Below are 144179 nucleotides of genomic sequence, written 5' to 3'. Positions count from 1 at the left end.
TGTTTCTTGAATGTGGACGAAGTTGTGTAGGTATGTAGGCTTTGAGCATGGGCTCTGAGCGTGGGCTTTTTGGTTGATAGGTTTTGAGCGTGGGCTTTGAGCGTGGGTTTTGTATTGAATTGGGTTTTTATTGGGCCACATTTGTGGGGGCCGGAACATCGCCCTCTCTTTTTTACATGGGCAAAGCCTGTGTGGCAAAGAAGGGGTTTTTTTTTTTTTTTTTTTTTTTTTTTTTTTTTTTTTTTTTCGGCGTGAAAGGGTGAAAAAATTTATGTTTTGGAATTGGGAGTTTGGGACTTGAGTAATATAACTTTTACTGAGTTTTACGGCCACTCCTTATTATGAACTGCTCCTTTAAGGTCCTTGAACTCTTGTAGGCCTCTGACGCTGGTATGCCCAAGACTAGGCCTTGTTGTCCTTCTGATGGTTACTCTGTGAAATAAACTTTCTTTAGTTGTTCAAATGCCAAGAAAATATTTGATCCCGATAAGTAGAAGCACTGCAGCAGTGTTTACATTCTTCAGTGGCGCACACATTTTTGCTATCCTTGCAAATATCTCTGTAAGTATTTGAAGGACCAAGCACACGTGCTAAACTCTACTCTTCTTGTGTTGGTATATTAGACTGTAGAACATAGTTGGGTGACTTGGGTCCGTTGTAAACTGCATGTCTAAAGCTCTCTAGTCGGCACAGATGCAAAGAAACCAACATGGTCTTTCTGGAGTAATACTCGCACACCAAACAACTTTTTAGAAGACCTAATAAACCCGACTCCAAGAGATTTTTGTGAATAGGGATGTTCACACTCTATGTTTAACAAATGCTGTTCCATTACAAAATTAATTTGACTCCCAAGTTTTAAACTAGTTTTCTGTCCCAGCGCCAATTTAAAAAAATAGAATGTTATGAAATCAGTGGCAATTCGAGTTTACTATAGCCAGCGGCAAATCAAGTAGCGGCAAATCGAGTTTAATATAGCCAGCGGCAAATCAAGTTTACTATAGCCAGCGACAAATCAAGCAGCGGCAAATCGAGTTTACTATAGCCAGCGGCAAATCAAGTTTACTATAGCCAGCGGCAAATTCCTATCAATTTGATCGGCACTTCTTCCAGCGGCAATAAAACAGTGTAGATCGCAATCGAAAATCTGAATATAAAATCCCACCCACACACAGATAATGTCCCATCTCAGAATGTGTTGCCAATCACAACCCAACCCAGCGTATTCTCTACCTGAGTACCACCTTTGCTGCCCCATACAAAAAAGGTTTATGAGAGTATTGGTATTGGGCTTTTGCTTAGGGGCTAATTAGATATTAGGATTAGATATTAGATATTAGGATCAACAAAAACAAAGAGAGAACATCACAGCATATGGGCGGCAAAGAAAGATAATGCTATTTATCTCAATCTCTAAAAACAAGAATATTCTTTCAATTCAAAAGGATCGGCAGTTGATTCCAACCCAACTGCCATGCCATTTTATTTTTCTTTGATAGCGATTCGGACCCAACCCAACTGTCATGCCATTTTTCAAATTCCAAAAATGAATGATATTCAGCATAGCTTGGGGTCGGCAATTTAATGGATTGGCTGGTCTGGGATCGGCAACTCATGGATTGGCAGTTCAAGGATCGACATTTTTTTTTTTTTTTGGTAAAAGGTTTAGCTTGGTCGGCATCCATAAACTTGACTGACCCAATTGTATCTACTGTATTTGATCGGTAAATTGATTGGGTTTGGTTTGTTTGGCAGAACTAGTAGTCTACCCTGTATAGTGTATAATAAGGTCGGCTTGAATTTCGAAATTCAAACAGGTTACAAAAAGGAGATGATTGGTGTCTCTAAAAAATGATCTGTAATTAAACAAACTGATTGGTAAGTTTATAAATTGATCGGAATTGATATGATTTGTTTAGGATTTCTATTTGATCGATCGGTAGATTTTTGGTATCAGGTTTTAGTTTGACAGACAATAGGTTGGCTATTGATCGGTTAAGAAAGAGGTATGTCTATTCAAACTGATTGGGTTATTATGATATTTACTCTATTGATCGGCAATTGTTGACCAAAAGTTGAATTGTGTTCTCAATATAGGTCGGTTGGCCAATAAGCAAAAGTATTAGGAGCGTGAAGAGGACCCGATTATATAGTTTGGTCCGCAATCAAGTTGTTTGGATCACCAAAACAATTAGGAATTGTTATACTCTATTCTTATCGGGCGGTATTCAATTTTGGGAAACTTATCCGTGGACAGTGAGATTTAGAATATAAACGGTCGGCTAAAATTAGATTGGCAATGCTACATAGCACACCAGTTCAAAGTGCAAACCGATCAAAATAGAGGGTCGGGACATAAGTGGTTTACAAAATTCGTTAGGAATTGGGTATTCACATTAGATCGGTATCTTTGGTCGGCAAACAAGGCCATAAAGTAGGTCGGGTTTAGCCAATTTAGAGGGTAGAATCAGCTCGGGTTTTCTGAATTGGTTGGTATATGGACGTAATTAAGGATCGGTTTCGAATTTGGTATGACAAAGGCAAAAAGGAAATCAAATTGCAATAGGTTGTTAGACTATCGATCAAAGGGTTGAGTAGTAATAGTGAAAGATTTGATCAATTGAGATAATTAAATTACCCGAGGTTGGTTTTCGAGAATGGCCAACTCATTTGGTAAATTGACCGATTGATTAATTTTAAAGCAAACATAATAAATAGGCAAATTGAATTATTGTATTGTTCGGTGTTATTGGGTGTTGACAAGACAGATAGATTTATACTGTGAGTTGATAGGCTATGTTGAAAATGATCGGGAATTGTACATACTGAGGCTATTAGCGAATAGATCGGTTTGAGTCATTGATTGGGAATTGGATTGGTGATTTATTGAGTAACTATAACTCAACAATTATTCAAACTCTGATCAGCCCGTTCAAACAAACTGATCAGTTTGAATATTATCCGTCGGTTGTTGAATGTGTTGTTGGTCGGCAACTTGAAATGGTAGGTCAAGTTTTGAATAAATTTTGTCAAAGTTTAATGATACTAATCGGATGTGGAGAAAGATTTTGATATAGAAGTGGCTCAAAGTGTTACATATATAAATAAAGGGTGATAAGGTAGGATGGAGATCAAAAGGAAGGTTCGTACTTCAATAGGAGATTAGTAATTGGTGAATTTCGAAAAGGTAAGCTAACAAATAGGATAACGTAATGAAATTTGGGGTGTCGCCGCCCTCATAACGTAATGCAATTTGGGGTATCGCCGCCCCCATAGTGTAATGATAACGTAATGAAATTTGGGGTGTCGCCGCCCCCATAACGTAATGCAATTTGGGGTGTCGCCACCCCCATAGTGTAATGATAACGTAATGAAATTTGGGGTGTCGCTGCCCCCATAGTGTACTGATAACATAATGAATTTTGGGGAGTCGCCGCCCCCATAGTGTACTGATAACATAAAGAATTTGGGGAGTCGCCGCCCCCATAGTGTAATGATAACGTTATGGAATTTGGGGTGTTGCCGCCCCATAATAATGTATTGAAATTTGGGGTGTCGCCGCCCCCAAAGTGTAATGATAACGAAATGAAATTTGGGGTGTCGCCGCCCCCATATTGTAATGATAATGAAATTTGAAGTGATGCCCCCAGATTGTAACGATTATATATTGAAAGTTGGGGTGACGCTGCCCCTACAGTGTACTGATAATATAAGAAATTTGAGGTGTTGTCGCCCTCATAGTGTAACGATAACGTAATAAAATTTTAGGGTGTCACCGCCCCTATAGTACAATGATTAAAAATACTTTGAATGAAATGCTATGTATGAATGCTAATTTAAATGTATGCATGTATGAATAATAGATAAATTATAAATGTAAAATGATATTTAAGATGCCCCTATGTATATATGGTCTTTCATTTTGACTATGTGAGACTCTGTCCCACTTTTGAATGTCATCATTCCTTATAAATTGCAATATTTTTTGCAGTGAATAAATATGACTTTGAGGCAGAAGAATTTTAAGTATCATCATTTTTGAGCAGTGGTAAAACACTTTTTGTTGTATGGCTGATTCATTCTTTATTTAGGCTATAAACAGAAGAATATCGATATCATCATATATATGGATGGATCAGCATGTCGATGAGCCCTAAGGTTTGGGCTACTATCGACTGTGCGAGTTCCATGACAAGTCAACCACTCCTTGTTATATGTCGATCCATTCTTCAGTGAGGCAACAAATATAAGGGCTATCGACCATCATATGGACAGATCAGCATGTTGATGAGCCCTAAGATTTGAGCTACTATCAACTGTGCGAGTCCCATGACAAGTCAACCACTCCTTGTTATATGCCGATTCATTCTTCAGTGAGGCAACAAATAGAAGGGTTATCGACCATCATATGGATAGATCAGCATGTTGATGAGCCTTAAGGTTTGGACTACTATCAACTGTGCGAGTTCCATGACAAGTCAACCACTCCTTATTATATGTTGATCCATTCTTCAGTGAGGCTACAATTAGAACGCCATCGACATCATCATATGGAACAGATCAGCCACGTAGATGAGCCCTAAGGTTTGGGCTACTATCAACTGTGCAAGTTCCATGACGAGGTCAACTACTGTCCTTGTTGTATGCTAATTTTTTGTAGTTATATCTTGATGATCGAGCTAGTCAATATGAATTGATGGCAAACAGATCGGAATTGTTGAACTAGTGTACTAGTCATCAAATTGAGTCTTTTTGCTTGATGACCAAATTGAAAGAGCTTTTCGAAATAAAATTCTTGGAGCGCTAAAATTGAAAAAAATTGATAGATTTTTTTTCGATCATTTGAATCAGCAAAATATTCTCTAAAACATTTGGTTGGCAAGTTTTTTTTTTTTTTTTTTTTAAAATTAAATTAGATATTGCAAATTAGCAATGGAAAAGACCGAGCCAATTATGAAGATTGGTTCTTTCTTCACTTAGGGTGAACATTTGGAGTATATCGACGAAAGGTTGGGATCTAATCACTCTTTTCGTGGTCCTCTGTAAGTGAGTCACCATCTACATAACTATTATTGTCAACTGACCATGTAATGTGAAACATGCATTGGTCGACAATGAGCTCGAGGATTGGGACCACGACTTGTAGAGGGACCTTTCAAAGAGGTTGGACTACTAAAGCATGGTAAGTGATACATACAGATAATTTCTTCTAGGAGAGAGCCGATCTCTTATAGCATTTTGGTTAGGATTGGCTATACCAACATTGTTTTTCTTCATATCTTCGATGAGTTGTCTACCCCTCCATGAGTGGTCGACATTAAAGTTAGCAAAAGAGCTTTTGAACTCACTCACGATCACACTTGAAACTATCCATCTTCATACTATAGTTTTGTTTGCTTCCTTTAATAGCACGATTCTTTTTGGTGCGTGAGGAAGTGCTTTGATTCTGTAGTTACTTCTCCTGACAACTATATATGTATCTGTTTCTTCAATTTTCGGAGACGACGGTCGACTTGAGTTGTTGGATCTGCAATATGAATACTCACTCTCCCAGTCGCAGATGGCTGAGAACCATCGGACTTCGAAAGGGAATTCTCATTCGGCAGAAGTTAAGCGTTGAACTTGAGCGGCAAGAGGAGAGCCTTCACCGTTGTTTGTTTTTTGTGAAGCTATTGAAGCAACTTTTTTGTGGTTAAGGGTAGGAGCACAGACGGCGCCAAATATGTTTCAGCAAGATTTGCTAAATCACACCAGTTGAGGGTCGGAAGTAATGTTTTTTTGGAGATGGTGAAGGAGATGGTGGTTGGGAAAAGATGAGACTGGACTTCGGTGTTGAAGTTGCCTACGTACCCAAATGTATTGCTTGGGATCAAGTTTCGATTGCGTAGTTCTAGAAAAATGATGAAGGTTCGATTTTATAGGTAGGATTGGTGATAGTTACTTCCTCGTTCTCCAATATTCCAATCGTGGGATGAAGTTGGAGAACTGGAGGGAGAACTGTCCAATCATGGGATGAAGTTGGAGAGCTGGCGGGACAACTGTCAGCTCGTGAGATGAAGTTGGAGAACTGGCGGACAACTGTCAGCTCGTGGGATGAAGTTGGAGAACTGGCGGGAGAACTGTCATCTCATGGGATGAAGTTGGAGAACTGGCAGACAACTGTCAGCTCGTGGGATGAAGTTGGTGAATTGGCGGATGAACTGTCAGCTCGTGGGTTGAAGTTGTAGAACTGGCAGGAGAACTGTCAGCTCGTGGGATGAAGTTGGAGAATCAGGGAGAACTGGTGGAATGAAGTTGGAGAACCGGCAGCTCGTGGAATGAAGTTGAGAACCGGAGGGACATCACAATGCGCTTTCGTGGGATGAAGTTGAGAACCTGGCGGACAACTGTCAGCTCGTGGGATGAAGTTGGTGAACTGGCGGGTGAACTGTCAGCTCGTGGGATGAAGTTGGAGAACTGGCGGGAGAACTATCAGCTCGTGGGATGAAGTTGGAGAACTGGCGGACAACTGTCAGCTCGTGGGATGAAGTTGGTCGGTGGAAGTTGTTTCTTGAATGTGGACGAAGTTGTGTAGGTATGTAGGCTTTGAGCATGGGCTCTGAGCGTGGGCTTTTTGGTAGATAGGTTCTGAGCATGGGCTTTGAGCGTGGGTTTTGTATTGAATTGGGTTTTTATTGGGCCACATTTGTGGGGGCCGGAACAGTAACTATAAGCATAGTTACTTTGTTATCAACCACTCTCCTAGAACGGAGAGTGGAGATGGCATTTAGCTCACCTACGTTTTCATTTTCTGTACTAGTATTACCATTTACATCAAAGGCTGTGTTTGGTGTTTTCGGATTAGGTATCGCTTGTCCTGGAAACACACCTTTGGGTTGTACTTTCTCTTGAGCTAGCTGCTGTAAGGAAAGTTGGATGGCTTGTAAAATCTGTTGTTGAGATTGCATAAAGGTATCGAAACGATCCGGTTATGGAAGAGTGTTAGCTTTAGGTTGTGTGACAGGAACTATGTCACGTTGATTATTAATAGGTGGATTTTGGTAGTTATTATTTACCAGAACGATACCTCTATTAGCATTATAATTATTATTGTTATAATTATTATAATTACCCTGACCTTGTGCTTGACCTTGTCGTGGTTGCGCTTGGTTGTTATAATTATAATTACCCTAACCTTGTCCTTGTCGTGGTTGAGCTTGGTTATAATTGTTTGGTTGCCTAACATTTTGATTATTAAACCCTGGAGGTGTTACTTGTTGATTATTTCTCTAACTGAAGTTGGGATGTTGTCTCCAAGGGGCGTTAGGAATAGGAAAACTATTAATTGAGCAAACATTATCTTGTAGTGACTGTTGTTGTTCATAGGTGAGAGGACAATAAGAGTCGGGATGCTCTAGACTCAAACAGAAATTAGATGGATTAGAGTTGACATTCATGATGGGGATCGACGTTTGTTGAACAGAAATAGCCTCTACCTTTTTAGTTAGAGATTCGATTAAATTTTTAAGTTCCGGATCGGGTTTCATCTCAAACATACCGGCGGCCTTTACTGTTGTAGAAGAACTAGCGTTGCGGGAGATATCGTCACTACCCCCCAGTTATTATTACGCTTAGTCTGATCTTCTAAAAATTTATAAGCCTCTGAGGCTCCTTTACTTAAGAAACTACCCCCATTCATTATGTCAAGGACTTCTTTATGGTGGTGTAGAAGTCCCTTGAAAAAGGCACGAACTAACGTGTCTTTCGCGAGGTTATGATGTGGACACTCTATAAGTAGATCGGTGAAACGATTCCAAGCCTCTGAAAATGATTCATGAGGATTCTGTCAAAAGAAATGAATCTTGGAAAGCATTTCATCGGTCTTCAGTGGTGGGTAAAAATGTTCCATGAATAGTTGAACAAGTTTAGCTCACGAGTCCATAGAATTAGGCTCTTGGGCAGTTAACCAAGACGCCGCCTTATCGGCTAAAGTGAAGGGAAAAACCCTCAGTTTAATTTGTTTAGCACCTACCATAGGATGGTGGAATGTAGTAAGGACTTGGTCAATCCTACGCATGTGTTGATAGGGCTTTTCATGGTCTAACCCATGAAAAACGGGTAACAAATTAAATATATTTGGGGGGATTCGAAAATCCCCCACTGGGTCTGATAGAACGATGCAAGATTTAGGGCTATCGTTCAAGGCTTTGTAAAAGTCAGAGAGAGGAGACTCTCTTTCTTCAGCCATTACTTCAAGTGGTGTGTGTGGTATGCTAGCTAGAGGTGTAGTGAGTGGTATACTAGAAAGACTTGTTTGTTACCGTTGTCTATGTTAGGTGTTTTTCTTCGGCCTGACCTTAATCTCATGCAAAGCTAAGACCAATCTTAATGAAACACAACAACACTCCAAACAATCCTAATATGCTAGTATGAACCTCTAACAGAAGATGCGAGGTGTTGAAGAAAAGAGTACCTGAAAGCCTCCTTGCTTCGTTTATGAATACTGTCTTGTTTACGCGTGCTCAGTGTATATAACAAGTTAGAACACTGAAAATCTTGAAGAAATGGAAGTTTGAATCAAACCTGTGGAAATTAGGCAGTTTCAGCAGAGGAGGGTCGCGCTCGATTAGAATAATCCTAAAAATTTGCGCAGTCGTCGCTCCAAGTTAGCCTTTGGAGGGCGCAGGTCGCGCTCAGGCTTGAAGTGGAATTCTAGGCGTGTGGGCGCAGGGTGCGCTCCAATTTGGCTTGCCCAAGGCGCAGGTCGCGTTCAGGCTTGAAGTGGAATTCCAGGCGTGTGGGTGCAAGGTGCGCTCCAATTTGGCTTGCCCAGGGCGCAGGTCGTGCTCCGAGTAATTTTCCGAGGAAAATTTCAGTGCTGAAACGGACAACCATAGTGAGAATCAAACAAGGGTGGGTGGGTTATGGGACTTTGAAAAACTATCAATTCTAAAGAAAGCAATACTAAAGAGTACTAAGATGGCAGCGGCGCCATTTGATAGCCATAAAAAGATAGTCTTACTCACAAATAAAGTGATGAAACTTTAAACGCAAGTAAAACTATAAACTGAACTGTTACTAGATTTATCAAAGACATTTGTTTTCTACTCTCGAATCTATTAACGTAGAGTTGGAATAGAAAATTTGTTCCACTCCTAGTCCTTTAGCATTCAAGTTTTCTATAATTGACGAGTCTATCCAAAGTCTAATGAGAGTAATGGTGGACTTTATACTACGATGTGAATTCAAATAACAAGCTACGAATAACGAAATGACAAAATGCTAAGAGTTGAATCTAAATAAAGAATTAAGGGAATTTGATTCCACCTTGAATCCAACTGAATAAACTAGCAATTATTATAAACCAATTCTTACATTCTTATGGTAAGAATTGGTCGTTCTAATCCCTAATTATACATGACATTTCTACCAATTCATAACTAGCATGTGAGGTCGTCCACCCATTCTCATAGCGAATCAATGACCTTCTAGAGTGGAATAGATTCTTACAACGATTCTATACTACACAATCAAGTTTTTATCAAGGCTTCATCAAACCCCTCTAATGGAGGTTTAGCCTTGATTCATCAAACTATCATTTCCCATTGAATTAAAACTAGACATAATATAAAGATTTGAACTTTACTAATTTTAACTAACAGTACTTCAAATCTAATTAATAACTAAGAATTGAATAACAACAAGAATTGAAATTAGATATACAAATTTAAATGACAAAAATCGAAATGATCAAGAACTACTATTTTATTTATCTAATCAATGAAGAACAATCATTCCAATAACTAATCTAAAACAATGTATGAAACTAATTAATTAACTAATTGAAATTCCAAAAACTAGATCTACAAGCTATTTTAATGGCTACTTTCTATTCTAAGCTATCTAACTATATCTTTCTTAAAAGCTAAGTCTTGTTTTATGTAAAGCAGGAGACTAGATCCACAATTTCGTGCATGGGCTGAGGTCTCATGTTTTGGGTTGGAAAATCGAGCCTAAAGCCCACTTTTTTCAGTCCACAGAGCCCGTTTCAGCTGGCTTTGACTTTAGCAGACTTTTCGTCCACTTTTTCTCTTTTGATTGGGTCAAAGTTTGGACTATTGGAAAGCTCTTTCCGAGCCGGTCGTTTTAACATAAGGTAGGCCCAAATCCGAGGCCTAAGTCCAAAGATATGGTCTTCGGAAGTTCTGCTGACTTGTGCACTATTTCTGCCCGTGTTGACTTTTCAGCTTTTGATCGAGCTTCATAAAGGCTTTGTCTCCTTGAATCTTGGCCTTTATCACAGAACTCCTTAGCAACCAACCCTTTGCTCCTTTATATCGCCAAAGTAGCACATTTCTACACATAATTGAGTTCTATGCCTGAAATACATAAAATCACGTAATTAGCATTAACTCTTATTTATTACTCGCATAATTGGTCTAAAAGTAGTATTATTAAGGGGTTAAAACTACAGTTTTGGGCTCTTATCAATCACCTTCACTGAAGCCGACCTCAACAAGGTGTGCCTCGCACATAATGATGCCTTGGTAGTCCACGTCAAAATCAGCGACTAGATTGCCAAACGCTTCCTGATCGATCCAGGCCGTACGTGCGATATCCTATTCAATCGAACTCTGAAGGAGTTGAACTTGCTCAAGTCAGTCATGGACTCATGGTCGATCCAATAGCCCCCATCTATGGCTTCAACGGATCACGAGCCAACCTCATAGGTGACATCATTTTACCTATCTTAGTGGGGTCACATGAAGACAAGGTCAACATTAACAAGCGCTTTAGCATTCTGGATGTCAACTCGCCCTATATTGCTATACTAGGACATCGTTTGATCCACAAGATGCAAGCAGTTCTATCAACACTTCATCAAGTGTTGGGTTTCCCCCCCCAGAGGTATGATGGAGCTCCGAAGCAACCAGCTCAACACTCACAATTGTAATCAGATCTTCTCAGTCAGCAAGCTCGCTGGGGCTTCACTCAAAAACAAAGGAGAGATCGCCAAAACCAAGCTGGCAGACGACTTCAACTCTGAGGTCAAGACCTTGACCAAGACTCCCCAGCAGCGAACTCGCAAAGGAGAACGCTGGGGGCTCGGACAAAAACATCCCTCCAGAAGTCCAGACCCTAGAGGTCGCCCCACCCCTTCAGATGAAAGAGGCACCGCAAGAGACCAGGACCTAGAGGTCGCTCATCCCACTGAGGCAGCTGCTTAGACCAAGCTGAAGGAAAAGGTCAACCTAGGAACTAAGGATGACCCCAAGTTCGTTTATGTAGGAGCTAACCTTGATCCTACTCTCAAGGCACAACTTGTAAGCTTTTTATCATTAAATAAAGATGTTTTTGCTTGGTCGTATATCGATGTGCCTGGAATTGATCCCAATATTGCATGCCATAAGTTAAATGTTAACCTAAATGCAAAACCAGTTCGCCAACGACCTCGAAAGCTATCCCTTAGGTTCCAGAAAGCAATCAATGAAGAGGTCGAAAATCTAAAAAAAGTTGGTTTCATTAGGAAGGTCGACTACCCTGAATGGGTCGCTAACATAGTAGCAGTCCCAAAAAAGAACGACACAGTTCGCCTTTGCGTGGACTTTACCAACCTAAATTAGGAAACTCCTAAAGATAGCTTCCCATTACCAAGAATCGGCCGCCTCGTGGATCAGACCTGTGGCCCCGAGCTCTTGTCATTCATGGATGCCTATAGTGGCTACAACCAAATCCCACTAGCAGAAGAAGACCAAGAGAAAACTTCATTCATAACAGAGCAAGGGATTTACTGTTACAACGTCCTACCGTTCGGCCTCAAGAACGCTGGAGCGACCTACCAGCGACTTGTCACCGATATGTTCCAAGACATGTTAGGTGACACCATGGAAGTCTACATAGATGATATGGTCGTCAAAAGCAAGAAAGCTAGAGATCACTTAGATTATCTCACGCAAGTGTTCTCTAGACTTCGGCGAACTCAAATGAAGCTTAACCCTGAGAAATGCCTCTTTAGAGCGTCCTCCGAAATTTTTGGGGTATCAGGTCTCACAGCGTGGGATTGAAGCAAACCCTGACCAGATTCGAGCGTTCTTGGGCATGCCCGACCTAAAAACAAAACAGCAAATACAGAAACTGTCAAGAATGGTGGCTGCTCTAAACCGATTCATATTAAGATCATCAGACAAGTGCCGACCTTTCCTACAAATCCTCAAGAAAGGTGAACAATTCTCATGGAATGACCAATGCCACCAAGCGTTCTCTACTCTCAAGGACTATTTGACAACACCACATCTATTGGCAAAACCAATTGATGGCGAAATGCTGGGGCTGTACTTAGCTTTGTCTGATTTTGCTATCAGTTCAGTTCTCTTCAAAAGGATCAGAACGCAGAGAAACTGATCTATTTCACAAGCAAGACATTGTTACCAGCTGAGAAGAACTACTCATACATTGAAAAAGCAGTACTGGCACTACTTTATTCAGCAAGAAAATTCAGGCCCTACTTTCAAGCACCGGTGGTCTTGGAGTAACAACCAACTACATAGCAGAAACAATGGCAATTATTCATGCCATTTGAAAAGCAGTGGAGTTGGGATGGTTGGGAATATGGATTGAAACTGATTCCACAGCAGTAGTGAAGGCTTTCTAAGGAAACAAGGTGCATTAGAGGGCTTGGGCAGCATGGTTATCACTTAAGTCGAGAGTCACTTGGATCAATGTCACTGCGGCATGGAGAGAAGTAAATATAGGGGAAGACAAGTGTGCGAGACATGGCGTAAATTTGGGCAAAGGAGCGAGTGTGTGGTGGGATGCGAGGCCAAGATTTCTGGCCAACATCGAAAATCAGCATAACACCTATTTTCGCTTTGTTAACTAATGCATAAGACCAGCCTGTTGGCCTTTTGCTTGTCAAAACTATTCTTTTTTCATGTAATCCTCTTTCTTTCTTTTTAATCAAATCAATTACCTTGGAGCAAAAAAAAATGTTTTCCACCCTTATGAAGCTCTGAGTTTGATTTGTCAAGTAATTGTACAGGGAGAAAATGCATTTGGTTATTACTATTGTTACTTCATGAATATTTGCTTCTTCTAATGTCTATTTTATTGCATGATTCACAAATCCTATTGGATTTTATTCTCAGTACCTGCAAAAACATGCACTAGTTTCCATACTACACACTCAAATAATTTGAAAGCTGGTGGAGTCCGTAGAGAATGTATTATCTTCCACAGAGAATGCGTTATTGCACTCGAGGCATTGTTGCTTTGAGAACGCGAGGAAATACAATATTTTTTTGGATTAAAATGATCGATACTTGATACTTGTTGAGTCTTAGGCTCTTAGCCAACATATATGCACTTCATGAGCCTTAACTAGCAACCCAAAGTAACTCTTCATATACTCGAAGCTTGATTAAGCTTATATTTGAGTGACATCCCACCATCGATCTTTCTACCTACTAGTTAACTTTTCTCTTAGCTGGAGGATGTAATGTGATACTTGTGTTTTCAGATCTCATCACTGAATCTACTCAAGGTGATCTCAGAACAAGAAGGTTTTCTCATTAAAGAGCTAAATTCTGGGAGGGTTACTAACTGGTTTGTTAAGGATAAACTGAAAAGAGAGCAGAACTTGGATTCTGGAGTACTCCAATGGGATGATTCTAACTTCCAAATTTAGGTTGTCACTTCTGTAAATAATGTGCTTAAATACAGGAAGCATTGCTACCTACTAGTCAACAATGTCGGTTCATGCTCTATACATATTTATCGTTACCACTTAATAAGATTCAATTCACGAATACCCCTGCAGGAACTAAATTTTGTTATGATCCAAAATTTTGAAATGATGATTGAGCAACATCAAAAAATAGATGTCGTTCAACTTGAATAAGTCTAGCCAATTGTCGAAGCCACCTTAGGTAGTCCATCAGTGAGAAATTTGAATACAGGTAACAAATTTGTTGCCCTTGCAAATGACACAAACACAACACTAGTTGCAAATGACACCCCACTACTTGTTATCTCGGATATTGTTCAAGCTACTACAATAGGAGAATGTGCCATTGGCATAGAAACTCAGCAAGATAGTCTACTTGTTCTCCAAGACCAGCACCATCATATGTATGAAGCTCTTGTGAATAGAAGTGAGGATGAATACTTGAATACTATCAATGGTGAGGTCAGTAGTGAGAAAGAGAATGAGATCTTCAATGACCACATTATTCTTGGTACAAACCAAGTTAAAGATACTTGTCCTTGATCAGGATTCTGTTAAGGTTACTTTTGAAATTTTAATGGCAATAACCAGTGTTATCAGACCCAACCCAGGCATCAACCCGATTTAGGGACTGGGTCACTAGTCCAACCAATGGGTTGTTAACTAAATTTTTAATAAATAGTATTAGTTATGAAACTATTTGAAATGTGACAAAAACACTAATGTTCTTCCCCTGTTTGTAGTATAATTATTTTAACAGAAAGCTCAAATAGTAAGGACACTATGAATCTATCCATGATTAAAATTGTTCCATTCTATGGTACCAAAAGACGGATTAGTAACTCCATTAACACCTCCACCTTGACCAACCCAGTCTTGAACATTTGTTGTAAGATTAGTAATTCCATCATCTCCAACCCAGTCTTGAGCATTAATATTAAGATCAGTAACTGCATCTCTATTCTCCTCTTTAACTCTAGCTTCATCTCCACCATCATCATCGTCATCAATGCCATCCAAGTCATCTAAGTTTAAAATCTCAACTACAGAGGTTCAAATAGAATAGACAAAGACAAACTATTAAGTTTTGTATTTCTCATAACAAAAAAGACTAAAGTACTAAACATTGCATTGGAATGAGTGAATTACCATTGCTTAAGTTAGCTTAAAGAGTGCATGCCTGTAAATCTTGTCGAAAACTTTCCAATTCATCAACAGTTAAAAGTGGGGGATCATTTTCTAAAACCCAATTTTCAGCAAAGTCCTCAAATTCTATTGGATCATAATTCCTACCCTTCATGTAATTTCTGCAATACACCATTAGAATCTTCTCGACAATATGCCCATGCAGGATCAGTCTTGCCTAGGCCTCTACTTTGGGTTGAGATTGGGTTTGGTGTCGAAGTTGAATGAATAGGCGTTGAACCAGTAGGGGTAGCACTAGGAGAAGACATTAGAACTATATGTCGAAACTCCGAAGAACAATCTTGAAAATCAAATAGAATGAGCATTTCTCATAGGAATTTTGTCAAACAGTTTTAGCATGAAGGCTTGATTTTAAAACTCAAGTTCAAAAGCACCCTACTAATACTATCATATGGATCAAGAACAGTAGTAACTAACAAACAAAAGAGAACGTAAAAGAAAGAGAATAGTAGTAACTAATATTTAAAGCTAACATTTAAATATTTAATACTAGTAAAAGAAAGAGAACTGCATGTTTTAATTAATTAAATGGAAGATTGTGCTACCTACTAGTGAAGTGTGATGATAGCTGACGAAATCTCCATGAGTGGTTATTTTATTCCATGAGTGGGAAGAACTTCATTAACTACTATAAAAATGTCTATATTTTTGGTCCCGCACGTTCTTAACTTCATATATAATACTTTAGTAACCTACCAAGGTTTATAACAACTGTTTGGGTTACCGATTTTCACAAAAAAACCGGATGGGTTGCCGGATTAGCACTGGGTCAACTGCCATAAGCGATCTATTCATCAACCCAACCCAATTTAGGGAGCGGGTTCGGTTTACCGGGTCAACTTGCCGGGCCGGGCCTGATAACACTGCATTAAACAAAAGACTAGTTACAAACTTTTTTTTTTGAATAAGTTGTAGGGTTAAGGCAGACCCCAACCTGCATTAACGTCTCAAATAGATTGTTTCATTTTTGTCCTCCTTAACAATAGACATAAGCTTAGCACTCAGAGGAGGTACAAAACATTCAGTTACATGAGAATTAGCTAAATAGGCAAGGTGATCTACAGCTCTGTTAGCTTCCCTAAACATATGAACATACCTTAACCTACCAAAGTTCCTTTCTATCTCTCTTATAGCTGCTACTATGTTTGCACACTGCCAAGGAGCTTTTTCCTGATTCCTCAATATCCTTACTGCTCTTAAAGAGTCGGAAGCCACCTCTATCTTGCTAATCTTTAACATCAAGCAACCTATCAAGCCATTCTAGATGCCTCTAAGTTCTTGGTATAGGACATTCCTTTGCCCACCCTCTTCTGTGTATACTAGTAACACATTACCATTTGCATATCTTATGATTCCTCCATTACTACAACTAATATCGGTCAGAGAACCATCAGCATTTAGCTTAGCTATGTCCATTTAAGGTTTCTTCCATATACATGGAGTTGGTTCTCTGGATTTGTATTCCACTGTAACTCCCAGTCTTTGCATCAGAACCCTTGCTTGAACTGAATCCTTTACAACTGTTAATTAACCTTAGATATATACTCCTACATCACTAATCAATCTATTTCTAACAGTCATCCAATCTTGAGTAGTCTTTCTAAATCTCCTATAGTTTCTCTCCCTCCATATGTAGCTCACCATAGCACATATATACACTTTATAGACTTCTACTTCCATAGAATTCTTCTAACACAACCTCATTAATTGATTCCATTCCCCATTGGCAGATGAAGCTTTAGTAGATAATCTTATATGCTGCTTAACACTATTCCATAATGCTTTGCTGAAAGGGCATTCATAGAATAAGTGCATACAATTTTCCCTTGCATTAGAATCACACAAACAACACTTAGAGGAATGTAAGCCCTTCCTCTGAATTAACCTATCTTGAGTAGGTATGTAGGTTTCCCGGAAACAAAAGCCAAGCAGTAAAGGAGTGTTTAGGCATAACTAACTTACCCCAAACCATGTTGTACCAATTCACTACTTCCCTTGGAATACGAAGTGCCACATAAGCAGACTTGGAAGTGTATGTACTAGAAGGGTTAAGAGTTCATATAATTCTATCTTCAGAAAGATGTTCATTAATCTCTGTTGCCAATATCTTCTCCTTAAAAGAACTCTGTGGCAGTCCATGTACAATTGAGTTCCATTTTCCTTCTGTTATGAGTTCACTTACCTTTGCACTCATAGGTAAGGTGAATTCATTTCTAGCCATAGGGTCCTCCTTAAGTAGGTCCTCATTATACCAAATATCATGCCAGAGTAGGGTATTTGATCCATTTGCAATGCTATACTTTATGAATCTCCTTGCAATTGTTCTCATCTCTAGTATGCCCCTCCATACCCATGAGCAATCTTGTGGTACCTTCATAGACCAAAAGTACTTCCCTTTAAGATTCTAGTTCCATAACCATTTAACCCAGAGACTGTTCTATTTTGAAGCCACCTTGAATACTAAACCGCATTAAGCTGCTACATTCCAGAGTTTAAGGTCAAGAATACCCAATCCACCTTCTTTCTTAGTAAGAGTAGTACACTTCTTACTTGCATGATGCATTTTCTTCTTCATATCAGGACCACACCATAAGAACTTATTACAAATCTTCAAGACCTGTTCTAATACTGTAAGTGGGAGAATAAATTTTTTTGCCCAATACATATGGAATGTAGTGAGCACTGAGTGAATAAGTTGCAGCTTCCCAGCACTAAATATAACTCTTAACTTCCAATCCTGTATCCTAGCAGTCACCTTCTCCACTAGAGGTTGACACTCATGAATGCCCAATCTTGATAAGACTAAAGGTAGCCTCAAGTAAATTATGGGAGGGGTTACTAATTTCTCCAACAGTTGGCCCTCTGCTTCATTCATGCCATCTACAAGCATTGTAGTTTTCTGCTTGTTAATCTTCAATCCTGTCACTTGTGCAAATTTCTCAAGAGTTTCATGAACTGCCACTATAGACTCATTATCACCTTTAAATAACAAAAGCAAGTCATCGACAAAACATAGGTTTATCACCTCTGTTCTCTTACATTTAAGATGTGCTTTAATAGTTTTTACCTTAAACTCCTGCTGCAAAAGACTGCTCAACACCTCCATGATCATAACAAAGAGGTAAGGTGAGATTGGATCTCCCTGCCTTAATCCTCTATGGCCTTGAAAGTAATATTCTGGAGTTCCATTGATTAACAAAGAGAAGAAGGGAGTTGTATAACATATGCAAATCTATGTAATCATCTTAACAGGAATGTTAAACTTCTTCAACATTGCTTCAATTGCTTCCTGACTTACAGCGTCATATGCCTTGCTAATATCCACTTTGAGAGAGCACCTTGGAGACACATGTTTTATCCGACAGCTTCTCAACAACTCATGTGACAAAAGCAGGTTATCTTGTATTGTTCTTCCAGGAACAAAAGCTGATTGATTTATGGATATCAAAAAGGGCATAACTGATTGCATTCTCTTAGTAAGTACTTTAGAAAAGCACTTGTAGGTAATGTTACAACAAGAGATAGGTTTGAAATCAGTCACTTGGACAGGGTTAGGCACCTTCGACACCAAACATATAAAGGTGGAATTAAAACCTTTCGGCATGCAGATAAGTTAATGAAATAAGAGATGGCATTACTAAAATCCTTCCCAACTATATCCCAACATACCTTATAAAAGCATGCATTTAATCCATCTGTCCCCAAAGCTTTATAGTTGTCCATATCTAGGAGAGCTTCCTTGATCTCACCTTCTGTAATATTTGCATCAAGAACTTCTACTTGTTCTAGTCCAATAGTGGCTCTGACATGCAAAGAATCAAAGAAGTCTGCAGGAGTACTTGTTTGAGCATTGACACCCAATAGAGTCCTATAATGGCTAGTGAACAAGTGAACCACAAATAGGTGATCATTGTGCTTGACACCTTGTTTATCAAAGATAGACCAAATCTTATTTCTACCTTTCCTTTCTTTGACTACATTGTGAAAATATGTCGTGCACCTATCACCAAGAAGGTTCCAAGTGCATCTTGATCTTCGCTTAATGTCCTCATACTCCATTTTAAGTAACTTACAATAAACTGTCTTGAGTTGTTTTTCCTTCTGAATTAGGTTAAAGTTTCCTGGTGAGTTCTGTAACACTCTTTGAACATTGAACAATTCCATTCTTGCTTCCTCCACTCTTTCTTGTAGCTTTGAGTAATTCTTCTTAGACCAACTCTTAAGAACCAGTTTCAATCTTCTAAGCTTAGAAGAGAGAATAAAGACTGGGGTACCCAAACATTGTTCTTGCTAGCTACTCTTAACTATATCTAGGAACTCTAAATGCAAAGCCCAAGCATTACAAAATCTGAATGGGTAAATCTTCTTGGTATCAATAAACCAAGATAGGATAATAGGTGTGTGATCTGACACTCCCTGAGGAATAAATTCCGGTTCAGATGCAGGAGAGAAGCTCATCCATAGATTATTTACCATACACCTATCAATCTTAGAGTATTTTCTTGAATTATTAGTTCACGTAAAGAAGCTGCCCAAGTACTTAAGATCAGCCAAACTTGCAACTGTAGCACAATTCATGAATTCTACTATTTCACTGGGATGAGTAGGCTCACACCCCAATCTCTCTGAAAAATGTAATATGATATTGAAGTCACCACAAACAATCCAAGAAATCAAAATAGAAGCTTGAAGCAAAATCAAATCATTCCATAGAATAAGCCTTTCATGTCTTGTATTCTTAGCATATATACATGTAAGCATAAAGGACTGCCCCGTAGGAAAAATAAGGATCTCACAATGTAACAACTGAGATATCTCCTTAATGAGCTTAGCTTGTACAAAACGTTGGTCCCAACAAAAATATATTCTCCCATCAGTGTCACTATCATAGTTGCTTAGATGAGACCAAAAGGGACAACATATATTTCTTATAGAATCAAATTTCTCTTTTTTTACTTAAGTTTCTAATGGAGCTAACATGCATAATTTAAGTTCTAGCCTAATCTTATTCACTTCACTGGCCTTATGATGCTCATTTATTCCCCTCACATTCCAAGAACCTAAGCTTATTGTTAGAATATATCAGTATTAGAATAAGTCAGTATTAGAATATGTCCAATATGGATAGTCCCATGTTTCTATAAGTGTGGACATCCATATCTAGCAGTTTCTATTATTATGTTTTAGTTTTAGTATAAGTATGTAACTCTGGGTAGAGCTCAGTCTCTCAACCTAAGAACTCTTTAACCCTAATCAATCTCTAGTCTTATTTGGTCTTCTTCTTGGTGTCTCTAATATATCAATATCACAACTCTCCTAGCATCACCACTAACACAGAATTCAACATGGTATCAGAGCGAGGTTCAGTGGTATGCTAGGAGAGGAATCCCTCACCAAGAAACAAAATCAAGTTTATTTAAGTTTTTCAGTATAGTATTCAAGTCAAGTTTCAAGAAGAAGAAGGATTTCTCACAAGAAGAAGTTTTTATATCTCAATTCAAGTTTTAATTTTTTTTCTCTAGCGAGTTTACTGTTCACGGTATTGTTCACCGGCACTATTCACGGGTACTATTCACCGATAATATTCAAGATACTATTCGTCGTCATGTTAAAGTAAGTTTTAAAGATTCCATTAGTGTTTAAAGTTTGTTTGAAGAATGCTAGGAGAGAGATCCGAAGTTTCTCAGTATTGGTTTCTTAGTATTGTTTCGCTTCTGCAATCTACGTCTTCCGCAATCTCTCTGTCTTAGTATTGATAAGAGGGGCACAATCTCTCTGTATCCCAGAGTCTTTGGCCTTGACGAAGGCGCGCACGCGCTCATGCCTCCACACATAAGTTTTCGAGATTTTTGAAGTATCAAGCCTTTGGAAGGTAGTTTGCACTCTCATCCAAGATTAGAGGGGTATTATTGTTTGTATGCCATTATGGATGTTTGGGTTTCTAGCTTCCACGCAGTTGGTATTGATGCCGTCTTCTGTCTCAGTTTCTAGAACATGATCAAGTTGTTTGTTTGAAGTATTATAGGGGCACATGACCTCTATCTCACGAGGAATTATTCTTTCCATCTTCCACTGTTCCAGAAGTTTGCAGTCATAAAAAGGCGCGACCCACCCTCCACCCTCTATAGTGAGTATTGTTTGATGCATGTTCTGTTAGAATTGTTTTTGTGTATTGGAGTATGAAGTATTGTTTTTTGAAGTGGGCATTGGTTGGTTGTATAAGTTGGGATTTAGTTTTCTTAGTTTCAAGTTCAAGTCGGAATAGACAAGCCTTTGTATGTTTCAACAGCCTTGTATATTCCAACTTGAGAGGGGGAATAAGGATATATGAAGACATTCAGTAGTATATGAGGGAAGGAGAATATGGAGACGTATGAGGGAGAGTATTAATGTCTCCATATTCCAGAATGCCTTGACGAACTCTTCATGACAAGGTAATCCACTATTCAGTCTTCAGTATGACATCCCCACTCTGCAGTCTTGATATTCGGTGCTTGATCAAGCCTAAACTCAAATATGTTTCGTAGCGATCATGCCTAAAGCTTGATCAAGCCTCAAGCCTCAACTGCATGTATGTTTCAGGTAGCAGTCATGCCTAAACTGCACCAATATTTAGTATTCAGGAGTACCCATAATAGTATTTTGTTGACTTCAACAGTGATATTGATAGTAGCAACCAAGAAGCGCACATCAAATCAGTGTTATCGTTTGCAATTTAGATTATGAAAGCCATAGCAACGAATGAAGTGAGTAGCAGCCAAGTAGCGCGCCATCAAACTAGTGTTATGGTTTCAGTTTGTGACTGTGGTACACCTTTAGTATTCAGGTTAGGCCATTGCCTGCACCGACAGTTTCACCTCCAGAACATCTCAACAGTTGTTTGAGTTCTTCAACTAAAGACAGTTTCTATGCGAAAGGGGGAGCAATATTCTTATCGTTTGCTTTTTGTAATCCAATCTGTAATTTGCATAGTTTGCGTAATTATAGCTTGAGGGGGAGTGTTAGAATATATCAGTATTAGAATATGTCCAATATGGATAGTCCCATGTTTCTATAAGTGTGGACATCCATATCTAGCAGTTTCTATTATTATGTTTTAGTTTTAGTATAAGTATGTAACTTTGGGTAGAGCTCAGTCTCTCAACCTAAGAACTCTTTAACCCTAATCAATCTCTAGTCTTATTTGGTCTTCTTCTTGGTGTCTCTAATATATCAATATCACAACTCTCCTAGCATCACCACTAACACAGAATTCAACACTTATCATTGAGATTTTGAGGGCTTGTTTTTGTTTTCCTCCATTGGGCTTACCCCTTCCTTGTCCTAGACTTTGAATGTTCATCTGCACCTGCTTCTTTCCTTTCTCTGGACTTAAATTCTTGCTCTAAGTAGATGGTTGTTTTTGCTGTTTGGTCGACCTAGTTTCCCTTTTCTCAGTTACAATCCTAGAGTCCACGACAATATCCTCTAGCTTCTCAATTTCAACAATGGCATGATGGTCTGAGAACACCTCTCTATCATCATCAAACTCATTCAAGACTTCATGAAAGGTAAGTTCTTCTCGTACAGAAGTAAAATCCTCCAAGTTAGCTATATATTGTTCATTCACTACTTTTAGTTATATATTGTTCATTCATTGCTTCAGATCTTATACATTGTCCATAATAACTTCATCTATTAAAGCTTGAAATTGGTTTGAAGTTAGGATCCTCTTAGGTACTACTACAATAGCTTGATGGCTTGCCTCTACTACTGTAGTTATTTTTTATGGTAATTGAGGATCTTGCTCATGTAACTTTTCTGACTCAGATGTTAATGTAACAGGTGCACTATTTTAGCAATCACATGTGCACTTTGGGTATTAACTTGGGTATTTGCAGTAGTTGTAGGCTGAATTGCTGCATTAATTGGTCTCCTTACCCAGTTAGTATTACTTTGTCTCGATTGTCTTTGATTTCTAACACCATTACCAGGGACATTAACATTACTCCTAGTAGCAGATGGGTTTGAACTTTGCATATTGTTGGTGTGGCAAGCACTATCTTTGTGCCCAACCTTATTACACAATGAGCAAGTAGATGGGATCCAGAGGTAATCAACTACCACATCCACAATGTTTCCCTTACCTAGATTGAATCTTATATGATCTCGATATTTCGCATTAATTGGGACCTCAATGCAAACCTTTGCAAAATCCAATCTCAGTTTTTTTTGGGTTGCTTCATCTTAAAAATGTGGTTTCCCGGTTGTACTGGCTATAAAGCTTATTGCTTTCTTAGTCCACAGCTGTTTGGGAATATCCCATAGTTTTACCCAGATTGGTAAGGTGTTCATATTTCTCCTTTGAACCTCCAGTTCCTCTGTCTATGGTCTTATCATAAAGACTCTACCAGCTATAAACAGCGGCCCTCCTTCCAAATCCATTTGCCTATCCTCTTCCAAACCAAACTTGAAATAGAAAACATCTTTATCAGTTGCAATCTCATAACTAGCTTTTGTTTCCACACTCTCTCGAGGGTTTTTTTCACTACCGGAAAAGGGAGCCTTCTATCAAACAAAGAAACCCGCTAAATGGTCCTTCCATGACTCAATTCCTTCTTCTAAGATTTCTACTAGTACTTCCATAACCTCTTCTTCATTTTCAAATTCAATCCATTCTAGCTGATCACTACTAAAGCTAGAAACTTGCTGTCCAAACAACGAACTCCATGTCGTTTGGTTAGGAGCAGAACTCTCCCCCACATGGGAAGAAAGAATAGCCATCTTGTACCCACTCTTGTTAACAACAAAAGTTAAAGTTTGGAGAAGACCTCAACTTCGCTAGAAAAAGAGAGACTTGGCCAAAGCAAGAACTTTCACTATTAGGGAGATGGCATCTACTACTTAGATTACTAAAGTTCTAACTTTATTCGATGTTATTTTACTAACAATTGTAATAAGTTAGATCAAGAGAAATCTAAGAAGGAGATGTTGAAGATAATAGCTAAAAAAGGTAAACAAAGAAGTAAAATCGCCTCAACAGTCACCTCAACAATCGCCTAACCAAACTCCTCTAACGTCATCTTTTTGACAATATTTTACTCCCAAAACTAGTTACAGAGACTTAGGTCGCCTATCACACCAAACAGAGGTAACACCCAAATGCATAAAATGCATTTGTGAAAGTTTGTTAGCCAAGTTTTCTCTAGTAACCATGGGATTTGACCACCACGCTCGATCTGATGCCCGAGTGGAGACCAGTTTTGCAAAATAATCGGCCACAAAATTTCCCTCCTGATATGTCCGCTGGAGTTTATAAGTTGAATTTTCAGCAAACAAATCATGTATATCCAAAACTATGGCTTTGATGTCCCAAGGAATCCGTCGTGATTTATCATTCACAAGATTGTAAACAACCTGAGAATCGGTTTCAAATTCAACAAGGCACAACTCCATCTGCTTAGCCAACTGCAAACTAGTCTACAATGCTTATGTTTCATCTTGTAAAGTAGAAGCTTGCCTTAGTGGAGTAGCAAAACCCAGAATGAATTGCCCAAACACATCTCTAATATAAGAACATCTCTAGCGCCTGCAGGTCCTGGGTTTCCAAGTGAAGAGCCAATGTTGAATTTAAAGTAATTAGGACTTGGTGAGCGCCAACATATTGGAATAGATGATAACTGTGTTGAAGCCACTGAACTCGACTCCTTAGAATGTACTTGTAACAACTCAGAAGTCAATCTATGAACCCAACGAATCAAGGCAACAAAATTTGGTGGACCTGTGGTATGCTGAAATCTGTACTTATTACGTTCTAGCCATATAGCCCACACTATAACAACCAAAAGAATGCAAAAGTAATTGATGTCCGTTCTACTTTTAATAAGTGAGAAGATATATGTTACCCATAATTGAAAAACGTCTTTCCTTGCGCCATTAGTAGCTTCAGGGAAGTTAAGGCCAAACCAAACAGCTCTCGAAAAGGAACAACCATCAAATCGATGTACCTGAGATTTTGAAGCATGTGTACATAAATAGCATATTAATTATATCAACTATGAAAGATTTAGTTGCTAGAAAATCTGATGTAGGAATGACTTTATGTATGGTTTGCCATAAGAAGAATCTCATATTATAAGGAACTTGGAGAGACCAAATTCTCCTATAAAGAGGTGAATATGAAGAGCATATTTAGGTTGTAAATATCCCATAACTTTGGCATAAGCACTTATCACAATATAAATACCGTGTTTAATCGGCGCCAAGAACATCGAGTCTTCATGAGGATGGAAACGGAGAGGAATTGATAATATTCTCTCAACATATTCAGGTGGCCAATACAATGAAAGAAGATCAACATTCCAACTTCTAAGCAGTCGGTCGATAAAATTTGAAGCCCTATCAAGAAGGTGGCATCCTTCAGGTTAGTTGTGTATGTAAGGTAAAGGAAATGGAGTATACGGAACCCATGAATCCAACCATGCTCGAATTGAAAAACCATCACCAATGTGACATCTCAACCCATAAGCTAGAGTTGAAGATTCTTTAACTTGAAAAGAGACTTCCAAATGAGAGATGAATTTTTAGGACATCTAGCTCTTAGAAATTTTCCAAAAGGGAAGTACTTTGTTTTCATGTATGAATCCCATAAATAAGATGGTTGTAACATTGACCAAACATGCTTACCCAATAAGACCACATTTTGAACTTCCAGGTGTTTGACACCTAGTCCTTCTTGATGGAATTAAAGGCTTGCAAACTAGATCCCAAGCGAAATAGTGATTTCTGCCGGTCATTGTTATAGTGCTCGATTCTTGTATCTTCACAACTTCATTCTTACGTTCTTACTAGGTTTACAAGAAATTCGAAGTTCTAATCCCTTTAGTGTTCATGGCATTTCTTTACATTATATTATTTGGTTTATTAATTGATATAGCTTTCTCTAAGAAATGATGAAATTGAATAGTTACCTATGAAATGAGCGATAACTTAGCATGTGATATAGGTCGGAATCCACCCATTCTCATTGTTTTGAAGAATCAACTTAATAGCCTAGCATAGATTCTTGTATCTCGATTCTTACTTCTTCTAGATTGGAATAGATTCTAACTACAATGCTTCTACACTATACCACTAAGTTTTCATCAAGGCTTCATCAACCCCTCTAATGGAGGTTTTAGCCTTGAATCATTCCCATATGAATCTAAACTAAACATATTATCAAGATTCGAAATTTACTAATCTAAACTAAACGATAATTAAATTCTAATTAACAACTAAGAAATGGTAACCAACAATAATTAAAACTAGATCTAATAGATTGAAATAACACAATTCAAAATTGATAAAATAACTATTTTATTTATCTAATCAATCAAGAACAATGATTCAAAGACTTAATCTAAAACAAGAATTGAAAATGGAACTAAAACTTAATTTAATTAATTAAACTAGATCTAGAATTATCTATATTGTTTTAGGTCTAACTAGCTACCATTAACAAAGAGCTAAGCTTTGGTTTTTATATGTCCAGATCCAAAAATCGTGCATGGGCTTGGAGCCATGTTTTGGGCCAGAGAATCAGGCCCAAAACCCAATATTTTCAGTCCAAAAAGGCCTCTTCAGCTGCAGTTGGCTTCAACAGACTTTTCGTCCACTTTTGCTCCTCTGATTGGGTCAAGGCTTGGACCATTGGAAATCTCTTTCCGAGCCGGTTGTTTTGACATAAGGTAGGCCCCATTCTGAGGTCTGAGTCTAAAGATACAGTCATCGGAAGTTTTGCTGACTAGTGTGCTGTTTCTGCCCGTGTTGACTTTTCAGCTTTTGACCGGCTTTAGGAAGGCTTTGTCTTCTTGAATCTAGGCCTTTAATCACAGAACTCCTTAGTAACCGACCTTTGCTATTTTATCTCGCTAAAGTGGCTAATTTCTGCACATAATGGACTTTGAAACCTGAAATGCATAAAAACACGTAATCAGTGTTAACTCTTAATTATTACTCACATAATTGGTCTAAAAGTATGATTGTTACAGGGTTAAAACTAAATTTTTGGGCTCTTATCAAACCACCCCCAAACAGCATTTTGCTTGTCCTCAAGCAAAGAAGAGAAATTAGAATAAGTGACCAAAAATGGAGTTCTATCTATTCTCGTTTCGCTAAGTGCGATTGCATTGACCATATGCAACAAGGCCTTAAACCACTAGGAATTCCCTAGTGGAGGATTATAGCCTCGTGAGAGTTTTCCAGTGAAGGTACTCACAAACTTCAACTATACTACAACGACTAAGAAATAAAACTATTGTTTCCTCATTCATGTCCCAACTATCTATACATCTCACTAGCAACTGAATAAGAATAACTAAGTCAAAACCCTAAGCTAATACATGCATAATAATCAATCATCTATGATACAAATATAAATACTACGAGTAATACTGTGAAATGCCTAGCAGGTTCGTTTCTGAAACTCGGAATAGCGTCCTTAAGTAGGTCCTCACATAAATGTCAAGACAAAAACCACTCTGATTTTTCCGCTCAAGTTTTCATACTCCGGTGTAATGCGGTGGGCACACTTTACCTTACAATCTCAATGACAAACAAGGAAGCCGGAGTCGATCAAACACATTTGCCACTTACTATCACACTAACCTAATCCTAATTGAGCTAGAGGTCTTTATTAGGTGTTGCGGGGATTAGGAGATGGTTTAAGAAGGAAGGAAATGGATATTCAAAAGGACAAGTCTGAGATAATAGAGTCTTCATATTATGTAACTTAGAGAAAACCTTGTTATTTTCTTTTGCTTCTATACTTTGTTTCCATCCTTAGCCATATTTTTCTTTTTCTTTTCTTTGGCTTTTGACTCTCTTTTATTCTATTTTTTGGAGTTTTGATTTATTTTATTTTTCTTTTCCTTGGATGGAAACTTCTTTTCTTTTTCTGAAGCAACTACTAATTTCTGTTTACACAGGTTTTTCTCTTCTTCTTTATTCACTCATTCTATTCTCAGACTTATTCTATATTAGGTAAGTTGAATTTTTTATTTTGTTTTGTTTTGTAACAGGGTAAGGATTTGTGGGTTATGAAAGGCTAAAGAAAGGCTCAGAGGGGTGACTAGCGGAAAATAATTCATATGTTTGAATTTCTGGCTATATCGATCCAAAGAGGGCCTAAATTCTCGCTTAGGATATGGCACAGTGATCAAGCAAGTGGACGTGTGATTTCTCTTTCTGGATTTTACTTCTCCCTTGTGTCATTTATCAAATGTTTCGCTCATTATGGCTTTAGGCTATATTCTCACAGGATTTGTAGAATAAGTACTCTAGCCTAGATTTGAAACTTCATGCTAACAATCAATCATAGATACTCATGTAATATATTTATAGATAGCTGCAAAGATTATTACCTACATATTAACCTAAGTTTCTAACAATTATTCTAATGCAAAAGCTACGTGAGACTTCTAGATTGTTAAGAGCATAGAGAAAGAAAACAATACCAATATTCCTAAGTGTATAGCATAAACTTATTTATTTATATTTTTTAGAAATTTTTGAAACTTTAACTAGAAAACAAATTCATATTATGCATATCTATATCCTAACAGATGCCTTAATTACACGTGTTTCTATGCCCCCAAACAAGAATCATGCTTTGTCCTCAAAGTATTGTAAATAAAGAGGGTAGGAAAAATACCATTGAAACGTGTGAAATTCAGGAACATCTGCAAAACAAAGTTAGAATGTACTAATATAGGAAAAAAACTGACGCAACTCTATAAGAGTTCCACCCATTATGGGGTTAACCGAATTAAATTGCTTGGGACATAAGCAGACACTAACAAAACTAAAACTTACCTTATCTCCCCGCTTTAAGCATCCTCTTCCTCGTTAGTGAGATGAGGTTCCTTCGCGATCCCCGCTAGTCTATTGTAATTTGCCAAGCTTGCCGCCCGGTTATCATCTACTAATGCTAACCTTTAAAGTGTTATCATGTCCGATGGGATGTACGGGGCAACCAAATGAGGTTTGACTGCCATCCCGGCCAAGTCATTATTCGCGAACGAAGCGAACCACCCGATTAATTCGGTCTTATGACTTCAACCCTTTTCCAATCGTGAATTATTGTGCACGCGAGAATCGTAATTAAACAACTACACATGATGCGGCTTACTAACACGGGCATAAGAAGATACTTTCACGCCTTATGGTTTGGGCTCTCTTAAGACTAGTGACTAATACTTTCGGGGAATGTCATATCGGCGTCCCCCTCACCTAAAGCGAGGAAAATGTCACCAGCAGCATCGCTTTTGCAGAAATGAACTGCCATTCCCCAAAATATTCATCGGGATGAATAACATGGTGGTGGTACGTTTAGGGAAAAAGGCTACCAAGGGCAATGCTATATAAGCCCGGTCTATTACTTTCGAAATACCCTCCCCCATAATACTCATGGAAATATGTATAATCATAAAGATATGCATTATCGGTCATATATGCCCATGTGTGAACGAGGATCGGTATTGGTAATCCACGAAACTAAAGCGACCACATTTTTATTGAATTGATGTCCCGCGTCTTCGACTACGAAGGAGAATTCTTGTTCTCCATCCCGATTACAATAGAATTTAACATGGTCGTAGAAATAAGCGATGAAGCGTGGTGAATATGAATCGTCATCACTTACCGTAGATGGCGCCATCCTAATCTGCAAGATCCTCGTAGCCGGAACCAATGTCCATAGGTCTCGGTGCCCAACACATCTTGAAAGATCTGTTCGGTATGACTATAGGAGATGTCATCTTAACTACTTTTTGAGCAGTTCAAAAAATCTTGGGTGACCCTCCGAAAATTGGAATTTCCCGCCTTTAACAGGCGGCGCGGATGCTGGTCACATAGAGGCGCGGCGCTCGCGTGTGTTAATCGTTCTACAGTTTTTTGGCGGGTGGTCGCTCGACAAAATTTTGTGAAAATGTAGAGGCCTGCAGCGCTTCGTAAAATCTTTGAACCGGGGTTTAGAGTAAAAAGAAAGAAAAACTTGGAGTGGAAGGTCTTGGGATGATGGTGGGGTGTAGTGTGGTTTGTTAGTGTAGAAAGAAAGGAGTTTAAATAGGTTCTGAGCTACCAAAATGAATCGGGAAGTTCCCAAATTGTTTGAAGGCAATTTCCGGAAATAGAAAAATTCTAAACCCGAAAACGGAAACAAACCATTTCCATGATTTTTTATAAATCCTGGTATCTTTCATACTTGATTTAGAATAGTAACTTCTAAACTCTCCTAGATTTCATGCTACCACCACACAAATCATAGATATGCCGGTATCGGCCAAATTATCAACCTTTCCTCCAATACAACTTTACAGCAGATGATCATATAACGACTTATGCTCGGTATAAATATTTCCACCCCAAACAAGTTAGGGAAGGTGGGATTAATGATAAAACAAGCGAAGACTTCGAAAATAACCAATTATATTAAAAATAAAATTTAAATCCAAACAACATTAAATAAACACATTACTATTTAAATTTAACTACTGAATTAAAATCCAACTAATAAAACAAAATTATGAAATAACAACGAACACAACTGATGGTGAACACCTAGTTTTGTGATGATGATGGGCCCTGGGATGGAGATTGGCTTGAACCATCTGTCCTTTGGCGACGACGCTCATGCCTGTCGGACTCGGCTGAAACAGAGTCCTCCACGGGTGGCATGCGTCGTAGCATCTCTATTCGGAACAAGCGCTGGGCTTCCATCTCAGTACCGAGTACTACATACTGGGTTTGTTGATCTCTGGTGGATAGTCTCCATGTTAGACAAGATATCGTCCGAACCCTTCGAGCATTTCAAATCTCCTCGAAGAAGGTTCCCTTGCTTCTTTTGAACTACAATCTGTCTATCTCGGATATTTCCACAAATACCATAAACGCATCAAGGCAGTTTGCAACACTTGCATCGCGTTCTAAATTAGAATTACAATTATCTAATGCATCTTCATCCAGACATGTCATATCTTCCCTTTCATCCTCTGACTCAACCATTTTTTCTCCAGACAACGGCCAAGTCTCTTGGATGCAATCCGTATAGATACTTGCATTAGAATGCAATTTGATCTTCATAGGAGCAGATCTTGCGACAGCTTTAAAGGAGAGCATGATCTTAGTGATCAATACGGGAAGAGGCGCCAAGCTCTTCCCCACTCCTCGAATCACATTAAACATTAAATCAAGGATGCAGAAATTATACTTATTTGTTTGCAAAATCCGAGAGAACGCGGGACATTGCGCAGGCCGATATCATGACTTTGTCTTTCCCGAGGGCGTTCCTACCAATCCACCGAGCTATAGCCGATTGATTGGTTCTCGTGGTGGTGGCGGACGAATGAGATGTCGGATTGTATTCACCCTCGGGGCGGTATCCTTCATCAAAGCGGGAACTCGATTACTAATCGGATTCCTAAATTGTCGCTACCGTGTTGCTTTCAAAGCGTAATTCCTAACAGTTCGGCCAACAACCGCCTCGTTACTTCCCTCCTCGTTCCTCCTAACTTTATGAAAATCCTATCCCCTTCCAATTCTCGCTTTTTATAAAACTGTTCTACCAAATCATAGTGATAGAACTCCTTAGTCGAGTACCAGTCCATTCCAATGCCTCTTAATCATCTCCGCGTCGTAAAATGGCGTGAAACTGTCGGAAGCAAACGCGTGCTCCGGCAAAATTCTACGTCGTAGCGCCATTGAAGTTTCTTAGACAAGTAATGGTTTTGTAGACTGTGGGGGAGGCGAGTGTGAAGAAAAACTACTAAAAACACGATGGTGGCGGTGGTTACTTGAACTGGTGGCTATTTTTTCGGAGTTGGGGTGGTGGTGGTAATGGTTTAGAGAAGATTTAAGTTGGCTTTGACTATCTTGGTGTGGGTGTAGTTAGGTTTCCTTCTCTCTCTCTATTTTTTTTTTTTTTTTTTTAATTTTGGTTTTCAAAGTTTGATTTAACTTGTAACCGGCGGGATTGAAAGGGAAACACTGTGCGTGCGGTTTGGGCCCAAGCCCAATTTGAATTCTGAAATTTTCCAATTTTTCGCGCAATTTCAAATTCAATTTGCCGCTTCGTTACTGGCCCGATTTTGGCGAATGAGTTATGGAAATGATCAGTAGAGAATTTCCAATCCAATGATCCATAAAACACTCAATTCCAACCATGGGTGATGTATAAGAGGGTAGAAGAACGCCTCGAAGTGCGTGTGTGACGTAAGTTATGCGAACGAAGGAATTCTAGGTTTAGATTACGTCAACCCAATTGAACTACAAGTAATGGGCCTAAGCAACACCAATGGAAAGTTCGAGCAATCCCGATGGAAAGATCGACTGCCCACCCCCAAACAAATTTTTAAACACAAAATTTGTTTAAAACGTGGGTCGTTTAAGGTCAGATTCCCAAGACTTGTTGGATTGCTATTTCTATGATTTTAGAATTTTTATTTTATTTTTTATTAGTTTATTATAAGAAACACGAAAAACAATAAATACATAATTCACCCCATAGAGGAACATGACTCAAAAACCGGGAAAACATGCAAAAGTGGAAAACGTGAATTATGTTAACCGTGGACTTAGGATCCGGTACTTACAGCCACACACTCCATAGGGAGGGCCCGGTTACCTGAATGGTGCACTTACCACTATATGGGAGTGAAAGGAAGTACACCAAATGACAAGGTCAGTCCTCATAGATGCGGTCCCCGTAAAAGGACTTCCTCTACATCAGGGGACAGAAGTTCGTGAAAATGTTTTAACTGTTGACCATTAACTTGAAAGGTAGTGTTGTCATTTGGATTTACCAAGGTGATTGCCCCGTAAGGGGTGACTTCAGTAACCAGAAAGGTGATTGCCCCGTGGGTTGTGATAGTTACTATTGTTAACCAGAACGATACCTCTATTGGTATTATAACTATTATAATTATTCTGACCTTGTGCTACACCTTGTCGTGGTTGCGCTTGGTTGTTATAATTATTATAATATCCTTGACCTTGTCCCTGTCCTTGCCTAGGTGGAGCTTGATTATAGTTGTTTGCTTGCCTAACATTTTGGTTATTAAACCCTGGAGGTGTAACTTGTTGATTGTTTTGCCAACTAAAGTTGGGATGTTGTCTCCATGGGGCTTTAGGAATAGGATAGTTATTAATAGAGCAAAAATTATCTTGCTCTAATTATTGTTCTTCATAGGCGAGAGGACAATAGGAGTCAGGGTGCTCAGGACTCAAACAGAAATTACATGGGTTGGAGTTTACATTCATGACGGGGATAAGCTTTTGTTGAATAGAAATAGCCTCTACCTTTTTAGTTAGAGATTCGATTAAATTTTTAAGTTCTGGATCGGGTTTCATCTCAAACATACCGGCGGCCTTAACTGTTGAAGAAGAACTAGCAGAAATGGATATCATCACTCCCCAATTGTTATTGCGTTTAGTTTGTTCTTCTAAAAATTTGTAAGCCTCCGAGGCTCCTTTACTTAGGAAACTACCCCCATTCATTATGTCAAGGACTTCTTTATGGTGATGTTGAAGTGCTTTGAAAAAGGCACGAACTAACGTGTGTTTTGCTAGATTATGGTGTGGACACTCTATAACCAGATCGGTGAAACGATTCCAAGCCTCAGAAAATGATTCATGAGGGTTCTGTCGGAAGAAATGAATCTTGGAAAGCATCTCATCCGTCTTTAGGGGTGGGTAAAAATGTTCCATAAATAGCTGAACAAGTTTAGCCTACGAGTCCATAGAGTTAGGCGCTTGGGCAGTTAACCAAGACGCTGTCTTATCGGCTAAGGTGAAGGAAAATACCCTCAGTTTAATTTGTTCCGCACCAACCGTAGGATGATGGAATGTTGTAAGGAATTGTTGATCCTACGCATGTGTTGGTAAGGTTTTTCATGGCCTAAACCATGGAAAACGGGTAACAAATTAAATATGTTTGGGGGGATTCGAAAATCCCCCACTAGGTCTGCTAGAACGATGCAAGATTTAGGGCTATTGCTTAAGGCTTTGTAAAAGTCGGAGAGAGGAGTCTCTCTTTCTTCAGCCATTGTGTCAGGTGTGGTTGGTGGAATAGTAGTTAGAGGTGTAGTGATTGGTATACTCAATAGATTTGTTTGTTGACGTTGACGGATAATTACGTTCGGTGTTTTCCTCCGACCAGACCTTAATCTCATGCAAGTCTAAGTCTAAACACGACAACAATCCAAACAATCTTAATATATTAGTATGAACCTCTAACTGGAGATGCGAGGTATGGAAGAAAGGAATACCTGATAGCGTCCTTGCTTCGCTTATGAATAGCGCCTTGTTTATGCGTGTTCAGTGTAAATAACAAGTTAGAACACTGAAAAACTTAGAAATCGAAGTTTGAAACAAACCTGTTGAAATCCGGGATTTTTGGCTTAGAGCAGCGCGCTTCGCGCAGAAGCGGCGTCGCTCCTTGTTCCGATGACTTAAGCGGGTGGGTATAGCTCCATGTTCCAGAACTATAGGGCGGTCGTGTTCGCACTATAGAGCTTATATAGGCGCCGGGTCGCTTCCATGTAATTTTGTCGCGGAATTTTTTCGACGCTGAAACGGAAAACCATAGTATGAATGAAACAAGGGTGGGTGGGTTTAATGGGACTTAACAAATGACTAATTCTATTATGAAAACAATGCTAAAGTGCAACTAAGATGGCAGCGGCGCCATTTGATAATGATGAAATTGAATAGCTTACCTACGAAATGAACGATGAAACTCAAAACGTAAGTAAACTAAAACTATTTATGATCCTTAGACTTATCAAAGATTTCTCTACTCTCAATCCTATGAGATATAGTGGAGTAGGAAGTTCGTTCCACTCATAGTGCTCTAGCATGGAATTGTTTTCTAATCTAATTAGTCGCTTTTAAGTCTAATGAGAGCTTTACTTAAGGTGTGTTATACTCACGATACCTATATGAAATTGATTATGTTGAATCTAACTACTTAATGCTATGGAAATATGATTGTTTTGAATCTAGATAAAGGATTAGGGGAATTGAATCCACCTCGAATCCAACTTAATAGCCTAGCATAGATTCTTGTATCTCGATTCTTACATTCTTACGGCAAGAAATTCGAGTTCTAATCCCTAGTGTTCATGGCATTTCTACCGAGTACTAACTAGCATGTGAGGTCGTCCACCCATTCTCATGGAGAATCACGACCTTCTAGATTGGAATAGATTCTACAATGCTTCTACACTATACCACTAAGTTTTCATCAAGGCTTCATCAACCCCTCTAATGGAGGTTTTAGCCTTGAATCATTCATAATCATTCCCATATGAATCTAAACTAAACATATTATCAAGATTCGAAATTTACTAATCTAAACTAAACGATAATTAAATTCTAATTAACAACTAAGAAATGGTAACCAACAATAATTAAAACTAGATCTAATAGATTGAAATAACACAATTCAAAATTGATAAAATAACTATTTTATTTATCTAATCAATCAAGAACAATGATTCAAAGACTTAATCTAAAACAAGAATTGAAAATGGAACTAAAACTTAATTTAATTAATTAAACTAGATCTAGAATTATCTATATTGTTTTAGGTCTAACTAGCTACCATTAACAAAGAGCTAAGCTTTGGTTTTTATATGTCCAGATCCAAAAATCGTGCATGGGCTTGGAGCCATATTTTGGGCCAGAGAATCAGGCCCAAAACCCAATATTTTCAGTCCAAAAAGGCCTCTTCAGCTGCAGTTGGCTTCAACAGACTTTTCGTCCACTTCTGCTCCTCTGATTGGGTCAAGGCTTGGACCATTGGAAAGCTCTTTCCGAGCCGGTTGTGTTGGCATAAGGTAGGCCCCATTCCGAGGTCTGAGTCCAAAGATACGGCCATCGGAAGTTCTACTGACTTGTGTGCTGTTTCTGCCCGTGTTGACTTTTCAGCTTTTGACCGGGCTTTAGGAAGGCTTTGTCTTCTTGAATCTAGGCCTTTAATCACGGAACTCCTTAGTAACCGACCTTTGCTCTTTTATCTCGCTAAAGTGGCACATTTATGCACATAATGGACTTTGAAACCTGAAATGCATAAAAACACGTAATCTGTGTTAACTCTTAATTATTACTCACATAATTGGTCTAAAAGTATGACTGTTACAGGGTTAAAACTACAGTTTTGGGCTCTTATCAACACCCCTCCATTAATCACATAAAAAAACACCCATGAAAAGAAGTTGCCGCGAGATTGCACAATCCACGGCATCGGGTTGTCGCGAGATCCCATATCCCATGGAAGGTTGTTGTCGTGGGTCCTTTTTTGTTTTAAATTTTTTTTAATAGCCACCGTAAAAAAAGTTAGTTGTCGCGAGATGGTTGTGTTCACTAAAATGGAGTCTTTGCTTGTATTAATTATCAAAACTCTTTTTCATTACTTTGATCACAAGTTTTTCTTATAGCATATGAAAATATTTGCCACAAGATAGTAAAATTACGCCTCGATTGTACTTTTTTTTTCATGGTTTTGGTGTTGTTTTTGGAGTGTATAAAGAAGCTCTAAAGAAGAAAATAAGGTATCTATATGTCGTGTGTGTTCAATACGCAAAATTTGAAGTGAAAAAAAAACAAAAAACACAAAAAGATCCTCCGCGGCAACTCCCTGCCGTGGGATTTTGCGGCAACCCAATGTCGTGGATTGTGCGATCTCGCGACAACTACCTACCGTGGGATATAGTATCTCGCAGTAACCCAATGACATAGAACTATTGGGCATGTGGGGTATAAAAGGACATATAAGGAATAACCATTATTGTTCTACTTTTTGCCAAAGGGGTGCCAATCCCATAAAGTGGGGTGTTAATACCGCGCCCCTTCTCTAAAACAAGGTATCTATTTTCTGTTTATTCTTTTACCTTAGTTTTTTTATAAGCAGTCCTCGCAAAATGTCACATAGTTTCTAAGTACTATAGGAGGATTCAAATATGCTCACCGCAATATCATATCCTTGTTTGTATAAATAGTAGTTCCTTGTTTGTTTTTAGTAAAAGAGGACACCATGCATGTGTTTCCAATAAACCCACTAGTCAAATCAAATAACATCACAATTGCCCAATATGCTCTTTATAATTCTCTTATTTATAGCAATTGAAACCTTTACTCAATGGCAAAGAAGAGAGAGAGAGAGAGAGAATTCATGGCACATAGGGGCAAAGTTATTACACTCATTTTTAGTTTTACACTTTAACCAACTCAAAACACTTTCTCAGCCAAATTTCATTTCAGCTGGGTCCGCCACTGCTACGATATATGCATCTTTTCTTGGACTGACTCCTATCACATACGCCTTGTTCATCAAATATAACATGACAGCCTATGATTGCCCACTATTTTATTTGGATATGATCATTTGTACCGATTTGTAACATCATTGTAGCCAATAAAAATAGACATTTTACCTTTATTTAGCTTTTATTATTCCTAGAAGGGGCATCGTCCAAGATAATTTACTCATGGCTCATGAGTTGCTGAGAAATCATGGTACAAGAGCTCGTGTTTACCTTTTTTCTATAACCAGAGCTCGTCTCTCATAGATGCACTATCAAAATGGATATCAAGAAAGCGTATGACGATATTATCAACTAGGAAGCACTATCTATGATTCTTAGGAGATTCCACTTAATAGAGCATTAACCTTGTGTCTGTAATTCAGATATGCTCAGACTCACAAAGGGCAAATTCAAATTCTGAAAGGGAAAGAGGCAACGCCTTGGTACTATATGAACATTGTAGGAGCTATAACTAAGCTAGTTGCTCTCTTACTTGATGTTAAATTTTGTCATGTATATAGGGAGGTAAATAGGAGTGCAGATTACTTAGCTAGTCTATCTTCTTCCAGTAATGATCAATATGTATATAACTACCCACCTTTTTTTTTTACTAAAAGATAATTGATTAAATTAATTTAAAAAGGAGGTTACAAGAAAAAAGAATAAGAGAAAGAAGGCTGAAGATGGTCTATGGTGGACGACATCAATTGTGTATCCACCATTGACTTACAAGGAGGTGTTGTCTTATGCAATGAACCTAAAGTAAGTAGTATAGTGGGTTTCCAAGTTCCTCACAAAAGGAGGTCTAGATGTCCACCATTTACTTTCTCCCTTTGATAGAGCCGCACCATGTCTTGCACAATTTTCCGCGCCTAAGTTAGTCTCCCTCCAGGTGGAAGAAATATTTATCCATGAAGATTTGGCCTTAAGCTGTATCCACCTTGTTTTGACCCTCCAATGCATTTTGTCATCTTGGAAAACTTTGACCACCGAAGCCGAGTCTGATTCCACCCAATGTTCCTCCATCCCAAATCTATTGCTTTTGAGACTCCTTCTATTATCGCAAAAGCTTTCTACCATGTAGTTGGTTGTAGTGCCTAAACCCCCTACAACAGCCCACAAAAAATCTCCGTTACAGTCTCTAAGGACCACTCCCTAGCTTGACCTACCAGGATTTCCCCGTGAGCTCCCATCAACATTAACTTTCACTATACCTAAGGGTGGAAGAAGCCAATAACATTCCAGGATTTGCGGTGCTTTTCGAAGCTTGTGTTGCAAGTTAAAAATATGTAGCACCTTCATATTTGCCAATGAATTGTTCATGGTACCTGATGAAATATGATATGCTCGTATGATGGCTCTTCTTGCAAGGTAGCAAATGTTGGATAAGCTCGAAAGTTTCTGGTCATAAAGAGTTTTGTTGCGGTTCTTCCCACCTCTTAATGATACACTAGATGAGCTTGTAGCTACTGATGTCAGAGGAAAGGTTTTCATCATATTTTAATGCAGGTCCAAGGGTATGCCTAACCCTATTATCTGTTTCAAAAAAAAAACTTTGTGTCTGTAAATTGAACAGTCAACTTAGTCAAAGTTAGTTAGTTTGTTAAGGTTAATTAGTTAGGATTCAGTTACATTGTAGTTAGTGCAAATGATTCCATATAAATACTTGTAATGATACAGATTAGAAAGTAATGAAACAATTCACTTTTCAGACATTTACTCAAATCTTATTATGGTATCGGAGCTTTTTGTCTCACGACGAAGCGATCTTTTCCGCCATTAGAGCTTTCTCAAGCTTTCTTCAAGAACAAAGCTAAGTGTTTATATTATTCAATACTCATCAAAGACAAGTGTTTGTTTCATTCAATCTTCATTTTCTTTGACAAATTTCTTCGATTTGTTGTTCGTTTGTTCTTGAAACCCTAAATTGTTTCAATTCATCTCGTAATCATCAAACCTCTATTCGATCAATCTATTAAAAACACATGACAACTTCAGTAGCTTCAAGTTTGAATTCTTCTTCTCATAACATTACATTTCACAACATCAATAACTTCATCTCAATCAAATTAACCAAAGATAATTACATTCTCTGAAAATCTTTATTCATTCCTATTCTATCAAACTTTGACATGCTGGGTTTTATTGATGGTTCTAGTATTTGTCCTGATAAGTATGTTGATAGAACAAATGGTGATATAACATCAAGGGTTATTAATGATAAGTATCTGGAATGGAAGAAGAGAGATCAACAAGTCTTGATTTGGTTAAATGCAACCATTTCTGAGTCATTGCTTCCTTATGTTGTTGGTGTTACTTCATCTTTTGAGCTGTGGCATGTTTTGGAAAGAAGGTTCTCTACAACAGTCACAAGATCACATGTCTTGCAGCTGAAAAATGCTTTGCAGAATATTAAGAAAGGTCCAAATACCATGGCTAGGTATCTTCAAACTATAAAGGAAACATGTGATCTATTGGCTGCTTAAGGAAATATAGTACATGATAGTGATCTCATATACTATACTCTAAAAGGTCTTCCAAATGAGTATAAATCTTTTGCTACTTCAGTAAGAATTAGATAACCTCCAGTTACACCTGATGAGCTTCACAACTTAGTTTTGAGTGAAGAATTTATAGCAAGTGAAGAAATTGTAAGTCTATTTCTTGATGAATCCTTACATCCAACTCAAGCTTTTGCTACTACTAGCAATTTTCAATCTCAAAACTCTAGAAGAAGAGGCTACAGTCGTGGCAGAGGTCATGGAAGATCATTTTACAAAGGATCAAGCTCAAATCAGCATAATGGTTATTCATCTCAAGGTTCTACCAACTCCAATTACAACACTGGCACTTGTTCAGGGAATTCCTCAAGTTATAATGGCTCAAGGCCAATCTGTCAGATATGCACCAAACCAAGACATCTAGCCATTGACTGTTACAATAGGATGAATCATGCTTACATGAGAAAACATCCTCCTACAAAGCTTCAAGCAATGGTTGCCAACAAAGTCTATCATTCATCTGATTTCTATGACACTGACTATGGGAATACTGATTCTAGTTATGACAACACTAATTCTGGTTATGTCAACAATGATTATGTCTATGGCACCAACGCTTCTGGTTATGGAAAGAGTGTTTTTAACAAATACACTAGTGGCTCACACTGTAGTGCTTCTTCACCATGGATTGTTGACACTGGAGCAACAAATCATGTTACTCCACATCTCTTAAGTCTCAGTGCTTACTCAAATTATGCAGGACTTGACAAAATCTCTGTTGGAAATGGTCAAGGCCTTCCTATAACACACACTAGTAACTCTACTCTTCTATCTCAATCTACCATTTTTTAGTTGACGAACATATTACATGTACCTCAAATATCACACAACTTGCTCTCTGTCCATAAGTTTGCTACTAATAACAATTGCTCATTAACTTTTACTTCAAATTCTTTTTATGTTAATTAAGGACAACTTCTCAGGGAGGACTCTTTTCCAAGGGCATCCTGAGAATGGCCTTTATCCCTTTCATCTAAAATCATTTTCTCAAAGTTCCAAAGGTTCTGTTCTACTCACTAGTACTTCAAATCCTTCTTCAGCATCAATTCCTTCTCATGTTGCATTTGTTGGTGAAAGGACTTCTACTACTCTGTGGTATCATCGACTTGGGCATCCATCTTTCAATACTTTGCATTTTGTCTTGAATAAATGTCATTTACCTGTTACAGATAAGGTTGATATTCATCATTTCTTCTATAATGCTTGTAAACTTGGGAAATTACCAAACTTGCTTTTCATAATTCCATTTCTCATACTATAACACCATTGTAACTTATTCACATTGATTTATGGGGTCCTTCCCCTTGTCATTCTACCTCTGGTTACAGATACTATGTTAGTTTAGTAGATGACTACTCTAAATTCACTTGGAGATACCCTTTAAAAACTATATCTCAGTTTTTCACTGAATTTCTTGTTTTCACCTCTTTGGTTGAAAATATTTTGAGTACCACCATAAAAATGGTAAGAACTAATGCAGGGGGTGAATTTAAAAGTCATGTTTTTTAAAATGTTTTAAAATCAAAAGGCATATTTCATCAGTTTTCATGCCCCCATACTCCCAAACAAAATTCTATTGTGGAAAGGAAGCATAGGCATATACTTGATCTACACAGAACTCTACTTGCTCAAAGCAATGTTCCATTTGTCTATTGGGGTGAATTCTTTTATACCTCTGTTTATCTTATCAACATTCTTCTTACAAAGATTCTGTCAAATGTTTCTCCCTTTGAAAAATTGTTTAATCAAACACTTGACTATACCTTCCTTAGAACATATGGTTACTCTTGTTTCCCATGAATTAAACCTTACATTACAAACAAGTTTCAAAGTAAAAGTGTTCATTATGTTTTTATTGGTTACAGCCAAAACCATAAAGGGTACAGTATAGGTGTCTTGATTTGAAAATAGGAAGAGTCTACATCTCCAGGCATGTAGTTTTTAATGAAAATGAGTTTCCTTGTTTAAACTCATCTATTTCTAGTTCATCTAATCTATCATCTGTCGCTTGTTCAGTTCCTCTTTTCAGGAAATGTAGTACTCCTGTTTCACTTCCTCCACTTCTACCAACTCTAAACATTCCTCCAATCTTTGTTGTACCTATTATACCTACATCACATGTACAATCTCATCATGATCAAAATCAAACTTTTGCATCCCCAGTTCAATCTCATGAACCTCAAACTATGAATAATAATGAAGTTTAACTTTTTGAACCTAGCTTCTATAAGCACTCATGAATCACATTCAAATACTTCTCATATTTCTTCATCCTTTTCTAATTCTCAAACACATTCTAAATTCAATAATCATCAAATGCAAACTAGAGCTAAAAACAGCATTTCCAAACCTACTACAAAGTACCCTATTGAAAAGTAGGTCCTCAACACCACTGTTACATCTATTCCTGTTTCCACATGTTACACACAAGCTATCAAAGATCCCAGATGGAGACAAGCCATGGCAGAAGAGTTTAATGCTCTGCAGAAGAATAATACTTGGGTTTTGGTCCCATACAATCCATCTTGTAATCCTGTTGGTGCTAAGTGGGTTTTTATATGTAAATACAAGAAAGATGGCTATCTTGAGAAACTTAAAGCCAGGCTAGTTGCTAAAGGATACCATCAACAATATGGAGTTAATTTTCATAAGACTTTTAGTCCTGTAGCAGGCTGCTACTATCAGATTGATTTTATCCATTGCTCTCAACAATAACTGGTCTATCAAGCAACTTGATGTTAGTAATGCTTTTTCTTCATGGTACTTTAAAAGAACAAGTTTTCTTGTGCCTGCCACTAGGTTTTATTGATCCTCAAAAGCCTTCTTATGTTTGTCAACTCAAGAAGTCTTTATATGGTTTAAAACAGGCGCCTCGAGCTTAGTATGAAGAGTTATTTGGAGCTTTGTTACAACTTGACTTCACTCCCTCACAGGCTAATACTTCTTTGTTTACTAGAAGAGATTCAAAGAGTAGTACCTACATACTTATATATGTAGATGACATTCTTATTACTAGTAGTTCTACATCAATGATCTCTTATATATTCAACAACTTAATCTTAAGTTCCCATTGAAGGATTTAGGGGATATTCATTATTTCTTAGGCTTGGAGATCAAGAACTTCTGACACTTTGTACTTGACACAAACAAAGTATGTGTTGGATTTATTAAAGAAAGCAAATATGGAAGGGGCAAAACCATGTTCAACAACAGTTTCAACAGGACAAAAGCTTAATAATTCAGATGGTGATCCACTTCAAGATGTTACTGAATACAGGTCATTGGTTGGTGCCCTACAATATCTTTGATGGACTCGACCTGACATCTCCTCCTCTGTTAACCAAGTATGTCAGTTTATGAATAATCCTAGAGCAATACATCTTGCTGCAGTTAAAAGGATTATTAGATATCTTAAAGGTTCAATAGATCATGGTATTAAATTCACCAAAGGACCTCTCACTGTAACTACTTTATGTGATGCTGACTGGGCTGGCTGTCTAGTTGATAGAAGATCAACAAATGGCTTTATTGTGTTCTTTGGTTCAAATCCTATCTCATGGAGTGCTAAGAAACAATCTACAGTATCAAGATCATCTACATAATCTGAATATAGAGCCCTAGCAACTACAACAGCAGAATCATATTAGCTCTGTCTCATTTTACAAGATTTGCACCTTAACTTAAATGCTTCACCAACTCTTTGGTGTGATAACATTGGTGCTTTGGCATTAGCTTCAAACCTCATCTTCCATGCAAGGACAAAGCATATTGAAGTTGACTACCACTATATAAGAGAGCTAGTCACGACTGGACCACTTCAACTGAAGTATATCTATACATAAGACCAACTAGGTGATATTTTCACCAAAGGCATTTCCAGTCCAAGATTTCATCTACTGAATCCCAAGCTTTCCATTGCTACTAAATCCAAAGCTTGAGGGGGTGTAATAGAGCATTAACTTTGTGTCTGTAAATAGAACAATCAACTTAGTCAAAGTTAGTTAATTTGTTAAGGTTAGTTAGGATTCAGTTACATTGTACTTAGTGCAAATGATTGCATATAAATACTTGTAATGATACATATTAGAAACTAATGAAACAATTCACTTTTCAAACATTTACTCAAATCTTATTACCAATTCCCTAGAAGTTCATTGATTGGTGTTCTTCTTATTTCTCTATTCTTATTAGTAGAATTTTGGAAGCACTCATGGCTACTTGAAAGGCAATAGAGGACTGAGGTAGGTGATCCTGCCTCCCTTGCCTACTCATTTGTCTTATTAATTATTGAGACTCTTAAAGATTATTGCAGCATGGATTTCTTAGTGCAGCTCTGAATCTTCACTCCAAATGCAAGAAGTTGTATCACTCGCCTTGCATATGATGTGCTTAGATTTAATAAAGTCGGTGGAGAATCTATTCTTGCTCTCAAGGAGATACTAGACTTGTTCTCATAAGCCACTGGACTTTATATTAATCTAGCAAATCCACCATGCCTACTGGTGGACTAAATGAAGAGGATGTTGAAGCCCTAGCTGGATCTTGGCTTGCCTCTTTTTGCATCCATGTTGGGCATTAGAGATTGCTTACCGACCTCTTATTGAAAAAATCATTGGGTAATTTGTGAATCTCTAAATGGAAAAAAAAAAAAACAAAAACAAAAACAAAAAAAAAAAAAAAAAACAAAACAAAACAAAAAACAAATTAATGTTTGTCTCATGAGTAGACTTCAACTAATTCATTCAATTCTTGGTTCCTTCCACACTTACTAGACTAGAAGTTTTGTTCTCCTTAGAATCAGTTAGCAAACTATGAAATAGTTTCTTGTGGTCTAGTCCTTCTCTTTGAAGGAAATTACATAAGGCTAGCCATGAACTTTAGGTGCTCAAAACATGAGGGTGGTCTCAATATGGTGGATCACAAAGTGTGGAACAATGCACCGGCCCTTACTGTGACTTGGTCTTCAAGTTGGCATCTAAATAAGAATATACACAATGGCCAAATTGGATTTGGACTCATAGTATCAAGAATAAGCATTTATGGAATATGGAGATTCCTAGGGACTGCTCTTCGGTTTGGAGGGGCATTTGTAAGCAACGGGAGATAATTATGAAGCACACATGGCACATGATTGCTAATGGCCGAATGATAAAGTATGTAATTTGACATGACCTCTGATAAACACGTAAATGTTACATATATCTACACCTAATTTTATATTAGTTAGTCCGTTTATTTAATTTGTTTGATTTAGTTAGTGTGTTTTTAGTGATTTTGCAGGATCAGAATTAACTTGATTAAAAGTGTCGAAACTATTGAGATTGGGGATGTTTGTGAATGAGTTCGTGGTTAGGTTGCTTGGCGTTGGTTGTTTAGTTCTGGAAGGGTGGCCGGTGTTGGTCAATATATTGTTTGCATGCATTGGGTTTGGCCTTGAGAACCAATGGACTCATTTTTTATCTGAACTTGGTACCTTAAATTAGGACCTAATGAGTAACAGAGAAACAAGGTTATAGCTATGAATACTTGGTGAAGGCACATAAAGATGAAACTTAAGTGGAGCCAGCAAAGGGTGGAAGCTTGCTTTCCACATGAGCTAAGGATCTGTTGACTAGATGGTTAAAAATATGGGCCAAAGTTAATGTTCAGGCCCAAGAGCTAAATGTGGACAGACCGGACCATGTGCACCCATGTGGCCATGTGGGCAACTAATTGAATTAGTCCATAACCAAACATCAAAGCCCACATTAGTATCTAATCTTTGGACCACCTGATCAAATCCTTGTTTCTTTGTTTCCCTCATGAACAGAAACCCAGGAGAAAGAAAAAAACCAACAGTTTACAATTTCGCGCAAGCTAGACTGAATTAGATAATTCTAATTCCAATGAAACTCTATTGGGCTGCCCTAACCAAACCAATATATATACCAGTAAAAACCGAAAGGAAGGGGAGAGACAAGACATAGCAAACCAGGACGTAGAACTCGAGTTATTGGAGACACACTAGAGTTCAAGTTATCGCACAATCATTGGAATTCAATGGAAACAGAAGACAGAAGTGCCATAGCGGGATATCAGTTTTTATTAATGGCTTTATTTTCTTCTATTTTTTTTTTGCTACTCTATTTTCCATGTCTGGCTAAATAATAAGCTAGGGCTTAGATGAAACCCTAGACTTGAATAGATTATTATATGTTTAATTGATTTATAGTTATGCTAAATTGGGTTTAATGATAATTGTTTGAATTTTGAATTACTAAAGTGTTCCTGTCATTGATTATATCTTGCGTGTTCAATTCATGTCTAGACTAGCCAATCGTTAGATTAATTCTCTTTTGAAATCAAAGCATCAGTATCATCGTATAAGTGAGTTTCTGAAAGGTTGTGCTTTAAACAACCAACCTTTTCTGGGGATTCATAATTTATGCTTGCTGAATTTCAATTAAAACTATTTTTAGAATTGTTAAGAATTACACGATGACACTTTTGAGCAAGCAAGGGTTACCTTTCCCTCATGCTACTCGTAATAAAAAGAAAACTCTAAATTGATTTTACTATAATAATCTATAATGGTCTAGGGTGGATTTGAAAGTCTTAGTTTTTCTCCATTGATAGTATAAATCCAAATTTATTGCTTTCGTAGTTAAAATTAAATAGCTTTAGTAAATAGTAACTCAAAACTCCATAAACAAATATTGTTCGAGTTAGGATAAATAATAAGTTACTACTCAATTGTTGTCCTAAGTAGCAATCCCTGTGGGATCGACCCGTTTGCCTCAACTATTTTCAACGATAGTTGTGCACTTGCGGTTTAATTAGGGTTAAATTATTTTATTTATTTATGCAATTTAATTTCCTATCAAGTTTTTGGCACCGCTGCGAGGGATTGCAGTGGCATAATTGAGTTTTAAAGTTTTATTTATTGTTGTGAATCGTAGTTTAAGTTTAGTCGTAGTTTTATTATTTCTTAGCTTTCGTGTCTAATTTTGATTTTAGCAGGCACTAAGCAAAGAATTTTTCTTACAAAGCTGATAGTCGTGATTTTCTTATGGACTTTTGGAAAGTTGCTTGTTTTTCGTCACCCGGCGTACAAGTAGCCATCGAAGGCTCACGCCGGAGGTACGTCTCTTTTCTTTGTGGGGTTGAACGTTGTTTGCTTTGTATTTTGTTTGTTTTTTATTTTTCTTGCATTTAGGAAGGTTAATTCACTTTGACCATCCTTAGGCATCCTGTATTAAGACAAGTTTAGCCCGCTCATTAGGAAAGTCCTTTTGACACGTGGATCGAGTGATGGTGCTTTTAACACAAAAACTGGGAATCGTGTTATTCGGGTTTAGGAGCAAATATATTAAACATTATTTAAAATTCAGTCTAGTTTGAAATAATTGTTTGATATTATTTATGTATGTGCATAGTTTGCATTATTTATTAGTCTTAGGTGTTAAGTTAGTTTTCTTTTTGTTAGGGTGTCGTCTTATAGAGTCTTAGAGAAAAAAAATGGCCGAAGGAGGCAACAATAATGAAGTTGTTACCTAAGCACCTAGATCTATTAAGGAGTTCATCTATCCTACTAGGACAACTCGACCGTCTTGCATTGTGCCTCCAACGACTAATACTAATCATTTCGAGTTAAAGCCTAATTTGCTTGGGCTTCTTCCTAAGTTTAGGGGAACAGATGTGGAAGATCCGTATCTTCACGTAAATGAATTAGAAGATATCTGTGGGACTGTTAAGCTTCAATAGTTTAGTGATGATGCTATAAAATTGAAGTTGTTCCCCGTTTTCCCTGAAGGATAAAGCAAAAAGTTGGTTTCATACACTTCCTTCTAATTCCATAGCGACATGGGAAAAATTGTTTGTTGTGTTTTTGAAAAAGTTTTTCCCCAATCATAAGGCAACCTCATTTAGAAAAGTAATTTCATCTTCTTGATAAAATGAGAACGAGTCGTTGTGGAAATGCATGGAGAGGTTTAAGAATATGTGATAAAAGGAAAAACGCTAGTTTTACCTATACGTAAGCGACGAGACTCAAACGTAAGTAAAACTAAAGCTATTTACTGGACTATTTGTTATCAAAGTTTCTACTCTCGTTATCAATGTAATACGGTTAGAGTAGAAAATTCGTTCCACTCCTAGTCTGTTTAGGTGTAACGTGTCCTAGTTCGTATAAGCTAACAAAGTCGTGAGAGTACTGGAATTGAACTTAACTATGACGGTGAATCAAACAATCAATACAATGTAAATCAAACTACGGGAATGCTAAATTGACAATATGAGGAGGAATTAGGAGAATTTGATTCCACCTTAGCTCGACTTAATTAACTAATGAAGGTTTGTCGTAATTCAAATTGAAATGCTTTCGCATAACAATTGGGTCTTTCTAATCCCTAATTGCTCATGGTAATCTCTACCAACTAACAACTAGCATGTGAAGCAACCAAATCCATTCTCATGGTGAACTAATTACTTTCTAGAATGGAATAGATTTCTACGACCATTTCTACGTTAATCGAAATCAAGTTTCATCAAGGCTTCCTCAAACCCCTCTAATAGAGGTTTTAACCTTGAATCATCATACTATCATTTCTAAAACAAGAACAATCAAAACAATTCATTATTGAATAACTAATTAATTTTCTTAATCTAATTTAACAATAGTCTAAGATTCAAAATGGATTACAACTGAAATTCAAACTAATCTAGAACTAAAATTATGAATACTAATTATCAATTTAAAACAACGAAATATATGAATGCAAGATTGAATTCGAAATTAAAGATTGAAATATAAACTAAGTATTTTATTATAAGATTCAAAACTTGTTCTAACAACTAATAGAATTGACAACTACTTAGATTAATCTATATAAACTAATTTAATGAATTAAAACTAAGTATTTGGATCATTCACTAATTTAAACTAACTAGAAAATGAATTGCTCAGTAAAAACTAAGTTTAAAACTACTTTTTCTGATCTAGAGCTAAAATTCTTGAACTAAAAGCTAGATAGCTTAAGAGCTAAGCTTTCTTTTCTCTACATGTAGAAGAAACCAGATCCACTTTTTCATGCATGGGCTTGGGGCCATGTTTTGGGCCGAAAAAATCGAGCCCAAAACCCAATTTCTTCGGTCCACAAAGGGCTTTTCAACTGGAAATAACTTTAGCATCCTTTTCATCCACTTCTACTCCTCTGATTGGCTCAATGCTTAGACTATTAGAAAGCTCTTTCCAAGCCAGTCGTTTTGTCGTAAGGTATGCCCAATTCCGAGGTTTGAGTCCAAAGATATGACCTTCGGAAGTTATGCTGACTTTTGTGCGATGTTTCTGCCCGCGTTGACTTTGACTTTTTAGCTTTGACCGAGCTTTAAATGGGCTTTTTCTCCTTAGATCATAGCCTTTAATCATAGAACTTCTTAGCAACCAACCCTTGCTCCATTATCTTGCAAAAGGGACGTATTTTTGCACATATTCGGCTCCAATGCCTGAAATACATAAAAGCACGTAAAAAACACTAACTCTTATTTATTCATCACATAATTGGCCAAAAAATGATATTGTTAAGGGGTTAAAACTATAGTTTTGGGTTCTTATCAAACCACCCCCAAACAGCATTTTGCTTGTCCTCAAGCAAATATGAGAAATTAGAATAAGTGACCAAAAATGGAGTTCTAACTAATCTCGTTTCGTCGAGTGCGATTGCATTAACCATATACAACAAGGCCTTAAACCACTAGGAATTCCCTAGTGGACGAGTTATAGACTCGTGAGAGTTTTCCAGTGAAAGTACTCACAAACTTCAACTATACTACAACGACTAAGAGATAAAACTATTGTTTCCTTATTTATGTCTCAAATATCTATACATCTCACTAGCAATGAATACATAATAATCAAGTCTAAACTTAAGCTAATATATGCATAATAATCAATCATCTATGAATAAACATATATACAATGAGTAATGCTATGTAATGCAGTAACAGGTCCGTTTCTGAAACTTTGGAATAGCGTCCTTAAGTAGGTCCTCACACAAATGTCAAGACAAAAATCACTATGATTTTTCCGCTCAAGTTTCGCTACTCCAGTGTGCAGTGGGCACACTTTACCTTACAATCTCAATGACAAACAAGGAAGCCGAAGTCAATCAAACACATCTACCACTTACTATCACACTAACCTATTCCTAATTGAGCTAGAGGTCATTATTAGGTGTTGCGGGGATTAGGAGATGGTTTAAGAAGGAAGGAAATAGATATTCAAAAAGGATGAGTTTGAGCTAATAGGGTCTTCATATTATGTAACTAGAGAAAACCTTGTTCTTTTGCTTCTTCACTTTGTTTCCATCCTTAGCCTTTTTATTTCGGCTTTTCGACTCCCTTTATTCTATTTTTGGAGTTTTTATTTTATTTATGTTTTTCTTTTTCTTTTCTTTTCTTTGGATGTAAACTTCTTTTCTTTTTCTTTTCTGAAGCAACTAACTAATTTTTGTTTACACCAGTTTTTCTCTTCTCTTTTCTTCACTCATCCTATTCTCAGACTCATTCTAAGATAGGTAGGTTGATTTTTTTATTTTGTTTTGTTTTTATACAAGGGTAAAGGAATTGTGGTTTATGAAAGGCTAAAGAAAGGCTCAGAGGGGCGACTAGCGTAAAATAATTCATAGGTTTGAATTTCTGTCTATATCAATCTAAAAAGGGCCTAAATTCTCGCTTAGGATACGGTATAGTGATCAAGCAAGTGGACGTGTGATTTCTCTATTCAGAATTTATTTCTCCCTTGTGTCATTTCTTAAATATTTCACTCATATAAGGCTTTAGGCTATATTCTCACAGGATTTGTAGAATAAGTACTCTAGCCTAGATTTCAGAAACTTACTGCCAAACAATCATAGATACTTATGCAATATATTTATAGAAAGATGCAAAATTATTACCTACATATTAACCTAAGTTTCTAAAAACTATTCTAATGCAAAAGCTAACGTGAGACTTCTAGATTATTAAGAGGATAGAGAAAGAAAACAATACCAATATTCCTAAGTGTATAGCATAACTTTTTATTTATATTTTTGAATTTTTATAAAGAAAAGTGCGTAATTTACATCCTAAAAGTGCCTAATTTTTGCAAATATTTCTATCCCACCCCCAAACATTCGAACGTTTTGTCCTCAAGTGTAAAGAGATAAATAAAGAATTTACCATAGAAACGTGGCAAAAATTGGTAGTACCTGTAACAGAAATATTGTAAAGATGATATGATAACATGAAGCACAATTAAATTGTTACGTACTAACTAACATCAATTCTATTGGAATAAACATGACAGACAAAGGGTGGCAAAATGTTTTGAAATGAAAGACCAAAATACGCCACCCCTAAACAAAATTGGAAAACTCTTTTTAAGTTTGAATTTTTGTTTAGTATATACTCCAGGAAGGTTGTATTGTACAAAAACTTGGGTCTTTTAAAGTCAGATTCCCTAGACTTATTAATACATGTTTATGTTTTTAATTTTTTTAAATTTTTATATGTTTGATTTTAAGAAAAAAAACAAAATTAAGATAAAAAATTAAAATGAAACTCACTCCATAGAGAAACACTACTCAAACGACAAGAAAAAGTGCAAGAGATGAATGCGTGAGTCACATGAAACGTGGACTAAGGATCCGACACTTACAACCACTCGCTCCAAAAGAAGGGTCCGGTTACCTTAATGGTGCACTCCCATAACATAAGATTGGGAATGGAGTACACCGAAGAATAAAATGAGTCTTTTATAGTCAGATACTTGAGACTTTATCTAATAAATATATATATAAATAACATGTAGTTTACCATATATCAACAACCTAATGAGTTGTGGGTCTTTTCATAAATAAATAACATGGAATGCACCCCCAAACAGAATCAAGCACCAAGATTTTCTACGACGCAACTTAGTGAAGTGAAAGTGAAGTCTGATAGACCTAGAACGTAATCGAGCATGCACCTTCTTCTTCATCTTTGAACGAAAGGGTGTCCAAGTGAATGATCATGAGAAAATGGATGTTTGTGGAAGATATGTTGGATATGGATAAGTTTTAGAAGGAAAGAATGGAAAAAATGAGAATGTGGGTTTAGCACAAAACTCATTCATGGTGTAGGTAGCAACTGTCTCAATTCTGAAAATGAAGGTGTCAAGTGCCTTTTCCTTAGTAATTATTTCCGTATTAGGAGGATTTAGAAAATCATTAAGCACAGAAGAAGCAAGAGGATCAAGTGCAAACTCAAGGTTCCTTTGAAAATGTGGAAGTTGGGGAATATTTGTGATAGAAGATGAATAAGTGACAGGATAATGTGAGGTGGATGAATAGGGCTCAACTAGAGCTCTCAAGTCTAGATCATCAGAAGCCTTGAGATATACAAGACATTCCTCAATAGGTGGGTCAAAAGAATCACTGGGATAAAGGGTGAAAAATTCATCTTCCGTCATAGCGTCAAGGGATGAATGGATGTTGACAGGGGGGGACTCGCGAGGTGGCAAGGAAAAGTTGTAAAAGAGTTGAAGGAAATCTTCCTCGACTTCCAGGGAGTTCTCATCGAAGTTGGAACTTCTAAAGGAAAGGAATTTGTGCCTCTGATTATCAGGAAACGTTGTTTTGAAATAATCTTGAGCTAAGCTCTCAATCATGCTAACTTCTTCATCGATAGTCGTATCAGGTAACTATTTCATCATTTTGAAAACATTTACCTTAACAGAAAGATAGTCAAAAGGCATGGAGATCGAACCATTGCGGCAGTTTATGAGGGCGTTGGCAGTTGCCAAGAAAGGATGCCCTAAAATGATAGGAACAGAGTCGTTAGCGACTTCTGTATCGAGGATAACAAAATCAGCAGGATAGTAAAAATCCTGAACCTTAACAAGCACATTTTCAACCACACTCTTAGGATACTTAATAGACCGATCAGCTAATTGGAACTTCATTTTAGTAGGTTGCATCTCATGTAGACCTATTTGTTTATATAAATAATAAGGGAGTAAGTTAACACTCGCCCCCAGGTCTAATAACGCGGTCGTCGTGTGGGAATCTCCTAAGGTGCATTGTATAGTAGGACGACCAGGGTCTTTGTACTTAACGATTCCATTATGTTCGGTTAAAGTTGAAAACTATTCAGTTAAAAAGGCATCTTTAGGAATATTTGTCTTACGCCTTGTAGTGCACAACTCTTTGAGAAACTTAGCATGGTGAGGTAACTTTTTTATAGCTTCAAGAAAAGCTAGGTTTATCGTTAGATTTTTGAAAACTTCCCTAATCTAATCGAAATTCATATCCTTTGTTAAAATGGCTTATCTCTGGGGGTGGTTTCTCTCTATATTTAGCGTATGGATCAATCGAATGTTTAACCTTGGCCTCTTGTTTCTTAGGTTGTGGTTTAACTGGTACCTCTATCGGGGTAGGATCTTCAGTTACTACTTCGGTATCTAGTAAAATATCCGGTGTAGGGACTACTGGTGGGGTAACTATAGGCATAGTTACGGCGTTATCAACCACTCTGCCAGAACGGAGAGTGGTGATGGCATTTAGCTCACCTACGTTGCCATTTTCATTACTAGTATTACCGTTTACCTCAAAGGCTGTGTTTGTTGTTTTAGGATTAGGTATCGCTTGACCTGGAAACACACCTTTGGGTTGTACTTTCTCTTGGGTTAACTATTGCAAGGAAAGTTGGATGGACTGTAAAATCTGTTGTTGGGTTTGCATAAAAGCGTCGAAACAATCCAGTTGTGGAGAAGTGGTTATTACATGTTGTGTGACAGGAACTATGTCACGTTGATTATTAACAGGTGGGTTATGATAGTTATGATTTATCGGAACGATGCCTCTATTAGCATTATAATTATTATTGTTATAATTATTATAATTACCTTGTCCTTGTCCTTGTCGTGGTGGAGCTTGGTTGTAATTGTTTGCTAGCCTAATATTTTGATTATTGTACCCTGGAGGTGTAACTTGTTAATTATTTCTCTAACTGAAGTTGGGATTTTGTCTCCAAGGGGCTTTAGGAATAGGATAGCTATTAATAAAGCAAACATTATCTTGTTGTGATGGTTGTTGTTCATAGGCGAGAGGACAATAGGAGTCGGGATGCTCAGGACTCAAACAGAAATTACATGGGTTAGAGTTGACATTCATGACAGGGGTAGGCTTTTGTTGAACAAAAATAGCTTCTACCTTTTTAGTGAGAGATTCGACTAAAGTTTTAAGCTCAGGATCGGGTTTCATCTCAAACATACCGGCAGCCTTAACTGTTGAAGAAGAACTAGTGGAGTGGGGGATATCGTCACTATCACCCAGTTAGCTTATTATTTTGCTTTGTTTGATCTTCTAAAAATTTATAAGCCTCTGAGGCTCCTTTACTGAGGAAACTACCCCCATTCATTATATCAAGGACTTCTTTATGGTGGTGTAAAAGTCCTTTGAAAAAAGCCCGAACTAACATGTCTTTCGCAAGGTTATGGTGTGGACACTCTATAAGAAGATCAGTGAAATGATTCCAAGCCTCTGAAAAGGATTCATAAGGATTCTGGCGGAAAAAATGAATTTTTGAAAGCATTTCATCTGTCTTCAGTGGTAGGTAAAAATGTTCCATAAACAGTTGAACAAGTTTGGCCCATGAGTCCACAGAATTAGGCGCTTGGGCAGTTAACCAAGACGCCGCCTTATCGGCTAGGGTGAAAGGAAACACCCTCAATTTAATTTGTTCGGCACCGACCATAGGATGATGGAATGTGGTAAGAACTTGTTCAATCATACGCATATGCTGATAAGGCTTCTCATGGTCTAAGCCATGAAAAACTGGTAACAAATTAAATATATTCGGGGAAATTGGAAATCCGCCACTGGGTCTGCAAGAACGATGCAAGATTTTGGGCTATCGTTCAAGACTTTGTAAAAGTTAGAGAGAGGAGTCTCTCTTTCTTCAGCTATTATTTAAGGTGTAGTGTGTGGTATACTAGCTGGGTGTGTAGTATGTGGTATACTAGATAGGCATGTGTGTTGACGTGGATGATTGATTACGTTAGATGTCTTTCTTCTACCTAACCTTAGTCTCATGCAAGGCTAAGTCCAATATTAAAGAAACACGACAACAATCAAAACAACCCTGATATGCTAGTATAAATCCTCTAACAGAGAGACGAGGAGTGGAAGAAAGAAGTACCTTAATGCCTCCTTGCTTCGCTTATAAATAACATCTTGTATACGCGATCTCAGTGTATTTAACAAGTTAGAAACATTGAATAACTTGAAGAAATGGAAATTTGGACTAACCTGTGAAAATAGGGCTGGTGCACAAGAGGGCGCGGGGTGCGCTCACTTTTAGCCTGGGTAGGCGCGGGGTGCGCTCCGACCTTGCTCGAGGAACAGGCACTTAGGCGCAGGTCACGCTCCAAATTTGCCTGTGAAGGCGCAGGGGCACTCGTGCCTTAGCCGAGTTCCAGGCTCTTCAGCGCGGGTGGCTCTCACAGAGGCGCAGGTCGCGCTCTGCCTTTTTCAGCCAAATTTTTTTTAGTTTCTGAACAACAAAATTCACATTTATAACCAAACAAGGGTGGGTGGGTCTAATGGGAATTTGGGAAGATTAACAATACTAATGAAAACAATTCTAAACACAACTAAGATGGTAGCAACGCCATTTGATAAAAAGAAAAACGCTAGTTTTACCTACGTGTAAGCGACGAGACTCAAACGTAAGTAAAACTAAAGCTATTTACATGTCTATTGTATCAAAGTTCTCTACTCTCATTATCAATGTAATACGGTTAGAGTAGAGAATTCGTTCCACTCCTAGTCTGTTTAGGTATAACGTGTCCTAGTTCGTATAAGCTAACAAAGTCGTGAGAGTAATGGAATTGAACTTAACTACGACGGTGAATCAAATAATCAATATGATGTAAATCAAACTACGGGGATGCTAAATTAACAATATGAGGAGGAATTAGGGTAATTTGATTCCACCCTAACTCGACTTAATTAACTAACGAAGATTTGTCGTAATCCGAATTAAAATGTTTTCGCATAACAATTGGGTCTTTCTAATCCCTAATTGCTCATGGTAATCTCTACCAACTAACAACTAGCATATGAAGCAATCATACCCATTCTCATGGTGAACTAATTACTTTTTAGAATGGAATAGATTTCTATGACCATTTCTACGGTAATCGAAATCAAGTTTCATCAAGGCTTCTTCAAACCCCTGTAATAGAGGTTTTAGCCTTGAATCATCATACTATCATTTCTAAAACAAGAACAATCAAAACAAGTCATTATTGAATAACTAATTAACTTTCTTAATCTAATTTAACAATAGTCTAAGATTCAAAATGGATTACAACTGAAATTCAAACTAATCTAGAACTAAAATTATGAATACTAATTATCAATTTAAAACAACTAAATCTATGAATGCAAGATTGAATTCAAAATTAAAGATTGAAATATAAACTAAGTATTTTATTCTAAGATTCAAAATTTGTTCTAACAACTAATAGAATTGACAACTACTTAGATTAATATATATAAACTAATTTAATGAATTAAAGCTAAGTATTTGGATCATTCACTAATTTAAACTAGCTAGAAAATGAATTGCTCAATAAAAACTAAGTTTAAAACTACTTTTTCTGATCTAGAGCTAAAATTCTTGAACTAAAAACTAGATAGCTTAAGAGCTAAGCTTTTTTTTCTCTTCATGTAGAAGAAACCAGATCCACTTTTTTGTGCATGGGCTTGGGGCCATGTTTTGGTCTAGAAAAATCGAGCCCAAAACCCAATTTCTTCGGTCCACAAAGGGCTTTTCAGCTGGAAATGACTTTAGCATCCTTTTCATCCACTTATGCTCCTCTGATTGGGTCAAGATTTGGACTATTAGAAAGCTCTTTCCAAGCCGGTCATTTTGACGTAAGGTAGGCCCAATTCTAAGGTCTGACTCCAAAGATATGGTCTTCGGAAGTTCTGCTGACTTTTATGCGCTATTTCTGCCCGCGTTGACTTTTGACTTTTTAGCTTTGATCGTGCTTTAAATAGGCTTTTTCTCCTTGGATCTTGGCCTTTAATCATAGAACTTCTTAGCAACCAACCTTTGCTCCATTATCTTGCAAAAGGGACACATTTCTGGACATATTCGGCTCCAATACCTGAAATACATAAAATCACGTAAAAAGCACTAACTCTTATTTATTCATCACATAATTGGTCAAAAAGTGATATTGTTAAGGGGTTAAAACTACAGTTTTGGGCTCTTATCAATATGCTCTTGCAGTATCCTAACCATGGCCTTGAAAGAGGTAGGCTAGTACAAATTTTTTATGAGGCCCTTGATTTTAATTCTTAAGCCATGATTGAAACTATGAGTACTGGGGGCTTTTTTGATAAAATTGTTGATGATGCCTGGTCGTTTTTAGAAGAAGTTGCTGAGAAGGTTCAACAGTGGGAAAGTAGTCGTGAGCCTAAGAAAGTTAGTAGTAATACTACTAGGAATGGGTTGTTTCACATTGATAAGGATTTTGATGTGAATGATATAGTGACTGCCCTGGTTAGAAGAGTTGAGGCTCTCGAGCTAGAAAAGGAGACAAAATCTCCAACTCAGGTTAATGATGTTGAGACCCCTGGTTGTCTTTTGTGTGTTAGTTTTGATCATGTAATTGATAATTATCCCGGCATGACTAGACAAATCAATGCCTTTAACATGTACCAGAAGCCAAGCTACAACTCTTTTTCTAATAATAGTTATAGCCAAGGGTGGCACGATCACCCTAATTCGTCATGGTCAAAGGGTATACACCAGGGAGATCTAGTTGGTAATTCAAACCCTGTGCAACAATATGCACCCCAACCATCGAAACCTTCACCTTTTAGAGGAATCCCTTACTCAGTTAACACAAACCACTTTTCAATTTCAAAAAGATGTCTAATAGAGTTTGCTTTCAAACTCGCAATCCTTTGCCAAGTTTGAAATTCAAATAGGTCAACTTGCAAATGCCTTGAGTAAGAGAGAGAATAGCCTATCAAGTTTTATTTTATTTGTTTTTGTAAAATGGTAAATGATTTGTGGTTTATAAAAAGCTAAAGAAAGGCTCAGAGGGGAGACTAGCGGATAATAATTTCATATAGGTTTGAATTTCTGGCTATATCGATCCAAAGAGGGCCTAAATTCTCGCTTAGGATACTAGTGTGGTGATCAAGCAAGTGGACGTGTGATTTCTCTATTCGGAATTTACTTCTCTCTTGTGTCATCACTCAGATATTTCACTCTTACAAAGCTTTTAGGCTAGATTCTCACAGGATTTGTAAAATAAGTATTCTAACCTAGATTTCAAAAACTTATTGTCAACACAATCATAGATGCTCATGCAAGATATTTATGGAAAAATACAATGACTATTACTTACCTATTAACCTAAGTTTCTAAAAACTATTCTAACTCAAATGCTAAAATGAGACTTCTAGACTAATATCATCATAGATAAAGAAACAATGCCACTATCACTAAGTGCATAGTATAAATAATTTTTATGAATTTTTTAATTTTTTAATAGAAAGCAAAGTGCATATTCTACATATATATCCTAATATGTGCCTAAAATTCAGCGTGTTTCTATGCCACCCCCAAATAAAAACATGTTTTGTCCTCAAGTATAGAAAGAAGTAAGGATAGAGAGTACCCTAGAAAAACTTATGAACTTTTAGAGCACCTACAAAACAAATTGAAACCATACTAATATAGAAAAAATAAACAGACGCAACTCCTATAAGAGTTCCTCCCGTTATGGGGATAACAAGAGAATAAATTGTTTGGGACATAAGTGGGCACTAACAGAAAGTAAAAATTATTGTATATTCAAATAGTTAGGCATTGTCCTCCCCTCGTATCTTATCTTGTGAGAAGTGAGGTTCATTTGCATCCTGTCAAGCCGTGATAATCTGCCAGGCCTTACACTATGTATCATCTACCATCTCTAACCTATTAAACACTACTTGGTCTGATGGGATGTAAGGGGCAACCAAATGAGGTTGTAGATGATGCCCCGGCCAAACCATATAACGTAGAAAGCATACAATGTAATTGGTTGGATGCATAGTGTCTACCCTAATCCAATCCATGAAGCGGCTAGAGAAATCAGGGAAGTAAAATAGCATTATGCGACAAACCATGATGGGCATAAGAATGAACTTATGCCTCAACCTACAAGCTCGTGCTAAACTAGACATTATGGTATGGGGAAGGTTATAAAGCATATGTCCCTCAGCTAAAGCAAGGAAGACGTTACAAGTGGCGTTATTCATAGAAGAAAAACGTCATTCCCCTAAAATATTAAGCATAATAAAAAACATAGTAGTGCCTATGTTAATGGACAAGCTACCAAGGGCTACGTTATATTGCCTTTGGTCCTCTATACGAAAAATCCCCGCCATAGGTCTCATGGAAATATTTTCATAATTGTAGATATATAAATTATCAGACATAGCCCCATGTGTCTTGGGCAGTAGGCATGGAAAGTCCTATAGCATATGTTAACAAATATTTGCTTAAGTCAACTGATTCATTATTTATTGTGACCGAGAACGCTTGTTCCCCGTCTGCTCGAAAGAAAAACCGACAATTATCATAGAAGTAAGCAACAAGTTTAGGTGAATAAGATTCATCAGCACTTACCAGGAGAGGCTCCCATCCTAGCTACACAATCGTGTCGCGAAATAAGAAACCATACATATCACTCTCGAGCAATTCTTCAAAGTACTGTTCAGGTATGACTCGTGGAGTTTCCATAGCAACCAGTCACAGTATTGAACTCTTGGAATTGACCGCAGAAAACCCAAGAAAAAAGGACTGGTAGTATGTGAAACTCAAAAGGCGTGCACGCTCTATAGGCTTATTAGAGCGTGCACGCCCTTTGAGTTTCACATACTACCACTCCTTTTTTCTTGGGTTTTCTACAGTCAATTCCAGGAGTTCAATATTGTGCCTAGTTGCTATGGAAACTCCGCGAGTCATACCTGAACTGTCCTTTGAAGAATTGCTCGAGAGTGATACGTATAGTTTCTTATTTCGCGACATGATTGTGTAGCTAGGATGGGAGCTTCTCCTGGTAAGTTCTAACGAATCTTATTCACCTAAACTTGTTGCTTATTTCTATGATAACTGTTGGTTTTTCTTTCGACCAGACGGGGAACAAGCGTTCTCGGTCACAATAAATAATGAATCAATTGACTTAAGCAAATATTTGTTAGCATATGCTATATGACTTTCCATGCCTACTGCCCAAGACACATGGGGCTATATGTATGATAATTTATATATCTACAATTATGAATATTTCCATGAGACCTATGGGGCAGGGATTTTTCGTATATAGGACCAAGGGCAATATAACGTAGCCCTTGGCACCTTGTCCTTTAACATAGGCACTACTATGTTTTTCATTATTCTTAATATTTTAAGGGAATGGCGTTTTTCTTCTGTGAATAACGCCACTTGTAACGTCTTCCTTGCTTTAGCTAAGGGACATATGCTTTATAACCTTCCCCAGACCATAATGTCTAGTTTAGCACGAGCTCGTAGGTTGAGGCATAAGTTCATTCTTATGCCCATCATGGTTTGCCGCATAATGCTATTTTACTTCCCTGATTTCTTTAGCCGCTTCATAGATTGGATTAGGGTAGACATTATGCGTCCAACCAATTGCATTGTACGCTCTTTACGTACTATAGTTTGGCTGGGGCATCGTCTACAACCTCATTTAGTTGACCTTTACATCACATCAGACCAAGTAGTGCTTAATAAGTTAGATATGGTAGATGATACATGGCGTAAGGCCTGACAGATTATCATGGCTTGGCAGGATGGAAAGGAACCTCACTTCTCACAAGATGAGATACGAGGGGAGGTCAATGCCTAACTATTTGGATATACGGTAATTTTTACTTTCTGTTAGTATCAGCTTATATCCCAAACAATTTATTTTCTTGTTATCCCTATAACGGGTGGAACTCATAAGGAGTTGCGTCTGTTTTTCTTTTCTTATATTAGTATGGTTTCAATTTATTTTGCAAGTGCTCTAAATTAAAAGTTCTTACGCGTTTCCATGGTACTCTCTATCCTTATTTTTTTCTATACTTTGAGGACAATATGTTTTTGTTTGAAGGTGGCATAGAAACACGCTGAATTTTAGGCACATATTAGTATATATATGTAGAATATGCACTTTGCTTTCTATTAAAAAAAAAATCATAAAAATTATTTATACTATGCACTTAGTGATAGTGGTATTGTTTCCTTGTCTGTGATAATATTAGTCTAGAAGTCTCACTTTAGCATTTAAATTAGAATAGTTTTTAGAAACTTAGGTTAATAGGTAAGTAATAGTCATTTCATCTTTCCCTAAATGATTGTATTGGCAGTAAGTTTCTTAAATCTAAGTTAGAATACTTATTTTACAAATCCTGTGAGAATCTAGCCTAAAAGCCTCATAAGAGAAATATATGAGTGATGACATGAGGGTGAAGTAAATTCTGAATAGAGAAATCACACGTCCACTTGCTTGATCAACACACCATATCCTAAGTGAGAATTTAGGCCCTCGTTGAATCGATATAGCTAGAAATTCAAGCCTATATGAAATTATTATCCGCTAGTCTCCCCTCTTAGCCTTTCTTTAGCCTTTTATAAACCACAAATCTTTTACCCTTTTATAAAAACAAATAAAATAAAATAAAAAATCAGCCTACCTATCTTGATTGAGGCTGAGAAATAGGATGAAATGAAGGAAAGAAACAAGAGAAAAACCTGTGGAAAACCAATATTTGTTAGTTGCTTCAAAAGAAAATTGAGAAAAGAAAATAAAGTTTTCATCCAAAGAAAAGAAAAATAAAATAAAAAGTTAAAACTCCAAAAACATAATCAAATTAGTCAAAAGCCAAAACAAAAAGGCTAAGGATGAAAACAATGTGTAGAAGCAAAGTAAGACCAAGGCTATCTCTAGTTACTTATTTTGAAGACTCTATTATCTCAAACTTGTTTATTTGAATATCCATTTTTCCCTTCTTAAACCATCACCTAATCCCCACAACACCTGATAAAGACCTCTAACTCCATTAGGTATAGGTTGGTGTGATAGTAAGTGACAAATGTGTTTGATCAACCTCGGCAACCTTGGACGTCATTGGGATTGTGAGGAAGAGTGTGCCGATTCCACATTAAAGTGAGCAAAACTTGAGTGCAAAAATCAGAGTTATTTGTGTCTTGACACATTCCTTGTGAGAACCTACCTAAGGACGCTATTCCAAAAATTTCATAAACAAACCTGTCATTGCATTTCATAACATAGTTCATTACATGTATGTTTATCTTTAGATGATTTGATTATTATGTATGTATTAGCTTAGGTTTCAAAATGATTATTCTTTATTCATTACTAGTGAGATGTATAGATATCTGAGATTAAATAAAGGAACATTATTTTTGTTTCTTAGTCTTTGCAGTATAAATGAAGTTTGTGAGTACCTTATCTGGAAAACTCTCACGAGGCTATAACTCGCCCACTATGGAATTCCTAGTGGTTTAAGGCCTTATTGCATATGGTCAATGCAATTGCACTCAACGAAACGAGAATAGACTACATTTTTTGCCACTTATTTTAATTTCTCATATTTGCTTGAGGACAAGCAAAATGCTGTTTGGGGGTGGTTTGATAAGAGCCCAAAACTATAGTTTTAACCCCTTAATAGTATTACATTTAGGCAATTATATTTATAATAAATAAGAGTTAGTACTGTTAACGTGCTTTTGTGTGAAGAAATAACTCACTTTTGCAAGAGAAATGAGTCAAATTGCTTGCTAGAAAAATTCTATGGTTAAAGCCCAAGTCTCAAGGAGAAAAAGCATTTTCAAGCCCAGTCAAAGTTAAAGCCCAAGTTTCAAAGAGAAAAAGCTTTTTCAAGCCCAGTTAAAGCTAGGAAGTCAAAGTCAACTCGGGCAGAAAAAGAATAGAAAAGTTAATAGAATTTCAATAGGTCGTATATTTTGAGGCAGACTTTGGAATTGAGCCTATTATATGTCAAAATGACCGACTCAGAAAGAGTTTTCTAATGGTCCATGCCTCAACCCAATCAGAGAAGAAAAAGTGGACAAAAAGAGTGTTGCAATAAATTTCAGTAGAGAACCTTTTTTACTTAAGTATTTAGGTTTTGGGCTTGATTTAGTGGCCTAAAACATAGCTCCAAAGCCCATGCACGAAATTGTAACATAAACCTTCGATTTATAAAGAGGTTTAGGGAAAAACAATAACTCTCTCTCATACATCTTCCCTCATAGTTTAGAATAATTTAGGGTTTATGTTCATAGCCAAAAATTCCACTAAAACACTTCAAGTTCTTAGTTTAATGCAATTTTCTTATTATTACTATCTTCTCTATCTTATTTGCATTATAGGTTAATGAATCATAGCTAAATCTCTATTATAAGGGTTTGATTGAAGCTTTGATAATGACTTGATATATTGGTGTAGAGTAGTTGCTAAAAAGAGCTTCAAGCCTAGGTTTCTCTACTTAGACATAAGTAGAATTAACCTAGGCTAGAAGATAGTTAATCCGCCATGAAAATGGATTTAAATTTCCTCTCATGCTAATTATTATATGACTAGAGATATCATAAGTAATTAGGGATCATTAAAGGTCTAATATTTATCTTTGAACCTTGTGTTTAAACATAAATATTAGAGTTTTGCAACAAACTCTATGCTAGCATGTTAGATATTAATCAAGGTGGATTCAACTCCCTATGTTTTCTCCTTTATTTAAGCCCTAGCTTATTGTTTAGCCAGACATAGAAAATAGAGCAGCAAAAACAGAAGAAAATAAAGCCATTAATAAAATCCGATGTCCTGCATGGCACTTTTGTCTTCTATTTCCGTTGAATTCCAGTGATTGTGCGATAACTCAAGCTCCTGCAGTAATTCGAACTCACACAGTATTTAGGATATCGGGTTACTGCGGGAGCTTGAGTTATCGCACAATCATTGAAATTCAACAAAAATAGAAGACAGAAGTGCCACAGCAGCGCAGGATATCAGTTTTTATTAATGGCTTTATTTTCTTCTGTTTTTGCTGCTCTATTTTCCATGTCTGGCTAAACAATAAGCTAGGACTTAGATGAAGCCCTAGACTTGAATAGATTATTATATGTTTAATTGATTTATAGTTCTGCTAAATTGGGTTTAATGATAATTGTTTGAATTTCGAATTTCTAAAGTGATATTGTCATTGATTATATCTGGCGTGTTCAATTCATGTCTAGACTAGTCAATTGTTAGATTAATTCTCTTTTGAAATCAAAGCATCAGTATCATCGTATAAGTGAGTCTGTGAAAGGTTGTGTTTTAAACAGACAATCTTTTTCGGGGATTCATAATTTATGCATGCTGAATTTCAATCAAAACTATTTTCAGAATTATTAAGAATTACACAATCACACTTTCGAGCAAGCAAGGGTTCCCTTTCCCTCATGCTACTCGTAATAAAAAGAAAACTCTAAATTGATTTGACTATGATAATCTTCAACGGTCTAGGGTGGATTCGAAAGTCTTAGTTTTTCTCCATTGATAGTATACATCCAAATTTATTGCTTAAGTAGTTAAAATTAAATAGCTTTAGTAAATAGTAACTCAAAACTCCATAAACAAATATTGTTCGAGTTAGGATAAATAATAAGTTAGTACTCAATTGTCATATCAACCTCTGTTGTAGTGACTCCTCTCTTAGATATTGAAGCTAGCTAGAAACCTCATATATTTCGTTGTGGATCTTACCACTGGGGGTATCCCTAATATTTATGAAAACTAGGGAGGGACATCCCTTATTACACCTAATAATGTTGGATTAATCCGTTGAATTTTAATGGGTAGACTAGGATATTGACAATGTACACCTCTGAGAACTTACCATCCATAATCGGACATATCGCAATTATTATTGCATTGCAGACTAACAGTGGACTTTGAAAGACTTTGATAGATCACGTTTTAGAAACTCAAGCCTGAGCTACTGGGCTTGGGAGTTCAATTTAAGTGTCTTGGACTTGTAGTAAAACACTAGGAACCACAAATTGTGAAGCTAGGCATGTTGTTGTAACACCTCTATTTTTATTAATGTCCAAAATTAATCATTTCACAAAATTTAATATATTATTGACTATGTCTTAAGTTGACTATTAAATTGAAGTGAATATGTATGTTTGATTTTTTGAAAAAAAAAATAGAGAGAAAATAGTTTGTTTAGTTTGAAACTGGTTTAATAGGAAAGTTTTTAAGTTTTAAAATAATGTGTAGAGATTTTATTAATCAGGAAACATTGAGAGAATAATTTCGTAATTTATGGGAGAAAATATGGAAAGACTTTGATTAGAAAGAAAATTTCTATAATTTGTAGAGAGAGGAAGGTTTTTATTTGAAAAGAATGTGTAGAGAACTTGTAAATATAGAAATGTCTTGAGTTTGTTTGAGATCTAAAAGAAAGAAGAAGAAAACAAAAGAAGATTAAAAAGAATAAGAGAAAAAAAGAATAAGAAAGAATGAAGAAAGGGAGTATTTCTATGCTTGGTGTTTTCTTGAAGTTTTTCGTTGATTAGTCTTTCTTGGGGTTTTCTTGGATCTACGTGGAGTACTTTTATTGCTTGAATCTTATCTGGAGTGACATTCTTTATCTTATTGTTCTTTCGTTAGAAGAAAAGGTGAGTAGACCTCACTAATTAGTTATTTTCAATTATTTGGTTGTTGATTTATATTACGTTCAATTGATTAGAAAAACAAATAAATATATATTGTGAGTATTTTATATTGGTACTTGGAACATTAAAAATTAGTGTTTGTATCATAGTCATGAAACGATTGCTTTATGTATGGGTTCACATTTATTTACATGAATCTATTCAATATTGCGTAGTAGATATTAACGTTGAATAATGTAAAAGGGATAAAATAATATGACACAAATTGTACTAGTGAGTAACCATTATTGTCTTTATGAAAATGTAATTGAATCTGTCCTATAGCTATTTTTTACTTTGCATGCACTGTAGCGCGTACTGTAGCATTAGTAAATATATTGTGTATTGTAGCGCGTACTGCAGCAATGGTAAATGTACTGTGCACTGTAGTGCATACTGTAGCAATAATAAATATATTGTGTACTGTGGCATTAAACTATCGTGCGCTGTGGCATTTTTAATGATGTGTATTGTTACTGTAGCACATACTGTAGCATTGTAATCATTAATAAGGGTATTGTAGCTCTTCTAAACCTTGATGGCATTTCTATAAATATTAAAGTTATGGTAATAAATGATATATAGTGACGTGCAACACTTTTTATAATTACTCAGTATATTTAAAAGATGATATATTAATTAATTACCAATGCCATTATGTGTAATATTGCATTATTTTTTTTATTTTTTTTCAAAAGTTGAGAGGTTATGGCAGACCTCAACCTGTATTAGAAAAAGCCCTTAAGTGCATAGTTCATTTCCTATCTTCTTCCACTTTGTTATGTAGATTAAGATCAAGGTGTGGAAGAAAGGAAATATCAAGATCATCCAGTGATCTGTACAACTTTGAAAGGTAGTCAGCTGCCTGATCACCCTCTCTGTAAATATGCTTAAAACTGCATTTAACAAAGTGTCTCCTGAGGGACGAAATTAAGGCCACATGTTAGAGTAGTACCAAGGGCTTTAGCCTAGGTCCTAGATAATGTTGATAGCTCCTGTGGAATCTGAGTTGACTTCAAGATTGATTATTCCTTTTTCTTTTGCGTGCTGAAGTCCTTTTGCTATTGCAAAGAGCTCTTGATATATAACCGAAGGTTTAGAAGAAGAGCCTGCATATGCCAGAGTAACATTTCCCAGTGCATCTCGATTCCTCCAAACCCATTGCCATTTCCTTTGACAGAGCCGTCTGTGTTGAGCATATATGAGTCCGCTGCTGCTGGTTCCCATTTGATCCGTTGTGGGACTGGTTCTTTGAAGTTTAATTCCAGTCCCAATCTAGCTGCCAAAATCATCAGAGAAGTGGATTCCTTGACATCTGCTAAATTCTTTTAGAAGTATATCTGCATATATCCCATAATCTTTGTACTCAACTGCTACGCAGAAAGTTTTAGATTCTTTTTCTTCCATCTGTTTTTCTCACACCAAATTTCATGAACAATTGCTTATATACATGCTTTATATATATCAACACTGATAGAATTAATTCTACAAAGTCTGAATATATCATACCATTCTACAGTGGATCCCTTCACAGTCCCTCCTATCCCAAGTCTATTCTTCACCTGTTCCCAGACTTGTTTAGAATATTGGCAATCAAAAAATAAATGCTTGGAATGTTCAGACGAAGCATTACATAAGTTGCATTCAGATTGTTGCAACACCTTCTTTTGTATCAGCCTATCTTGTGTGGGGAGACAATTGGAGAGTAGCTGCCACAAAGTGAATGAGTGTTTTGGTACAAAGAGTTTTCCCCACACCACTCTATACCATTTTACCTTTGTGTGTTCTTTCCTCAGCACTGCATATGCCAATTTCACTGTGAAGCCTCCAGAAGTGCTAGGAATCCATACCACTTCATCCTTCTCAAGATAGCCATTGACTTCAGTCCCCAAAATAAGACTTTTGATATGGCCCTCTGGGAGTGAAGTTATCGGAGAAGACCAAGCTCCTTGTACCATAACATCACTAACTTTTGCTACCTCATTAAGATTGAAAAGGTTTCTTGCTTTAGGTATCTCCCACAGAGGTTTGCTTGAGCACCATGGATCATGCCAGAACAATATATTAGTGCCATCTACAACAATATATTTGATATGATTTCTAGCTATATTCCTATGCTTTAGGATTCCTCGCCAAACCCAAGAGCAGGTGGATGGAGTTTTCATAGTCCAGAAATAGTGTTTTTTGATATGCTGACTCCATTTCCAGTTGGCCCACAAAGAGTCATTTTCACTACAATTATATATATGCAGCCTTGTTCCACGTTCGTGCATCTGTCATGCCCAAACCACCCTGCTCCTTTGAATATCTTAGTACCTCATGACTTGCATGATGCATTTTATTTGCCATACAAGGACCAAACCAAAGGAATCTATTGCATATCTTGGATACCTTATCAAGAATTTTCTTAGGAAGCACAAAGGTTTTTTACCAATACACCTGAAAGGAAGAAAGAACAAATTGGATGAGTTCAAGTCTACCAGCTCTTGACAAAGTTTTGTTCTTCCATTTTGAGATTCTAGATGTTAATCTTTCCACCAAAGGGAGACAATCTCTTATTCCTAGCCTTGATGATGTCAGGAAAGGCCTAGATAGGAGATAGGAGGCTATATGAGAGGGATGCCCATTGCATTAGCTAAGTCTTCTCCTGCATCTTGAGACATACAACCAGCTAGTAATGTGGATTTTGTAGAGTTAATATTCAGGCCTATGACTTGAGAGAATTTCAGCAGTATCTCCTTCACAACTAAAATAGATTCCATGTCTCCTTTGCAAAATAATAGGGCATCATCCGCAAAAAACAAATGAGAGATACTTTGCTTTTTTGCATTTTGAGTGGGGATGAATTTGCCCAAGGTTGAGAGCTTGACTAAGAAGTCCTGCCAAGATCTCCATAACAAGGACAAATAGATATGGTGATATAGGGTCACATTGTCGCAAACTTTTTCCCCCTTCAAAGAAACCTTCAGAAGTGCCATTTATGATAATGGAATATGATAGAGAGCTATAACACATTGTAAGCCATTCTATGAAGAGTAGAGGGAATCCCAATCTATGCATAATCATTTCCATAGCCTTCCGATTGACTGAATCAAATGCTTTCCTGATGTCAATCTTGATAGCACAGTTTCTAGAGCCATGTTTCTTTGAGTAACCTCTAATGAGTTCATAGGCAAGAATGAGGTTATCTTGAATGTTTCTGCCTGGTACAAAGACAAATTGAGCCCCAGAGATTAAAAAGGTGATACATTCCTTCATCCTGCTAGTAAGAATCTTAGTAACACATTTATAGATAGTATTACAACAAGCAATAGGCCTGAATTCATCAACCTTTGAGGGGGCAAGATTTTTAGGAATTAAGCATAAAAGTAGAGTTTGTACCTCTCTGAATGGATTTATGTGAGGACATATGCTTAATTGCAAGAATGAAATATTTGCCCACCATATCCCAGGACTTCTTGAAGAAAAAAGAATTGAACCCATCAAGTCCTAGGGTTTTATTGTCATCCATAGAGAAAATTGCTTCCTTGATCTCCAAGTCAGTAATTTCCTTCATCAGATTGTTAGCCATTTCTGGAGATAACACCTTCAGATTCAGTTGGTCTAAGAACTGAGGAGAGCATGTGGATGGAGAAGCTTCACCCAAGAGATCAGAGTAATATGAAATGAAAGCTTAAGCCACATTATCTTGCCGTTCTTGCATAATTCCTTGTGAATCAATAATAGACCAAATGTTATTTCTAGTCTTCTTTTCTTTTACAGAGTTGTGAAAGAAAGCATTGCCTTTGTCCCCGAAAGAGAGCCAATAAGTGAGTTCTTTGAAAAAGATCATATTCTTCCATGAGCATAAGATTGTATAACTCCGACTCTTTGTTCTTTCAAGATTACATAGATGAATGTCAAGAGGTTTCAAGTGCAGTTGCTTCTGAATATCCTCAAGGTTTGCTTTAGTTGTGTCCACCATAATCTGAATATCAGTGGTGATGAGTCTGGGCCATCCTTTGAGAGAATCCTTTAAGAGTTTAAGCTTCTTAGCGAGCATGTAGGAAGGATTGCCTTGGATAGGAATAGACCAACATTTGATAAGAGTTTCCTTGAATAAAGGATTAACAAGCCAGTAGTTGCAAAATCTAAAAGGAGATCTGCAATGAATCTTATTAGAGAGTGTTAACACTATCATGGTATGATCACATAATCCTTGTGGTAAGAACTCAACCCCAGAATAGGGGATCATATATACCCAGATAGGGTTGATCAGACACCTATCTATCTTGGACCACTTTCTAAAAATGTCATCTCCATTATTAGTCCAAGTATAAAAACAACCACTAGAACTGTGATCATAAAGACTTACAGTATTGAGGCAATGTACAAAAGGAGTAGTTTCCCTAGGATGTACCAATTCTGAGCTGGTCCTTTCATGAGAGTAGAGGACATTATTGAAATCACTCATCACACACCAGGGACCAGTGGCTGAGCCCTTTAGATTAATGAGATCTTGCCATAGAATCAGTCTTTCTGCTCTCTTATTGCTTGCGTAGATACTTGTGAGATGGAAAACTTGTGAAGTAGCAAGAACAGTGACTTGAGCATGGATAAACTAAGAACTTTCCAGAATCTTGGAGATATGCAACTTAGAAGGATCCCAAGAGAGCCAAATACGACCATAGAAGTCACTAGAGTAATTATTCTCAAAAGACCAAGAAGGACAGCACACACTGCTTATGCTATGATATTTATCTCTTTTCACTTTTGTTTCTAATAAGCAAAAACATAAGAGTTTATTTCTAATTCTGAAGACATTGAGGTCTTTTGCTTTCTTCAGATCATTGACACCTCGAACATTGTATATGCATATCTTCATAAAAACTATCTTTTTTGTTTGCTTTTGTTGCCTGAGCCCTTAGGCCTTCCTTGACCCCTTTTGCCTAATTGTTGTTGTAGCAATTGAGCTCTGGTAGTGACCTGTGAAGGCATTCGCAGAGGTGTGGCTTGAGTAGGCATCACATTCTGGTCATTAAAAGGTTCCTCATGCTGTTCAGAAATATCATCATCTACTATGCCTTCATCTTCAAGAACAAGAGCTGCATAAGTATTGTTCGCAAGATTGAAGTTATATAACTTTTCCTCTGTTAGAATGCCATCTTCAGTTGTTACTAACTCATTTTGTTCTTGGGCTGTGTCAAAGATCACAACTTCTTTCCCTCGGGTGCCAAAAATACTTTGCCTGTCTCTGTTTACAGCTGGAGAATGTGCTCTCAAGATAAAAGGAGAGTTTCCATGAAGAGAGCTGAGTAGAGAGCCTCCTGAAGGAGGTGAGTTCCTGGCAAGTAGTGTAGGCGTGGCTAACAGTGGTCCTAAGATACTAGAAGTTGACCCTACAATTCCATTCGAGCCACCTTGTCCACACTCAGAAGAAGGTGATGTTGAGATAGAAGGATTCACCAATTGTAGAGTGGACATCGATATTGCTGAGGAGCTAGGCAAAACATATAGGTTATTATCCGATTCTGAGTTTACAGCAAGAGAGGGGCTAATGACAGGGGCTGCATTTAGAACTGCTATCCTATCTTGTGCTCTTGCATTTCTAGTTCTAGGAACCCACACCTGAGGAGAGGAAGATGAGCATTTGGCAGTAGCATGCCCAAAGCGATTGCATATATTGCAAAAGGGTGGTTTCCATGGGTATTCCACATCTAAATAAACATATTTACCCCCAAGTTTAAGCTTCACTGATTTAGGAAAATCAAAAGTTAGAGGAATAATAACACAGACCTTCGCAAAGTCAAGTATTTTCTTCTGTGATGTTGCTCCATCCATACATAAAGGCTCACCAATCAAGCTAGCCAAGTAGGAGAATCCATTTTTAGTCCAAAGTTCTTTTGGGACTTTGAAAAGTTTATCCCATATAGGTACTGTGTTGACATTATTCTTTTGCCCTTCCACCTCTGGCGTCCATGTCCTCACAACAAATATCTTCCCTGCAATGAAGATAAGTCCTCCTTCTAACACCATATGTTTGTCTTCAACGATAGAGAAGCTGATAAAGAACAAATCTCTATCTGTAGTGATCTTAATAGATCCTTTAAGTTTTCACATTTTTTCTAAAGAACTCTTGACAAAAGGAAATCCCATTCTCTTATCTAGAAAGTAACCAACCAGTGTATCCTTCCATTCACTGATTCCTTTGTCGATAAGATCATGTGGGACCACAGCAGCGCCATCTTCTATGATAGGAGTACAGCTATTCAACACCATATTAGCTGAAGAAGAAGTGTTTCAGTTCTGAAAGAGGGAACTCCATAGAAAAGGTGGAGGAGGGTTTGAAGCAGGGAAAGAAGATGATGAGGTTGAGGCCATAACTAAAAGGATGTGAGAAGCACTAGGTCCTTCTACTCAGGAGGTCTGAACTGCCCAGAAAAGGAAAGAAACGAAGTATGTAGAAGATAGGATCTAGGAATCTAATCTAAAAAAAGCTATTTTAGGCAATATGGGAGCACCAGATAGCAGAGTTAGAGAAAACTTAAGTTACTCCTATTCCCCCACTTAAGATCCCTATTGAAACAAACTTAAAGTTCTCTAATATTGCATTATGATTTTAAGGTGTGTGTCCTCTATGCAACATTTTAGAGAAATGGTTACATACGTAAATAAGGTTGGCGTTATATTTATGATGGTGTTGCTATGAAATAATATGGCAATGTTTTTGGATAAATTTGAGACATGTTTAGATGTGAATACTTAGTTGGATTTTCCGTTAACCAGTTAAAGTGCGACTTAGAAATTTTAGAACGCAAAATCCTAGCTTCTAGCTACCATAACTCTTGTGATAAATATGAAAGTTGTCTTTTTAAGATAATGTGAATTTAAGGGAACTTGGAGCCCTTGTAGCCAAATGATAGCTTTGACTATCTCGTTGGCAATTCAGAACGAGACGCGCGATATTTTTTGCCTAATAAAGGCTTACTCACATAGTTTTGGCGTCCATGTGGGGATTAACTGGTATGCGATATCCCGCTTAAGGTAACTACATGCGGAGTGGTTCCATTATGTGAGATAGGCATGCGAATGTGCATGTTCGGCTCAATTGAGGGGAGCGAATGTGGTAGATAGGAAACTAGGTAAAACATATAGACGACGTGATTTTAGAGACACTTGAAATAATAATTTTGATGATATGTCAAAGTGTACATTAAATCTATAATAAATAGTTGACTATGGTTGCAAAATTTGTTATGGAGATTGTTTCTCTTTGGTTTGATGAGATGAATGAAATTATGAATATGATATATTTTGTTATATAGTATTTATTTGCACTCACAATGGTTTTGCATAAGGGTGGGTAGAATTAATTATTTATGCAGGTATAACCTACTCTGTGATCTAGTTTATACCTACACCAGTGTAGGTATAAAGTAAGTTTTACTTTTGTTATTTTGTTATTGTTAAATGCAATTGATCTAGTTTGAAGCTAAGACACCTCGATGGAGGAACTAAATGTTTTATTATTATTGAATTAGAAGCTAAGGCACCTCAATGGAGGAACTACCTACTTTAAATTATTGTACGTATGGATCTTGTAATATTAGTTGGAAGTTAAGACGCCTCAGTGAAAGAACTAACTGCTTTATTGATTGTGTACATATATGTATAAATATGATTTATATTTTAGGGCTACTCATACCAGCATTGTTTATAATGCTGCCTCGATTTGCATGTTTACTTATCGGATGTGTTCATAAAATGAACATAGTCGATAAGTCTTGACAGGATTAGTGTTGAAGAAGGTTGATTGCGGCTTGTGGTTTGCATTAGCGTCTCATTACAGAATATGTTTTGTTTTCCCTTGAGGTGCAATAGATTTTTAGTTGAAACAATATTTTGTATTTTTAGTTGTAATTATAATTAAAGCGTTGTTGAAATGAAATTTGTAACTTAATCATATTTGTAATTTTTTGTAATGAAGAGGACTTTCGTTGATTTTAAAATTTGTATTGGTTTCAAATTATTGGAATAATTAAACGAATGGTGGGTCTTTAGAAGTTGAGAGTGCATCACACCTCGAAAAGCGAAAAGTCAAGAACAAATATTGTTTTCCGATTTGTCAAAATTTGGGGTGTGACAGTTGCACCGTAATTCTTGATACTAAAACTCATCACTAATGCAGAGCTTTAAAACCCAGGGCCACGTCATCTTTTTGGAGGGGCACGTTAGTTTTTTGGAGGGCAATAAAAAGTAGCGAAAACTCCATATTGATGGTTGTTCCAACGGAGAAGATTGTTGGAATTCTCCTTCGTGTATTTCAAACTACTTGTGTATACAAAGTGGAGAAGTAGAACAATGAATGTCCCTCCTATTTTATGTTTGTGTGATAGTCCCACATTGCTAAGCTACCACTAACTTTGTCAGGTTCGGGCTTGAGCTTGGGCTTCTCATGTGTTATATGTTAGTGGGCTTAGCCAATTACCAAAACTAGTTTTGCTTCTTGAGCAAGTTTTGAATTCCTTATTACAATAGGTTTATAATATTGTATTAGAAGCAAAAACAAACCTTTGATCTCTATATAAACAAGATACATGTCCAGATCTGATGACTCAATAAAGAAACCCAAAAACCTTTTCTTTCCTCCAGCCACCAGAGAGAGTTATGTTGTTGTTCCAGAGATTAGCTTATTGAAGTGTATCTTAGTCTACTTCAGTCATTGAATCTTGTGAGTAGAGATGCCTGTGAAGTCTTTACACCATCTGAGGGGGCGAAATCTCTTCTTAAGGACAATGTATTCACACGCCTTGATAGTCCGTTCTTCCTCTATTATTCTATTCTATTCAATGATCTAACACATTTTACAATAATCTTAAGAAGAGATATTTGTAGAACAAAGAATAGTGTTTTCAGACGACAATAAAAAAATATAAGTGTTTTACATACTTTTAATTATTGTTTAGTTTAATAAGTTATGGCTTCAAAAAATTTCTAATAATTTCATTTTTTCTAGGGAAACTATTTAAAGATTGAATTTTTATCAATCTTTCATGGTTTATCAAACCCTAAATAATTGTATATATTTTTCCTACATTTGTGGGAGTCAAATATGGGTTTTTCAATCAAGAAAACGTCAAAGTTTGTCTTTTGGACTTCTCCGTCACTCATTACGGAAATGCCTATAACATTCAACTCAGACCTCGATTTTGCAATCCGCGTTTTGAGTTGGATAGCTGATTCAAAGAGCTTTACAGTGGTATATGACTTGATATCTAGTTCGTCCTGAGCTAGTTCAATTTTATAGTTCTTTGAGATTGTTTTTCTAGATGGAGGAAAACGTGGTAATCCGATTTTTTCAATCGGATAGGTATCATATTCTTTCACTCTCTTGCAATTATTTTGGGTTAATTATATGATGATATTTTTACCTAGAGTTGCATGCTAATTTTTATTCTTAGGAGGGAAATCTCTAAGCTTAAACATTTTACTTTTTAATAACCTAGTCAACAAGTTATACATGAGCTTTGTTTATCATTAATGATATTATTTGGTTTGACTGGATGTAGTGTGATATTAATTTTCTTTGTACATATGAAGATGTATGTAGATAGTCTAAGAAAGACCTTAAGATAGTTAATATAAACCACACTCAAATCTTGATTAGTAATTATAATGTATTCAATGAATAAGTGCTTACCTTGTCTATTGAGTGTACGTGTTGTTATACGATGGTTATAATTGTAATGTTGTGAGAATACATGTTAGATGAAGTAACTTGTAGCTTATATCCAATATAGCATATGTTAAGGTTGTGTAGTATGTTAACTTTGGATATTAATCATTGTGGAGTTACTTTGAACTTGATGATAGTTTATTGGTAATTTTTTTCTAGTTAAAGACATTAAGGGGTTGAGCCATTAGATGTTGTGGTTGCACTTGAGGTCTTATTGATATGATATTCTATCTTACTTGAGCTCACGTATGAAGAGGAGGTAGAGTCCTCTATTGTTTTGCATATTCAGTGGCTGGATTTGTTTAATATCGTATACCTTTTGTTGTGAATGGTATAGTTAAAGTTTATTTTTCCTGAACCAATGGTATGATATTAAGTATGTTTAACATGAATGCATTCTTTACCTTTGGCATGAAGCTTACCATGTCATATAATTTTTAAGTAATGAACATCGTTATCTACAACAGGAAACAATATATGTGAAACAATCAATATCCTCATAACCCTAATTTAGTCAAAGAGATATAAGGTTATGTATTGTCTTATTAGACAATATCCTCCTGTGATTATTTTAGACAATGAGATGTAACGCTTGTGGATTGTCTTTTTAGGCATTATCCTCATTTGACTGTGGATAAATAGTCAAGGTAATGTACAAGTGCGTGGATTGTCTCACTATAAAATATTAGAATGTTGAACGATGAAAAGAAGATTGATAATAGTATTATCTTGGAGAAATTTTTTTCATCTAATTCTTCTATTCCTTAAGATTCATTAGAATCATTTGTAGATTTCTTTTCATATAGATAACATGAACATAATATGACTATATTTAATATGATCCATAATCATAGACTTGAGTAACGTATATTCTTGTCATAAGAGTGCATATTATTGTTTTAGTTTCTTTTAGTGTTTGCTATATAATGTGTTTTGTATGTAAATTTGTGTACGCACAAAAATGTGTACCTAGGTCTGTGCAATTGATTTTAGTCGTCACTAACTTTATTAAGGAAAAGTTGAGTAAAACCTATGTGAAGTACTAGCCCTCAAAACTAGATGATTATTGGGTTTGGGAGTCAAGGTACGATGTGGGAAGGTGTTAGGCACCCACGCTCGCCTGGTAAAACCAGCCTTACTTCTATTGAGGTGTAATGTTTTGAGATAGGTAACTACAACAAAGGGGTTTTTGTAAGCGCACTCTTTTGCAACGCCAAAAAATTGTTGCTACAAGTCACCAATTGCAACGCCTGTAGGGGCTGCTAAAATTTCACCGTGTTATGAGTTTGAATTTATCAATTGCAGCCCCTCGTGCGTGGCAACTAGTGTAATTAAATTTTTAGAAAAAAAATAAATGCAATTTTTTTATTAGGACTTTATCAATTAGGACACCACTTTCGCTGCTAATGTTACAGCTTATAATTTACCGCGCCTTCTTCGTTGTTACAAGGATGTACAAATCTAAAAGGGGTATTTGGTATATCCTTTATTGTGACGAGAATGGTGTTGCTCTTGGGCATTCTTAAGAGTGGGGTATTTTCATTTTTTGGCTCTCGAACAAAAAACTAGAAATTGAAAAACCCTAAACACTTTCTTTTCTCAAAATTTTCCTCCAACCACCAAAGCAACAAAATTGACCACGCTTTATTTCTCTCTCTTTTTGCGGTGAGCAAGTTTTTTTTTCTATCTTTTTTTTTCGCTTGAGAAGCTTCAAATTGTGGGTGTATTGCAAAGCTTAATTTTGGTTTTAGGTTTCCTTCAAAGCTTCGACTTTTGGGTTGAGCTTCAAAAAATTTCAGGTTGGCTTAATTATCTTTGGCTCTTAATTGATTTATCAGGTTAGATGCTGAAATTTCTACTAAAGGAAAAAAGTTTGATGCTTTAATTTTTCAGGTTCGTATTCTTCTCATTTGTAATTGTTTGATTGTAGATGGTTTTGATTCTTTCCCAAATGGTGTTGTTTTGATGTTCCTTTGTTTTTCCCCTCTGTTACGATGTTCTTTTGTTTCCCCCCTTTAGTAAAACATAGCTTTTGTTAGTGGAAAATTTGTTGTTATGTGCCATTTTAGTGGAAAATTTTCCTTGATTAAGTGTTGTCAATTAAAGTAATTAGATCTTACTTCCAAAGTTCTATGTTCCATAGTTGCTACTAAATCTGTTCCCGACTTATACAGCTCAACCTTTTTTCTTGACCATTTTTGCACAGAAGTAGGATTTGAACTTTTTTTCTTTGCCATGTATTGTATACAAACCTTTAAGTTAATAAATACATTAATGGAATGTTTGTGCCATTTGTTTGGTGGAATTTGTTTCACCTTGTTGTAGTTGTAATCAAGTGTTCCCTCACTTCTATGAACTATGAAAAATATCACTAGACTGTGTCCAGACCTTTGAGTGTGTACTTGTTAATCTTTAGAATAGGAAAAATATTACTAGACTGTGACTAGACCTTTGAGTGTACTTTTTAATCTTTAGAATAGATAAAATTCAGTCTCGTTGTTCCTTAAATTTTTGTGTGGCTGTACTATAAGTTATGGGTTGATAGTTACATTATGAGATATTCTACTGGGTAAATGTTTGGGTTGATAGTTACATTGCCTTATCGGTAGTTCATTTTGTTACGTGGATGTAGTGGTTAGATTGGTGTTAAAGTTCTGAATTGTACGTAGGTTAGTTTATACTTGACATGGGGGTAAGTTTCTTTTATACTAAAGTTCTATGTACATACAGTAGTTGTAACCTGGAATGTTTTAAGCACACAAATGATGCTTGCTTCATTTTAAATGCTAACACATCCAAAGCCAGCACTACTCTAGATCTTCTTTTGGCTAGTCTTAGAACTTGCCTCAACATTTAATTTAGACTATTCGTGTTTTGGTGGTTCCCATGTTGTGTTGCTGTGGACTTTTGGTTTCTCGATTTCTTTCCCCATGTTTATGTCGGAAATAGTTAAGTAAAAACTAAACTTATAGGTGAGTAGTCCAATCTTCATTTTCTGGTGGTAGAAACTAGTGTTAAACTTATAACTAGGTGAGTATAATCCCTAGTCCCAAAGACTAAACTTATAGATTTTTTTTTTACTTGTCTCACTAAAGAGATTATCTTAACCTCGTGGTGATTTTCGGGACTTCGACTCGGATATATCACCTACTCAAAAGAGGAGGAAGCAGTTCCATGCATTCAAGTAGTGCATAATTATATCTTACAAGGTCAACCTTTAATGTATGCTCATGGTCATTTCTTCAATGGGTTTGCTTCAGTAAGAAATGTCTCGCTTTAAATGTTAATGGCTATTTATGGGTTCTCGTTTGCGAGCTTGCTTTGGAACCACAAAGTACTACCACACTTGGTTGAGAAACATGGTATAAATGTGCTACTTGGTGTGCTTTTTTTGGGCTGTCATGTGCAATTTTCTTGTGTTAGCTTGAACGTTTTTCGATACAATGTCTTTTTCCGATCCAAAATTTGTAGTAATCACAACTGTGTATATTTGCATGATATTGGAACCGAAGAAGATAGTTTCCTTAAAGATGAGACTATTTTTGCATATACAAGGTATAGTATTTACGGTAGAACAATGCATTTGTTTCTGCTTATTATATCTTGCGCATTGTACTTTTAAAAACATCTGAGTACATAGGTATTTACTTTGGTCATAGCAGCAAACTATGTGTTTTTTTCTTTTTTCTTTTTTTATTTTTTTATTTTTTTTAGTTCCTGTTCTTTGAGTAATTATTCTACGCTATGGTTTGATTTGTGTAACATTTTGTTGTTTTTCTCTTCATTATGTTCTCTCCTACTCTGTGCTATTATTTTCTAGCAGGCTTTCTCACTTTACAACCTTCTCTTTGAGTAAGATATAACTTTTTAATGTTTTTAAAATTTGAAATGGGTTGCGACTAGTTCTCACCGAGGAAGTGGTCCACACTAGAGACCAGCGAAAGCCGAAACGCATCGGCATCTAAAATCCATCTATTCTATTGTCTTATGCAGGACATACCGTTCAGCAAGCTCAACACACTTCGACCGAAGCCTATCCTATAGTATAGAAGTAAGAGGGTGTATATATGGGCATAAACGACCGGCGAGGTGGAGCATCCTTTTCCCGGTTCGCCTCTAGAGTTGGGTCATACTCAACTCGATCCTGGTCTGGTCGACCTAACCTTGATGAAGGAGTGGATAACACGACCCCAGAGAGTTTGAAGTGAGGAGCCAAAGGAGTGAACGTCTAATTTCTATTAGAGTTTAGATAGATAAAATAGGGGGGATGGGAGTCAAATCCATAGGTGGCAAAGAATAAGCAAACGGGAGTAGATCGATCGACTTCTAATCAAACAACTGTTGCAGTCGTTTTCTCACCGCATACCGGTTATTGTGCCAGCCGGTGATATCGTTCGGTTGCCCGGCCAAAGGGCGAAAGGTGGTTAAGTCAGCTCAATCAAGTAAAGTACATCATTTGGTGATCAATTGCCCTGGCTTAAAAGGCTCAAGGACTTGTTTTCCGAGTTTGGAACGATAACATCCTGCAAGGTCATGCTTGATTCTCAAGGGCAGAGCAGGGGGTTTGGTTTTGTTGCCTTTTCTACCCCAGAGAATGCCACTAAGGCAGTCAAAGAAATGAATGGAAAGATGATTGGAAAAAAGCCTCTTTATGTTGCTGTGGCCCAGAGTAAAGAAGAAAGGAAGGCAATTCTAGAGGCACGCCCCTGCTTTCGAGTTCAAGCATCGAGTGGCACATGTGTCCTCCGATTTGCATTTATCATCTCCTTTGGCTTCTACCCGTGGCCCTCAAAGAACCTTTACTTTTTGCCAAGGTTATGCTAGTTTAGTTTGACCACAGCCCGCAGGTTATGGATATGAGCAATTTGATTTTGGAAATCATCCAACTATGGCTCACAATATAAAGTGCATGACCACCTCCGGAGCCAAGGGCAGCCTGAACTGCCAATAGGTGTAAAACTAAGTGGAACTCCACAACAACAACTGCATCAGGCACGTCCTGCTCAAGTCCAAGCATCAGGAATGGCACATACGTCCTCCGGTTTGCATTTATCATATCCTTTGGCTCCTACACTTGGCCCTCAGACACCTTACTTTTGCCAAGGCTATTCTGATTTAGTTCCACTAGAGCCTGCGGGTTGTGGCTATGAGCAACAATTAGTGTTTGGAAATCTTCCAAATGGCGGCTTTAAAGTATATGATTCGGACCACCTCTGGAGTGAAGGGCAGCCTAGACTTCCAGTAGGTGTAAATCGCAGTGGAATTCCACAACTGCAACTGCTTCAGATGTGAGAGTCAAATATATCCTCTGCTGTAGTGACTTGAACATGATTTTGCTGGTGTAGTAACTGAGAAACTGCTGTAGATGGACCAGTCACCAGATGTACTGAAGAAGTAAGTAGGTGAAGCCATGATTGGCCAGTTGGCTTTTAAAGGGAGAATTGTTTTGCTAAGAAAGTTGATTTATATGTTTATAGCTTCTATTATAGAATAGAATACTAATGGATCGGAGAACAGTATCATTAGTTTAATCAAGGCCATGGTGTTTGGCAAGATCCGAAAATGCGTCACGGATCTCTCGGTCATATCACTATTAGTTGTATAATGAGTGTCGCGTTTTCTGAAAAAAAAATGCCCCTCGGCTTAAGCTTATGAATAGTATGATTTTGTTTACGATGTTTACGCAGCTCGTGATCGAAAAGAAGAGGAAGACTAGTGCTTCTTTTGAAGGCGAACATCGAAACAATGATTTCTTTTAATACACTTCGACATGAGATCGACCATCAAGGGCTTTTGTGCCTAGGGTGGAGTTAGGGAATAATTCAATTGAACACCACGGAGGGCACGCATGACCGTGAAGGTTTTGAAGTGAAAATATACCACACCTCCCTTTTATTTTGTGCTTGGAGTTGGAAATGAGCTGCTATGCCCACAGCTCTTATTCGAGTCCTTTTATTTTGAGTATACAGGAAGCATCCCACGCCCGATACCTTTACATCTGACTCTGCCATCTGTTGGAACTGTTTTTTGTAGTTGAGCTTGTTTGCTTGATTTACTTGATGTTTAGCCTTGCTTATTTTATTGTTTCATTGGTGATAACTTTATGACACGAGGTTTTTTAATGGTTTGGCATTTACATGTACAATTTAGTTCAAAATCTATTAGCTTTTGGCTATTTTTGTCTTCTTATTTGATCTGTACCTTCATGAATGTGATCGAGTTATAACTTTGATAAGTTCTTTCTAAGTTTTTGGCCATGGGCACCAATTTACGCATATAGGAGGTGCATAGTTTTATATGCATTGCCAACTTATGTATATTAGGTTTATTAATGTTTCTAATAAATTTACTAACGTAATTTTTTTTTTTTTTTTAATTTGTTGTGCCAGATTGGTCGATTGGTCGCCAGAAGTAGTAGAATCAAGAAGAAGCTCCGAGTGGATGCTGCTCAAATTAGCATGCTATAGACATTATTTGTGGAATTTTAGTTTTGAATAATTCGTTTAAATTTAGTTGAACGTTGTGAAGATTATGTGAGACGATGTATTTTCGTAAAAAATAGTTATGTGAATTCTTTAAGATTTTTTGTATTGAATGATTTAGTAATGAAATTCATTTTGTTATGATTTGTGGTGAATTGTTATAGGGTTACTGTGTTCTATAAAAATTGTTTTGGGCAGGATTATGTAAATGAAAATGTACAGGTATATGTATGAATTGCACCATTTGTAATGCTAAATGCGTCCCAAATAAAGCGTGTGCTTTTCTTGAATTTATATCATTCGCAACAATTTTGGTGTAGCTAAAAGCTTTGATTCTACCGTAACATAGACACCTTTTGCCATACTTGGTGTGTCGCTAAATTTATGGACGTCTTTTGCCACGCCAAATGTACAGCTAAAAATTCAAACTTTCCGCACTGTATAGCCAAATATTTAAACTTTCCGCAACAGAAATAGTGTAGCAAAAAGTTGCCTTTTGCGACGCTTAGTTGTGCAGCTAAAGGTATCACTTTTGCAACGCCATCCTAGTTGTTACAAGCTCTCTTTTGCGACGCCAAGCGTTGCAAATAGTTTGAAATAAATTTGCAATTAATTTAATTTTCATAAATGAAGTAGCAACGGAATTAGTGTATTAGCAACGCCCATAGGTGTCGCAACAAACTAGGAACATTTGCCACGCCAGTTTTGGCGTTGCATTTGAGTATTTGAGACGCACTTTTTAGCCACGCCTTTGCAACGCCATCTGGTGCGTTGCGACAGATCTTTTGCCACGCTCAAAGGCACTTTTAGCGATGGGGTATGGCGCTGCTAAAAACATGTTCTGTTGTGAATGAAGAAAGCTTGAAACTTTATTACCATGTTGGATGATCTTCGCTAAATTATTTAAAAGCTAATAACTATATGTTAGAGTAAAACTAAAAAAAATAATCCTAATATGCAATATTAATTAAAATAAAAGAGAAAAATAAAGATGACACCTTGTTTGGAATGTTGCCTCATATTTGATTGTAGATTGATTTATTGATTATTGATGAATGATGATGATGAACTTGATCTTGAATTGACAACTTTGATGATTGAAACAGGTGATTTGGGAGAAGAAACAACTTTTGATGAAATGGAGTTTCTACTCAGGATTGAACTAGGAGAAAAGATGGCTAAAAATGAAGAACTAGAAAGAAAGATGAAGAACACTAAAGAAAAAAAAAAAGACTATTAGGCTATTAGCTCTGAATAACTAGTTCCAAATTATTAGCTCCGAATAACTAGCTCCAGATCCTTAATTTTGAATAACTAGTTCCAGATTATTAGCTCCGAATAACTAGCTCCAGATGTTTTTTTATGAGTGAATGAGACCCCTATTTATAGTGTTTGGTTGTGGATTCCAATATGGTAATGAGTTTGATCTAATGGCTGAGTATTGATTAAGAAAATCCAATGGCTTGATATCTTTCTAGATGCACCTCCTAAATCTGGCCCTTGATTCAAGAGGTGGGATAAGGGGTGCGATCTTGGACCTTGATTTTAAGTTTTTGTAGATGAATTAGGTCAAAAAAACAAACCTTAGACGTCCTCAATATTCCCACAATCTTGAGTTTCCAAACATGGCTCCAAAAATGGCATATTCTCCAGAATATTCTTGATTTTAGGGATCAAATCAAATCAAACAATTAAGAAATTTTATCTAGGATTTAGGAGGCTTGAGAATAGTCTAGAAATCCTAATGAGAAGGTCCAACACAAGCTGGATTCACAGCCCACAAGCACAGGTCCAAAATCCACAAAAAAGGCTCATTTTGACCATCTTTTCAACATTGCAAATTCCCTTTGACCGGGTCAAAAATTAGGCAAACTCTTCTTCACAAAAATTGTTCACTAATCCATTAGGAAGGCCCATGAACTCTTAAAAATACCCTTGGGTCGAAATCTTACTCCAAAAATGTATTGCACTGAATAGCGCACAACGGGCTGAAATGAGATAGGGCAAGATTAAGGTTTCTGAAATCCAAAAGGAAACTAGGCAAGCTTGTACTCATTTCAAAGGATTTTTCGAGGGAAATTCAAATATGAAATAAACTCATCCAAAGAAAGAGTGGAAAATCGAAATCTGGGCTCCAAAGGGTTACAGGGGCATTTTGGTCATTTTCAGCTCGAAACTCGGAATGCAACGAAACTTCAGCCATAGCTAGAAAATAATGAGGAGAGTCTAAAGACGCTAGTAGAAGATGAAAAGAAAGAAGTTTGATATAGAAATGAAGACTCTAGAATGCAAATCACCTTATATGATCAAATTTAATTCAAGGCAAAATCATGAATGAATTATGTCTGTGGTGCAAAAATGGGGTGTCTACAGTTGTCCCTCTTTGGCAGAGGTTGCTTGCAACGGAATGGAAAAGTCATGGAGACACTATTTTTGCCACACTCCAGCTAAAATATCTCATGCAATTTTTGAAAATTCATATGAAATATATTTTTGAAAGAGAGCATTTCCCTGGATATTTGAAATCCTCAATTTTTTTCAAGTTGTTTGTGAAAGCACAGTTGAAAATGGTTGTCACTCAAGAGAGGATGGTATCGTACTTTACAAATGTATGTTTTACGTCTTACATTTTTTTCAATAGTCGACTAAAGGTATCACTCCTTCTAATGCGTGTATTTTACGTCTTACATTACATCAGTGTGTACCAGGATAATGGCGCTCAGGCCAGGTACTTAGGCCAAAAATGCTGATGGATAAAGATGAACAACTTTTTGAAATCAAGAGACAAATTTTTTGAAATCTGATATTTTCAAATTCATTTTGGAAAACTGGTGAAATCAAATGGATAGATCAATTCATTCATGATTTTGACTTAGATTAAAGATTCTCATATAATGGTGATAACCAAACACTGACAAAAGACTTACCGGGGAGAGCAAGAAGATCCAATGGGGATATGAGATTCTAAAGATGAAGAAAGAAGACACAGAAGATCAAACACTGCTGGGGAAGATAAGTGACGTGCTGGAGATGAAAGATGGATGCTGGGGGATGACGATATTCAAGTTCAATCAATCAATCAATTAATTACGTTCAAGTATACTTGGATTGGAAAAGATTTTCACTGTGAGTTCATGCTAATCCATCCATGAGGCTGTCAGTAAAACTAGCATTGTTCTCGCGAACAATTTTTATGTTGCACAATTTGGTTGCCGAAATGATATTAATGATCAAATGGTTGCCAATAGTGCGGTGAAGAAAACAAAAACTTGATGAATATTTTATCATACTGGAGGGTAAGAACCCCATGATACTAATATTCATCATTTTATCATACTGGAGGGTAAGAACCCCATGATATTGACATTTTTTTTTTTTGGTACACCACTTTTAAACTTAAATTTTGGTCATGGGGACAGTTTTAGAAGCGATCGGATGTGAGATAACATAAGATGTTGTATTGATCTGGTGCTCCTTTCTTACCTAGAATAGAGAAAAAACATAACATTCGTAGGTTTCTTATCTAGTCTTTGTTGTGTTTATTTCTACTAATAGTAAAATCCTCCATTGTAAATAGTGGGAGTTTATTAGTGAAAGATTATAGTTTCCCAGCCTCTGTAAGGTAAAATCCTCCACTACATATAGTGAGAGTTCGCAGAGGAACAAAGCTTTTTCTTTTGTTTCTTCTTTCTCCATAGATAGTATACCTCTACGCCATTTCACATGGCTTCCTCAAGCAACCCAAATGGGCCAGCTGATTCTTGTAACACACCTTGGAGGTCTCTGTTTGGTCGGTCTGGGTCGTTAGAATCCACAGTAGCCTTTAAGTCTTTCTCTCCCATCTATGTTAATGGAGTGGCTTAGTTTCCGTCAGATGTACTAGAACAAGGTATAAAGGAGTGGGATGATTATTTGGTGGGTTATTTTCTGGATAAAAGATTGTCTTTTCTGATGGTAAAGGAAATGCTGGAAAAAAAGTGGAAATTGAAAGGGTCCTTTGACATCACCACAGACAAAGAGCTTTTCTATATGAGTTTTACGAGCTCAAAAGATCAACAAATGGTTTTGGATGAAGGTCCTATCTTTATTGTGGGCAGAGTGTTTGTAGTTAAGCCATGGACAGTGGAGGTTGATAACTACAAGAATAAGGTGACCTCCATTCCTCTATGGGTAAAATTGATGGATGTTCCAAAAGAAATGTGGACTTTTGATGGAGTTTTGTATCTCGCAAGCTTAGTGGGTGGCACACCTATGTTTATGGAAGATGCTACAGCTAAAAGGAAAAGACTATCACTTGCAAGATTTTGTATTGAGTTCCCCGTAAACTAGGACTATAAAGAAGTTATAACAGTGAAAGCGGGGAACCGAGAGGTTGTCATACCTCTGGAATATCCATGGAAACCGAAGTCTTGCACAAACTGTAACAAGTTTGGGCATTCAGCAGACCAATGCTCTGGTAGAACAACTAGGGTATGGAGACAAAGGGTAGTTCAGCGAAATGGTGGTGAAACTATAACGACCATCAGAGGAGATACTCGAAGCCAAGAGGGTAATGAAACCGAAATTAATCAAGAGAACCAAAATGAAGGAATAGGGTCACTAGCAGTTGCTGTGGTGAATTCAGATATAAGTAGCATGGATGAAAATGGGCAGCACCCTGCTATGGTAGAAGTTGTAGTTGATCTTCAGGTTGTTAGACCTATGTTAGTGGAAGGAGTGGTGAACCTAAATACAAGTGTAAATGCGTATGTTGGTAGACAAAATGTTGGATTTGTCAGCCAAAGCCAAAGAGGAGCTATTCCACATGAGGAAACAAGTCATGATAAACAACTAATGTTTTCAGGAGCTACTAAATGCAATTATAGCACTGATGCTTTACAAGGGGTAGAGAATAGTTTGGAGTTGGTGGGGGTACAAAGTGTGGAGGATGAAAGGCCTATACAACACTTGCTACCAGATAACACACTTGCACAACAATTTATCAGTGAAGGTGGTATGTTTGAATGCCTTACAGCAGGAGAAGACCTTAAGGACGACATTTCTGATGTTGAACCAGAACTATTTGGTGATAGGACTCCTCCATCTATCCCAGTTATACTGATAGTACAGACTCAAAGTCAAAAGAACAATAAAAACCAGAGCCAACACCAAGAACAGGCAAATTCTGGGAATAGAGGAAAAGGAAGAAGCCGAGGGCCTGGAAAGAAAAGAGCTCATTGATTCTCATCCTCATGATAAGAGTGTGTAGTTGGAATGTGCGAGGGTTAAATGATCACACAAAAGCTAGACAGCTTAATATGTTTAGTAGAAAAAAGAATATTAGTTGTATGGGTATTTTGGAAACAAAGGTAAGAAAAGAAAAATTCCTAGCTATATCTGGAATAGTTTGTCCTTCTTGGGAAAGTATGCATAACTATGCAAGTGATGATAGTGGTAAAGTTTGGATTGTATGGAATCCGGATATTATGGAGATCACAAAAGAGGTGGAGACGGCTCAATTCATCCACTGTAAGGTGTCTATCTTACAATATGATTTTCAATTTACCATGACAGTTATATATGCAAGTAATAACAATGCAGAGAGACTGATTCTATGGGAGGAATTAAAGTTTCTCAGTAATAGCATTCAAGGACCGTGGTGTGTTATGGGCAATTTGAATAACGTACTCTTCTCTCATGAAAGAATTGGGGATGTGGCAGTCCACCCTAGGGAAACCACTCCACGAGCAAACTGCTTAAATGCTTCTGGTCTATTTGATCATACAGCAACTGGATGTTTCTACACATGGAATAATGGTGGGGAGGTTGTTAGAAAATGGTCAAATCTTCATCGGTGCCTGGTAAACTCTTCCTGGTCTTCCTTGCAGTTGGCTACGAGTGTTGAATTTCTAACTCATGAGTTTTCTGATCATTGCCCTATGGTTATGTCTTTTCTGAATAAAATAAGAAGTCGACCTTCGTTTCGGTTTTGCAATTTTTGGAGACTTCATGAGGAATTTGCACCTACCTACCCTTGCTCAATGCTGGAGTATACAGGATCATGGAAACCCACCGTATATGCTTTCAAGTAAACTTAAAGCTTTGAAGGCTATTCTAAAAGGCTGGGCTCGCTCCTTTTGTCATGATGCCTACAGGCTAGTGGAGGAAACAAGAAAATAGCTGACACAACTTCAAGAGAGACTACAGGTGAACCTTCTAGACTCTTCCTTATTATGTCAAGAGAGTGCCACAAGGCACAAGCTATGTCATTTGATCAAGATGGAGGAGGCGGATCTTTTTCATAAAACTAATATTGAGTGGCTTTGTTTCGGGGAGAAATGCAATGCATTTTTCTTCAATGCATTAAAGGAGAAGAAGACCAAGAGCGTCTTATGGTGTATAAAAGATAAGGAGGGTAATCTTAGAGAGGGTCAGATAGAGTTTGCAAATGCTTTTATTGAGTACTATAAGGACCTTCTGGGTGTTACCTCACCTGCTACATGTGACCATGTAGTCTTTAATGATCTAGTTATCTCTAAAGTGGAGAATCACACAAGTCTACAGCTGGCCTCCCCTATCACTGATGCAGAGATAAAAGAAGCTCTTTTTGATATGAATGATAATAAAGCTCCGAGCCCTGATGGGTTTAATGCTTTCTTTTTCAAAAAGTGTTGTGATATTGTTGGAAATGACTTCATAAGAGCTATCAAACACATTTTCAAACAAAAGCATATGCCAAGAGGTACAAATTCCACTATTCTTAGTCTTATTCCAAAGAATAGAATATCTACTTGTGTTGATACTTTTAGACCTATTGCATGTTGCAATATTATTTATAAATGTGTGTCTAAACTACTCACAAATAGAATGAAATCATGTATTTCTTCCTTGATTTCTTGTGCACAATCGGCATTTGTTCCTGGGAGGTCTATACAGGATAATTTGTTGCTTGCTCATGAACTCTTGCAAGGTTATGACCGAAAGAGAGGACCAAAAAGGTGTGCAATAAAGTTGGACATCAAGAAGGCCTATAATTTTATAAGCTAGCAATCTCTGTTGGTGATACTACAAAAGTTTAAATTCCCTCCATTGTTTATTGAATGGTTGAATATGTGTTACTCGTCCCCTTTTACTCAGTCCTAGTAAATGGGACAGCTGAAGGCAATTTTAAAGGAAAGCGAGGACTAAGGCAAGGCGATCCGGTCTCCCCGTATCTCTTTGTTCTTGTGATGGAGGTGTTAAGTGTTATGCTGCAACAAGGGCTAAGGTCTAAGTCTATCCATACTCACTCAAAATGTAGAAAGATTGGTATCTCCCATCTTTGTTTTGCCGATGATGTAATGCTCTTCTGTAAGGGTGATATGGAGTCTCTTCTGGCGATAAAAAATATTTTGGCCTCATTTTCTCATGCAACAGGGCTACATCTTAGTAATGCAAAAACCACTCTTCTCACTGGAAGCATGTCTGAGGAAGAAGGGCTCCAACTTGCTGATGTTCTAGAAATCTCCTTGGTTACTCCTCCAGTTTCCTATCTAGGTTTACCCCTCACGGCCACCAAATTAGGTATTAGGGAATGCCTCCCACTCATTGAGAAAATAACGGGAGAATTTCTAATTGGAAAAACACATTTCTCAGCCGAGCAGAAAGGTGCAGCTTGTACAGTCAGTCCTAGCCTCCCTCTAAACATATTGGGCAAAAACTTTTGTATTGCCCAAAACTATGCTGGACAAGGTGGCAAAGTTATGTAATAGGTTCATATGGGCTAGACCTTCTATGGTGAGAATGATGCATCATGCAAGTCATAAAACTCTGAGAGTAGCTAAAAACCAAGGTGGGCTTGGGCTTCTAGATCCTAGAACTTGGAATAAAGCGGCGTACTGTGGGCTTGTTGTCAAGATTGCTCAGAAGTATGATTGCTTGTGGGTGAAATGGACATGGGAGCATCAAATAAAGGGTGGACATTTCTGGACTATGAAGGAACCCAAGGACTGTTCTTGGGTGTTCTTGGGTGTGGAGAGGCATCCTCAAACATAGGGAGGCTACTTGGAAAAGTGTGAGATACATTATTGCAAATGGGTGGAAAACGAGCTTCTGGTATGATCCGTGGTGTTCTGGTCCTTTAATCTTCAATGCACAAGCTAGAGAACTGCTAGCGACTTCTATTCCTGATGATGCTTGTGTTGGATCGATTATTGAAAATGGGAGTTGGTCAAACATTATTTGCCAATTACCGAGCTGTGAGCTAAAAAAGTGGATCATGGAAACGGAGTTAAACAGTTACTTGATAGAGGATAGAGTCATCTAGACACCAACTAGTACTGGTCGCTTCTCCCTTGCATCTGCTTATCTTTCTCTGAAGAAAATTCAAGGAAAAGTAAAATGGTTCAAGCTAGTTTGGGGAAAGTTATCGGTGCCCAAACACTATTTTACTGTTTGGCAACTCTTCTCTGGATCATTGCCCACCCAAAATAGACTTATGTTTAAGAAAGTTATAAACCAATCCACTTGTTGTCACTGTACTAGTCATAAGGAATGTTCTTCACATCTATTTTTTTATTGTGCGTACTCAACACAAGTTTGGGCGAGGATCAAGCTAGCTATGGGTCTATCTGGGCAGGTGAAACAATCACATGATGAGTGGTATTTCTTAATGAGATTATGCATAATGAACTTGATGCAAAATGAGATTCTGAGGGCCATCACTTGTGCAACAATCAATGCAATATGGAATGAGCACAACTGGAGAATAAAAAAAGGAAGGAAAATACTACCAAGTGTTTTGAGCATGTAGATCCTAAACGATATGAAATTGTATCTTGGAAAGACACTGCAGTCCGTAAAGGAGAGCCATAAGTTGCGGGTGTTGCTACAAAGGCTAGGAGTCGAAGGAACTATAAGCAGAATGAGGAACAATGGGTTCGCTGGTCAAAGCCAAAGGATCAGGTACCTATGCTGAACGCAGATGGGTCACTAAAGCTTGGCAATGTAGGGTATGGTGGGATAATTAGAAACCAAAATGGTAAGGTCCTCTTTGGGTATACTGGATCGTCAAAATCTCCCTCAGTGCTTCACCAAGAACTGCTTGGAGTCTTGAAAGGCCTTCAAGGAGCTGCCCAGATGGGAATAATGAGGCTACATGTACAATCTGATTCTATGCGGGTTGTGCGAATACTGAACTTAAAGGAGGAGCCACCTTAGACTGATAGGAACATCATAGCACAGATCAGGCAAATTATTACAGAGTTTGAATTGGTGGATTTTGAACATGTTTACAGAGAAGGGAACCAGGCTGCAGATTATTTATCGAAACTTAATAATTCTAAAGATGAAAGTGTTTTGTATTTCATTCCCCCTTTAGACCAAAGGCTATATGTTTTGGTCAAAGAGGATGAAGAGGGTAAGTTGTACTTGAGATCATGATCAAATAAAGGTTGGGGCATAGTACAAAATATCGCGATATAAATCGAGATTTCAGCAAAGGATAAGTAAATATCGCGATATGCTTAGAGATATTTACAACTGCAAATATCGATGATATTATCGATATTTTAGGATATATTACGATATTTGTAGATATTTGGGAATATTTTGTGTATGTAACAATTTTATTTAATATTTACCATTATATTTTAAATAAATATAAATTATATATCATGATATATCAAGAAATATCTATAATATCTACGATATTTATCGATATTTTGGATATATCCACGATATTTGTATATGAAACAATGTCAAATATCCCCAAAGAGACATATCCATAAATCATGAATCGATATTTTGCTATATCCCGATATTTTGTACTATGGGTTGGGGTACCTTTAACCCCTAGCTTTTTCAAAAAAAAAAATCATTTTTTTTTTTAAGTTTTTTTTTTTTTGAAAGTTTTTTTTTTCAAACTTGGTCAACGGTCAAACTAGTCAAAACCGGGTTAAACTGGTCAAAACCAACTCAAACAGGTCAAACCCGGGTCAAACAGGTCAAAACCGAGTCGTACAGGTGAAAACTGGGTAAGATTGGAACAACCGGGTCAACCTGGGCCAAACATGTTGAACCAGACCAAACCGGGTGAGAAGCAGGTAAGGTGCACCAAACTTTCATTTTTGGTGCTTGCACCGTATCATTTTATGAAAACAGTTTTGGTTTAAAGGAAGGGAATCTTTGAAGAGTTAAATTGTTTTGTCTTTTCTCAAAAAAGAAACCATTTGTTTTTGAAACCAAATCGAACAGTTCTCTTTTCGAAACAAAATCCACCGACTTCTAAACAAACAAGATCACACGCACTTTCTAATTGGCCCGTTCAACCACACCTATCCGTCCAATTGGCCCGTCAGTTCAACCACACCTATATACACAGACGTCAGGACCAACGGAAGAAAAATCATACCTTGCCAACGTCCAGAGCGAAGGAGAATAGTAGCCAAAGTGCCGCACTGTCAGACAGTGTACACCACGCTATGCCATGCCGGCGCCAGGCCAAGGTAAGCCAGCGCAATATTTTTTTATCGTGAAAACCAAATTAAAGGTTTTGTAATTGCATGCGCTTCACTTATTTACATGTAAACTCAAATTGGCGCTTTCCTCACCAATCAATTAGGTCTGAAATCAACAAACTCACAGTACACACATACGATGAGGATGAGCCATACCTTACTCAGCCGATCAGTCCAACGGAGGAGAAGTTGGTGACGACAAAACGTCAAGCTATGCCACACCATGGTAAGGCAATGCAAACTTTATTTTGTTCAACTTCTTTTTTTCCAAGCCAATGTCTAGAACAGGGGATGAAGACAGCAATCCATATTTAATTGGAATCCGACTTACCTTACATACCAATGGCAGCTTTGCTCTCACGTACTTTTGGCATTTAGCACGTGTGAAACTTGGAGAAACTTCCTCGGCACAGCTTAGACAATTGTTTCTTACTCATAACATGTTACTAAAATCATATATAATTATACAAGATATATACATAGAACAATAAGGCAACTTTGTTAGTGGAATGGTTAGATTATGATGCATGTATGAACCAAATTTTTTGAATGTGGAGTTAGTAGAAAAATACATGGTTTATTTAGGATATATTGGCCTCAGAATTCTCTTTGTAATTCTAACCTTTCTAACCTAGATTTTTCATTATAAGCCATCCGAAATAAACCAAGTTTTTGAAAACAAATCATTTTTTTTTTTTTTTTTGTTTTTTTTTTTTTTTTTTTTTTTTTTAAATTCATTTTGAAATCAATAAAAAACAAAAACATTTTTTTTTTGTTCCACAGAATAAGAAATACCACAAATTATTGAATAACAAGTGAGGGCGGAGAAATGAGTTACCGACAATAAGATGAGCATATGAGGACGACCATAGGATAAAAGTATGATCAAACTTGGCACCTATGAATTATAAGATATTCTTTTCCCTTTGATTGATTGACTTTCACAAAGTACTGAACGACACCCAAAACTTTCTTCCAAAATACACAAAGCATAAAGCATAGGACCAATTTTCTAGAGATAACTTTCTCATACATCGCAATCACTAGTAGTGAATCCTCCAATGCCTTTTTTTTTTTTTGCCTCGAGTACTTCTCAACTAGGAGACATAGTGGACTTAGAGATCAAGAGCAAACTTTCATGGGACTGTAACGTAGGCTTAGGTGATGGGCTCAGAAAGAAAGGATAGGATCAAAATTTTTTTTTTTTTTGGTGTAGAACTTGTCATACGAAAAGGGATGAACAATTGGAGTGCGTTTGTTTGACAGGAATCTGACTTGAGAAGCAGAATTAAATAGAATCCTTAGTGGACCACCCACTTTTGGCCTATTTGGGAGGCCTGGAATCCAATAGAATTGAATTCTAAACAGACTCCAACTCCTTTCATCAAGTCTTAGAGAGACCCCTATTAATCCGATAGAATGGTGGACTATGGAATCGAACTCTTCTTTCTAATCTACTCACAAATCTCGCACTCAAAATTAGATCTCTCAAGTGCCAAAAATATTTCACTCGCCCGCCAAAAATCTACCACTCCCCCAAAGATCTCGGGGGTCCTATACTATATATCTTCTCCAACTCTCGCTCAAACTCATATATTCTTGTTCATTCTCGGAAGCCATATATTTTTTTTTACGGTATGTATTCATCTTTCTTCTTTTACTATTTTGTTTATTTGGGTTTCAATTGTCTCATTCTCATTCTAATGTATGTGTGCAGTGAGATTTTTATAATTAATTTTTGAATTGGCTTAATAGTTATGTATATTTGAGATATTTGATGGTCATTTTTTGGCCAAATATTACTGCTTCATTTACATATGCACACATTTTTCATCTTGTAAGCACTGTTGGTAAAAAAAGATTTGATTTTCACTTCATACAAATTATGCTCAGTTATGCTTGTATGCCCTTACTGTTGTTTGTGTGGTTTTTTCGACAACACCACTTCCAAACACATAGTTTCTACGTACTAGTGTTGTTTTAGACATTGTTACATGTCCATTGTTAATGTTGTTTTCTACTTTGTTTAGGCTTCAAATTTAAAATTTTTATTTTCAATTCGTTTAAACCATGGCCCAAAATATCACCGAGATATCCGATATCTCGCCGATATATCTCTGTAAATTGGTACACCGATATCGATATTTCCGACATATATCCACCGAATATTGAACCCCTTTTTTTCCGAGATATATCGAAATTTCCGATATGAAAGTTTATATCGCCGATATAATCGATATTTCCGAGATAATCGATATATATCAGTTGACTTTTTGACCAATTGTTAATAACTTAATATCGAAATTTTTGAAATATCCGATATATCCGAAATATATGGGCGAGATATCCGAGATATATCGGTGAGATATCCGATATTTTAGAAACTTTGGACTGGTCACCAAAAAAACCGAGATATCCAATATATCTGATATATCCGATATATCTCGGTTTTTGGGTACACCGATATATTAACCGATATCGAAATTTTGGTCCTTGGTTTAAACTAATTGATAGTGTAGGAATATGGATGATGAGTTCGAGGTTGCAGCTTACGTGTGCATAATTGTTGTGTACTTTATTTGCGAGAGGGCACTCACATATTTATATGTAGATAGAGCACCATCTATAAATTGCAATGTGGAGAGAAATCGATATCTTGATAGGTTATACACGAATAATGATCGTCAGTGTCACAACATGTTGCGAATGAATACAATTGCTTTTCATAGATTGTGTGAACGACTAGTCTTGAAGGGGTTGAGTCCTAGTAGGTGGGTTGGAGTTAAAGAACAAATGGCAATGTTCCTTTTCGTTCTTGGCCATGACACCAAAATAAGGCAGGGCGCTTTTGATGTTATAAGATCATCGGAAACGTATCATCGACATTTTCATAATGTCTTGCGAGCTGTTTTAAAACTTGGGAAAGAAGTAGTGAGGCCTGCTCGTGCAAATTATTCTCCGAATATGGGTAGTAGAACACAACCTTGGGCCATGAGATACTTTTAGGTAGATTTGCAGAAACAAATATAATATCTTTTTCTATATGGTCCAATTTATTTTGGATATTTAATCTAGAGCTCTTCTTTGTATAATTGTATTGGTGTTATTGATGGCACACACATACCAGCTTTAGTACCAATAGAATAGCAAGATGCTTATCGCAATGTAGTGGTGACATTAGCCATAATGTTCTTATGGCTTGTTCATTCGATATGAAGATCACGATATGTTAGCCGGTGGGAAGGATCCGCCATGACAAGAGGGTTGTTGAGAGCGGTATCACCACGCATTCAAGTGACAAGTTAACAGTTCGAGGGTAAAATGAGTTCAAATCAATTTTTATTTTTAATTATTAGTTTGATTTAAAAAATTAAAAAACGCATCTAATGTGTTAATACATTCGTGTTTGTAGGCAAATATTACTTAGGTGATGCCGGTTTTCCACATGTTAAAGGCTTCTTGATTCCTTATCGTGGAACAAGATATCATTTGTCCGAACACACATGTATACCGGCAACATATAAAGAACTATATAACTACCGACACTCATCTTTAAGGTAATGTGATCGAAAAGGACGCGTTTGGACTTTTAAAAAAGCGTTTTGCTTACTTGAGGCATGCCCCTTTTTATAGCGTGGATACACAAATCAAATTGATAATAGCTTGTTCTATTCTTCATAATATCATTCGAGATGAAGATCCAGTGATATTATTGGGGAATGGCGGATCTTCTTGAAGACGGTAATGATGTTGGCACTTTCAAGGACATGACATTACAAAAATGAGATCTAGTGATGAGTGGACTGGGTTTAGAGAAAATCTTGCTCAAACTATGTGGAATGATTATGATTATCGTCATCCTTGAGCAAATGCTTTAGTTTTGGACTGTCTTTTTTCTTTGTTGCATGTTTCAATTATGTAGAACATTATGATTTGATTTATCTTGGGAGGACATGAAAACTTAGTTGTGACTTTAGAATAACGATTATTTATTTTGTGGTTTCCTATGTTTCTTCTAATTGATATATTTTCATTACATAAATTTCAATTATATATCTTGGGAAAATTTTCTTAACAGAATGGAGTCACAGACGGAGACACAATCTGGGGTGCAATGCAATATGCAGGGTCAGGGAAAACATTTTAGTCCAATTCTATGGATGCATGTATGTTAAGTGCTTTAGAGGAACATTTGTACCAGGGCCTCAAAGCAGGGAACGGGTGGAAGGATTACACAATCAATGTTGTCATCTCAGAGGTGAACAAGATAGCTCATAAGGAAATTACCAAGGTGCATGTGCAAAATAGGCTGAAGACAATGTCAAAATTTAAAGATGCATATTACAAGTTGATGAGTTTCAGCGGTTTTGGCTATAACCCGGAATCTCAAACTATGGACGCAAATCCCAGTGTTTGGGAAGAGGCTCTGAAGGTAACTTCAACTGTGAAATTTTTTATAGGATTGTTACATTGTTTTATTTTGTACATTATATATGTTTACCCTCAAAAAGATATTGTACATTTTTTATTGGAAGAACATAAAAGACTGCTTTTATACAGTTGCTAGCTGTCCTTTAGTGTCCACTTTGTGCATGCTGTTTTTTGTCATGAAGTTCTGCATAGCTAGTACTTTTGTCCTCTAGTGTTCACTTTGTGTCTGTTGTTTTTTGTCATGAAGTTCTGCATAGCTAGTAGCCTTGTTCATTATGGTTTTTGACTGTTAGAAATATAAATAGTCTCCAACCTATTATGAACCAACATATTATGTTCAGGGGAGCTATTTTGTTTTTATATTGGATATGACTTGAAGTTTACATTACCCACAAAGACATTGTAGGTTGCTAGTTGCTTCGTAAACCCTCGAGAGATTCATTAATATTTAATATTTTATTCATTCTATTTCTTTATCAATTAAGTTGTGAAAAAGTTAGTTGAACAATATGTGTTTGTTTCCGGAGGTCCACTCAAAGTTGAAGAGCTACATAGGGAAACCTATGCCAAAATTACTAGAGTGGGTTGAGGTGCTTGGAAACAAAACAGCCACAGGTAGGAGGATGGCAACTATAACTAGTGCTACTGATGATGCGAATGTAAGTAACGGTGTACCACTTCAACAAGAGCAACAAGATCCTTTGTTAGGAGAAAATGGACAGTTGCATGATTTTCCTTCCCTTGACGAGTCTGCAGTACTAGCTACTTCTGAAACATCTCCAACGTCACATTCTAGTGCAGAAAAACTTCCTCATACTAAGAAGTGTAATCGCTCAATGGTTGGAGGTTTAACAACTGAAATTACTGGATTGAAAGGATCGGTTGACAAATTTGCAGTGGCAATGGAATCAAGGAACAAGATTGAAGAAGCGAGGAGCCGAATGGAAGACCCACTATGGGATCAATGTTCTAGTGTAATTGATGCCATAGTTGATGTGGATGATGATACTAAATTGGATGCACTAGAGTGGTTCATGGGAGACTCTGAGAAGAAAAAGATGTTCTTAAGAATCAAAGAACATCAACGCTGATCTTGGATTATACGAAAAATTAGGCACGACAACTATTATTAGACCTTTTTCTTCTTGTTGAATAAAGTAGGACATATGTTTGTCATTTCTGTTTTAGATATTGACTTTGGGATATTGACTTTATGTAAATGGCCACTAGGTCAGTTCTTTCATGGTTCCTCTTATAGATTTAATTGTTTACTGAAGTTAATTTGGGACTAAAGTTCATAACCAATTTTAAGATTTTAACACATGTGAGTTTGTTATCAGTTGGATCGTACGTGGTATGTTTGTTGTTAGTTCTTGTTGTTCACTGCGAAGCATAGTCTAATTTGCAGTGATTGTATTATTATTGCAAGTGCATGGATACTTCTTCGTTACAATTTAGCTTACTATTTCCGTCTACACAATTATTTTGCTTCAATGTAATAGGTGAGTTGTTTCATACTTGAAAAAAAGGGGATAAGTTGAATTGAAATAAACCAAAAGTTGGAGTCTGTTATAGGATCCCATATGGCAACCAAACACAAAAATCTAAATAAGAATTGAATTCCGATGATTTATGAAAATTTGCCAAACACACATTTTATAAGTTGGAATCAAATTCGATTCTAGTGGATTCTATTCTAATGGTTTCCTATCCCATTCTATTCCTAATTAGTTTCCAATCTCAGTTACCAAACACAATCTTGGAATGATGGTAGTGAGATGATCATATGGATCCCAAATCTCAAATGAAACTGCCCCTTGTTTAGGTTTTCCATTTTGGACCAGTGTCGATTATTTTGTGCAACTCCAAGCATTTTGAGTTTTGACGGGGTTTTTTTTTTTTTTTTTTTTTTTTCCAACACCTTCTTGGGATAAATAACATGGGGGTGATTGTTTCGTGATCAAAGATGGATGGAATGATGCCCCTGGAATATGACAAGTTCTATAAAAATAGGTATGGGTAATCTATAGGTAGGCTAAGGATTTATTAGGCTTCCTAAAAGATATGGGTTTGTATTGGGAACATATGATATTAGGTGGCTAAAAACAAAATGAGCAAAGATGGCCTATTCCATCGTCTCTTTAAGATTTCCACTATACTCTTCATCTCAAAATAAACAAAGTTGGGTAAAAAGTAGTACCTCTTTAATTGGTTGGCATTGGTAGGATTTTCCATGTAGAATCTTCATAGTGAATGGACATTCACCGTTGGGTTTTAACTTTCTAGTCATTGATTCCACTCTAGTCTGGATCCGCTTGCCCAGCTTTACTTGCAACAATATGTCTCCATTGGTATCTAAGTACCACTAGAAAATCAATGTCCTCCTTCATATCTCGGCTTTCAAAAATGTTGATTGTAGATGAACTCCTCTTAGCATTCTGCTCTTTGATGTAGTCAGATTCAAATAAGTTGACTTCTTTGATAGATAACTCTCATGTCTTCGATCGATGAAAATAGATGTTAATGATGCAATATGGAGTTTACCCTGCCTACGGTAGGGTAGCTGATTGGATGATTGGCTAAGTAGTCGTTGATTGATGGATTATAGAATTTGCCCCTTCTTTAGTAGGGTAGTTAATCAAATGATGTTGTGGAGTTTTGCCCTCTCCACAAGGGTAAATGCATAATGTTGAATGCTGATGCTGGGTGATCTTAGACATTTGAAAAATCTTATCAAACATGACTGCTAAACTTGATTCCTCATCAATTTCTTTTTCTTGGTGAGTGATTCCTTTATTTTCGGCCAATGGAAATCATATGTCGCCTTACGACAATTTGGTTGGCGTAGCTCTCAACACTTCACACTTCATAAGATTCATTCAGTAACTCGTTCAGGCTTCTACACTCAAAGGGGATCAAGGTTATATCAATCTACAGATAGTGTGATTCATCTGTGGTGCCAAGGTTGATTGTCTTTATCTCCATAACGACTGGCGTTTGTCTATCCTCAGATTTCTTATGACAAAGAATAGACTCAGCAACTTCATTGTCCATTTCTTCATCATTGTCAGGGGAGAGGGGATCATAATAACCTGCACAAGTCATTCAATCATCTTGCACTAAGGTAAGTGGGTAAATCATATTATGTGGGATTTTGAAAACTTTTTTTATTTTTTTATATTTTTGAAATTTTTTAATTTTTTTAAGTTTTTGAAATATCTGGACTTTTTTGGATTTTGGATTTTTTTTTTTTTTTTTTTTTTTTTTTTGAATTTTTGAAATATTTAAATTTTTTTGGAGTTTTGAAATATATGATTTTTTTTGTTTTTTTTTTTAATATAATTATTTACAAAAAGAGTTAGAACAAAAAGTCTCATGGTCTTTGAGCCCTATCTGATTCATCCGGTGACTCAAGTGGAGCAATATGATGGCTGGGGATTGGATTAGTAATGACTTGTGTACCCCAATCATCATAGTCTCCATCAATGAATGGATCCCCATCAGAATCTAAGGTCTCTAAAAACCTTTCCCAAATCTCATATTATGTCTGCGAGTCAGAAAGTGGAATGTTCTCAACATCCACTGGAACCTGGTTTACAATAGATTCCATATTCAATAGATAATCCAACTCAAGCATGATCTGAGGGTCCAACTGGACATGATAAGGTGTGACATTCATGTCTCCTGGGTCAAATCCTAACCATGGGGAACTGGCCAAAGTAAAAGATGGAGTATAGTCCATACTTGACGAGGAGGATGTCGATCCAACCTCATTTATAAATTGCCTAGCCTCCTGATCCAACCTAAGCTAGTGATATCCTGAATATGAATTCATATATGGCTCTGAAGCAGTAATTTATAAGTTTGAGTCTGGGTCTGGGTCATCATCTTCACTCCAAAGTATGTTGGAATCAATAATAGCATCAATCTCTACCCCTAGATCAAGTAGAGCCAATCCAAGACAATTCACCATGGTACTAGAATCAATAAACAATTCTGACAGTCCTTCCACAATATCCTTAGTATAGCCTAGCCCTTTTCGAATATCTTGACTAGGAATCTGCAGCGGTTCTAAAATGTCGTCTTGGTTTTTCCCCAATCCAAGTCCTGGAAAATAGTTCTGCTCACGGAACAACTGAGCCGTCTTGGGATTTCCATTGCAAAACGGAGTAGGGAGCTTCTCCTTGTCGGGTGCTCTAAAATTCACAATCCCTAGTGGTTCTTCAGTGTAGTTACAATTTTCTTCAATCATTGATATTACCTTATGCTCTTTCGAAGAGTCCAGATCCTCCGAATCACTAGTGATGCCCGCAGATAATCTTCCATTGCCATAAGAACTTGAGCTTTCTGTGAAGCGTAGATGGAATTGCATCGGCCTGGTGTTGCCATGGTCTGTCCAAAAGGAAATTGTAATTAGCCTGGATGTCCATAGCCAAGAATGTGACTGGACCTATTTGGATGTCAATTGTGATTTCGCCAAGGACTTCTCTTCTCCGATTATCTAACCCATGAACTACTCTGGCTGTATCCTTAGTGAAAGTGAAGTATTCTAGCATGATTCCAATGGCTTTAGCATAATTGACCGGGTAGATATTCAAACAGGATCCATTGTCAATCAGTACAAATGGCACCTTATGGTCGTTGTAATGCACCGTAATAGTCAATGCTTTCGTGTGAGTTATTCCATCTATGGTCAGATCATCATCAGAAAATGTTATGGAGTTTGTCTTCCTGAAGGAAGCGACTGTACGCGCCAAATCGTTTGGCTGGATAGAAGCTAGAACATGAGCTTGGTTCAAGGCTTGAAGAACTGTTTGCCTATGTTGGGGTGATGCCATGAGTAAACCCCATATGGAAATGTTGGACTTGGTTTTCTACAATTGTTGGATTACTTCATTACCATCCTGCTTTTTGATTCAGTAGACATGGGTGGGTCAGGCTGCTGAGTCAAAACCTGATCCTTTTGCAAATGTGGTAGCTTGTATATCCTTCCTCCTCTTGTGAGGCCATGAGTCTCAACACATTGTTCTACCAAACTAGGTTCTAACTTATTCAACTGATATAGAGAGATAATTGAGTCATCCTTGCTCTTCTCGGGCTCTATGAACTCTTTTTCCATAACCTACTCTGTATTGTGACTCTTGGCTGGCACAAACTGGACCTTGGGGATTGTGATAGGATTTGGGTTTACCCTTTGCTGAGTTGGATTTTGGTGAATCATTGGTCCCTGAGGTTTTGACCCAACTTGTGATGTTGCGGATTAAGATGTATTCAAAGGATCTACCCATTTTGTAGCGGGAATCTGCATCATAAATGAGTCCAAGTGCTCTCTAGTCAGTTTAAACAGCGTCTGAACCTATGGAGTATGTAGAAATGGCGTCACCACCTCATTTAGTTCGATGCCCCTAGGTTTTGTTTGCCTTATGCATTCTCTAACATTGGACTCTTGCTTGATAGGAGTAATGAAAGAGGCTGGATCTTTAGTCTTGACCGGCTCTAATGTGTGAACTTCCCCATTATAGTATGGCAATAGATTTGTTGTCACATTCAGAGTACCAAGATGTGAAACATCAATTCTTCTCGATTCAATCAAATCATGGATCGTATGTTTAAGAGCACCACACTTCTCTATAGGATGTCCTAGAGATTGATGGAAATCACAGTGTTTTGAAGTATCATACCAGTATGGAATCGGATTTGGAGGAGGCCTCGGTTGCATCAACGCAATCAGGCCTTGTTGGATTAAAGCCTTCATAACAACTTGTAATGGGTAGCCCAATTCTATGAACTGCCTCTGTTGCCTGGGAAAACCCCTGTCTTGCTATCTTGGAGGGAAAATGACCTGATTGGAAGAAGAATGAGTTGTCACCTCTGCCTGGATTTGCGCATGTGGCTGAGGTTGAACTTGTGCAGCAATCGTATTGGCTTCTTTATTGTTCACCGTTATAGTAGGAGGCTTCTTCTTCTGTGGGTAAGATCCTGTAGATGTTGAGATGATGGGAGAAATATTGCCAGATGATAACTCATCTTCAATTTGTGATCCAGCTGCAACTAAGGCTTGATATGTCGGATGATAACTAGCACTTAGCCTGGTCGCATACTCTTGGTTCAAGCTCTTCATAACCAATCTGATTTGCTCCTGCTCTATGGGCCTATCAATGATTTGGGCCGCTTTTGTCCTCCATCTGGTAATGTACTCAGTAAAACTCTCATTTAGACCTTGCTTCAAAGCTTCAAGTTGCCTTCGGCTCATTTGGATATCAGTGTTGTAAGATAAGTGAGCTACAAAAGCTTTTACCAGTTCAGGCCAAGTCTTGATTTTTTGCGTCTCAGTATTCATCCACGAAGTAAGGGTTGCACCCTTAAGACTTCTACGAAATAATTGAACCACAATGTTTTTTACCCCGGCCATACGACCGGGATCTTTTAGATAGTTTTTGCCATAATTGTTTTATAAATTTTGCAAATTTACTTCGTGGATCTTTAATTTGTTGTTTAGGCAAAACCATCAACTAAGAAATAATCAATTTGTTTCTATTGCACACTACTTTTGCAATATTATTGCAAGGGAAATTCTATGTGCTAAGAATGTTTTTAATGGGAATGGATATATGGAGTATAAATATCTTATTATTTAGACACTTACGTAAATACCTCGCTCAAAAGATGAACTTTCATAAAGAGTTAAGGGCTTATGAACTTTCATAAAAGATGAACTTATGTACAAACGATGATCATACCACAGTTCCATAATAATAAGGCTCGAGTGTTAGCTTGACCTTGTTAACTGCTCCTTGGAGGTCATTGAAGCTAAACAACATGCATGCAAAACTATTGTCATAACTCATGTGGTATACCGCATTCCCTAAGAGGTGTTGTATATATATGAGATTCTTCGTCATGTTTATGCATTATATCCTACGCTTAAGAGCAAGATTTACACCCTTTTGCTACACTATATAATCTATATGGATTATGCAGTGCAAGAGTTTCCAAGCTAGGATATAATGTCCACCTAAGAGAAATTAAGAAACTCTTGCTTGGGTGGTAATTTCCTCAATTTGCTGAATTTAAGGAGTCACTATATCAAACAATTGTTTAGCTCAGGGAGCATATGATAGAAAGATAAATAACTAATGCAAAACATATTTCAGGTAACGTAGTTTAAACTGGACCAATCAATTTCAATCTGGGATAAGTACTATAGTGATCAGTTTGATCAGTAGTATAACTTGTGAATGGCATGATCATGTCTAGATGCCTCAATTCTTAGCTTGCTTGTGAATATATTGTAGTAGATGTCTGTAAAACTGTAACCATTGTAGCATTCTCGATCTATAATCACCCAGTCTTTGAGTACTTACTTATATATTAGAAAGAGGCTTCATAAATGACGCCAATACTGCACCTACACATCACATGCTCACAATTGTTATTGTATTATCTCTGAGAGTTTTTTGGGGTGACCTAATATTTTTAGCTATCGTTGAGTATTGAGGCTATGCCATTATTTTTAGGAATGTGTACGTCCTTAAGGTTCTTAGCTTTCGAGTGGGAGAGGAGACACAACTTTTGGACACGAACTCTTTTTCAAGAAAAAATATAATGAAATTGATGATATATATGAAACTGATATATATATTGATAATCTGCCAAAGTTGTATATAATAATCACTTAAGCTAAGCGCTTCTATTAAGCCAAGCCAACGTCTACCCATTTCATTGGAGCTACAATAATATAATTCCAAAGCTTTTTAATTTTTTTTTTTTTTTTTTGTTATAACTTTCCATCAACTACATTCAACTACATTCTTGAAGACATAGTTTGAATAACATTATCACACGTCTAACAATGAACAAATTAAACACAAAATTAGAGAACTACTCCATTATCACATACACTTTATTTACCAAAAATCAGTTCAATGGATCCTATACATATAACATATACATAATCAATTCAATACATGCATATTCCATAATTAATATATAAATAACACCGTACCAAATAGCTAGCTTGAAGCTCTGAACATCAGACTTTTTCTACATAATTAAGGTAAAAGACTAAAGGATTAAACACCGTATCATAGGTTGAAGCCTTGAACGCCATAACCTCACACCAAAAAGAAGGCATACTACACATACCTATGGAAAGAAAGACGGGTCTTAATAATCTCTCTACCAAGAAAACCATTCCTCTTATTTCCTAATTTTGTGTCTGGTTTCCTATCTTGGTCCACCATTAGATAATACTGTGAGGTATGGAAATTTAATCAATAACGTATCTCATGCACTCACGGCTGTAAATACTTGCAACAAGTATATCCCAACCAAGACCATGAATGTAGATATTAATGAATATCATGATATGCAATTGTAGGAATTAGTTAAAGATACAAATTCATTGAAGTGAAGATCGAGTTAGTAATGGAAACCTTGCATAGGAATTCATGTTTTGAAAGCAACGAAGGGTCCAATTTCATGCTATTTGTTTCCTTATCGGATCAGAATTGATTTCTAAATGTGGCTTATATTTGTTTACCTTTTTTTCAGTATATTATATTTGTTAGTTCAAGGCTCAATTATGAAATTAAATACACAAAGATATAATTATTAAGCAGTAAATTATATTTGTTTACTTAAAAGTTCAAGTTCAATTAGGAAACTAAATACACATATATAATTATTAAAAGTGTCCACGTGGGAGAACTCTCTCTTGGGAGAGCGCCGCCTAGGAAAGAGACTGTCCACCTCAGCCGTACTCTGCTTTAATATAGAGAGAGGTGATAGTAGAGCATTAGGAAACTTCAAACAATTTAATAAGTGCACTGTTCAAGTTGTATAATATTAGAATTCAGAGATATAGAGAGAGGTGGATATACACATCTGAAGAGTTTTAATTAGACTCAAAAACTTTAATTACACGTGGCATAGTAGACTCAAAAGCTTTAATATTAGAGTACCACCTAGGAGAGAGAAAAATCACTCTTAGAGGTCTCTAATTTAGTATATAGATAGTATATTAGTTATGACCCAATTCCTATAGGTTGTAGATAACTTGCATACATATGAATGTGGGCTTTTGGGCAACCAGTTCCATCATATCGCTCCATCTTTGGAAATTCGAATCTATATGGTACTCTAATCTGTGGATATGGACACAGATTATCAAGGTCCGAGTCCTCACCTTTAATCTTGGTCATTGCTTCTTTCAATTTCTTAATCTCCTCCATTACGGGATCAACCTGTGGTTAGATTGGATTTTGCACTTGGTATTGGGGGTTCGTGTAGAATAGTGGTTGTGGAGTTTGTAGAAAATAGGTTGGGGTTGGTAACATGAATGGGTTAGACATCATGGTTGTAGTGGGATATTAGTTTGGACTTTGGAAAGTTTGATGAGTTGATGGTTGAGGCATGTAGGTTGGGTTATCCTGAGGAAAAAATTGGGATGGAGTATGGGTTGGCATAGGAACATGCAATTAGGTTTATCTATGTGTAGCATGTGGAGTGGGTAGTGAGGTTGGTAGAATGGTAGGGTTGGTACTAACCATGGGGGGTAGTGTGGTGCTTGGTTGTTGTGGTTGACCCAAACTTGGAGTTATTGCAAACTTTGACATCATTTTGAGAAACATCTTTTCCATCGCCTTCTCCATCAATTCCTCTTGACTGGTAGGGGTTGATGATTCACTAGAGCCGTTTGTATGAGGAGTTCGAGTGTTACTTGATAAAATTTGCTCTTCAAGTGGAGGTACTAGTGGAGAACTTCCTTGTGGCTTAGACATTTGTGATGAAGATATAGGTGGCAGAGATAACGCTTGAGAAGAACCGTCTGGTAGATTCTCCATTTCAATCAGCGAGTTAATGGTTTCGCGAGATAACCTTAACCCTGCCCTTCTGTTCCAACTGGCTTCTGGATAAACCTTCTTCTTTCCTATCTTAACTGAAACACCTCAAAAGAAAACATAAATCTGACTCTCTAGGGTGTCCCCAGTAGAGTCGCCAAAAAACCTATACGCACAAAAATGTATACCTAGGTCTATGCAATTGATTTTAGAGTCGCCACTAACTAATTTTATTAAGGAAAAGTTGAGTAAAACCTATGTGAAGGACTAGCCCTCAAAACTAGATGATTATTGGGTTCGGAGTCAAGGTACGATGTGGGAAGGTGTTAGGCACCCATGCTCGCCTGGTAAAACCAACCTTACTTCTATTGATGTGTAATGTTTTGAGATAGGTGAATGAAGAAAGCTTGAAATTTTATTACCATGTTGGATGAACTTCGCTAAATTATTTAAAAGCTAATAACTATATGTTAGAGTAAAACTAAAAAAGTAATCCTAATATGCAATACTAATTAAAATAAAAGAGAAAAAGAAATATGACACCTTGTTTGGAATGTTGCCTCATACTTGATTGTAGATTGATTGATTGATTGTTGATGAATGATGATGATGAACTTGATCTTGAATTGACAACTTTGATTATTGAAACATGTGATTTGGGAGAAGAAACAACTTTTGATGAAATGGAGCTTCTACTCAAGATTGAACTAAGAGAAAAAGATGGCTAAAAATGAAGAACTAGAAAGAAAGATGAAGAACACTAAAGAAAAAAAGACTACTAGGCTATTAGCTCTGAATAACTAGTTGAAGATCCTTAGCTCAGAATAACTAGTTCCAGATTATTAGCTCCGAATAACTAGCTCGAGATCCTTAACTTTGAATAACTAGTTCCAAATTATTAGCTCCGAAGAACTAGCTCCATATGTTTTTTATGAGTGAATGAGACCCCTATTTATAGTGTTTGGGCGTAGATTCCAATATGGTAACGAGTTTAATCAAATGGTTGAGTATTGATTAAGAAAAATCCAATGGCTTGATATATTTCTGGATGCACCTCCTAAATCTGGCCCTTGATTCAAGAGGTGGGATAAGGGATGCGATCTTGGCCCTTGATTTTAGGTTTTTGTAGATGGATTAGGTAAAAAAAAAACCTAGATGTCCTCAATATTCCTACAACCTTGAGTTTCCAAACATGACTCCAAAAATGGCATATTCTCTAGAATATTCTTGATTTTATAGATCAAATCAAATCAAACAATTAAGGAAGGTTATCTAGGGTTTTAGAGGCTTGAAAATAGTCTAGAAACCCTAATGAGAAGGTCCAACACGAGCTGGATCCACAGCCTGCAAGCACAGGTCCAAAATCCACAAAAAATGCTCATTTTGACCATTTTTTCAACATTGCAAATTCCCTTTGACCGGGTCAAAAATTAGGCAAACTTCTCTTCACAAAAATTGTTCACTAATTCATTTGGAAGGCCCATGAACTCTTAAAAATAACCTTGGGTCAAAATCTTACTCCAAAAATGTATTGTACTGAACAGCGCGCACAACAGGCTGAAACAAGATAGGCCAAGATTAAGGTTTCTGAAATCCATAAGGAAACTAGGCAAGCTTGTACTCATTTCAAAGTATTTTTTGAGGGGAATTCAAATATGAAATAAACTCATCCAAAGAAAGAGTGGAAAATCGAAATCTGGGCTCCAAAGGGTTATAGGGGCATTTTGGTCATTTTCAACCCAAAACTCAGAATGCAACGAAACTTCAGCCATAGCTAGAACATGATTGGAGAGTCTAAAGATACTAGTAAAAGATGAAAAGAAAGAAGTTTGATGTAGAAATGAAGACTCTAGAATGCAAATCACCTTATATGATCAAATTTAATTAAAGGCAAAATCGTGAATGAATTATGCCTGGGGTGCAAAATTGGGGTGTCTACAGCTTGATTAGGTTGAGTAGCCATTGAACTGGGGGGTGGGGTTGTGACCCATATACATGACACTATTTTACCATAGTTTACCTCACAAGATAATTGGAAAGACAAACTGGGTGTATAGAATCGATCTTAGGGGGTCTTAATTGCCAAAGTTGTTGTGAATGCATCTAAAAGAAGCCTTTTGAGACCTAGAACTATTTAGTAGAAGTTCATTGGTTAAACTCATAATAGTAATGCTTGTTTTCAGTTGTCATGAGTGATAACAATCTTGCAAATATCACACTATTATTGAATGTTTTATATGCTAATTTAAATGAGGTTGTGTTTTCTGTGAAATTGGCATTGAGTGGTTGAATGTTCATAATGAACTACAAAAATAGAATCCTATAATTTCTGAACAAGAAATTTGGATCGGAAGACTAGCAGTGAGTACATCCACGTCAACATTCACTGTGATGACATTTACACGTTTCTTAAGGAAGATTCATCAACCTATAAAGATGTTGTTTATTTATGATAAGTGTCTTTTTTTTAAAGATACAACTCCTCTAAACTGGACTCTTGATTTACACAATCATTAAGGGGAGGTAGTTAATCTACCTCTTGGGGGATCTATAGGTTAAATTGAATTTGGATCTTTAAGAGGAAACTAAAAAGTGATAGTTGTATTGTAAAATGCATGGCTAATATAAATAGCCAAAGGGTTTCACTCAGAGGAAAGATTTATACTATTTTATAACTTTGCTCATGTAACTAGAATTTCTTATTTAGAATTCTAAAAACTCTAGTTGAGTAGCTATGATCCACAATTTTATTCATCAAATGGTTTTCTAAAAACTTTTCTTAAATAAAATAATAATCTTGATGAAGAAAATTATATGGATCAACTTGAGGAACTACAGTACCAAGTAGTACCAGGTGATGAACTTAAGGTATACACTTTAGTTAAATATTTGAATGAGTTGATACAAGTGCTTATAAATGGCATGAGAAATTCGACAGTATATTGGTGTCTTGTGGATATCAAAATAACGATGTTGATAAATATGTGTACTTTCTTTAGGGTAAAGTAAGACATATATGTGTTAATCTCTCTTTGTTTAGATAATTTAATATTATGAGTGCTAGCATTGAGAATGTTTATGAGACAGAGAAATTTCTATTGAGACACATATAGACTCTCATTAAAGATATGATAGTTAATTATGTTGTTTATCTCATTTTTGTAACTAGCATGCGATATTCAGTTGTCAAGATGTTGACATTTGAATATGGTTGTAGCCTACAACGTATCTTAAACCAATCCGGCCGGATGGTATAGAGAAATTTTAGGCACGACAGAATTAAATGACTGGTAAATATTGGAATAAAAACTCATGTTAGTCTCATTATGTTGTTATAGCATTTAGTAGAAATATTTTTCATTGAAAAGTGTGGGTATTATGATAGTAAGTCTATGCTAACACCTCTTGTGGCAAATATCATCTTATGAAAAATATCTACTTGTGTTTCTCATACTAAATATGTCAATATCATTGGTAGCCTATTATAGTTAATGGATTATATATGTGAGACATGCACTGCCTACATTAATGGCATACTAAGTTGATAACCTATTGTTCTTATAAGGAACATTGGATGTATATTGTCAACTTATCCAAGTACTATAGCGGAGCCATTGATTATGGACTTATATTTAGTAGATTTTCATCACTGTTGGAAAGGTAATGTGTTATAAACTGGATCCAGTAGTGTTTATGTATTTACCCTTAGTGAAAATTGAGTGTCTTGGATATCATCCAAGCTAATCGCCTTAGAAAAGGCATGTGATGATGCTAAGTGGGTTAGCAACCTCTTGGCAAATCTTCTTATTGGCTCTAAACAACCTCCTGATGTGTATATGCTTTGCAATTGTCTCATTATAATAGCTAAGACATAAAGAAATATGTGCAATGGGAAAAGTATACATATAAGTTGATATATAACTCAATCAAGCAGCTGCTAGAGATTATGTTAGGTCGGACTTAGTTTGGCCACATGTCTGATCGCACCACTTATTCGGAGGTAAGTGGTTATACGTCGAGGGGGATGGGACTTGTGCCTATTTATAGGGCGACACTGACGACAACCCTACCTATGTGATTGGGGATCCCATGAAGTAGGTTCAAAGAGAAAAACAAGTCACATCATCATCTTACGTGCAATGCTATCGTCTTATTTATTTATGAGACGTCTCACCCTATGGTGAGATGGTACTATAATATGCATTGTATAACTAGAATTGTAGTAAGTAAGGATGAGTTCTTTAACTCTTATTGGATTTCATAGCCCATATTTTAATGAGGTGGTGTATTTAAACTGCAATGTACACCTGATGGAAATCTACCCATGTGAATATAGAATTAGGTCGGTTCTTATGGATATTTAGGCAAGTATTCTAGAGCATTCATGTAGTACAGGTAGTGCAAGGCCAAAAAACGCAACACCGCAGAACAAACAATACAATGAAAGAGCAGTGTGGGTATATGTCCTCTATCTCGCTACAAGGGAATGTTGGTTCAAAGATTTTATTCTACCACTTTCACGTGAGATATCAGATATGATTTGTTGCCCTATAACTGGTTCAAGCCCGTAAAACACCATTATTTTATGCACTGTAATTTCGATTCTCTTTGGCACTTCGTTAACCCTTTTGTCATATTCTATTCCAAAATAGTGGGGGACTATAAGTATTTTGAAATAGTGAGGGATTGTTTTAATTCTCCTTCGTGTATTTCAAACTACTTGTGTATACAAAGTGGAGAAGTAGAACAATGATTGTTCCCTCCTACTTTATGTTTGTGTGATCACTCAATGGTCATAATGTACAACGTACTTTACATCCTTTTGCAATTTAGATACTTTACTTTTTTTTTGCACTGCAGTACTTTGTACAATGGTTTTTCTTTCAAGTAACGACCATGGGCCAAATTCCGGTCAAAAAAATGCTAACATGTCATTTTTTTTTTGTTACTGTGGCATCATATCATTGTTTGGTATGCCACAACAGCTAAAAAGAGCACATGAAAGGCACGTGACCCATTTTACTCTCCTTCCCCATTTTTTTTCGTACCCATTTAACCTTGTTTGAAAATTAAAAATGGGTATGGCTGAAAAGATATCAACTAACAAGTGTCAACACCTAATAAACCATGCATAAATGTTGTCTTGTAAATTGAAATTATTTGAAATTTGAATATGTGTGAGGATTGAGAAACGGATTAATCAGTTAGATGTATTATTGGCTTAAATTGCTATAAAAACTCAAACAGATTTTTTTTTTGTGGGTAAGAACTCAAACAGACTATAGTTAGGTTTATTTAGTGAAAACAAATAATGGTGAAGGGAAAGGTATTTGAAATTCAGGGAGATAATAAACAATTTGAGAAATCAGTTGAAGCAGTTCGAAAAATGATGCAAACAAAGAATGGTAAGAGGATATTTATGGACATTGCAATGGAAGATGATGAGATATGTTTGAGAGTTTGTACTGATTGTGGCAGAATTTGTTGTATTGAAATGATAGAACAGAGGGAAGTGAAGCTCAACGAGAACCAAGTCCAGAAGTTCCACCAGGATTTGAGAGACGCCTTAGAAGATCACCCAGGCTAGCAGAAGAAGCAGCAGTATCACCATAAACACCAACACTAACAGCAGCAGCAGGGCCATCTAGGCAGCAAGTTAAAGAGGTTGTGTTGGCTCTACATGATGCTGGTGTATGCATGACGAAGAAGAGGTTGTGTTGATTGAAGTGTTGTTGTGGTGTTTGCTGGTGTTCTAGGTTTAGTTTTTGTGTGTTAAGTTTGTTTTAATTTCACAGTCAAGTGTGTAAGTGTCATATTTAATTTTTGTGTTTTCGTTTGTGCAAGTGTCATGTTTAGTTTTTTTGTGTCATGTTTGTTTCGTTTATGCAATAGGGTTTATGTGAACTGTTTTCGTGGAGAAGAAGAAATTGTGAATTTAGTATTTAATTTCTTTTTTCAGTTTTTAAGGAAAAAAAATGTGTTTATCACGTGCTTTATTAATGCCACCTAATGAAATGAATTGACACGTTGTATATTCCAGTGCCCACATCAGCATTGATCGACTAGAATTGAGTCATAGTCTAAAAGTGCAAAAAAACTAATTGTACGTACTGCAGTGCAAAAAAAAAAAAAAAAAAAATCATCTAAATTGCAAAAACATGTATAGTATGTTGTACATTATACCCGTTAAGTGTTTGTGTGATAGTTCCACATTGGTAAACTACCACTAATTTTGTCGGGTTCATGCTTGAGCTTGGGCTTCTCATGTGTGATATGTTAGTGGGCTTAGCCAATTCCCAAAACTAGTTTTGCTTCTTGAGCAAGTTTTGAATTTCTTATTACAGTAGGTTTCTAATATTGTATTAGAAACAAAAACAAACATTTGATCTCTATATAAACAGGACGCATGTCCAGATCTAATTACTCAATAAAGAAACCCAAAAACCTTTTCTTTATCTTTTTCTTCCAGTCGTCAGAGAGAATTGTGTTGTTGTTCTAGATAGTAGTCTATTGAAGTGTATCTTAGTCTACTTCAGTCATTGAATCATGTGAGTAGAGACGCCTGTGAAGTCTTTACACCATCTGAGGGAGACGAAATCTCTTCTTAAGGACATTGTACTCACACGGCTTAACAGTCCATTCTTCCTCTGTCCTTCTATTCTATTCGATGATTTAACCCTTATACAACAAAGTTAACTGCTCTTTTATAACATTTGAAAAATTAAGCCCATGGAGTAAAATGAAATGACGTTTTCTCATAAAAATAGTCACGTGCGAATGGGCTATGGGGCTTAGGGTCTTTTAAAACATCTGTAAGAACGAGACATATTCCAGCTGTTTTTTTTTTTTTTTTTTTAACGTCCGTTAAATTTGAAGAAAACGGGCCGTATCCAGACCCTAACTAAACCCATTATTAATGGACCACCTGAATTAATTAATTTTTTCAAAAATAATAAGTCGACGGATTTGAACGCCGTTTAATAATAATTCGAAACTATTCTTAATAATCACCTAACATCCGAATTGTCCCAACAAGTCTTTCACTCCATCATTTCCCACTTGCTTAAAAAACAAACAAACAAAACCATCTCTCAAAACTCAAGTCTCTTAAATATGTTTCACAATAAACAAACTAAACTAAACTAAATTAAATTAGTTTTAAAACAACAGCATGGGAATCATTCAAAACAAAGCTTCATCTAATGGAAAAGTTTTTGGTTTGTTTAAAATGCCTTTTAAACAAACAGGGACAACTTCTTCATCTTCTTCTTCACAAAACCTTACTCAACAACACCAACACAATAATAACCAACATGTTGACACATCATCTGTTGTTCCACTTGGTGCTTCTTCTACTAAAACAGTTTCATCTGTTGCAAGATCTCTTCTTCCTACTCGCCGTCGACTTCGTCTTGACCCTTCTACAAAGCTTTATTTCCCTTGTAAGTAGTAGTTTACTTGCTCGTTGACTTGTGTTTTTTTTGTATGAATTGTTTAGTTAACTTGATTTTGAGACTCATAATTACTTTTGAAGAGTATTGGCTGGTTACTTGACAATTAATAGGTGTTATATTGTTGATCATTTATGAATTGATAGGTTTTTGAGAAGAGGGTTTGTTGAATTACTGGACAACTGATATATGCCAATACCAATGCCCAAACTATGGCGACAAATTGTAACAAGTTCGCCAAGTTTTATGTACCTGGTTTTTGAAATTTGGGTTTGCTTCACCTGCTGATAATATTGATCATTTGATCAGTATATACTCATTTTTCTCTTTAGGAGGAGATGTTAATCCATGTTATGCTTAATTAGTAGTGTTTCAGTTATGCTCAAGGAATAGGTTTACTGCTCATAACGTCTTTTCTGTATATAAGTGCTGGTGGCTCTTTGTCTAATATAACATGTGTTGTATTTGTTGTCTGGACTGTTATTTCGTGCTCATTTTTCATTTTTCTTGTCTATTTAGTGGTTGGCTGATGTGTACTTATTTTCTTTATAGATGAACCTGGTAAGCAAGTGAGGAGCGCCATAAGGATTAAAAACACTAGCAAGTCTCATGTGGCTTTCAAGGTGTGAACTATGAAGAAATTTGTTTTCAATAAGTATTTAAACCCTTTCACTTTACTTTTGCTTATTCGGTTTAGAGGTTCGTATTGGTAAATGAAACATGATGTGGTTGAAATTTGAAAGTTTTAAATTGGATTTATTTTATAGACATCAGGGATTTATAGTATCTACATTCACATGGCAAATTAAGAAGCTGATATGTCATAGTAATCAATGTTGACCATATATGCTGTATAACATCTGAAGTCTGACTACACAACTTAATGTGAACTTGTTTTTGTTCTTTTAGTTTCAAACAACTGCACCAAAAAGCTGTTTTATGCGTCCTCCAGGTGGTATACTTGCTCCGGGTGAAGCTATTATTGCAACAGGTAATAGCTTAATTTCTTACTATCCTCTCAATATTGAAGATGCTTAGGCAATCCAAAAGTTCAAACTACTGTACAATCATTTTTTTTTTCTACTGGCTGCCTGTTTATAATTTCGGTTTTGAATTGTTAGTTTTCAAGTTTGTTGAGCAACCTGAGAACAACGAGATCCCAAAAGATCAGAAGAGCAAGGATAAGTTCAAAATCATGAGCCTAAAGGTTAAAGGAGAAATGGACTATGTGCCTGAGCTGGTGAGAGGAGTACCTGTATTATTATTTTATTTTATTATTTTTTTAGGTAAAAAATATTATGATCTCAAATAGTTCACTGTGGTTCCATCTCGTTTGTAGGTGGAGGTTTTTGAAGATTTATTAAGTGCAAATAGTATTTGTTGTCATTTGGAATTAAATCACCGAATTGAAGTTTATATATTTGCATTATTGTTGTATTCAACAACAAATTATTTACAGTGGCAAAGAGCCTCCTGTTCCTGTTAATAGAGTGGTAGTGGTTTATGTTTTAAGTCCACAATATCCTTGACAGCGTTACCTATGTCTCTATGAAGCGATCGTTAATACCGTTCTCAGGCTTTTTAGAGGTAATTATGAACCCATGTGTTAAATTAACACTTTGAAGGCTATTATTCATATTAAATTTGTATTCCACAACCAATTTATTTACAACTGCAAAGAAGCTCTTGTTCTAATTAGAGTACAAGATCTTTAGCTTGAAGGAAAACATTAAGTTTTTAGCTTCTTTAATTTGTTCTAGAATTATAAATTTGGTACAATTATAGTGTGAGTAAATTAAGATGCTGATATATGTGAACACTCTGGTTTCACACGCTTGAAAGTTCACAACTCCTACCTCCCCCATTAACCTTTTAATGTTTAGTTCCCCTGATGCTCCAACTCATTCATCTATGGGCGGAAGTTGATGTTCATTGCCATCAGATCCTTATCTTTTCATATTTGTTTCAGAGAATTTGAAAATGTGAATTTGCAATCTTTACAATTTAGTTGTGCTGAATCCTAGATGTCATCCCAATACCAATTACTTTTCTTTCATACAGTTTGATGAGCAGAGAGATCAAGTAGCAGTCGAACAGATTTTGCGGGTTGTATTTTTAGATGCAGAGCGCCCTAGCTCAGTGAGTGGAATGGGACATCAATCTCTTATGTGTACATTCTTTAGGTTCTACCTATTTACTTGTTAAAAACCTGGATTCACCTTACCATTGTGGTTTCTATAGGCTCTGGAGAAACTAAAACGGCAGTTAGCTGAGGCTGAAGCTGCACTTGAGACACGTAAGAAACCTCCAGAAGATACTGGGCCTCGAATTGTTGGGGAAGGACTTGTCATTGATGAATGGGTAAACTACTGTTTTTTCTTTAATTTGCTAGCGCTTTCTAAGTTTGACCTCACATTTCTTCTCATTCTTTCTTTCATTTTGATCCTTTTTAGAAGGAAAGAAGAGAAAGATATCTTGCTCGACAGCAGGTTGAAGGTGTTGATTCAGTTTAAGATGCAGTTTGTTGTTATTGCTGCACGATTTTCTAATCCGAGCAGGAGATTTCAGATTTCTACAGAAAAGAATGTATCATTTTCAACCCTGTTTTCTTTTCGGGTTTATAGTGAAGGGAGGATGTGTGAAAAGGTCCGACTAAGAAGAGCCAAAACGTGTTTGCGTATCATTAAGCAAATGAAACTAGTTACCTGTATTGTTGATGCTGGAGATAATGTCTATTTTATATGATAAAATAGTTTCTACTGTAAGATAATTGGTGCACGAGGTCAGAAACGTCTTGCTGCTATTCTTTTAAGGTGTTTGGACTTTGGACTAGTTGCTTATAAGCTTTTTTCTGCTGATGGTTGTCATTAATTCTTTTGACATACTTCACGGGAGTTTGAAGCATTGTGCAACAACCCATAGAACGAGAGATGGTCGGTTCCAGACTTCCAGGTTCTCTGTACTTTCATAGTTTCCTTTATGGAATCCCAACTTTTTCTGTTTTGTTGGTTTTCTTGTGTAGCTTATACCACTCGTAACATATAAAAAATACTGTACTTTTCTATTCTGGGGAGGGGATTGGATCGTTCATTAGTATCATCGAATGCAATGTACATTTGATCCCAGTATATGTTGATTTTTTAATATAATTACTTGTTTGTGCCATTTGAGGTTTTTGTGTCAAACGTCTCAAATTTTCAGTTTTACTTTCTCTTGTTTATTGGCACAACTGAAGGGTACTTGGAAACTTTCATCCATTAGCTGCATTTAGTAGGCAACAATTCCCTCTGATGTATTCGCTTCTTGGTAAAACAGATCCTAATTAAGTTGTTCAGTTCCATATCTTGAGGATTTCATTTCTTGAAGATGTTATTCGTAGCAACTTCAATTAGAGGCCAAATCTTGCCTCCACTCGGTTGAGCTCTATTAGTTCGCCTGCCAAATCTTGCCTCCACTCGGTTGAGCTCTATTAGTTCGCCTACTCCGATCTCCACAGACTCTGTCACCATCTAACAATGACTTCTTGTTAAGGTGGTTTGCTTACAATATTTGAATCAAAGACCATTAATGCTGACCATTAATACTGAGTAGTTGAGAATGCTCCCAGTCAAAACTCAAAACCCCACCCAAAAAAAAAAAAACTTTCTTCAAAACGACGAGTTCATTAAAGAATCAATCAATTTCTCTTTAGGTCTCCCTATTTCCACAAACACACCTTAATTAAAACTCGGTACCTCTGAAGAAGCAAGAAAACGTCTTCAATATCAGTATTTTCTTTTACAATCCAGATTAAAAGAAAAAGACCAAAGAATCGATGGGGCGGTGGTGGTGGACAGAAGAGAGGTAGGGGTGGTCAATTAAATGAATCAGTTTTGGGTGATTTTAGAACTTCACATGGGGAATCATCTTCTGTTATGCCAGGTTAGTCATTTTGATTCATTCATTAACATTAATGATCTAGCTTCAAATTTTCATATTGAATATCTTCAATGGAACAGTACTGTTAGTCGCAAGGGAGAAAAAACATAAAAAATTATAGAACATCGTCAGTTCAACTCTATCTGAGCTAAATATAGGAAAAGTTAAAAGATGAGAGTCTCTAGGACATCTGAACATTACCTCATAGGTTTGTCAACATCATTATCCTTTCATTATTGATTATTTCTCAAATCGATATCAAAGTCTAATACTAAACAATAATAGTGTCCTTTTTATTATTCCTGTCTCATTTTCAATTATCTGTTTCATTTAAATTTTTGTATCGAGCCTTGTGATGCTATCTTTTGGCGGACGATGGGAAGCCAAAACTTCTTGAACAGAGGAACAATTTGAATCCGAATAACAACATCGTAACTAGACTGAAAGAATTGAGGTTGGACTTGACTACAGTGGCACAGTTGGGACAAAATCCCATGGGAATGCCCAGTTATGAACACGACGCAGACACTAGCTCCCCTCCCCCCACACACACACACACAAAACCAACGAACACCCACAAACCAACGAAAAGCACAGCCTAGACATAGCAGGATCAGTAAAAATGTGAAGCAATCTTACCCTTTGTACAAAGCCCAGCCGTTTGTGTCAAAAATCAGATAGAACGATTCAGCAAATGTCGAGCCGTGATACTGCACAGAGGAGGTACATCAGTTTAAGGTTCTTTAATTTTTATTTTTATGACACAGCTAAATGGTCCTTACGGTTCTGTTATTATATCCACCTAACAGGGAGAGGGTGGGAGGCATAGCTAGTAATTCACGAATTATTCACATCAGTTTAAAACGAATAATAATAATTCTTAATTGCGAATTATTCGCGAATTTTCATTTGACATTTGTATTATTTTTCATGAATAAAATTGTAAAAAATAAAAATAAAAACGGTCCTTATATATCAAAATTTTAAATGTTATATAGCTTTTAAAGTTATATATATCCAAAACCTATATCGTTTTTTTAGGGCGTTTTATTGGACCGAATATTTAAAAGTATTATTGTTGAAAATTTTCTCTTAGGCAAATAATTGGAGCCGGGTGGGAGGTACTACACTTTCCATAGGACACTAGACACATCTTGATGTTTTATTTACTATATGAGTATATCTAATTTGCTCTCTTCCCCTTATTTCCCTTGGCCGAGAGAGGAAGGGAGGAAATCAACCAAAAGTAGCACATCCAAAGAATAAAACATGACGCTTTCAGGAATAGAAAGGAAAAAATATACATTGCACTTGCAAAAAAATAATTAAAAAAAAAATTATTGCAACGTTAGGTTACCACCATATACAGTATGAACAGAGTTATGAAATTATGAGATTTGCAAGTATATTTTGCGTGTACAAAGCGCATCACATCCAATATTGATGGTGGAAGATCCCAAGCAATAACTAAAATCTGAAGGGTCAATTGCTACTCATTTTCTTAATCATCTGCAAAGTACTTCTCTTCAGCATCATGATTGACTTCCCTAAGCCAGTGATCATCCAGCGTCTCATCATTGTCAATTATGGAGTAATCTAGGTACTGAGAATCTTTTCCTAACAAAAACTTTTGTTGCATGACGTGAGTGAATTGTTCTATTTGATCTTCCATCTCAACAGCGGATAAACTTGCTTTCTCATTAGACTCAATACCATTGCTCTGAACACCATTGCTTGGATCGTTGTTGTCTGGCTCCTAGAAAAGTAAAATAGTCAAAACAAGGCAAAGACACGTTAAATACAGTCATGTCACCAAACCAGCTTATTTAAGAGCGAAAAAGATTTGCTTGACTATAGCATCCTCGGCTAATCAAGGTATATAATGGGTACTGGCCAAATTTTATAGTGGGGATAAATGTTTATGCACGTATTAGTATGCTAGGTTTGTTATTCATTTTGCATTAATCAGGTTGCAAGGATGTAGTGATAATCCTATTCACTATAGCAAATGTTCTTCGCTGAAAGCAGACGACCAAATTCCACGCCCACATGTACTAGCCGCCATGCCTGTGAGTGAATTTTTTCTAAAACTTAATTCGGCACTAGATGTTTGATTACTGTTTTAAACAACTAATAGTGATCTTATTAGTGAGATGGCCAGTACCATTGGGTTGTCTATGCAATCTGCCAACATATGTGAGGTGTATTAACTGACTTGGCATGCCCTTCTTTATTGTTGAGTTGAAATTTTAGAGATTTTACTATCCAAGTCTTTAATGACACAGAATCTTTAGATTTATGCCAAAGGGTATTGTGGAAGATGTGTTGTGATCAAGTTTATTGAATTATCGACAGGGAGTTTGTTTTTGGGTTCTTTTTATGGAGTTGTAGACTTGCAAGGGCCGATGCACGTTCATCATCAACAACACCCACATGCTTTGCATCAACAACAACAGCACCTGCATTCTCAGCAGGGATCAATGGTTCACCCACCAATGCACGATGTTTTTCCCCTCACAGTTGGGAGGATGCACGAGTGTGAACAGACGATGACCATAGTGGAATATAATAAAGGGGAGAGGGAAAAGACAACGACAAGTGATGAGGATGAACCCAGTTTTACTGAAGGTGGTGTAGATGGGCATGGTGAACCAGGTAGAGGGAAGAAAGGGGGTCACCATGGCAGAGGATGAAGTGGAATGATACAATGGTGATACTTCTGATCACTGTAGTTTCTTACATGGGTGAGGATGCTGCTGTTAAATGTAGCAACGGGAGAAGAAAATATGCAATTATGCAAAAGAAGGGGAAGTGGAAGTCAATCTCGAAAGTCATGGCTGAAAGAGGATATTGTGTATCACCTCAACAGTGTGAAGACAAGTTCAATGACATCAACAAGAGATACAAGCGACTCACATACATCCTTCGAAGGGGCACTTCATGTAAGGTTGTTGAAAATCCTACACTTTTAGATATGATGGACCACCTTTCGGAGAAAGCTAAGGAGACTGTTAGGAAGAGATGTGCCCATACCACAATGGAAACAGACTGCATCTCCTTCCTGATCCATCATTGCAAGTCCTTGCAACTGGCCCTCAGAAGCAGAGAGAATGATGAAATTCTTGATACAAGAAAGAACCAACAAGATGATGTTGGCGGCGGCGATCGGAGGCCGACGGTGACGACCATGATGACGAGCCCGAGGAGAATCATGATAATGGGGCCATGTTTGGGTTTCAAAGGCGGTTTTGCAAAGAGGATGAAGTAGGGGCATGACCATGAAGATGTGAGTTTGGAAACCCCTTAACTTCGGGATTGTGACAAAAGATCTTATCCTCACCCACGTAACACCTCGGATGTTCTCGGAAGGTAGTAAAACACGGCTTGGTTCTGTAGCGGTGGATAAAGTCTCGTTCACTTCAGTTGGAAGAACAGAAGTTGCAGATTTAGGCACAAATGTTGGAGCTAGAGAAGCAGCAGTTCAAGTGGCAACGATTTAGCAGGAAAAAAGATCGAGAGCTGGATAAACTAAGGATTGAAAATGAGCGGATGAAGCTTGAAAATGAGCGTATGGCATTAGAATTGAAACGGAAGGAACTAGAAGCTGGCTATAACTGATAGATGCAAGGCATCATATTATACACAGGGCTGAGAAAAAGAACTTTTTAATTTTCTGTACATCAATGGAGGATGGCAATTCATGTATACATCTTATATATTCCCAAATTTGCTCAAAAGTCTTGGAAAGGCAAATATATGTGTTGTGGGTTTTAAAAATGTGATATTACTCAATGGTGTGCATTATGGAAAATATTGTTTCCTTCTTATATTCGTGTATGTGGTTGTAGCATTTGAATATGTTAATTGTAGTTTCGATTTGCGTCTCATGATTGAATTTCTAGCAAATTTGAGTGAGTTGGCTAAGCTTAGATCACCATATATTATACAACGTACTTAATCATAAGATCATCTACTATTAATGTAGCATGCCCGGCAATGGCCGGGCCAATGAGCTAGTAGAGAATACGATGGAGATCGTCTGCTTGAAAAGTAACTCATTTTGTTCTTTTTCCAAATAAACCACTAGTATAGACTATAGAGCAAGCCCAACAGAAATTACTCTCCAATTACCTGATCACTGTTCAAAAGTAAGGTTAACTAGTATTACTCCCTACTAGATGAGCCAATTAGGATTTTTCTCTCCTCCTAGATGGGAAATTACGGTCTCCCCAATATACAAAAATAAAAATACACGGCCACCCATCTATCTAAGGAGAAAAGGAATCTTAATTGGCTCATCTAGAGAATAATACTAGTTAACCCATACAATCCTATGAAGAAATAAGTGTCGAAATCTGTTTGTGGGAAATGGTTCAATGTGCAACATTGATATGTACTCGACTTGCTTGGTCACACATAAAATCTTCAGAGATTCGACCATAGCAGATAATCATTCTCATTCCATAAATCCTGACCAAGTGATTCCTCGGTAACAAAAGAGCAGTACATTAAACAGGTTACATCCACCAAGTGGTCGAGCCCCTCAATGCTTGCATAGTTTACATAGACTTTATCACTTAGTTCTTTTGGGCTGACGAATTTAGCTTTGATTTCTCTCAAATTCCAAGTTACCAATCTGTGTTTTGAGCGTTTCCTATTCCTACGTGCTTCATACTATGTTGGATGAATGGAGCTTTATGTTGGCTTGTAAGCGTTTCGCTCAAATTGCGTAGAGAGCTTAAGTGAAACTTAGGTGGATGGTTAAAATTTCGGTATGATGGGTTGGGTTTGGAGTCAACTCACTAGCAACCCATCTATACATCAAGCTCAAGCCCAAGATGAGCCTAAGAACCTCTCCAGGTGAAGCCAACACAAAATACAAACCCTACCACACGAACCATTGCCTAATTCTATAGGATTATCAGCAGTCTAGATTAGGAGTGTGTTTGTTATGATGGAAACACTATGGAAAGGAAAGGAAAATAAGAGTGGTCCACCTTTTCCATAGTTTTTAAGGCGTTTGTTTACCCATGGAAAGGAAATGGGCTTTTCCATATGGAAACAAATGGAAAAGATTTTGTGTCTTTAGCTAACCCCTGAAAATTTTGTGGAAAGGAAAGGAAAGGAAATAGATAGATAGGGACTTACTACTAATACACCCCATCCAACAATACAATTATTCTTTTCCATAGCTTTTGCAAACAAACATGATTATTCCTTTCCCCAATTTTTTCTTTCCTTTCCCCAGTTTACCAAACACATACCATTTAAAATTATTTTCTTTCCATTCCATTCCATAGTGGACCACCCATTTTATTTCTTTTCCTTTCCATGAGTTAAAATTTAACAAACACACCCTAGATTGCGACATAATGGAAAGCAAAAGAAAGATAACTGAAGATTTTAGACTGCTTGCATAAAAAGACAAAAATCTTCAGGCATGTGCACTGCCAATTATCTGTGGAACGCCAGAAAAACTTGTGCAAATACCATTGGCTGTGATCGATGAGTCATGTAGGCCACAAAGATGAGACTGCCATCTGTTTACTTGCAGCATCACTTTCGCTTCTCTTGCCTGTATATACTTGCATTTCTCGTCATCTACTCATCTCATCGCTACATTCTGAAAGTCGTCTATTTCATGAGAAGTTGAGCACAATAAAACGTAAAGAAAAACATTTTCTAACGACGTTGTCTTGTGCTTCTTTCTGCGCATGGAAAAAGGAACGCAAATGCACACCTTTGGCTGAGAATTAGGAAGGCACATGGGTACATGGTGCCGTGGTGCTTACTTGCAGAGCAACGACCAAATTTGTTAGATGGTAAACTGCTTTTTTTCGCTAAACTAGATGGCAAATTGCTACTTTTTTTTTTTTTTTTTTGATAAAGGGTAAACTGCTACTGACTACTTTTTTATTATACTTTTAACAATACTAGCATTTTTTTCAATTAACCATCAATGTAGCAAGATTGATTTTTAAAAAATTACAACCGAAGTCTACTCAAAATAAGTCCAACCAAATTGCAACCGAAGAAGCCCATCGAATTCTAACCCAGCCGCAATTGTTGACCACTCTAGTTAGAGTTGAATATTATATTTACATATTTATCCTTATCAAATATAATAAATTACAAATAAAATCAGATTATAGCATTGTAAATAGAAATTATGAGCGAGGGCAAAATTAGAAAACAAAAAATCCAGTTGATAGAAATAACACGGTTGCTTGGGGAGTTTTCCTTATAGGTAAAAGATTACCCAACTGTACCGAAAAAGTGTATTTGACTTTCACCGCAAACATGTTTAACGACATTCCTGGGATCGTGGGACAAATAATAGTAATTCAATATAAATTGACCACAAAACTTGAACGCATAGTCTATGTTTTGCATTGGAAATTCAATGCATAATTGCATAGTCTACTTTGTCTTTACATTTCAGCTTATCTATAACTAGGTATTACCCGTGCCTTTGGCACGGATTGTTTTAATGTTTTCTTGATTAATATTATGTAGAATTAATTAGAATAAAATGATGGAGATAAATATTGGTACACTATCTTATTCTTTATGTTATGTCTCTTTTTTTCTTGTTCACTACTAACCTGTTAAGATAAAATAATGTTTTTATTTCTGCTATGTCTCTAGTAGCCTGCAATTCAACTTTTAATTGAATACCTAATGCAAAAAGAAAAGGTACTGGTGTTGCCATAAAATAACTTAACAACGAGCAACTTGTATTTTTTTGCTTCCATATGAAATAGTTGACTCAAGTATTGCACATGCATACATGACTCTAAAATCCTGTTACCAAAAGAAAATAATCCAAAGAATATAAATTGATGAGAACTCTCTAAAATCCTGTTATTACCAAGGAAAACCAAGGAATATAGATTGAAAAGATTGATCATTGACGCTTACATATCTTGTTTTGAACACGCGAAGACCGTCTAAAAATTGATGTTTCCATATTATTATAAGTTTAATTCCCGCCACCACACCCATGAAGTACCATTTTCTAACAACAACTTCATATTGCGTCCATTTTCTAACAGCAACTTGGATATTGATAACACACTCAAGAGAGAATGTGATGCCTAAGCTTTTGGCCGGCCTGTGCCACTTTCACCAAGCCAGATTAGCTTGTACTGGAAAGGTCTCTTGCAGTGTGTGGTGTGCTAGGTGAATAACGGTGTTTACTATGAATAAATGTTCTTTAGCGCTGTATTTGAACTTGAATCATCGGCTTTCATTGTAAGTGCAAAATCGTCGCGTCAATTGAATCAAGTACCTCCCTGAATTCCTTATTCCACTTTTAACAACCTGCAATCCTCAACATTTACCAAAAAAGAAGAAAAAAAAAGTTAAAATTTGGTTACAACATGATCTAGCAAGCAATTTTAGACAAACCCATAATGAGGTGTGCCAAGTGATCAAAACAACTAAAATTCAAATATTTTAGAAGGAATGTGTCTACCGAAGCTTTTGCCCCATACAACTTTCATCCAAACATGTCTAATGCAGCATTGCAGCCTATGCTTAATAAAAACTCCAAGCTAGATCAGTTAAATTCCACTATAGTCCAACCTAAGCCTCCCTGCAATGCTTACCATTAAAAAAAAACACTGATAATGTAACAACAAAATCGAACTACAAAGCAAATTAGGAGAACCCCCAACGAAAAGAAGTATGGGTGACTAATTTTTGATGTCGGGATATGCTACGTACAAATCAATATAATACGTGGATCCAAAACAAACCATCAGCTTATTATTTGAAAATTTTCATGACGTGGAAGAAAATGAATTATGATACATATGGCACTAAAACAAATAAAAAAAAAATTGTATAAGCAACATTTACGTTGGGTCGATTTGGCCACTGAATGGAGAATATCAAGATGGACAGTGTATAAGTTTGAGAACACGTACTCATGCATCCAGGAAGATCTTTTTGAAATCCCTACACACTTTTATGAAACCCAACTCCTCATTGAACAACTTAGTAAGCACCCCATTCTAGGCTCAAGGTTGTATAACACCTTGACCAAATTTACATTTATCGACGGTGGATTGAAATGTCCCACTGCTGGTTGGATTGGCCGACTGACCTTACATTTTCATATATTAATTTCACTATGCGCTAAGCATTCCAAACCAATCACAGGTCTCCCATAAGCATGGCTCAACAAAAAGATAAGCAAATAATCAATGACTGACCATCAAAACTCCACAAAATAAAAATGGGAAAATAATGAAGGAGAGTACCGCAAAGAGGCACAATCAATAAAGTGGATCAAAGAAATAGTTCAGGTATGAAAGTTACCAATTTCGGTGACAACCCATTCCCAAGGAATTACTACATCATTTGAAGCTTCGATTTGGCATAATTTAGACTTATGCTCAACGTTCAACTTCAACTGCATAGTTCAAAAATATAAATAGAGGCAAAGCAAACTATGAAACACTCTACATGATAAATTTTGGCAAATAATAAAGAAGTACAACAAATAAGGAAATGGGAAAGGAGAATCACGATTTGTAATGAAATAACGCCATCAAGAAGTATCTTAGGCACTTTCCGAACGGCACTATAAGTTGCATTTTTCAATTCTAAATAAATAGTATGTAGTGCTATGTTCAACCTACTCAGGCAGATGAGACATACATTGCTCAATCTAGTGAAGACTTCACATAGTATCCTATGGTATAAGAACTACAATGGTCAGAAACATGATTCTTTTGGTAGGGTTTAACTAATATATTGTTGGGGGGAATTATTAAAGATATCTTTTTGTGTAGACATCATTCCTTTAAGGTAAGCATTCTTACAATGCCAATCACATTTAAAGAAACCTAAAACCTAACAAATCCTTTTTAAAAGATAGGCGACCTCTATAAGCAGACTGAAAAGGTGATCAAATGAAATCAAATAGAGAATAAAGTAAAGAAAGTTCTATTGTTGAAAGCTTTAGATCAATGAAGATTAGGAGGTAGAGTTGGAGAAGAAACTTCCTCAAAGAGAGCTTGGAATGAAGAAAAGAATAAAGTGTATAATTGCGCTTAAAAATAAATAAGTTCCGAATAACTTACCTTCTATGATGGTCTTAGTCAAATTAACTTGCTTTCATCAATCTTAGCCTCCAAAACACTATTGATTTTGTTATTTGGTTATCTAAGCCACTTGATGTAGAGACTAATACCATACAAAATGTTTTTGAAATAAACAACTACTCTAATAATAGCACGGGGAATATATTTTTCAAGATAGAGTTCAACATTATGGTGTATGTACTTACGCTTATGACAAAAATGAATGTGTAATTGTTTCTCTGAACCAAGACCTGAAAAGGCAAAAGATGAGATGTAAGGTGACTTGCAAGGAGAATTGCTACCATGAGCAGATGAATAGATAAATTCTTTTTGCATTAGAGATAGGAAAACAATATACTAAATCAAGAGTACCACTTGGCGTAAAACTATATTCAGCGATTAGTAAGGCTTTTGCATTAAAGAAAAAGAAGAAACAACTCACCTATTTTTATGGAAATGGAAGTGAACTACTCCTTTGATTCCCCTTTTTTCATGGTGATATCGACGACACTCAAACTGAGTGCATGAGGGGTTTGGAGAAGAGAGCGGAGAGTGGGGATTGCATAGGGTCATGGGTTTCATTAAGCAAATTAAGAATATGAAGCGTTTTGGGAAGAATACGTGGTTTTAATTCTCAATCATTATGAAAACCTACCCGTTCTCTCTCACTAATATAGTCTAATACTAACCTCAAATGTAGCATACACATTGTCATTGGCCACTTCTTGGCCCCAAATAAATGTGTGAAGACTCTATCTCAACCACTGATTTTGTTTGTCTTGTCCTCACTCTAGTGCAATCCCAACATGAGAGTATCGACCGCTAAAATGCCTTAACCGTAATATATTTTTTGACTTTAATTATTCTAAGACAAACAACAACTTACGAAAACATAACAACTAATAAATCATATCAAGTGTACCAAGCATATCATCAAATTTTAGAAAAGTAGGTTAAAAAAAATCGCACCACATACTCGAGTAATTCAAAACACGTCTACAAATGCTAATACCAATGCCCATTCTATCTCGATCAAAAATTGCTCAAGTTTTGATCATGCAAGAATTAAGATAAAAGGAGCTATTGCCCATGTTGTTTGAAGGTCTAAGTAATCCACAACAATGTAAAGAGTTGTATCCACTAATAAATACTATCTTCAAATATATAATCACAAATAAATTGAGGTTGAGATCACGCACACAAATTTCTCCGATTTGCAGCTTGAATAACTTTTGATCACAAATAATTAGGAACATGACAAATGGGTAGAATGTCTAAGTATAGTCGCAATTAAAGAGATGCTTACGATGAATAAGTTAAGGGTGGAAGCGTTCCTAAGAATAGCAACCCACTACCTGCAATGCCCTTAAGGTTAAGCAACCAATTCAAGAAGGTTTTTCAACCTTTTCTGATATTAGATCTTTCGGACATTGTGTTATAAAGCAAAGAAGGCGATATATGTAATGATATTAGCTTATGTTAGTAAGTATACGATGATGAAACTTCAAGCTTCAAATGTGTAGTTCAACAAAAGAGATTACTTATTGGAATATCCCATGTTAAACAACATAAGAAAAATTGTTTGGGCATGGTATCGTGGCATCAAACTTTTGACTGAATTCCCTAAGTAGATCCAACGTAACAATCTAAAGTGCCATTATAAGAAACTATTCACATACATACAACATAACTCACTCGATGTATAGCATACTACTTCAAGAACCATAAATAATTTTGTGTGTGCAGTACATATTCAGCGTCAAAGACCACTTAGCCTTTCCAATCTTTGTTATTGCTTCAACCTCACTTAATCATAAATTGAATAAATTTAATCTCTCTGAAAGTTTAAATAAGAACCCTTGTGCATTGATACTCCTTTAAAAGCCTACATTTATTCGAGTGGAAGAGAAGCATCACATTTTTCAAAAAGTTGAGGAAAAGAAAAAAAAAATCTAAAGCTAGTGCAGTAAAAAGTTATCAAATTGAGACCAATAAACTACCTACATCTCAATAGCTAGCAACAACAAAATATTTTCTTTTTCCTGATTGATTAGAATCAAAGTGTGTATCGATTTCAATTCAAATAGCCCAACTAAACTATAAATCAATCTAGTGCTTTTTAATGGCGATTCTTTCACACCAATCCAAATATCCATGGATTAGAAATTAAGTGTGCCCATAAATCAAATCAGAAATTTAAAGCACACTAAATGCATATAGGCTACAATACGAACAGTACAAAACGTTTCCTTAAATTCCGCAACTAAGGAAAGATAAGCAAAAAATTAAACAATAGTAAGCAAAAAATTTTAACCCAACTGTGCACTCGATCAAAACATTGTGATCATAATAAGTGAATCTTACCAGGACTGGTTAAAACTGATTAGGAATGTGCGAAAAATGCTACCATTTCTGATGACATAGAATGATAGAACCATGAAAAAACAAAGAATCACACTCACATCATCAAAAAAATAAAATAAAAAATGATCAAAATAAAATGTGTACGGCCGTACGGAGTACCTGAGAAGATAATCAAACTACTGTAGAGAGGGATAGCGGGTTTTAGAAGGTGAAAAAGGGATGGAGAGAATGAGACTTTATCAGAGAAAGAGTTGAATGTTAGAAATTAAATGATGGAGTAATTAATATGAAGAATCCCATGCTAATGAAGATAAAATTGATCCGAGGTATAGATGTTAAAGCATGCGTGAATCTTGGGCGTTTTACGTTTCAAAGTTGTTTTCATTTCCTTACTCCTGTTTTTACTGGCACTTAATTTGAATATTTGGAGTTATTTATGCCCAAGAATCATAGTTTCTACCGTTTATTACAACCTTAATTAAATGACAATTAATCTTAATATTTGGGGTTATTTATGACCAAGAGGCCAAGAGTCATGGTTTCTACACTTTATTACAACCTTAATTAAATGACACATTAAAAACTACTCAAAAGTGTTTCGAAACGATATGGAGCGTACACCTATGCCCCATCCAACGCAGATCCCCACGTGATCCCGACCACCTTTTGTCCTGCCATTGTGTTTTATTATAATAGATAGCAAATCCAATGGTGAGATGCTAAATAGAGCTGTTAAAAGGTGTCATCTATTTTTTTTTTCCAATTTTAACCAGCCAAGTCAAATTTGCTATGTAAAAACTAGAAAACAATTCCAATCCAAGTTTTAAAGTTGAAGTGCCAAATTGATACGGACCCGTCTAATATTTATTAAACTTAAGTTGAAAATTAAAGCACAAACATCTAAAGTGTGTCGTCCGACGAAATTTAACATACTATGCAGACGACAGAAATTCTGCCATCCGTCAACTCCCATAACATAATTATGACAGTTGTAAAACAAGACTACAAATTTGGGTGGGTTTATCACACAATCCATATTTAAGACATTTTTAGGAGCTCCATCAGAATAACATTTTGGTGTTTGTAGTGTTATATGTGTAGGAACCGTTATGGTTTCGCCGAATGATTTACTACGAACCGCGAAACACCCACGCGCAGCGGAATAAGGGGTGTCACGGTTTGGTTAGAAATTTACCTTTAGAATCAGCTAAGATAACTCTAAGAATCCAATAGCTATGAAATCCGAAATCAACATCTTAATCTTCTATTGTATTCCTATGCATAGAGTGGACGTTGTGTGGGCAACGATCTACCAACCTCTCCTTTCTCACTTGGCCTCTATCACTCTAAAAAATGGAACCGATTTTGGATTTATTTTTCTTGAGCAAAACCTTGATTTTTTCTTGTGTAGAAATCGGCCAGAGAAAAGAGGTTTTCTTTATATAGGCTACAACAGAGACCATGAGGAGAAATTAGGGTTGGGCCTCCTGACGGGCTTGGGCTTCCCATATACGCCTAGAACACACGGCCCAAGTCCATCAACAAATGACTTATTTCACTAAAGGTCATTGTTGCACTACCGTCCTAATCCCAAATTACGTGTCAGCGTTTATGAGCTCTATATTATATGCTCGTTGATCTCCCCGTGTTTAAGATATCGAATGCCCGTTGATTAAGTCAAGTTACTGATAACTACATTAATCAACTTCTTATGTCCATGAGTAGTACGTGTCAGCGTTTATGAGCTCCATATTATATGCTCGTTGATCTCCCCGTGTTTAAGATATCGAATGCCCGTTGATTAAGTCAAGTTACTGATAACTACATTAATCAACTTCTTATGTCCTTGAGTAGTACCACTCAACCTCATTGTCATATCGGATCAAATCCCCCTGCAGGGTTTACATGACAATCTTTATGAGCTCTTCAAGGGGACATCATCAGCCCGACTTCTTGTGGGACACAGATTCCTTCTATAATCAATAGCACACCTTACATACAATGTCATTACCCAATCCATTGAGTTTGTTGATTCACAAATGAATCTCACTCATTGATGATTTAAAGCAATAAACAATGCACGTAAGTGCCCGTTATTATATCTGGATTAAGAGGACAAACATCCATAATAACAGAGGCGTTTGTTCTTTTATATAGTCAGTACAAAGAGAAACATCCTCAGTTGGTCCTGTTCAATACACACAAAATGTACTAGTGTAATCCTATAGTCAAGATAGACTAATACCAGATTATACTACAATCGTACCAATGGTTTGTCCAAATCCATCTAGGTTGTGAACGATTACTTATACTTTATAAGGTACTGATGATATGATCTTCTGTATGTCACCACACACCATATCATCTACAACATAAAGTATTAGACACATGCATATAACTAATAACATATATAATATGCATAACATTTGCCCATATAATTCTCATTCAAAATATAAAGAATTAGATTTATTACAAAAGTAATGTTTTTAATATATAACCCTATCAATATGACCCTTTAATACCCCATTGAACTTGCTCTAATACACAATTATATTTGCATGTGCAATTCAGTTCCCTTCTAACAACTCCATTGGAATAACAATTTGGTATTTGGAGTGTTATATGACCTTTAACACCCCATTGGACTTGCTCTAATACACAATTGTATTTGCATGTGCAATTCAGTATTTGATGATATCGCTATCCGGTTTGATCTCCCTAGGCTATTTTTCTGTGCAAATCAAAATGTTTCTTACCTTCAAAGTTATTAAAACCTGGAATAAGATCAAAGTAGTAAAGGTCTATATCCCCAAATTTTGTTCAAGCCATAGTTCGGGATTTCAGAATTCTCAGAATTCCGACAAATCCAAAAACCGAAATTCATCAAATTTCGACCTCTATTATATTCGGAATTTCAACTAATTTCGGAATCATCAATATTTCAACTTTATATTCGGAATTCCAGTTTTTTGAAAAATTGAAATATTAGACAGAATTCCGACGTTTCATTCAGAATCATGAACACTGGTTTAACCTATATCAGATACGTTCATTAGAGAATTAAATTTTGGAACATTTTGGAGACTCTTATCCATAGTTCGAGATTTCGGAATTTTCGGAATTCCGACAAATCCAAAAACCAAAATTCATTCAATTTCGACCCCTATTCAATTCGAAATTTCATATGATTTTGGATATTTCGACTCTATATTCGGAATTCATGTTTTTTTAAAAACCGAAATATTGGGCAGAATTCCTAGGTTTCGTTCGGAATCAAGAACATTGTTCTTATCACATAACAAAAATGAAAAATAAAAAAAGCAAAGGAAACCAAACCTCGGAGAGTTGGAGGCAAGTTAAAATTTCCTAAATTGTTAAAGAGATCTCAGAAAGTAAAATATCCCTAGATTAGTCTAACAAAACTAACACTAGCTATCACCTCCTTATCCATTCCCTAATCCCAATTAATTTTGCAAGAAATTGGGCCGAAAGCCCAATTTCAATTCAAAACAATTGTAGAGGACAGCGTTTTGTGATAATGACTCACATAACCATTTTCATCAATGAAATAACTCATGGACCCAATTTCTTGATTTTAATAACCCTCAAGGACAAATAAGTTGGCCCAGTTTATTTTATATTTCTTAAATACCACTTTTACCTTTTCCTGTTAATAAATAAAATTACGAGTGAGAAAACCCAAAACCCCTTTCTTCTCCAACTGACTTGACTTTTTGATTCATGACGCATCTCATCAAACTACAAATCGAATCCCTTCCCTATTTTAATTAAACGAAATTACGAGAGAGAAAACCCAAAACCCCTTCTCTGTTTTAATCAAACGAAATTACGAAAGAAAAAACCTAAAACCAAAGTCGAGAAATAGACGAAGTTGTGTGAAGCTTCAGTTATTTTAAAGAAGTTGAACAAAGATGACAACCATTATCCAAAAAATCAAAGACATTGAAGATAAAGTATCACACCATTATCATTTTATTTTATTTATTTATTTTTAATTAAACCCTGGTGGATCTTTAGCTCAAATGGGCGAGCACTTTGGAGATATCCAAAGGTGATGGTGGTTCGATTCCACCAAGATCCTCTAAAATTTTAATGTTAATCAAACAATGATTGTTCATTTTTTACTGTTGAACACGTATTGTTCATACCAACTTTAAGTATGAGCACATATTGTTCATATCTGTTTTGGGTATAAACATTTATTGTTCATATCTGATTTGGGTTCATGTTTTTTTGTTGGTATGAACATGTATTTTTCATATTTGTTTTGGGTATGAACAATCAGTGTTCATATATATTTTGGGTATGAACATTTATTGTTCATATATGTTTTAGGATATAAACAATCAATGTTCATATCTGTTTTTGGTTCATGTTTTTTTTTAAGTAGGTATGAACAATCAATGTTCATATATGTTTTGGGTATGAACATTTATTGTTCAATGTTTTATATGAACAATCAATGTTCATGCCTCCTGTTTTAGTATATGAATATTTATTGTTCATATATGTTTTGGTATGAACAATCAATCATACCCCAATTTCGGCGAGTGGGAAAACAATATTTGTTCCCGACTCTTCGATCTTCGAGGTGTGACGCACTTACAACTCCCAAAAACCCATAAACAGTTTAAATATGTGGATAATTAAAAACCAATAAAAAATTTCAATTAAACAAAAGTCCTCTTCATTACAAAAATTCACAAATCTGATTAAGCTTTAGTTATAATTACAACTGAAAATATAAAACAACATTTGTCTCAACTAAAATATATTACACCTTAAGGGAAAACAAAACATATCCTGAATGCGACGCTAATGCAAACCACAAGCAGTAACCAACCTTCTTCAACATTAAACCTGTCAAGACTTATCAACTATGTTCATTTAATGAATACACCCGATAAGCAAATATGCAAATTAGATTGACATTATAAAAATGCTTGGTGTGAGTAATCCTAAAATACAATATATACTTATACATATATTTACACACTAAATAAGGCAGTTAGTTCCTCCACCGAGACGTCTTAACATCCAACGAATAATACAACATCCTTAAGTACAATAATTAAGGCAGGTAGTTCCTCCACTGATGTGCCTTAGTTTCCCAACAATAATACAAAAGCATTTAGTTCCTCCACCGAGGCGCCTTAGGTTCTAACTAAACTACTAACCAGCCAAGCATATTCTATACTTACCGCATTTCATGCTCAATTACAGAGTGGGTCGTCTCTGCACAAGTAATTAGTTTAACCCACCCTTCTGCAAAACTCTATCTAATCATATATTTAAAGATATATTATTAACCAACATATTACCATAATTATATTATTTAAGGCTTTCTTTGCGTGTCCCTAAAATCACGTCGTATCTATGTCTTACCTAGTTTTCCTAGCTACCACAATCGCTTCCCAACGCCGAACATGTACATCCACATGCCTCCCCTCATATAATGAACCACTCCGTGCGTAACTACCCTGAGCGGAATGCCACACACCAGGTAACCCTCACACGAAAGCCATTATGTGAGTACTGCCATTATACGGCATAAAATATCGCGCATCTCGTTCTAATTTTACGAACGGAATAATCAAGCCACCATTCGGCTACGCCAGAAGGGCCAATTACATTACTTACGCTAGAGGGGCCATTTAGATTCACTAAAACGCCCGAAGGGCCAATCATATCACATACGCCCATCACTAGGGCCAAATCACATGAGTTGTGGTAGTTAGGTTCTAGGATTTTCGTTACGTAATTTATTCAGGTGTCATACCTTTATATCTAAGAATAATTCTTATTCTATCTCATGCTAGTATACTTAATTGTACTGAAGCTCAACGTTTCTCGTTATAATTCAATCCACATTATCCCGTGCCAATACTATTCATTGCACGATATCCAAATATCTCTATATCAAATCTCGAAACTTATTATTTCACGTGCCAATCATATATTGCACTACACCCTATGGAATATCTCAAGCCTTCATAAATACTATAATTTATTTAAGTAGCAACTCATAATAGTAATCAATCATATAATGTATTCGTTCAATATATTTATGTGAACTCAAGTCACCATCAAAGGCACGCATTATTATTCGAGTCCAAATCACCAGTCAGGTCAAACTGATCAACTATCAAAAAGCCCAAAATTAAAGTCCATGAATATGAGTCCATGTGTAGTTTAATTCTCATAAAAACGTATATATTTAAGTCTTATAAGAATTCCCCTTTTGTTACGTGCCAATATTTATATTCTTTACACACTACTCACGTCAAATATTAATTAGATACTGACAAACAAAATTATACAATTTTTGACAATATGTTATTACTACATTTGTCCATATTCTTAAATATGTGAAAAAACCTGGAAAAAGTCAACATTCCACAGTCAACGGTCAAAGTCAAAGTCAAAGTCAACACGACATTTCCATGTTCATAGCCATGGTCTATGGCTAAGGTCAAGGTGCATGGCTCTGGGGCTCATGACTAAGATAATGGTTCGGACCCAACTAGCCAAGCCCAAATCCAAACCTTAGAACCCAAAAGTCTATTAAGTCCTATTTGGATCTCTATTAAGTCATATGGACTGCCCCAAATAAATATTAGAAACTAGCTCCAAACAATTAAGTGCTTCGGCCCAAAGAAAACTAATAGAAAAATGGCCCAAACCACTAACTAACTTAGTCCGGCCCAAGAACTAAAATCTAAACCCAAAAACTGAAACCGACCAAAACCAAAAGATTAATTTCGGCCCAAATAACAAAACCAAAAGGCTTTGGCCCAAAGCCCAAGCCCAAACCGACCAACATTGTCATCTTCTCCATCAGCCACCACCAGCTCAAATTTTCCGGCCACCGTATATTCCAAACGTCCACCCATTTCAACCAACCGATTTTAATCTCTATAAAAACCCCTACAACTTTAACAAAACCAAAAACCTCAAATCATTCAATTTAAATACTTTATCAAAACTAGATCTCGAATTCGCGCCGCCATTAAAGCTTCTTCAAGCTTCAATCTTACCCCTTTCGACAGCCCTCACACACACTACGCTACTCCACTTCAAACAATCATCAATCAACCAACAAAATCCACCAAATAACAGATCGAACTATTTTACAGGAGGATGTTTTGGGCAAGCCGCCATTAACGTCCCCTCCGGAGCTTCAACAGCCCACACCTCACTACACAACCCAATCATACAACAACCAACCCACAATACACAATAACAGCTTCAACAAAATGTATCGACACCCTCCACGGTATCATAGTATTTCAATTCAAACATTTCTTTGGACAGGGAGGAAGTTCGCCCCATTAACGAACTTCTTCGAGTCTTCTTCGACAAAGACCCACCCAACCATCAAACATATAACCCCGACATCAAACAACCAAATCAAAACCACAGGTCAAACCACAATGACCACGGTAGTTTTCTTTATCTTGGCTCGAGACGCCATTAACAGCTTCTCGAAGCTTCGACAATTCAATAATTTTAATAATTAAGAGCAACAAACCATATATAACAGTAATCAATTTAACAATTTGGCAAGTTTAACACTTCGGCGCGATACGAAAAATATCGAAGGAAGAGTAAAGGGCAAAGACAAAAAACCGAAAGAAAAACTTCGGCGTGATAAATGTTTTTATTCTAAACCTCTAGTTTCGATGAAAAAGAAAAACATAACTACTCACATGTCTTAAAACTCGACGAATCCCTCATCGTCGCGCTCCAACGCTCTAGCAATCAAGCTTTTTATCTCCGCCTCCATTTTTATTTTATTTTTTATCTCAAAAACCTTATTATCTAGAAAAATATGAATATATAATCGGGTTTGAAACCTAAGCCCAACACAGACTCGGGCCCAGAAATCAGGCCCACATATAATAAATCCAATCCAGGGAATTTTAAATTAATTAATTAATAAATAAATACGTATTGTAAATACGGGCGTTACACAATCAATGTTTATATCTGTTTTGGGTGTGAACATTTATTGTTCATATCTGTTTTGTTCATACCTATTGTTCATAGCTTATGCTCATAATTTGGGGTATGAACAATCAATGTTCATATCTGTTTTTGGTTCATGTTTTTTTTAAGTAGGTATGAACAATCAATGTTCATATATGTTTTGGGTATGAACATTTATTGTTCATATATGTTTTGGGTATGAACAATTAATGTTCATGTCTGTTTTGGGTATAAACATTTATTGTTCATATATGTTTTAGGTATGAACAATCAATGTTCATATCTGTTTTGGGTGTGAACATTTATTGTTCATATCTGTTTTGTTCATAGCTAATGTTCATAATTTGGGGTATGATTAGTTATTGTTCATATTTGTTTTGAGTTCATGTTTTCATAGCCACAATCAATATTCATAACTGATGTTCAGCATGGGTAAATATTCTTGCCTATTATGGGTATGGACAATCAATGTTCATTCATGAATAAGTATGAACAATGTTTGTTCATAGCTTAAATAGGTATGAATACTCATTGTTCATAGTTAATGTTCATAATTAGGGGTATGAACAATCAATGTTCATAGCTATTGTTCATAGCTCAAATAGGTATGAACACTCATTGTTCATAGTTAATGTTCATAATTTGGAGTATGAACAATGATTGTTCATAACCGGGTTGTTTCAGTTGGGTCGGCCTATTTTTTTTTTTTTTCTTTAAGAATATACTTGACCTTTCATCTATCCGAACCGTTCTTATTTCGGGTCAAGAGTAAACTTAACTTTCATCCACCCGGTCCTTGTGAGTGATTACAAAAATAACGTGTATTCTAGAGTTCCTCTTTCGGCCAATTTGTCCTCTAGAGGCCCTCCATCTTAATTTTGGGCCATACAGTAATGATAATGCCGGTAGATGATATAGTTGATAAAATGAGAAAGAGTCCTATATATCGAACTTATCTGATAAATTGACGAGAAAGCATTTAGGCTATCATCAAATCCATCAATAACGACAAAGTTCTCCAGTTTCTCAGCATCAATAAAACAAGAATCCGCACATGCAAAACCCAGGTACCACCTAATCCGAAACCACCCGTTCAATCACTATAAATACCCCCTCTTTCCTTCCTATCTTCTCAATCTAAAAAAACTAGAAACACACAAAAACTTTCTTACTCCCCATATTTTAACAAGATGAGTTATCTAGGCCGAGTTTGGATGGCAGCAAGTGTAGCAGTGGTTCAAGGCCATGGCACAGATCAAGGATTATTTAAGTTAAGTAACGGGCTAAAATCTTTTCAACACGGTAAGTTGAAACAGTCCGGTTTGAGATCGTTAGGTATGTTTGGGTCGGATTTCATTGAGAGAGAAGATAAGGTAAAACAAGCCGACGAATCTGTTCAAAGAGTTATGTACTTAAGTTGTTGGGGACAAAGTTAATAATAAGGTGGAATCCAACAGACGACTTCTTATGAGTTGAGTTACTCACTACTCAGTGACTTGAATCTGGCCGTGGTCCACACGTGGCGATTGATGGAAGGTCGAAGAGTGTGTGGAGTGCTGGAAAAACAAAAAATGAAAATATTTTGGTTGGAGGGGGCTGTAAATTGGTGGTTCAAAAATGTAAATTACTACTATACTGTTTTTGATGTTGGAACTTGGAAGTGAAATTTTAGTTGCTTCTATGCATGTCTATTTTTATCTAGTGTTCTGTATATGATTTATGAAAGACAAATGATGAGTGATTCAATCATTCACAACTGAAAGATTGAAAGATCTGTATGGTACAATCACTCAATGTTCAAGGTATAAAGACTGGGTTGGAGTCGGTTACCAATGAAGAAATCTACTAATTGTCATCATAATAATAAGTTAATAACCAATTAAGCTACATATATCTTCGTTTCTGAGATTGTAAACTTAAAAGAAGTTTGCTGATGGACAAGACAATGACAGCAAAAGCTGCTAAAGACATATCTCCTCAATTATCACCATTGCAAGACAATGCAGTGATGGGCTCCACCTTTGTTCATTGTTTGGGGACCACCTTTGGCGTCTTGTGCCGGACCATTGACTAATTGAGCCCCATATGCCATGGGATAAGGCTAATGGGGCTTTTTCAACTAAGCAGTGCATTGCACACATAGTATAAAATGCCTTGATATATCTCGATATATCGCGATATATATTAGAAATTTAACTAACCGGCATCAATATAAAGGCGAAATTACCCTGGCAGAGAAAACTCCTCTTACCGAGCATTTTTCGTGGATATATCGATATTATACATAATATATTGGAAAAATCAAAATGCCAGTTATTAGTAATTTAAAGTTAAGTTTGGTCAGGGTAAATAAAGGCCCTACAAGCCTAGGTGGTTAGCCCATTATATTGGATTCATCCTCTCCGATAAGGCAAGTTTCTTGAATTTCATATAGGTGACTGAGTTTCAAATCTATATCCTCACTTGTTTACTTACTTCGTAATATGACTTATTAAAGTTAAATTCATGGAGCCTTTTCATTTCTTCATGGAGTTGGAGCATTGTGATTTTGGCATTAATCAACCTTGTTAGTAATCTCCATTCCATAAATGAGGTTGTACGCGTAGATGCACTCAAGGAGCAAGCACTTGCTCTAATAAACTTTCCTTTAATTTGGGTCTACAAAATTGTACTACCCATAATACAAAATATCATGATATAGGTATTTATCGATATTCAATTTCTGAATATATATTGTGGATATATCTTTCTCTGTGAGGATATTTAATATTGTTTCACATATAAATATCGTGGATATATCCAAAATATCAACAAATATCGTAGATATTTTTTGATATATTTTGATATATTATTTATATTTATTTGAAATATAGTTATAAATATTAAATAAAATTATTATATACACAAAATATCGCAAAATATATCAAAATATAGCAAAATATCACAAATATCGTTGAAATATCACCGATATTTGCAGTCGTATATATTTCTGAACATATCGTGATATTTATATATTTTTCTCTGAAATCTGGATAGATATCTCCAAATATTGTGATATATCGGGATATTTTGTACTATGGTGCCTATAGCCAATTTTAATTGAACTGTCCACTCTACATTTCAATTTGGGTAAATTTTCTCTTCGTTAAATTTCACATCCTAAACAAGTTTGTGACGAGATTCCATCCCATAAAATTGAATTTTCAACTTGTGCTTTCTAAGATGTATTAGAAATCACAGCGTGAAGTTCTTTAGATTCTTGAAACTCATCTTATTGCCAGAAACATTTGACATATTATGATTTTTTGGACAATTTATCGGTATATCAGGTTTACCAAACCTTAACATGCCAAAGCATCAAGCAGTATATTTGCCATATATATCAGATTTTAACCAACCCGATATATAGCTCTAGCACGATATTTTGTTCCATGATTGCATATATATATATATATATATATATATATATATATATATATATATATATATATATATATATATATAATATATATATATATATTTAATAAAACCGTACTTACCCATTCATTAGAGATTCAAAGGAACAATCTTTAGACTTTCAGAGAATCTGCATCCTTGTTAGCAGTTTACCGAATTATTCGCGAATAATTTGTGAATCGAATTTTTGGAGGGCAAAACGTATAATACTTCCGAATGTTTGAAAAATTCAGAATAATTTGCAATTTTTTGTCTTGAAATGTATAATACGGATTTTGGCAAATTTTTCAAAAATTCGCAAAAAAAAAAAAAAATGAAAAAGTTTAGTTGCAATTTTGTTATTTTTTATATACTTTATGTCCTCACTCTTACTTTAAGTCTCCAATTCTTACATTTTTAGTGATAAATTAATATAAAAGCTTTGCTTTTATACTTTTTGGACAATATTTAAATGGTCATATCATGGTGTGTGTATTTTGAAATTTGAAAGGTAATTTCAATCCAATAACAAATAAATGAAGGCATAGTACAAAATATCAGGATATATGTATTTATCGATATTCAATTTATGGATATGTATCATGGATATATCCTCCTCTTTGGGGATATTTGACATTGTTTCACATGCAAATATCGTGGATATATCAAAAATATCGACAAATATCGTAGATATTATAGATATTTATTGATATATCATGATACATTATTTATATTTATTTGAAATATAATGGTAAATATTAAATAAAATTGTTATATACACAAAATATCTCTAAATATCTCTAAATATCACAAAAAATCCTCAAATATCACAAATATCATCAAAATATCACCGATATTTACAGTCGTATATATCTCTAAACATATCGTGATATTTATATGGCTAAATCTATGGTGCGCAGGTCGTATGGTATGCTATCAAATCTGGGCCACTCATACCAAGGGGTGCGTGTGTATTGCATGACAAAAGTACTGATCCAAAGGCCCACATTACCTGCGCACCATACATCTCGCGCACTGAAGACATGCTCTATTTATATATCTTTCTCTGAAATCTGGATAGATATCCTCAAATATCGCGATATATCGGGATATTTTGTACAATGAAGGTACTGTGAACCATTTAATTGGTTTCAATGTTTTTGTAGCTAAATATGTTTAAATATATTTTTTTTATGTTGTAAAGAATGACAACTATTATTAATATTTACTAACATAATATCACGAATTTTTTACTTCCGAATTTTTACAACCAAACGTTTAAAACGCGTATTAATTAAACACCGCATAATTGCCGTATTGCGAATTTTTAACCGAATATTTGACCGTACCGTTTTTTTGAATCACCTTTCTGTACCGAATTTTTGCCGTATCCCAAATTACTAATAATGGTCTGCATGCACTTCACTATGGCTAGCCCAACTAGCTAGATCACCAAAGACAATTCTAGAAAAGTTTTTCTACATATAGAGTCTGACTTGCTGGAGGTTCCGAGTACATTTTGCATTGCACATTAGAGCGTGCACATGACTGGGAATATACCCGCAGAACAGACCCCAAAGTCAGTGGATACATAGCAAAATATTATGGCAGCTGGTTCCTTCTGCCCGGAGCTCCTTGGGAAGAAACCGATAGGACCATGTTATAAAACTTCAAATACTAAATGCTCCCGTGTTGAAACCAAATGGAAGTTCATGTCGAATATGTTGATGGACATTTGTACCTATGAACCTCTATCAGTTGGTAGGTTATGTAGATTATTGATCAACAACACTAGTGCTGCAAGAGAACCAAAATTTTATATAGCAAAGCTAAGTAGCACACTTGGTAAGGTGTTTCTTCATTTACAATTGAAAGACTCTTCCAAGTAATTCCTCACTAAAGAGTGAACAACTTTTCTGGAATCCTTACATCATGGTCATCAGTCATCTACTGATCTACATGTGGGTCAGTTAGGACCCCAGCAACTCAAGTACATAATTTGTCTTAAAGACTCTCCAGATTCCTTCAACTTCTGTCCATCATCCCTCTTCCTTGTCGTCACGCCTCGCTGTGGTGGTGATGTAGAATTCTTCGTTGTTAAACCCGAATTCGTCTTTACGTTTTGATTGATGGATACAGTAGCACAGTTCAACCCAAACATTTCTTTATCTTTGAAAACTTCAACATCAGCTGCAAAGCTGGCTGCAACAAACCATGTGTTGGAATCTTAATGTGTATTTCAAATACTTGTGTGTTGTTTAGTCCCACATTGGTGAACCACCACTAGGAAGTGAGGTATATGAGGTGAACCTCTAACATAAGGGCGTGCCCTTAGGGTACAAAGGCTTTTGTGTTAGGAGGGAGGACTCACCCAAAGCCACCATCGCCCCCGCATGCCCGCACCGGGCTTGTCGTCGTAGTGGATTACGCGGGCTTGGGCTTTGTTTGTCTAGTGGGTAGTGGATTACCAATTGCCTAAATGCTGTGTTCATAAAGAGATCAATTCATAAGAGAGATCAATCACGTTGCTTCTATAGATTGAGAGAAGACAGTCGTCGTCTTTGCCTCCATACACACCAAATAAACGAGAGGATACTCCCTTCTCTCCACCCTACCGCGAAAACGGATAAGTCTTCAATTACTTAAATCTTCTTCTTCGTCGGCCGCCGGAGAGAGTTATATTTTCTTCTGTTACTGTTCAGGGTAGTCTCCGCTGTGGTTAATCACATTATTACGTCCTTGTCTTCTTGGATTGTTTTCTTTTATCCGCATCCACAACAATCTTAAGGAAAGATTTAAGATGTCTACAAGATTTAAGATGTCACACACTGACACCACCAGATCAAAGAAACTAATTACGAGTCATGGAAGTAACTTCGTCTATGAGAGATTCGTACCTCTACCGAATGCTCGCGAATTTACCTAATGTGTCAAAGATTGAATCCTTCAACGGTTCACACTTCAAGAGATGGAGAGAAAGGGTGTTCACAGCCCTAGATGTACTCAACTATGCAAAGTATCTCATCGATACAAAGACCCGTGGAGGGTTCTAATGATTTCGAAAGAAATCAAAGTTCTTTTTTCGAATGGGAATAAGGTATGTCGTCATGCTATTTTGAGTACCTTGTCCAATGAGATTTTTGATATTTATTGTTCAAATAAGAGTGCACATGATATATGGGAGAGTTTGAACAAGAAATACATAATAGAGGATCTTTGGTACTTTCGAAATATGCTATTGGAATTTTCTAAAGTTCCATATGAGAGAGGATAGAGATGTAACGTCTCAAATCCATGATTTTCATGTCTTTGATTAATGATTTGAAAACCGGGGGTATTAATTTACCCGAATCCTTTGTTCTTTGGATGT

General features: G+C 36.5%; 3 protein-coding genes, 1 long non-coding RNA gene and 1 pseudogene across 6 annotated transcripts; 4 read left to right on the top strand and 1 right to left on the bottom strand.

Moving 5' to 3' along the window:
• Positions 1–88049: 88049 nt before the first annotated feature.
• Positions 88050–89518, top strand: LOC147504394 (uncharacterized). Its single transcript, XM_086605184.1, has 2 exons — positions 88050–88512; positions 88908–89518. The coding sequence occupies exons 1-2, from the start codon at positions 88050–88052 to the stop codon at positions 89516–89518; spliced, it is 1074 nt and encodes a 357-aa protein (XP_086461310.1).
• A 2591-nt stretch (positions 89519–92109) lies between these two features.
• Positions 92110–98020, top strand: LOC147504393 (uncharacterized). Of its 2 annotated transcripts, XM_086557295.1 has the most exons (4): positions 92110–92254; positions 92371–92492; positions 96345–96698; positions 97225–98020. In XM_086557295.1, the coding sequence occupies exons 3-4, from the start codon at positions 96423–96425 to the stop codon at positions 97786–97788; spliced, it is 840 nt and encodes a 279-aa protein (XP_086413421.1). In that variant the 5' UTR covers positions 92110–92254; positions 92371–92492; positions 96345–96422; the 3' UTR covers positions 97789–98020. The 2 variants fall into 2 exon arrangements, with proteins under 2 accessions (XP_086413421.1, XP_086413422.1); XM_086557296.1 differs by lacking the exon at positions 92371–92492.
• Positions 98021–113576: 15556 nt separating this feature from the next.
• On the top strand, positions 113577–117155 carry LOC147504392 (vesicle-associated protein 4-1-like). The gene is made up of 7 exons (XM_086557294.1): positions 113577–113981; positions 114543–114613; positions 114900–114981; positions 115112–115230; positions 116052–116129; positions 116232–116351; positions 116444–117155. Exons 1-7 carry the CDS (start codon positions 113711–113713, stop codon positions 116501–116503), a joined length of 801 nt encoding a protein of 266 aa, XP_086413420.1. The 5' UTR covers positions 113577–113710; the 3' UTR covers positions 116504–117155.
• Positions 117156–119027: 1872 nt separating this feature from the next.
• LOC147504391 (uncharacterized) lies at positions 119028–121735 on the top strand (annotated as a pseudogene). Its single transcript, XR_015193041.1, has 2 exons — positions 119028–119977; positions 120264–121735. The product of XR_015193041.1 is annotated as an uncharacterized LOC147504391 (transcript).
• A 3115-nt stretch (positions 121736–124850) lies between these two features.
• On the bottom strand, positions 124851–127244 carry LOC147504390 (uncharacterized). Its single transcript, XR_015220394.1, has 3 exons — positions 127207–127244; positions 125386–126327; positions 124851–125231 (listed from the first exon to the last, which is right to left on the bottom strand). It is a non-coding gene; the product is annotated as an uncharacterized LOC147504390 (long non-coding RNA).
• Positions 127245–144179: the final 16935 nt, after the last annotated feature.

This window comes from Coptis chinensis, chromosome 4 (genome assembly GCF_015680905.1).
Source record: "Coptis chinensis isolate HL-2020 chromosome 4, ASM1568090v1, whole genome shotgun sequence".
NCBI classification, from domain to species: Eukaryota; Viridiplantae; Streptophyta; class Magnoliopsida; order Ranunculales; family Ranunculaceae; genus Coptis; species Coptis chinensis.
Note: the sequence above shows the minus strand (reverse complement) of the source record. Positions and strands in the feature narration are given on the sequence as shown.

Coding starts and splice junctions, on each gene's coding strand:
- LOC147504394 (XM_086605184.1), top strand. CDS start 88,050: ATGGAGGAGGCGGATCTTTTTCATAAAACTAATATTGAGTGGCTTTGT. Junction 88,513..88,907: donor ACAAAAGCATATGCCAAGAG/GTACAAATTCCA, acceptor CCTTTTACTCAG/TCCTAGTAAATGGGACAGCT.
- LOC147504393 (XM_086557296.1), top strand. CDS start 96,423: ATGGATGCATGTATGTTAAGTGCTTTAGAGGAACATTTGTACCAGGGC. Junction 96,699..97,224: donor TTTGGGAAGAGGCTCTGAAG/GTAACTTCAACT, acceptor TTGTTTCCGGAG/GTCCACTCAAAGTTGAAGAG.
- LOC147504392 (XM_086557294.1), top strand. CDS start 113,711: ATGGGAATCATTCAAAACAAAGCTTCATCTAATGGAAAAGTTTTTGGT. Junction 114,982..115,111: donor TGAAGCTATTATTGCAACAG/GTAATAGCTTAA, acceptor TTGAATTGTTAG/TTTTCAAGTTTGTTGAGCAA. Junction 115,231..116,051: donor TGGACTATGTGCCTGAGCTG/GTGAGAGGAGTA, acceptor TCTTTCATACAG/TTTGATGAGCAGAGAGATCA.